A 144179-nucleotide genomic window follows, 5' to 3' on the forward strand; every position below is an offset into this window, starting at 1 on the left:
TCCTTTTTATACCCAACAAAAAAGAGAGAGGGAGAGTTTGAAGTATGTGAACAATTTTAGTCTAGTTTCATAAAGGAGGTCTTCTTTTTCAAAGTGTGATCTTTTTGTTTTGCATTTTTATCGACACAATCGTTGATCTATTTATTGAAAGTTCTTTTATAATTTTCATCTCAATTAATGAAACATTTCTTTGAAACTAAAGAATTTTATGGATTATTTAATTTTCATCACATTTAGCAAAAAAATATTTCAATATTATTTAGATAATTTTAGTTGTTGGAAGTTCTCTTGTTTCCTTCATTTTACAATGTCAATTCCTTATTTGCTTTAGGTTTTTATGTATTAATAGAACTACTTTAAGATATAAATCTAAAACCTTTCTAGTTCATTAATGGGTTTTCAAGAGGAGAAATAGAAGCAGTTAAGTAATTATCAAACAGTGAAACACAAGCCTTGAAATCAGGATGTTTTTCTTTCGAAAATCAAGGACAAAATATATGGAAGCTTCAAGTTTAACAAAAATTTTGAACATATATAGAAGCATTCTATTATATTTTTTTAAGAAAAAAAAAATGAAAGTCTACTTCTAGGCAATAGGCTTTCTTTTTGTGTTTTTAAGTTGTGTTTTCATTTTCAAAGGGAATCTTCTTTTTAAAAATTAAGATGTTTCTAGTTTGATTTTCTTCCTACAAGTTTTCTAATTTAATTTCACAATGTTGAATCCTTTGTTTTGGAAGGTTTTTTCTTTTGGTTTTACTCAATTTTGGGGATTTATCAACCAAAAATTATCTTCATCACACTTGAGATAATCATTAGAAATTGTTAAGAAAATTCATAGTTTTTTGGACTAATTTTTGAAAATTTTAATTTGAAAGAATTCTAATGTTAACAAAAACTATTCTCAAACACCTTTTATCAATTACCTTTAAGGGTTAAAATCAAGTCACCCTTTTGTTTCATATTAACTTGCCTTCATCATTTCACCGTACCTTGCATTCATTTTTTTTCCTCCCCTTTTCTTTTCACCTAAATGATGTCGACCCCTAAAATAGGAGCCCTATATTTTTTTCTTTCTTATTTTTTTTAAAAACACTTCTTGTTTTTAAAAAATGCATACAACAATAAAAAATTTGTGAAACCACTCATAGCAACATATGGATGCTTTCCTCTATTTGAAGAAACATTTTTCTTTCAAACTTTATTTAGTTTTTGGACTGTTGTATTTTTTATCCTCATTACTATGTGTTTATAGTGGTTTTAATTCTTTTATTCCACCCTCATTCTAAATTTTGAGTTAGTAAGATGACTATTGTACACAAATTTTGCCTCTTATAGTTGAGAATTTTGAGTTATAGAAATCAAGGAAAAGAGAAATGAAAACTTCAAGCATAGCAAGTTTTTTCAAAAAATAGAATTGTTAGCATTCTATTCTATTTTTTAAAAAAACAAAAAAAAAAAAGTCATCTACTTCTAAGTAGGGCACGCTTTTAAGTTTTAATGTCTTGCTTTTGAAAAGGGTTTTTTTCTTTTTAAATCGAGATGTTATTTTTTGTTTTCTACCGGCAAGATTTTATATCTTTTTGTAGATTCTATTAAGCAAAAGTTATCTTCAATGACCTTTAGATAATCTACACTGAGAAGATATTAAGAACTTGCATGGTATTTGTACTACTATTCAAATTATTGATTCAAAGAAATCCATCTCATTTACAAATCTTGATGATTTGCTTAATTTGGGTCCTTACAAACCAACAATAACTATTATGAAGGACTTAAAAACTTTTTTCAATTACCTTTTCAAGACCAAAATCAATTCACCCCTTCATTTCATTTAACAAGCTTTCCTTGTTTCACTATAACTTATGTCCATTATTCTTCTCATGAAGTAAAATCAAGATATTATATTTTCAGGAATGGAGCGTTTTGGGGCCCTGCAGGCAAAGGCTGAGGACCCCAGTGGATAGTATTTCAGGAACGCGGGTAAAATGATATATAGATTATAGTTTAGGAATTGAGCATCTATGGATTTGGAAAAGTATGTATGCGATAATTATTTAGGTGAATTCAGTTATTTGATTGGGAAATTATGTGTGTATTATCTCAGGACGTTGAAATTATAAATACCGTACGCATGAGACTGTAAATAGCAGCTAGTGTTCAGATAGTCAGGTAAGGGTGAAACCTAAGGGGTAGTCCCAAGAGGGGGGTGAATTGGGTTATTTAAAATTCCTTAAAGTCTTTTTAAGAGTTCTTGACTTTTTACAATTTTTTTAAAAACTTCTTATATTCTTGTTGATTAGGCAATCCACACAAGCATTTACTTCTTATATTCAATCCATAACCACAACATACACAACCAATTGATTAACTATTCAAACCAAACAAACACAATACAAGTAATCAATATATGTTTTGCAATATTCAGCCCTGTATATAAATATGCAAGTTCTCTAGTTAGCCTTTGAAAATTAAGATAACATTCAATCACTCTTTTCAATAACTCAGATTTTAAATAAACCCTTAGTTAAAAGATTTTAGGTGTTGATCAACCAACATATTCCCTGATAAGTTTCCGCAATCAATGTTGATCAACCCAATCAATTTTAATCTTAGGTTTATTTAATATCAAATATTATTTGTAAGATTAAACCAACACACCCACACAGTTTATATTTTTTCTAGAATTTAAAGAGAAAGGGGAAAGAGAGTGACACCATTTTTTTTTTACGAGGTTTAGCTTACCCCAGCCTACGTACTCACCTTAGGTCAACCACCTAGGATTCCACTATACCTTATTCCTTCCGGGTGGAACAAAAACCTTTACAATAACCAACCTCTTTTTCAAGAAGAGAAACCTCTCCAAGCCACAACCAATGTTTGGTGTAACGATCCAACTATGTCTTGAACCGTCAAAGAGCTAATAGAAAAGAATAGGAATCAATGGTTCTTTCTTATTGATATGGAAATCTTAGTTGCAAATAAGAACCAAAGCATTTTAATCAACCAGCAATTTCATAGAGTTTCCCCCAGCAAGAGTGTGAGCAAGTATGAGCTTTAGGAGAGTTTTAGCGTAGAAATCCTGTATTGCTTGAGCGTATGTTTTCATTGAACAGGAGAGGTATTTATAGACTTCTTAAAGAAAAGTTTCCTCATTTAAAAAGTTGACATAGAGTATTTAGGTAACTTTTCAAAAGATAATAAATCATAGAATTAATTTTGAAAAACTTCTCGTATAGTTTGAAACTCAAAATCTCAATAGAGTCAGCCAGCTGACTCACTCAACTGGGTCATTTTTGTACTATTCAGTCGGCTAGACAGGCGGCTGACAACATTTTGTCTCTCAAAAAATTAGTTCTGATAAATTGTCAGTTGGCTGATTCAACTATGTTCAAAATAGTCAATCAGCTGGACAAACCAGGGAGTCAGTCGGCTGACTGATCCCAGTTCAAAAATGGTCAGTCGGCTGACCAATCCTCTCTTTTTCATTTTTGATTTTTAAACTCTAGTTCATTTTGAAAAACTCAAGTACTACTCTTTTAAAATCATTTTCAAGGGTTTTAGAAGAAATGGTTTCTAAGTCTTCTTATCCTAAAGAGCTTCACATATCTAAATAGTAATGAATTCGAAGTACTTACAAACATTCTTCTAAGCATGATCTTTTTAATCACTAAGTCTTGCAGCCTCTTGAGATTCAGTCTTTACTTCAAGTCCTGCTTAGCCTTTAAGCTCTTAATTTGTTTGTTCATTGCTTCAATATACTGAGAAGCTTTCATTTGATTGTCTTTAATTTATAGCTTGCTTCCCTGATTAACCATGAGTGTCCTTTGGCTTGGTCCTAAAATAAAACCACTCAACAACTCATGTTAAAACATCCTTCATTTTGTTATCATCAAAACAAGATTGAAAAACCCAGTTAGGCCAACAATCTCCCCCTTTTGATGATGACAAACGAAGAGCAAAGATGAGGGTTCCTATGAAAAGGCTGCCCCTTATTGTAAGCATTCTTTCAATATTTTAAGCATGTGACATCAATTTTAATTTTTCAACATTTTAAGCATGTGACATAAGAGTCATATATTATGTGAAAAATGTCAATGTGCTCTAAGTCAAAATCAAGGATATTCAATATGCAAGTAACATACTCAACATAAGATTAAGGATATACGGATATACATAAAGAGTATTCATACTGAGCATGTGACTATTTAATATGACATACATACTTAACATGACTATTATGGCATACAAACTTAACATTTCATTACATCTTTGCCCTTCTCAGATTTTTCCCCCTTTGGACATCACTCAAAACAAGGGGAAAGAGATAAATCATACAGGCAAAGCTACCAAACAAAGTGTTTTTGGATGAAAGGAAGCTGAGGAAAGGGTGAGAGTGAGAGCACACGAAGAGACAAACCCTAGGTCAATTAACTGACCACTCGAATGGCTCGGGTTTTTACAAACGAGCCTAGTGTTTTTCCGTCAGTCAATCAGCTGACCTTAAGGTCAGTTGGCTGACTGGCCTCTGTTCCAGGAAAACTAATTCAGTCAGTCGGCTGACTTCATAGTCAGTTGGCTGATTGTAGATTTTTCTTTAAGCTTTGTCTTTTGACTTAGTTTCTCTACTATGTAGTAGACCAAGTTCTCTTATAATGGTTATGAATCTATCTTCTGATAGAGGTTTAGTGAGGATATCAGCCCATTAATCATTTGTATTGATAAATTCTAGAATGAGGTCTTCTTTTTTAATATGATCTCTTAGGAAGTGATGTCTTATGTCAATGTGCTTGGTTCTTGTGTGTGAAATAGGATTTTTAGATATGTTTATCACACTCGTATTATCACACTTAATTGGTATAGTTGTGTATTCTAAGTTAAAATATCTTAATTGATGTTTCATATATAGTGTTTTTGCACAACAACTCCCGGCTGCTACATATTCAGCCTCAACAGTTGATAAGGCTACGGAGTTTTTTTTCTTAAAGAACCAAAAGACTAATGATTTTCCTAGGAAGTGGCATGTGCCACTTGTACTCTTTCTATCTATTTTACACCCTGCATAGTCCGCATCTAAATAACTAATCATTTCAAATCCAGTGTCCTTAGGATACCATAGTCCTAAGTCTATAGTGCCTATTAGATATCTAAAGATTCTCTTAACAACTATTTGGTGTGATTCTTTAGGTGCTGATTGAAAATGTGCACACATACACACACAAAATATTATGTCAGGTCTACTGGCAGTTAAGTATAGTAAACTTCCAATCATACCTCTATAATACTTTATTTCTAATGGTTTCCCTTTCTCATCTTTGTCTAGGCTAATGGAGGTACTCATGGGGGTTCCTATGGGTTTACTATTTTCCATACCAAATTTTTGTATCATTTCTCTTATGTATTTTGATTGACTTAAGAAAGTCCCATACTCGGCTTGTTTAATTTGCAGTCCAAGAAAATAGTTTAACTCCCCCATCATGCTCATTTCAAATTCTTCTTGCATACATTTTGCAAATTCTTTGCATAGATATTCATTAGTAGCACCAAATATTATATCATCTACATAGATTTGAATTAGGAGTATATAATCTTTCTTGGTTTTAATGAACAAGGTACTATCAATTTTTCCTTTCAAAAACCCCTTCTTAATTAAAAATCCGCTAAGTCTTTCATACCAAGTCCTAGGGGCCTATTTTAATCCATACAAAGCCTTAGTTAGTCTAAATACATGATTAGGATTTTCTATATTTTCAAAACCAGGGGGTTGTTCAACATATACCTCTTCATTAATATACTCATTTAAGAAAACACTTTTGACATCCATTTGGTATAACTTAAATTCTTTGTAGGAAGCATAAGCTAACAGCATTCTTATAGCTTCCATTCTAACTACAGGGGTAAAGGTTTCATCATAGTCTATCCCTTCTTCTTGGTTAATCCCTTCTTCTTGGTTATACCCTTTAGCTACAAATCTAGCTTTGTTTCTAATGATTATACCATTCTCATCCATTTTATTTCTAAATATCCCTTTAGTTCCTGTGTTCGATTAATTTTCAAGTTTGGGTACTAATTGTCATACTTTACTTCTTTCAAATTAGTTTAATTCTTCTTGCATAGCAATTATCCAAGAGTCATCTTTAAGGGCCTCTTCAACATTTTTAAGTTCATCTTGAGATAGGAATGCATAGTGATTACATAGATTTTTTAAAGAAGATCTAATAGTTACACCTCTAGATGGTTCACCTATAATTTGATCTTGAGGGTGATCTTTTACATACTTCCATTCTCTTGGTAATTCAAGATTTTCTATAGGTTCATCTTTTGGGGTTTCTTCATTTACTTCCTTTTCTTCCTTGATTTCTACCTCATCCTCCTTTTTGAAAATATCATCATTTTCTTCATTTTTGACTTCTATTGAAAAAGGATTTGATTCATCAAAGTCTACGTGAATTGATTCAATTATGGTGAGTGTTCTTCTATTATAGATCCTATAGGCCTTGCTATTTGTAGAGTATCCTAGGAAAATTCCTTCATCCGATTTAGCATCAAATTTTCCTAAGTTATCTTTGTTATTGAGAACAAAACACTTACACCCAAAAACATGAAAGTAAGTTACGTTAGGCCTTCTTCCTTTCCATAATTCATAAGTGTCTTGTTTAGACTTGATCTAATAGAAACCCTATTAATTACATAGCAAGTTGTATTTACAACTTCGGCCCAAAAATACTTGGGTAAGTTATTTTCATTAAGTATAGTTCTTGCCATTTCTTGAAGAGTTCTGTTTTTCCTCTCCACAACTCCATTTTGTTGTGGGATTCTAGGTGCTGAAAAGTTATGACTTATACCATGATCACTGCAAAACTTTTCAACGTTTTGATTCTTAAATTCTCTTCCTTGGTCACTTCTTAAGTTTGAAACATTGTACCCTTTCTCATTTTGAAGCTTCTTGCATAGAGTGATTAGAAAATTACAAGCTTCATCTTTGTTAGCTAAAAACAATACTCATGTGTATCTAGAGTAATTGACAACAATTACAAAGGCGTATTGTTTTCCTCTTAAGCTTTGAGTTCTAGTAGGACCAAACAAGCCTAAGTGTATGAGTTCTAGGGGTCTACTAGTTGATATATGTTTCTTCCTTTTGAAGTTTGTCTTGATTTGTTTTCCTAGTTGACAAGCATCACAAATTTTATCTTTCATAAACTTGGTATTAGGCAAGCCTTTAACTAAATTCTTTTTGGAGAGTTTAGATATGAGATCCATGCTGGCATGTCCTAATCTTCTATGCCAAAGCCAACTATTTTCACTCATGGCAGCTAAACAAGTTATATCTTGAGAGATCAGGCTATCAAGGTTTATGCAATACACATTATTCATTCTATGTGTAGTGAATAGTGTCTTATTATCCTTAGAATTCTGCATTATGCATTTTTCTTTCTTAAACATTATTTCAAATCCTTTGTCACTAAGTTGACTAATGCTTAATAGATTATACTTTAGACCATCTACTAATAAGACATCATCAATAGTGAGTGAAGAGTCTTTACCTATTTCACTATTTCCGGTGATCTTGCCTTTTACATTGTCACCAAAGGTTACATATCCTCCATCCTTTTGAGTGAGAGAAGTGAACTTTGATTTATCTCCCGTCATATGTCTTGAACATCCACTATCTAAGTACCATTTTTCTATAGATGGAGTGGACCTAAAGCAAACCTACAAAAGAGGATTCATGTGATTACTTTTGGACTCTCTTTAAGTCTTGTCTAGTTTTGTGTTTATCTTCCATTCATTTTTCACTTTGATGTACTTTTTCTTAAGTGGACAATTAAACATTATATGTCCTTTATTTTTACACATGTAGCAAGTAGTATGCTCATAAATGAAGTACTTGCATAGTGTTTAGATTGCTTTACAAAATACCCCATAAACAATTGTTTCTTTCTTTTGGTTGGTGTTCCATTGTAACCAATTCCTCCTCTATCGTTAGCCATCCTTTGTTGTCCTACCATTTTTTCAAAGTTTACTTTACCTCTAGTGAAGTTGTAAATAATCTTTTCCTTATCTTGAATTCATTTTTAAGATCAATTATTTCTAGCTCTCTCTTGCCATCTTCATTCACTTGAGACTTAACTAATTTTTGAGACATTTCATTTACTTTCTTCTCAAGCTCATCAATTTTTAGGTCTTTTTCTTCTTCAACAACTTTCGAAGATTCAAGCTGATTTCTAAGTGTTTCATTTTGTTGTTTCAAGCTTATGTTCCTTTTTGAGACCTTGATGAATTTATTATGAAGAGAGAATAATTCAGCTTGAAGTTCTTTATAAGAAGACATACTTTCACATGAATCATTACATGATTCATTACACGAATCTACCGAAAAAGAGTAGTAAGAGTTTACCTCTTCGTTGTGTGCCATGAAGCACATGTTCGCTACTTCTTGTTCGCTGGATTCGCTCTCTGATTCACTCGAGCTTGTGTCATTCCATGTTGCCTTCATTGCAGGCTTCTTTTTCTTCTTTTCTTTCTTGAGTTGAGGGCAATCCGGCTTGATGTGTCCAACCTTTTTACAGTGAGAACTGGTTCATTTTTGATCTTGTATTCCTTTTTACTATTTTCATCTTTTTCAGTTCTTGACCCTCTGAATTTTCTGGTGAACTTCTTGTTTCTTTTAAAGAATTTTCCAAGTCTTTTAGTTATGAAAGCTAATTCTTCATTTTCTAATTCACTAGAGTCATCATCTTCTTCACTTAAATTTTCTATTGAGGCTTTTAGACCTATAGACTTTTTATTTTTATTTTCAGTACTTCTTTCTTTTATAGTCATTTCATAAGTTAGAAGTGATCCTATGAGTTCATCTAATGAAGTTGTTTTGAGGTTTCTACCTTTTGTTATTGCTGTGGCTTTTGGTTCCAAAATGGGTGGAAGTGCTCTTAGAATTTTGCGAATCATCTCATGGGTGGAATATGTTTTCCCTAAGGTACTTAGTGAGTTTATGATATGTGTCAACCTAGTGTACATGCTTGTGATGGTTTCATCGAAGTTCATCCTAAAAGCTTCATACTCACTAGTCAACATATCAATTCTACTGTCTCTAACATCTACTGTGCCTTCGTAGGTTATTTCTAATTTATCCCAAATTTCCTTTGTTGTTTTACATGCCATTACTCTATTGAATTCATTCACATCAAGTGCACAATATAGGGCATTTATTGCACTTGAGTTAATTTGCAGCATTTTGTAATCTGATTCAATCAGTTCTTTTTCTTCTTTATGTACTTCTTTTCCATTGACTAGTTTAGTAGGGATCAGATTACCATTTTTGACAACATTCCATGCCTTCCAATCCATTGTTTGAAGGTAGATTCTCATTCGTTGTTTCCAAAAGGTGTAATTGAGTCCACAAAAAATGGGTGGTCTAGTTGAGGATTGACCCTCACCAAAGGGAGCTACTCCTATTTGTGTCATCTCGATCTTTATATAGCTACTTGTTAAGATTTACTATAACCTCTATCTAATACCAATTGAAACCTAAGGTGTAGTCCCAAGAGGGGGGGTGAATTGGGTTATTTAAAATTCCTTAGAGTCTTTTTAAGAATTCTTAACTTTTTACAATTCTTTTAAAGACTTCTTATATTCTTGTTGATTAGGCAATCCACATAAACATTTATTTCTTCTATTCAATCCACAACCACAACATATACAACCAATTGATTAACTATTCAAACCAAACAAACACAATACAAGTAATCAATATATATGCTTTGCAATATTCAACCCTATATATAAATATGCAAGCTTTGTAGTTGGCCTTCGGAAATTAATATAACATTCAATCACTCTTTTCAATAACTCGGATTTTAAATAAACCCTTAGTTAAAAGATTTTAGGTGTTGATCAACCAACGTATTCCCTGATCAGTTTACGCAATCAATGTTGATCAACCTAATCAATTTTAATCTTAGGTTTATTTAATATCCAATATTATTTGTAATATTAAACCAACACACCCACACAGTTTATATTGTTGCTGGAATTTAAAGGGAAAAGGGAAAGAGAGTACACCGTTGTTTTTACGAGGTTCGGCTTACCCTAGCCTACGTCCTCACCTTAGGTCAACCACCTAAGGATTCCACTATACCTTGTTCCTTCCGGGTGGAACAAAAACCTTTACAATAACCAACCTCGTTTTTAGGAAGAGAAACCTCTCTAAGAAACAACTAATGCTTGGTGCAATGATCCAACTATGCCTTGAACCGTCAAAGAGCTAATAGAAAAGAATAAGAATCAATGGTTCTTTCTTATTGATATAGAAATCTTAGTTGCAAATCAAAACAAAATTTTTTTAATCAACCAGCAATTTCGTAGAGTTTCCCCTAGTAAGAGTGTGAGCAAGTATGAGCTTTAGGAGCGTTTTAGCATAGAAATCTTGTATTGCTTGAGTGTCTGTTTTCATTGAGCAAGAGAGGTATTTATAGACTTCTTAAAGTAAAGTTTCCTCATTTAATAAGTTGACATGGAGTATTATTTAGGTAACTTTTCAAAATATAATAAATGTGACGACCCGAATAATAGTAGTATTTAAATGATAAAGAGGAAGGGAAATGGAAACAGTAACAGAAGGAGAAAGTCGACTTCGTCGACGAATACGGGGGATTCGTCGACGAGGGCTTAAGAGAATTCGTCGACGAAGACTGAATTTCATCAACGAAGAAATACCGAGAGAATTTTGAGCCGACTGAATTTCGTCGACGAGGACTGAATTTCGTCGACGAAATTATTAAAGGATTCGTCGACGAATGACGTGGCTCGTCGACGAATCTAGTTCTATAAATATGAAAAATCTGAAATTTTACCTTAATGCTTAAGCAAACTCTCTCCTCTCTCTCTCCTCTTCGGTGCTCTCTCTCTCTCACATCAATTTTGGGCCAGTTTTACACCAGATTGACAATCCGAAGTCACCACGGCGCTCCTGGCGAAGTTCTCTCCAAATCTGTCAGAGCGGATCGTTGGTAAAAGCAAGTTGGACATCATCCCTAAGTTGAGGTAAGACTTTTTAAGCCAAATTTGGTCTTATAGTAGTTATAAGAAATGATGTACACGTAGAACTACTGAAGTTTAGTACTGTAAGTTTTCAGTTTCAAGGTATTGATCAGGAAATCCTACGGGGCTAGGTTAGGATATTTTAGGAGCTTTCTCAATAGCCAGGTAAGAGAATAAATTAAAGCAGACATTTTCATACAAATTATTATTATTTGTGAGAAAAGTTATTTTCTAGAAAGCATGTATAATAGCTACAGATTACGAAGGAAAATGTATGTTTGTGAAAATACTGTTATATGTTGAAATGTGTATATATATGTAAGTATGATTTTAAAATGCAATGTATGATTTTATACAGCAAATGTGTGGCATGAATATTATTTTACGTGGAAAATGTTATGATATGAATGCAGTATGATTTGAGAAGTTATGAAAGTATACAGTACATTATGGTTCTGACAAATATATGATTAAATGATGATTTTCAGAATGACAGATTTATATATGATTTCGGCGCAAGGCCGTATATATGTATGATTCCAGCGCAAGGCCGTATGTATGTATGATTTCGGCGCAAGGCCGTATTTATGTATGATTTCAGAGTAAGGTCGTATTTATGAAATGTTTGGCACAAAACCGTAATTATGAAAGATGCTATATTATCATGTATTATATGTTATCAGAACCCAGATGTTAGTTTAGTTCAGTTTCAGGAGCTCGGTACCGTAACTATATAGATTAGATATCTATGTTCAGATTAGTGCTAACCACTCCATAAGGGGGTGGGAGATGGATAGTCGATGTGGCTTTTAGTATAGAGTTGTAGATGTCCACCTGGCAGTTCGGACCAGGGTGTGGCGGGCCCATCGTACTTACAGACATTTTTTATTCGGCAGTGGTCGGCCAGCCATTGTTGGGTCCCGCCTTGGGCTGCACAACCCGTCATGGGGGGTAATACATGATATTAGCTAGCTATTCATCCTGAGTATATTTTCAGTATTATCAGTTATAACAAATGTTTCATGTACGATATGACTTTTTAGAAAGTATGAAAGCATGTGATTATTCAATATGATATGATGAATGTTTACGAAAATATGAAATGTACTGTATATGTATAATTACATTAAATATTCATGTTGTCACACAGCTGTATTTAGTTTATTTTTCCTTACTGAGATGTGTCTCACCCCCAACATTAATTAATTTTTCAGGAGACCCTGAGTGACCGGCGGGTTGTGGCCGCCGTTGAGTTAACTAAGTTACCCCGTTAGGAGGGTAAGCAATGTTTTGGTTATAGGATCCTAGATGTATTTTAAAATATTTTGGAAGAATGTAAATAAATACAGTATTTTTGGGAATGTAGATAACTCTGGTATTATATTTTATGATTGGATGACTGAGATTTTATACTTGCTGCTACTTAGGTTTCTGCTGTGATTGACAAAGTGTCCTTGTTACCCACGGGTTCGGGTTGAGAATGTTATTATTTATGTTTCATTTATGTTAAATTAAGCAGGTCGTTACAATAAATCATATAATTAATTTTGAAAAACTTCCCGTATAGTTCGAAATTCAAAATCTACGTAGAGTCAGTCGGCTGACTCACTTAATTGGGTCATTTTTGTACTAGTTAGTCGGTTGAACAAGCGGCTGACAACATTCTATCTCTCAAAAAATTAATTCTGATAAATTGTTAGTCGGCTGACTCAACTATGTTCAAAATAGTCAGTTGGCTAGATAGACTAGGGAGTCAGTCGGTTGACTGATCCCAGTTCAAAAATGGTCAGTCGGCTGACTAGTCCTCTCTTTTTCATTTTTCATTTTTAAACTCTAGTTCATTTTGAAAAGCTCAAGTACCACTCTTTCAAAATTATTTTCAAGGGTTGTAGAATAAATGGTTTCTAAGTCTTCTTATCCTAAAGAGCTTCACATATCTAAATAGTAATGAATTTGAAGTACTTACAAACATTCTTCTATGCATGATGTCCTTAATCACTAAGTCTTGCAGCCTCTTGAGGTTCAGTCTTTACTTCAAGTCCTACTTAGCCTTTAAGCTCTTCATTTGTCGTTTATTGCTTCAATATACTGAGAAGCTTTCATTTGATTTTCTTTAATTTATAGCTTGCTTCCCTGATTAGCCATGAGTGTCCTTTGACTTGGTCCTGAAATAAAACCACTCAGCAACACATGTTAAAACATCCTTCATTTTGTTATCATCAAAACAAGATTGAAAAGTCTAGTTAGGCCAACAAAGGAAAATATGTTATGCTAGGAATTTTAGTATGACTATCATCAGAAATTACATGTTTTACCAAATTATTATTATTCAGATAATAAAATATTTGTATAGCAGAAAATATAGATTTTAGAGCATGTGAATTTATTTATTTAAATCGTGTGGCATGAGCTTATAGTGGATTAGCACAGTATTTATGCAGCTACAAATACCATGTTTAGAGTATATTAGCAGAAAATATCTTGGGATATATATTATAGAATGATGAATTTTCAGTACATATTCAAATAGAAATTATACAGTATATTCAGAAACATGATTTACAGTATATGTACAGAAACTTATATTTTCAGCAATTTCAGAATACCATGATTTTAGAACCATAACACCTAGATTATCAAATATGCAAACAGATACACAAATATACAAACATTAAATATTCAATCAGTTACTCAGATTTCAAATCAGTTTTGTAATGTTATGGTTATCTCAAAATCATGGTAAACCAGTAATATAAAATTTTAGTTACACATATACTATCAAACCGTAATGGACCATATTCAGACAGCAAAGCATGGTACTGTAGCTATATTCAGTTCAGAGTGCAACCACATAACTCAGATAATATGTGGATATTCAGCAGTCGATTATGCCTATGCTGTGGACAAGCTCCCCGTTAGTTAGGGTTGAGGAGGCTGATTTAACTTTCGGAGTTCAGTTGACTTATCCTGATCGGCCAACCAGGATAGGTCCCACCTATGGGCTGCACAACACTGTCATAAGGGGTTAAATCATGACTTTCAGTTATCCATCTAAGGAAATTTTCTCAATTATTATTATTATTATTATTATTAATATTATTATTATTATTATATATATATATATTCAGATTTAAAAAAATCATAGACATACCTATGAATATTAGAAGTATTATGAATAAAAAATTCAAAAAAATAGTTTACGTTAAATAACATAGGTATAAGCTATATGCACATTATTTATACATGTTTTCTCAGTCTCAGCTATTTATGGTATGTCTAAATCATTTTTTACAAATATGTAAACTCACCTGCCACACATTAGTAACAGCATATTTCGTCTTACTGAGTGTTGTTTCATCCCGGTGATTTAACATTTTTTAGGTGATCCAATTAGGCGAGCAGATTAGGCTTGCATGTAGAGGGACTATAGTACTGCCCTGTCTGTCGGGTGAGTATTTTGGGAAGTCATTTTTTAGTAGTCCCTAGGTTCAAATGAGGGTATTTTGGGAATGGTTGTGTGTGCTTATTTTGGGAAATATTATGACACTCTGGTATTGTATATGTTGATATGGTTGTATGTATTTTGCTTCCCACTGTTTAGGTAGTTTATTGTGTCTCATGTTCCACGGGTCCTATCTAGACTATGATGATGGTGATATAATTTATAATAAAAAGTATCAGGGCAATGAAATTTCACAGTATATATTTATAAGGAATGGAAAGAAAGAAAGAAAATGATATGAAAAGTCAGGTCGTTACAGTTTGGTATCAGAGCTTATGTTGCTAGGTTCTATAGACTTTAGAGTGCAGTGGAAGCAATATCAGAGTATAGGAAAGAATTTAAGGTTTTGTTCTGTAGTCTGGGTACAAAATTTTCATAGTGGTTTCTGTATTTTTCCTGGGGTGATGATTTTAGAAAACCTATAGTAAACTATTGTCAGGTTGTGTGTCTAGGGTACAGGATTTAATTTTGAATTAAGATCAAGGAGGATAGTTAATAGTGAATATGAGATTTTAGTTGAATGAAATAAATTAGATTTGTACGGGAGGTAGGGTCTTTAAATAGTGTTCTTTAACTTTTCAGGATGGACCCAGGGAGCATTCGTATGAATTCTAGGGGTGATGAAGCAGGAGCTTCTAGTATGGGAGTTGGAGATACTAATGTGGCATTGCGCAACGTCACCCAGCAGATGATGGCTGAGATGGCCAAGAGCTCAGGGGAGCGTAGTTGTACGATTGAGCAGTTATGCGAATGAAGCCCCCATCTTTTGCTAGAGGTATTGACCCGATTGTGACTAAAAATTGGGTCCAGGACATTGAGGAGATATTAGTAGTGCTTCCATGTACAGATGAACAGAAAGTAGTATTTGCGACATTCAAACTGAAAAAAGAAGCAAAATGTTGGTGGAGATCAGCACAATTGGTTGAGGAGCAGAGGTCGGATCCAGTGCCAGTGACGTGGAGTCGATTCAAGAAGTTGTCCTTTGATCGATATTTCCCCTACTATCGTTTGGAGCGCAAAGGTAGTAGAGTTTATGCACTTAGTTCAGGGGCAAATGACAGTATCACAGTACACAACTCGATTTATTGAGTTGTTTTAGTTTGCCCCACATTTGGCACTAGACGAAGAGAAGAAGGTGAAGAAGTTTGAGGAAGGCTTAAGGAAAAACTTGTTTGAGCAGGTCATTGGTTTCTGAGCTCAGACATTCGTGGAAGTCATAGATAGGGCTGCAGTTATTGAGAGTGGCATGTAGAGAGGCATCGCAGCTCAGAGTTAGAGAAAGAGGCATGCAACTCAGGGTTTCCAGGTAGGTTCCAGTCGAGGTCCATTAAGGTGGGCAGACCTACCCTGTGTGTCAGACGTGCGGAAGACGACATCTAGGAGAGTGTCGGGCTAGGAGAGACGTTTGTTATCAATGTGGGAGACCCGTCCACATGGCACGAGCATGCCCGGGACCGCCGATTCAGGCTCCAACTCCCAAACCCTATCGGAGTGGTTACCAGGCACCTCGGGGAGGCCAGTAGAGGAATTTAGCCCCGGCGAGGGTATATGCGTTGACACTAGGAGACACAAAGGCTGTTGGAGACGTTGTTACAAGTGTCTTTATTGCTTTTCCATATCAAGCTGTTATTTTATTTGACATAGGTGTCACCCATTCTTTTGTCTCATCGGGATATGCTAAGTTAGTTGGGATTGAAGCACAGTTATTAGATGTTGAGTTGGGTGTAGTCATGCCAACTGGATCTACTGTGAGATGTAGGAAGGTACTTAGGAATTTTCCAGTGGCCATTCAAGGGAAAGTATTACTAGCTGATCTTATGATATTAAATATGCAGGGGTTTGATGTAATATTAGGTATGGATTGGTTGGCAGCTAATCACGCTAGTATTGACTACCATCAGAAAGAAGTAATTTTTAGACCCCTTGGTGAGTAAGAATATAGATTTGTTGGTTCACGTGTGCATGCCTCGCCACAACTATTGTCAGCTATGCAGGTGAGCAGACTGCTCTTGGACGGAGGTCAGGGGTTTATGGCTTTTGTAAAGGAAGTGTTAGAAAATGAATCAAAGCTTGATAGGACACTAGTGGTAAAGGAATCTTCAGATGTTTTTCCAGAAGAGTTACTTGGGTTGCCTCTCGATCGTGAGGTAGATTTTGCTATAGATTTACCTTCAGGGATAGCACCGATCTTTAAGGCTCCTTACCATATGGCTCCAACTAAATTGGGAGAATTAAAGGACTAGCTACAGGATCTATTGAATAAAGGGTTTATCAGACCTAGTGTATCGCCTTGGGGAGCACCAATGCTATTCGTAAAGAAGAAAGACAGGTCTATAAGGATCTACATAGATTATAGAGAAATAAATAGGGTAACCATTAAGAACAAATATCCTCTACCCCGAATAGATTATTTATTTGATCAACTTCATGGTACATGGGTTTATTCTAAGATCAATCTCAGATTAGGCTAACATCACATGAAGGTTAAAGTAGAGGATATCTCTAAGACAGCATTTCGAATTAGATACGGGCACCACGAGTTTTTGGTGATGTCGTTCGGCTTGACTAATGCACCAACAATATTTATGGATATAATGAATCGGGTGTTTCATCAATATCTAGATCAGTTCGTTGTGGTTTTCATTGATGATATACTGATCTACTCGAAGAGTTTTGAGGAGCATGAGACATACTTATGGCTGTTACTTCAAACGCTCGGGGAAAAGGAATTGTATGCTAAATTTAGTAAATTTGAATTCTGGTTAGAAAAAGTTGCATTTCTGGGGCATGTTATATTAGGGGATGAAATTTCAGTGGATCCCAGTAAGATAGAGGCAGTGGTAAATTAAAAAAAGCCGAAGAATGTTCAGGAGTTTAGGAGTTTCTTGGTACTGGAGGGATATTACTATCGGTTTGTAAAGGGATTTTCAAGACTATCAAGGCCTTTGAGACGATTGACCAAGAAGAATGCCAGATTGCATGGGATGATGAACGTGAGCAAAGTTTTCAGGAATTAAAACAGCGGCTCATTACTGCACCAGTACTGACAATTCCATCTGGAGGTGATGGTTATATAATTTACAGTGACGTGTCTTTGAAAGGGCTAGGTGTGTGTTAATGCAGCATGGTAGGATTGTAGCTTGTGCCTTGTGACAGTTGAAAAAGTATGAAAAGATTTACCCTACCCACGATCTAGAATTGGTTGGGATGGTACACACATTAAAAATTTGGAGGCATTACTTGTACGGTGAGAGATGCGAGATATTCTCTAACCATAAAAGTTTAAAGTACTTTTTCACACAAAAAGAGTTGAATATGCGGCAAAAGAGATAGTTAGAGATCATCAAGGATTATAATTGCACCATCAGTTACCACCCAAGTAAAGCAAATGTGGTGGCTGATGCACTAAGATGTAAATCAGAGGGTACATCGCAGTTAACAGCAGTAATTCAGCACCCAATTCATATGGACTTGGAAAGGCTCGGAATGGAATTAGTGGAGGATGGTCACCAGGCATTTATTGCCATCTTGGTTGTGCAGCCTACGTTATATGAAAAGATTAAAGCTGCTCAAGAAGAGAACTCATAATTAGTAGAGGTAATAGCCAGAGTACAAGATTGTCAAGAAAAGGAGTGTAGCATTTCTGATGACGAGGATCTGAGGTTCCGTTCTAGGTTGTGCGTGCCTACAGATATGGATATCAGAAGAACGATTCTAGAAGAGGCTCATAGATCTCTATACACGGTTCATATTGACAGTACTAAAATGTATAGAGATCTATGAGAGTATTTATGGTGGAGTGGCGTGAAGACGGAGATTGCCAAATTTGTGCAGCAGTACTTGACGTGCCAACAGGTTAAGCCTAAGTACCAAAGGCCAATAGGACAGTTGTAGCCACTTTACATCCCTAAGTGGAAGTGGGACCACATATCCATGGATTTTGTCACTAGGCTACCACCGACGCCGCATGGTCAAAATGCCATTTGGGTAGTTATTGATCGCCTGACAAAAACAGCTCACTTCCTACCTATTAAAGTTAGCTACCCTATGAACAAATTGGAAACGATCTACATTCAGGAGATTGTTCGACCCCATGGAATACCCCATGGAATACCAGTATCTATAGTCTCAGACCGTGACCCACATTTTACATCACGGTTTTGGAAGAGCTTACAGAAGGCTTTGGAGTCTTAGTTAGCATTCAGCACCGCTTTTCATCCTCAGAAAGATGGTCAGACAGAGAGAACAATTTAGGTACTTGAGGATATGGTGCGAGCGTGTGTATTGGATTTTGGGAGTAACTGGACCCTGTATTTGCCGCTAGTTGAATTTGCCTTCAATAACAGCTATCAGGCCAACATTGGCATGGCACCTTACAAGGTACTTTATGGTAGGAGGTGTCTTTCTCCTTTATACTAGGATGAGTTAGGTGAGAGGCGAATTTTGGGGTCAGAAATAGTGCAGCAGGTGTACGATAAAGTCTGGCTTATTCAAGATAGAATCAGTGCAGCTTAGATTCAGCAGAAAAGCTACGTAGATACTCGCCGCCGGAAATTGGAATTTAAAGTGGATGACCATGTGCTTTTGAAAATAGCACCATTATAGGGAGTCATGAGGTTTGGGAGAAATAGGAAGTTGAGCCCTAAGTTTATTGGCCCGTTTGAGATGCTTGAGAAGGTTGGGTCAGTTGCCTATCGGCTAACTTTACCACCGATGTTGTTCAGAATACATGACGTATTTCATATTTCTATATTGAGGAAATACGTCCTAGATCCTTCCCATATCATAATTTATGCAGAATTAAAATTCAGTGATGCTTTGGCATATGAAGAAATTCCACTACAGATCTTAGACAGGAAGGAACAAGAATTGTACGGTAAGAAAATACTACTAGTAAAAGTCTTGCGGAGGAATCACGCTATGGAAGAAGCTTCTTGGGAACTTGAGGAGGAAATCAGATAGAAATACCCACACATGTTTAGTGGGGTACAGTAGTGATTTGTAAAGTTCAAGTAATGACAACTTTATTTTGTTTAGCATAGAGTGACAAATGTGTAACTATAAGTTAGAATATAGGATAGGTAGTGTTTTGGTTTTGGAAGAATTTTCTTTTATGAGTATATTTGTAATCTCCCAGGATCCTAAATGTAACCACGGTATTCCTCCGCCATAAATGAGGGTTAGTAATAAAATAAGTAGTCCGTTTTATGCTAAGAATGGTGTTCAGTACAGATAGTAAATTTCAAGGATGAAATTTTTATAAGGAAGGGAGAATGTAGAGACCCATAGAATTATGGTAATTAAATAATAAAAGAAAAGAGAGAAATAGGAAAATTTTTAAAGGGAATTTTCAGGGTCTTATTGACAAACACAGGGCACTCGTCGACGAGCATCCTTCTTGGGTTCGTTGACAGAGACATTCATCTCGTAGACAAGAAGTTACTGAGGGGGCCATTTTTAGGGCCTGAATCTCGTCGATGAGGAGTAGGCGTTCGTCTATGAGACTACAACTTGGACTCATCAACGAGGTGACGTAACTCGTCGACGAAGTCATGTGGACAACATTTTATATATAGCCTAAAACGGATTTTTAATGAAGGAAAATCATTTTTATAGTTTCTCTCTCTCTCTCTCCAGCTCAGTTCCTTTGACTTTTCTCTAAGATTCTAGCTCCGTCTCTCCCCGGTTCAACGATCAAAAGCTACCACGGTGATCCTAAGGAGATTCTTTACAACATAGCCAGAGCGAAATGTTGATTTGAGAAGTTTGGGAACCATCCCAAAACCAGGGTAAGTAGATTATTTGAGTATTTTCAGTATTACTCAGTTCATTTGAGGCCAGATTCTGTATTATATATGAATATACTAGAGTTTTGTGAAGTAAAATCAGGATATTATATTTTTAGGAATAGGGTGTTTTGGGACCCTACAGGCAAGGGTTGAGAACTCCAGTGGGTGGTATTTCAGGAACGCAGGTAAAATGATATATGGATTATAGTTTAGGAATTGAGCATATGTGGATTTGGGAAAGTATGAATGCAATAATTATTTAGGTGAATTTAGTTGTTTGATTGCTAAATTATGTGTGTATTATCTCAGGATGTTGAAATTATAAATACCGTACATGTGAGACTATAAATAGCAGCTAGTGTTCAGATAGTCTAGCAAGGGTGAAACCTAAGGTGTAGTCCCAAGAGTTTAATGCGTGTTTCAGTTCTTGCCTGGCTATTAAACGTAGGATTTTCGTTTCTCATTGTTAAATTTAGTTTGTGTTAGAATTTAGAATTTAAATTGCACATTATTTTAATTCGTTAAAGGAATCTCAACAAACCAAAAAACCCGAATCTGAACTGTGTTCAGTGACCGTTTTGTTTCTTATTTTCTTATTGGAATTATGTAAAATTTTGATTTAAACTGCATTCTCTAAGGAGAAGATTTGACATTTGGGCTAAATATTACACAACAAAACTCTTATACTTGAGATAGCTTTTGAGCTACTTATTTTTTGAGTGAGTCAATTTTTTGGCGCCGTTGCCAGGGAGTGTCAATTTTAATTTTAAAATTTGTGTTTTTCCAATTATTTTTTATTTTTAATTGAAAAATAATAAAAATTGAAAAAATTTGATCATGCTTGTTTGTTGTTGTGTTGGTGAATTCCTACTGTTTGCGTTGATGTTTGATGCCTTGGGACCGAGATCTTTCGAATAGATTATCTAAAATTTCACTTAGCACCAGTAGTGACACACAGAGCACAAAATTTGATTGTTCTCCTGTTACTTTTACGAGTGATTCTAAAATTGATTTGAGCAATATGTTTGAACAATTTTTTGAGGAAGTCATTGCTGCACCTGCACCACGTACACTTCAAGATTTTCTACAGCCCACGCGCACTTCTACACCTTCTTGCATTGTATTACCACAAGATGCACCGAACTTCACAATTAAGCATGACATGTTATCTGTGATACCCCAGTTTCACGGGATGGATTTTGAGAGTCCATACCAGTATTTGACAGATTTTGAGTTGGTCTGCACCACTTTCATTAATAGGGTTGGAATCGATGAGTATATCAAACTTCGCTTGTTTCCTTTTTCTTTGAAAGATAAGGCAAAAATCTAGTTTAATTCTTTGAGACCTAACTTTATTACTAGTTGGGCTGAAATGCAATGTGAGTTCGTACATAAGTTCTTTCCTTTTCAGAGAACTCAATACCTGCAAGAGCAGATCAGTCAGTTCATGTAGAAAGGTGACGAGACATTCCAAGCTTGTTAAGAGAGATTCAAGGACCTGATAAATATATGTCCACACCATGGATTCGAATCTTGGAGGTTAGTGAATTATTTTTATACTACACTTCCCTTTGAATGAAAACAGTTTGTCTAGACTATGTGCAATGGGGAGTTCTTCAACAAGGAACTGGATGAGGCTCTATCATTCTTTAATTATTTAGCTGAAAGTGTCCAACAATGGAACACATAATATAACCAGGCACCAATGGCAGCACAACATCTCAGAGTGATCAGTGGCAGAGGTAGAGACGAGGTCAAAGAGGAAACTAATTTATGGGCTCTCATTGCTGTGTTGTCTAAAAAAATTGAGGTTATGGAGTTAGAGAAAGTGAAAGTTACGAAATCGGTGGAGGATTGTCTATTTCTACCAGGATTGCAGTAGAGTGGATCTAATCAGATGCAGTTAACAAATTGGGTCAACAAATCTCAAAATCAGTCATTCTCAGACACTTATAATTTAAGATGGAGGAATCACCCGAACTTATCATGGAGGAACGATCAGTCTGGTCCATCTTCCTCATAGTTTCAGCAATTTCCTCAATCTTATGCACCACCTCCGTAGTCACTATATCACTCAGTTGCAGCTCCTCAATAGCAGTATTAGCCGCAACAGGTCTCTCAAAGCTTCACAACTCCGGGATTTCAACAAAATTTAGCTCCTATTCCATCAAAGAAATCCTCTGATTATAGCATGACGCAGATGGTGAATATGTTTCAGCAATTCATGCAGATTCATGTCACGACCAACAGTCAGAATACTCAAGCCATCAGTGAACTGAAAGACACCATAAATAAGATAAGTACACATCTGAATACCTTAGAAAAAGGGAAATTTTCTACGCAGCCTCAACCTAATCCCCAGGTATATCGGCAACAACAGCAACCTGTGCATACTGTTTCAAGGGATTCTATTGAAATGGCGAAAACAGTTATTACCTTGAGAAGTGGAAAAGAAGTTTTCCATCCTGAAATGCCCATTGATCAACAAATAGTTGCCCCAACACCTGAAAAGGCAATTGAGACAGACAAAGGAAATGAAAAATCAGATGAAGTAGGCTCAGATTCAAAGAAGTTAGATAATAAGGAGGATGAGACTATTAAGGAGTATCAACCTATGGTATCCTATCCTTAAAGGTTGACATCTAGTCAGAAGAATAAGTATCACACTGAGATTCAAGAAATATTCAAACAAGTGAAAATCAACATTCCAATTCTGGTTGTCATACAGCAAGTCCCTGCATACGCAAAATTTCTGAAAGATCTAAGCAAAGTGAAAAGGAAATTGAATGTGAAGAAGAAAGCTTTCTTGACCAAGCAAGTTAGCACATTGATATTGAGTCAGACTCCTCAGAAGCTCAGAGATCCTAGTTCTCCCACTATTTTTATCATGATTAGTAAATCTCGTATTGGGAGAGCCTTACTTGGTTTAGGTAGTAGTGTGAATTTGCTCCCATTTTCAATATACGAGCAGTTGGGGTTAGGTGAGTTGAAGAAAACACCCATGATACCACGTTGGCAGATAGATCACTAAAAGCTCCACGAGGTGTTATTGAATATGCGTTAGTATAAGTTGACAAATTTTATTACCCAATGGATTTTGTGGTATTGGATATGCAGCAGCCTGTCTCCAACGTCTACCGGGCACCTATTATTCTTGGGCAACCATTCCTCGCTACTTCTAATTCCTTGATTAATTGTCAAAGCGGAGTGCTTAAGCTCACATTTGAAAATATGACATTGGAGATGAACATGTTTAATAAGATGCTGAATGGGTGTGATGAATCAGAGGTACATGTAGTAGATGTGGTAGATGACTTGGATATGTTAGAATTGTTGTCGGAATTTGGTTCTGATGGTGCATTTGAGTATGAAGCTCCCAAAAATCCTGAGGTATCTAATGAAAAAGTTCCCTTGATTAGAGAGTTACTAGAATCAGAGGGGCAATCCACAAAGATAGATGCAATACCAATAAGTGATGCGCGATGGAGACTGAACCCAATCATGACGGAGGTGATAGAGAAAGAAGTGCTAAAGATGTTAGACATCATCTATCCTACTACCGACATGTCATGCAGCCCTTGGTTTGATGATATTGTGAACTACCTTGCCACCGATCGAATGCCAGAACATGGGGTAACGTGGGATAAGCATCAATTCTTTGCAGAGATCAAGATCGTACTTGAGAAGATGACCTATCCTATTGAAACGCCTGGTTTGAGAAACTGGTTGCTGCACTCTAGGCCTACCAAACTGTTTTCAAGAAGAATTTGGGGATGCCTCCTTACAGGTTGATTTACAGTAAGACATGTTATGTACCTATTAAGATTCAACATTCTGCATTATAGGTTATAAAACAGATTAAGTTTTCACTTGATGATGCGATAGGCTTGAGAAAGTTGCAGGTGCATGAGCTTCAAGAATCCAAGAGGAAAGTTTATGACAAGGACCTCTTAGTGAAGAAGTGGATGAAGTTGCTGCATAAAATCAAGGATAAACAACTTTTCCTAAATCAGCAAGATCTTCTCTATGACTCTAGATTACATCTACTTCCTTGGAAACTAAGGTCTCGATGGGGTGGCTCATACATAGTTGAACACGATCATTCCCACGGCGTAGTAGAACTTGTGGATCCAACGAACAATAATAGCTTCATGGTCAATGAACAGCAATTCAAGCCTCTCATGACTCCCTTCGATCCAAAATAAAGCAATCTTGCTTTTGCAAGACCTTAAGGGAGTTTTCTAACCTTTCGCTCATTACTTTTCTTTTTCTTTTTATTTTATTTGTTTCCTTTATTTGCATTTCTATTTTCTTTTTCTTTTGCATTAGTTGGTAGTAATTTTCTATTAGTTTGCTCACCCGTACACAGTTTTTCTATTTCCCCTATGCTTTCACATTGAGGACAATGTTCCACTTTAGTTAGGGAGGTGAGAATTTGCATATGACACTGTACACATTCACTTGCTAAGTTTTCTTTTGAAAAAAAAGTATTGAGGATAGACGATTATGCCATGATTAACATTGACTTATACCCTTCACATACTTGCATATAACCTAAGAATTACACACTCGAGTCATTTATGGGTAGTTTCTCTTTATATGACTTTGTAACTCCATGAAGGTTGATTAGTAGTTCATTCGTGTTAATTTGGCTATATAAATTCTTGTATTTACATGGTATCTTATGAGGCTGATAGACACATTCACATGATTCATCACACTTAGGGTTCATTGTGAGCACTAAGAGAACACCAGTGGTGACTATGACATCTTGTGAGGTATCCTTGAGCTATTTATCGTCCTTTTGGGTGTTAACATCAAATCAGAGTTCATGAAACTCAGTTCTTTTTTCTTCTGAATGATTCTTTGTACACTAGTCTCTGTTTTTGACTTGCTAACCTAGAGGTGACATCTAATGGGGAGATAGAAACTTAGGTCGTGTAGCCTACTCAAAATGTAAAGGCTGAGCCACCCTTACAAATAGACTTAGTTCATGGAATACTGTTCGAGCTTAATTCCTATTTGTGGTATGAAGACAATAAAAGAAGTGTAATGATTGTCCTAATTGACAATGAAAAGACAGAAATTGAAGAAAGAACAGAAGAAAGAATAAGAAAAATAGAAATGCACATGAATGAAGTGAAAGGTTGATACTTGCTCCACATAAATACCATACAAAGTCAAGGACACGACACATGTTCTCCACGTATAAAGATTTTTAAACCACTTAATGCCTCAAATTTATTCACGCCATGTTTGTGAATAAGTTGATCTAGGGTGGTCTTGGTTGGATATGGCGAGTACATGAGAAGATGCTAGGGTGAAGAACCTAACACTTCTTAGATAGGCTAGATCCTTATCAGACTAGTCCACTCCATATATTTAGCGTTTGTTCCTTACAATATGTGGGATGTTTGATCGCGACACTCCTCCTCACATATGACGAGTGAACTCATTCTTTTTTAGTGTTCTTGAGGGTATACCAATTAGGCTGAGTCAAAATGACCGTTCTATAGGTGTCCACTGGTATCCTAGGCGTAACGAGTCATGCACATTACACATACCTTGAGATTTCTCCTATTTATACTCAAATTTATATGACTACATTAACTCTGAATTGTATCGCTAGTTAACTTCATATGAGTATACTGTTTTTAATGGCTATATAATGAAACTTGCATAAATGACTTACTTCAGAGTTGCGTGCATTATATATGATGAGCTTGTGTGAAATTTGGTTCTATTCCTATATGTGAATTGGTATGGCTGGGTCGCATGTGTTTTCATTTCATGTTTGTTAGAATTAGTATTAGTGGGTACTGCCCTGGAATTCATTCACATTATTTGCTAGAGACTAGCAAAACGTTAGTTGGGGGATGTGATTACGCGCCTAAATTACATAATTAGTTATTTTAATTCATGCATTGAGGCGTATATTTTTAATTAAATACCTAATTACTCTCAATATTTCAACATTGTGTTTTATTCATAACATTTGGGTTTTATTGAGTAATTTATGAATTTTTGGTATTCTTTTCTCGTGAGGCAATTATTGGAAGCTAAAAATCAATGGAATTTCGTAATCTGGGCATAACTTTCTCGTTCGAGTTCTGATCGAGATAATTCTAAATACCGTGGAAAGCCAAGAAAGAGCTTTACGACTTTCTTGTTTTGAGCTTTGAGAGATACGAGATCTAGAATGGTCAAAATTGGGTTTGTTTTTTGATAAGAAAAAAGAAGAAAGAAAGAAGAAATAAGAAACAAAAAGAAGAAAGAAAAAAGAAAAAAAATTAAAATACTTTGATTTGACCCAGCCATGCAGCCGGGTCCTTCTTGTGGCACTAAGCGTGTAGGGTTGGGGGGAGTCCCTTTATATCCTTTCTTTTCTTCTTCTAGATACACACGACCTCCCCTCTTTTCTCTTAACCTCACTCTCCCTCTCTTCCCTTCTCTCCTTTTTTTTCTCAGCACTCGTCTCTTTCTTTCTGAATTCTCCCTTCATTTTCTCTTCTCCAGCTCCCTACTCTCCCTCTCTTCCTTTCTCTCCTCTTCCTTTTCTTTGCTTTCCTCTCCCTTTGGCTACAACCCCAAGCCTCCCCACTGCTGTTGCTCTGTAGCCCGACCTCCTCTTTGAACTCTCCTCACCTGAGCCTCCTTTCTCTCTTCCCTCTCCCCTCTTCTCTCTCCTTACTGCTATCTCCCTTCTACCTCCATAGTTGCTGCCACTGAAGAAGGAGAACCTAAGCCCCTTGCTGCTGTCCCACCATACCCGAGAGTTGCCACTGCCCACGCCTGCTGTTGCTACTACTCCAAGGTGCTGTCTGAGGAGCCCTCCCTCACTGCTGTGCTCTTTGCTGTTGCTGTGTCGAGAAACCCACAGGCTGCCGCTCCTTCTTTATTGCTGCCCCATTCCTGCTGCTGCTGCTGTGTTGAAAGACCCGAGACGCTTGCTCTTTCCTTGCTGTCTCCACAGCTCCTGTGTGTTGCCATCCGAAGCTCCCACTATTACAACTGCTGCTCACGACCAACCTCCATTCTGCTACTCCAGCATATACGGCAAGCATCCTATTTTCTTTCTCTCTTTTATTCTTCCTTTAAAGTAGTAATTGAATATTAGTAATTTAGTAGTTCATTAGGATTTCATTTAAAGTTTTAACTTTTAATTCTTTGTTGGGATATTATTACTCAAGTTAATTCATTTTCTTTCTTCTCTTAATTAATATTAGCATTAGACTTAATCTTTGCTTGAGTTTGTTTTTATTTGACTAAAGTTCAATTTGATTTCTTAAAAAAAAAGGAAAATTTTTTTTTTCTTTAGGTTTTAAATCAGTTGTCTTCTTTAAAATTTAAATTTCATTGAATTCTATTTAATTTAAGTTTAAAGTCCGCTTTTTTTATCATGTTTTGTCTATTGTTTAATTGTTAAAGTTTTATTTTTGGTTTAAGTTCGTAATTGTGTTAGAAACTTGGTTATTGTTGAATTTGTGTTTGAATGAGTTTATCTTTAGTTGTGTGCTTAAATTAAGTAGGAAAGTTTTCATCTTTAGTTTTTATTCCGAAGTTCAACGCGTGTTTTAGTTCTTGCCTGGCTATTAAACGTAGGATTTCTGTTTCTCATTGTTAAATTTAGTTCGTGTAAGGATTTAGAATTTAATTGCACGTTATTTTAATTCATTAGGAATCTCAGCAAACCAGAAAACCTGAATCTTAACTATGTTCACTGATATTTTTGTTTCTTATTTTCTTATTGGCAATGTGTAAAATTTGAAATTAAACTTGTCACGCCCCGAACTCGGAAATGGGACTCGAGGGTGAGAATGTAACCTAACCTGTCCCTGTATCATACAAATCGTCATAGATATAGTACAAAGGATGAGGGTCCGACCCCGTGGGGTTCCCAGACACCCTAAACTCATTCAAACACAATCATATACGCAGCGAAAAAACTATACATACATATGTAGTACAAATCCAGAGTCTATACAAGAGCAGACACAATACTCTATCAAAACGTACAAACGGGTGCCCAATACATCCCAAAATGGCAACCCACAAAAATTACAGTCCTAGCACTTACCTAGTGCTAACTGTGGTACACTGGCCACTACGCTCCCTACACCAGGACGCTAGTTCCGGTTACCCAAAAGACCTGTAAAAATGTACGTACAGCAGGGATGAGCCACCTCTCGGTAAGGAAGAACACAGGTTATATCAGTATGTGGCATTTGAGTGTTATCATGATACAATATACACGCAGTTGAATGCATTCCATTACTAGTTCACACAGTGCATACACGCACACATACACAAACACATGATCAGCAATCCTAGTGTCGTCACACCCTTCGGCTCGAAGCCGGTCCGCAAAATCCGGCATTGGCCCGTCCAACCCGTGAAGCACGGCGCCACCGGCACGTGGCTAGTCCCCGACTCTCATGGCATCGTACCAGCGCTAACTAGTGGATCCACACTCTTCGGCCTGATCTGCTGATATAGGCTCACGCCCTCGGATATAGAGCCGGACACTCTCAGTACCTGGAACAATTAGGAACCCAGTTCCTTCTAGCATTTCAACATATCACACACACATGCATGCTCATATAACCAAACAAACCACATCCATTTGGTAATCTAAAACATGGTTTTCCAAACAAATACAGTTTAAACAAAGTCAAGATACGACCATCCCAATATCATAGTATAAATCACACATATAAATCACACATATACTCGATTTTCAACAAAACCCGGGATTCAGCTCGTCGCCCCCTTTTTTCCAAAATTGTAATAATGAAAAACCCATCGTTTTCCCCATTAGATCCCCCCAAATGAGTAGCCAAAACACACACAGGACCGTGGACCACAGTTCCACCGAGTTCGATTTAAAAAATAACCAATATAAACATAGTTCCCCTTACCTTTTCCCCGAAAGCAAATCACGAACTCCTAGGTCCCTAAACAAGGAACCGAGTTCCAAATCCTACAAATCACAGTACAGAATATGCTCACAAGACAGTTACCTACAAAGCTACTAGATCAGAATTGAAAACCGAGCCTTACCTCGATTTTTCGCCGAAACCCAAAAATCTCCGAAACGAGATTCTGATCCGTAGAAGTTATAGAGAATCCTTCCACGATCCTCATGGTAACTTCAGATTTTTGATTCCATCAACGACCGGCAAAGAAATCTAGAGAGAGAGAGTAGGGAGAGGTTTAGAGAGAGAGATATTTGAGATGTCTTAGTGAAGAAGTAATGAAAATTTCCTTTTACAACCCTTTGACCAGGCCCAATTTCGTCAACAAAATGGTGCCTTCGTCGACGAATCTTCCACTGGCTTCGTCAACGAAATTCGGCCTCATCGATAAATCTGAGAACACCGATTTTTCTGAGACTCCTTGGCTTTTCCTCATCGACGAGTCTTTGAATTTTGTCGATGAGAAGAACAAAGGCTTCGTCGATGAAATCTGGCTTCGTCAACGAATTTATTTTTTTACCAAAATGTCCCTTTATATATATATATATATATATACCCATTATCATGGTTCGAGTGCTTATAATCTCCTCTCCTTATAAAAATTTCGTCCTTGAAATTTGTCATCTCTCATTCCCAGATTCATACATACAATCGAACACATAGACAAACTCAAGAGTGAACTGGCGATCACCATAGCACAGTCCCATCATACACATACACATACATACCCTCACTTATGGCGGAGGAATACAGTGGTTACATATACAACGGTCTCAGGAGTTCACGATACACACACACTCCCGACGACTAACCACCTATCCCAACCCACAGTAGGATCATGTACAAGTGCTCAAAACAATTGTGGATACTTCCGGCATATTTCCGTTTCCAGTTCCCAAGAAGCTTCCTTAACCTCGTGGTTCCACCACAATACCTTTACTAACGGTATCTCTTTAGTACGAAGCTTCTGAACTTTACGGTCCAGAACCTAAACAGGTATCTCCTCATACACTAAAGTATCCCCAATTTCCAACTCATCATAACTAATAACATGCGAAGGATCCGACATGTACCTCCTCAACATGGATACGTGAAACACATCGTGGACCCTCGAAAGTGCTGGAGGTAATGCAACTCTGTAGGCTACCGGACCCACTCGCTCAAGCACCTCGAATGGTTCGATATACCTCGGGCTCAACTTGCCCTTCCTGCCGAATCTCATCACTCCTTTCATTGGAGCAATACACAGAAATACCTTACCTCCCACTTCGAACTCTAACTCACGGCAACGAACATTTGCATAACTCTTCTATCGACTCTGAACTGATCTAATACTTTCTCGGATCAAATCCACCTTCTCAGATGCCTGAAGCATGAGTTCAGGTCCTAACACCTGACGTTCACCAACCTCATCCCAACACAAAGGAGATTGACACCTCCGACCATACAAAGCCTCGAATGGTGCCATCCCGATACTAGACTGGAAGTTGTTATTATAAGCGAACTCTACAAGTGGCAAGAACTGTATCCAGTTACCACCAATATCTAATACACAAGCTCGCAACATATCTTTCAAAATCTGTATCATTCTCTCTGACTGTCCATCAGTCTGGGGGTGGAACGTTGTATTCAAAGTAAGCTTCGTCCCTAATGCCTCATGCAAGCTTATCCAGAATTGAGAAGTAAACCTCGGATCTCGATCTGACACAATGGACACCGGTACCCCGTGCATTCTCACAATCTCCTGCACATACAACTCCGCCAGCCTACTCCAGATCATGCGTAGGGTAGTTCTTCTCGTATTCCTTCAGTTGCCAAGAGGTATAAGCCACTACCTTACCCTACTGCATAAGAACACATCCCAGGCCTTTCAGAGACGCGTCGCTATAAATCACAAACCCACCATCCCCCGAAGGAATGGTCAACACTGGAGCAATAACCAGCCGATGCTTCAATTCCTGAAAGCACTGCTCGCAATCACTGGTTCACTCAAACTGCACTCCTTTCCTGGTCAATCATGTCAGAGGTCCAGATAGTTTAGAGAAACCCTCTACGAACTGACAATAGTAACCCACCAGTCCTAGAAAACTCCAAACCTCCTGCGCGTTCTTCGGCCTTACCTAGTCGACCACAACTTCAATCTTACTAGAATCAACTGATATACCATCCCCAGTAACCACATGGCCTAAGAACGCAATCTGATTCAACCAGAATTCACATTTCTTCAGTTTAGCATACAGTTTCTTCTCTCGTAGGATCTGTAACACTATCCTCAAATGTTCCACGTGTTCTTCCGTATTCCTCAAGTATACCAGAATGTTGTCAATGAATACCACTACGAATCGATCCAGGTACTCATGGAAAACCCTATTCATCAGATCCATGAACACCGTCGGAGCATTCGTCAACCCAAATGGCATGACCAAAAGCTCATAGTGGCCATATCTAGTTCGAAAAGCAGTCTTCGCTACATCCTTCGCTCTAATCCTCACCTGATGATATCCTGACCGCAAGTCAATCTTCGAAAAGACCCGCGTCCCTTGCAACTGATAAAAAAGATCATCTATACGAGGTAAAGGATAGCGATTTTTCACAGTTACCTTGTTAATCTCACGATAATCAATGCACATTCGCATCGACCCGTCCTTCTTCTTCACAAATAGTACTGGGGCTTCCCAAGGTGAAACACTAGGTCGAATGAATCCCCTATCCAGTAATTCCTGCAACTGCTCCTTCAACTTTCGAACTTCTGTTGGAGCCATCCGGTACGGAGCTTCAGAGATCGATGCCTTACTGGGCAATAACTCTATCGCAAACTCCACCTCACGATCCGGAGATAAACTGGGTAAATCATCTGGAAACACATCCAGGAATTCGCCGACTACCCGAATATCCTCAAGTCTCAACTCATCCCGCGATGGTTTCTACACACAAGCTAGGTACCCTTGACACCCGTCCAAGAGTAACCCCTCACCTGCAATGCTGACAGAATTTGTGGCGCTGAACGCACACACGATCCTACAAATTCATACTCCTGCTCCCTAGGAGGTCTAAACACTACTACCTTCCTACGACAGTCGATCACCACATAACTGGAGAACAACCAATCCATCCCCAGAATGATATCAAACCCCGACATGTCATATATTACATGATCCGCCGGTAGCAGCTTTCCCTGAATTTCCACTGGGCAGTCTACTAACATCTTCCTACAGAAAGATACACTCCTAGATGGTGTAGTAACAGATAAAACCTCATTCATATCTCGAGTCTCAACCCCACACCGTCCCACAAAATTCACAAACACAAAGGAATGGGTTGCACCCGAATCAAACAAAATAGAACTTTATTCAAAAGCAATGATAAGGTACATGTCACCACGTTACCTATATGCTTAGCGTCCGCTAGAGTAAGAGAGTATACTCTGGCCAGAGTTGTATTCGTTTGAGCTGTTCCCCGAGGTATCTGATTGCTCCCTCGGTCCCTACTAAATGCAGGCACATCTTGCCTCGGTGCACAACAATCATGTGCCATGTGACCTGGTTGGCCACACTTGTAGCAATTACCCTCAAAAGACCAGCACTCACCCTCGTGCCGCCTGTGGCACCTGTTACAATGACCACTAGTCTGGCTCCCTTGAGAATCCTAGCGCTCGGTATTCTGGAAATAACCTGAGCCCTTGCTCCTCTTCTTCCACGATCCCTGACGAGATCCTATTTAAGAACCAGAAGGTACTGTCCTCTTCCTCGATTCCTGATCCACCTCGTCATCTTAGATACCAGTCTCGATCACTGTGGCTTTATCCACCAACACCGAGAACTTGCGGATCTAAAGCATACCCACCAATCTGTGGATATCCTTCCTCAAACCCTTCTCGAACCTCTGAGTCTTCTCATACTCGCCCAAGATCATACATGGTGCAAAGTGGGACAGCTCTACGTATCGAGCCGTATAACCCTGCACCGTCAAACTCCCCTGAGTCTGCGCAGAAAATTCATCTGCCTTCGCATCACATACGGAAGCCGGGAAGTATCTGTCAAAGAACACCTCCTTGAAACGGCTCCACGTCGTCTCCTCATGATCGGCTCTCTGCCTCTTCAGCAGACTCACCGCAGTCCACCATCGACCCGCCTCCCCAGATAGCTGGAAAGTAGCATAGAGAACTCGTTGCCTATCCATGCAACGCAAGACTCCTAGAATCCTCTCAGTCTTCTCCACCCAATCCTCTGCTGTCGTTGGGTTAGGTCCTCTAGAGAACGTCGGAGGATGCATGCGTGTGAACCTCTTAATGGTACACCCCGCAGTATCAGGAGAGCGCTCGCGTCTCCTCACACTCCGCCCCCGAACCCAAAAATGGGACCTGGGGGTGAGAATGTAACCTAACTTGTCCCTATATCATACAAATCGTTATAGATACAGTACAAAGGATGAGGGTCCGACCCCGTGGGGTTCCTAGACACCCTAAACACATTCAAACACAATCATATACGCAACAAAAAAACCATACATTCATATGCAGTACCATACCAGAGTCTATACAAGAGTAGACACAATGCTCTATCAAAACGTACAAACGGGTGCCCAACACATCCCAAAATGGCAACCTACCAAAATTACAGTCTTAGCACTTACCTAGCGCTAAATGTGGTACACCAGTCACTACACTTCCTACACCAGGACGCTAGTTCCGTTTACCCGAAGGACCTGTAAAAATGTACGTACAGTAGGGGTGAGCCACCTCTCAGTAAGGAAGAACACAGGTTATATTGGTGTGTGACATTTGAGTGTTATCATGATACAACATATACGCAGTTGAATGCATTCCAGTACTAGTTCACACAGTGCATACATGCACACATACACAAACACATGATCAGCAATCCTGGTGTCGTTACAAAGTGAGTGTTGAATGACTTACCTTGGCCTCTTCTTCATGTCCCCTTTTTATAGTGGCTGAAGTTGACCCGGGGGTGTATGGACATTTATTGGCTAGTGATGGCGTGGGTGCAAATCGCTTTGGCCTTTAAGGAGCCGACAACAATTGTTAGTGGCACAAGCGTGGATCGCTTGGGTGTGCAAGGGGTTGAATCCTTCAGAACAGCTACCCTTGAGTGATAATGGCTCTAATTGCGGCTGCTCCTTAATGTTTTTTTATGACAGATGAACTGCTTTAAGGCCGATATATTTGGGGCGTATCAGTAATAAATATAAATTACTCATCTTTAAAGAAATAAATATAAATTAAGTAAAAAATAATATATGAATTTATTTATAAATTATGAAAAAAATAATTTGCATATGCTTACCCGTGGACAAGTAAACTTGCACATAGTATAAGTAAATTGTCGTCCATAATTTTTTGTTCACTCTTTTAACATTGTAATCTCCTCTAATAGTTTGTTCGGTCTTACCACCCACATTTTTGTTTTCAATGATATCTAAAAGCTCGGATGTAAACCTTGGCTTAGGGCAACATTTTTCTAGAACACATTGAAAAGTGAGATTCAAGTAATAATATACTGTAGCATGGATATTCTTACTCAACATTTTATCTCATCTCTCCTTAATAATATATGCGTTTGACTTGCACAACATCCTCTTGTTCTTGAACAACTCCTTGATGTCTTTGTATATTTTATACATGCCCTCATATACATAACCTTTTTTTTTTTTTAAAAAAAAAAAAAAAACAGAGCCCCAATTTTATTGATAGCCCTCGCTCATGGTGGAGGAAAACCATAGTGACCAGCATGACACATGGAATTTACATACAAACTATAAAAATCATCCCAAACATCAAAACCAATAAACATATTAGTGGAGCCATAATTTTTACAAAAATTAAGCAATTGTTCCAAAATCGTTCATCCAAAATGATTTGCTTAACTTCTCTACTTTTCTCCATCTTCAAGAACTTCTTGTACTCTTCATTTATGGTCTATTCTTGTCAATGTTCTTTATGATTGTATAAACTTTTTTCACCGCAAGAAAGGTAGTAGCAAAGAAAGTTGTTCCAAGACAAATGATTTCCACCCAATTACTCCTTTGTCTCAACCAATTCAATGTAAATTTATAATTGTAAACAAAGACAATTACCTTTGAAGCAAGGATGACAAGGGTGTTCGCATAAAGCATTTCTGTAACATCTTTCATTGATCAAATTAATACAATGGGATGCACATGGTGACCATCTAATGTTTGAATATTTCTCATAAAGAAGTCGTCCAACAACTTTATAGTTGGTTGCATTATCTATGACCTTATAAATAACATTGTTAGCATCACCCATTCAATAATTTCAGCAAAATAGATTACATAATGTTGGGCATTCATTATAATATTATAAACATTAATAGATTTAATAAAAGATATCCCTTTGGGACAATACACCGAGAAATTTATCAAAGGCCTCTGTCTAACATCAATCCAACCATCACACATTACAATGCAACCCGTCTCCACCCAAATGCTCCAATAAGAATCAATGATTAACTGAACATGTTGTTTGCCATCTCTTAGTAAATTGGCATGCATCACATGATATGAAGGACCATTGTAACCATGAACCCTAGATGTTATTTCGCTTATTGTATCTGTAAAAAAAAAAAAAAAAGAAAGAAAAAAGAAAAGAAAAGGCAGAGTTCGTAGCATTCAATATGATATACGCATCATAAAACCATAAAACAATTGCTAAGTCAGTATCATGCTGTCTCATAAGACTTCTTAAACATGCCTTGATATTAGGCTGAAAAAAAAAAATTCCACTTTTGAAAGAACCATTTATACCACTTATTGTTTTCCTTTCCCCCCTTGGAACATGCTTCACTTCCACTCTCCATTGAAATCCCTTTGGTTGGTAAATAGGGAATTTCTTGAATGTCATTACCATCAAAATGATGCACACTATCTCCACACAAAGTTGTATTGTAAGTTCAACCCTCGCCTCTCTTTAACTTTTTCAATATTCTCTTGTAATGAAGTCTTTACTATAAAAATAAACTTCGCCCATAACCTTATTATACGAATCAACATTGCCCTTTAACCTGACAAGGTGTTGTTGCTCTGCTAACGGCCCTTCCTTCAATTTGTTTTTCATAAAAAGAGCAAATAAGAACCCTCCTACCATTAGAATTTGTAGCATCAACAATATACCTCCACTCTACATCTTTATTTTTGGTGAACATTTAGTTTACCAATTATTTGTTCAAAGATGTCCTTCAAATGATGATGTTTACTACGAGAGGGTCCTGAACTTTTGAAATCTCGAAAAAAAAGATTTGTCATTTTATTAAATCTCAAGGGAGTTAAATGTCTTTTACCCATTTATTTATTAAATTTTCTAATTGATATTATTATTCATATATTATATATTAACAATATATAGGCAAATAACCAAACAATTATGTTGCGTTTGGGAGAATGAAATATGAATTTTGAATTTGGATTTTGAAAAAATTAAATATAATTTTGCATTACATTTTGGATAAAATTTAATATAATTTTGTATTATAATTTGTTCAAATCTATACAAATTTAAATTTAAGATCTCTTCATACTTTAAAAAATATAATTGCAAAAACATCAAATAAATATAAGTAGTCTTTACAAACATGGAAATTTATTTTATTATTTAAAAAAATGATCCAATAAATACAAGTGGTGTTTTATTTTTATTTTAATTACGTAGATATTATTTTTTTTCAAAAACTATTTGAATAAACTGCATAGAATTAATTATTTTCAAATTTTACATTTAAAATGTTCCATTTACTTGTTTTTTTTTTTTCAAGCTAAACTACAGGCAGTTAATTTTTGGGCAACAGGAATTCGGAAAATAAAAACTACAAAATGCAAAGGTGGTGAGTAAAGTCGGCGGCACCTCTCCCCAAGTCATAGAATACTGGAAAGTGGAAGCCAGCAAAGGCGTTGCGCGACACGGACGCAAGCCCACTTCTTCCGCTTTTCTCCGACGATCCCTGCGACTGCGACTCCGACGACTCCCTCCACCGCCTTCCCTATGTATTACCCATTTGAAAATTTCGACGGACATTGACAAATCAAAGCCCCACCCTCCAAAACCAATGAAGTAAACACAACAGCTCCGTCGTTTTCCTCTTGTGAGTGAGTCCCAGCTAACCCCCTTTTCAGTTTTTTTGTTATTTCGTTCTATAATCTAACAACGTGCCTATGTTCGAATGGAACTCTTGGCGATTCGTCAAACCGATGCTATCCATTTTTCTTGTCCTTTTACCGAATAATTTGTTTGTTTTTGTTTTTGTTTTATGTTTTTATTTCTCCCTCTCATTGAATTGTTTATGCAACTTAAAAAATGTTTTGTTTTTATATATGAATTAGGGGAAGAGGGTGTTCTGTTTTGTCTCTGTTCTGGATTCATATATGATTGTTTGTCCTTTAAGTACGCCTGGAAGTGTGAACGCTGAAGAGGGTATTAGCTTCTTGTTGTTTGGAGTTGTATGACCCGATTAGAGTTCTTTTAGGAGCAACTATTTTTAGGAGAATTTTTTCCTATTTTAATTTTTTATTATAATAAAATATTAAATAACAATTCAGTGGGAACTTTTTTTTCCCACTTTGATGGCGGACAAATCTCGCTAAATGGTCCAGCAAGTTTTAAGAAAATTTTGTTGGATGGTCTAGCGAGTTTTATAGGGTCCAGTGAGATTTCTTTAAAACTCGTTGGACCATCTAGCAAGATTTGCACGGGAAAGTATTTTCCTTCTTCCACATGGAAGAAAGCTCGGTTTTGTCGCCGAAATTGGAGACCCAAGTAATCACCAGCCTTATTTCTGTCACCTTACTCTCCCTTTTTTGGCTTTTCCCCAAGAAGTTCAAGAACACTTAAACATGGAGAGGATATTGGGCACGATGGCGGCCATGAACCACCCGCAGGCGTCGCTGACAAGGGAGGTGGAGGTGGCGAAGCGGCCGATCTTGGAGTTGAGAATGTTGAGGTCGGTGAGATAGCTGGAGATGATGATGAAGATGGGTCGAAAAACTCTTCCCCATCTTTTCCGGTGGCCTCACCCGCACCCTCGCCCTTCTCATCTCCACCCTCACACTGTCCTTCCTCAACTACACCGGCCTCTCCGTTGTCGGCTACACCTCCGTCTGCCTCGGCATTGTCTCCCTTTGCTCCATCCTCATGTCCCTAATTGCAATCCCCAAATTCCATATCCGCACAGGTGATAAAGGAGTCTAAAAAGATTGGAATATGTTCTTCAATACTCTTTTCTAATCTCAATTTCTGGGACAATGTCAATACTCTGCTGGCCAAGTCCATAAACCCCATTGTTGTTGCATGCGAGGGGGATAAGAGTGAGAAAGATGAGGGGGATGAGAGTGAGCTTCTTTTTATGGTCATGGGCGGCGGCAGGGGCGGTGGTGACGGGAAGGTGTTGGGCGGTGGTGCTGAATCAAATTGACACCATAAATAAAACTGCTCTGCAAGTGACAAAACACTGAGAACAATTTTTTCTACAAGAGGACTCTCTCTCTATCATTTCGGCGAACACCTACTGAGCATATTTGATATCACAAAATTTCACATACATGTGCACCAAGCTGGTACCCCAAAAAGTATAAATGAATACAGAACCATTCAATACGATTCACAAGACTCAGCAGACTTTTGCGTTTTTTTGTTCCCTTTGAAAGCAAGAATCAGTAGGGCATGCATGAATGTCAAAACTAGTTTGCAATTTAGAATATATCTCAATTATTCCCTGGGGAGTTATTTCTCCATATTCCATTTTATAGTTGGTTTTTTTATGAAAAAAAAAAAAATTGGTGCGAATGTGTCAGTTTGTTGGTTTCTAAAACCAAAGTGATCCTTGATTTGGAGATATTACAAATAGTAATTTCTCACTTGCTTACACACCTCTCGGAGTCCCGCCAAAATATTCCCCCTGCTTTTTTCTTCCTCGGCAAATACGACGGCGCCTGAGACAAAGATGAAGCAAAATGACGACATTTTGGAGAATCGAAAGTTAAGGATCTGTTCTTCAAAAACAAAGTCATGCCGTTGGAATCCATCTCGAAGCCTCAGTCTCTGATGTTGCTTTTGAGATCCCCGCCGAAATTTCGCGTCTTCGCAATGGGGCTAAAGCGATTGAGATCGCAAAAACAAAGAAAACGCAGAAAACAAAGCAAAAAATATAGATGATTAGCAGTGGGGTAGGCTTTGGCCTCGAATCATCGACGGCAGAGAGGGAGGAAGAGGGAGAAGGAGGAGGTTCCTGTGGGCGGGAAACGTGCAAAACTCGCTATATGAAGTAGCGATTTAAAAAAAAATTAGTTTAATGCTCGTTGGACTATCCAGTGAGATTTGCTCGTCACGTGTCAATCAGTGGTCGCCCCATCATTTTAAAACTCGCTGAATGGTTTGGCGAGTTTTGGGACGCATCAAAATGGAAAAAAAAGTTCCCACCGAATCATTATTTAATATATTATTATAATAAAAAATTTAAAAAGGAAAAAACTCATTTTTAGGAGGGTCGTGTGGAACCCAAGACCTTGGGGGAGCGCTGAGACCTAAGTGGAGGTGCACTGAGCTAACCACACTAATGAGCACCTTTTTGGGCTCTATTTGAATAAAGAATTTCAAGAAAGGGAAAGAAAAATAACATAAGAAGGAAATCATTTTTTTATTGCGTTTCCCCTCTACGTCAAATACTATTCAAGAATGAAAATTTATTTAAATATGGTTAAAATGAAGAAAAATTGAAGGTTAATGGTGTGTAAAATTAAATTTTTGTTCATTCATTTACTATTTTCTTAATAACCAAACATGAAAAAATGGATCTCTCAATATTATTACTTTTCTTTTACCTGAGGTTTTTGAGTTCCATATCCATATGGGGCCTCTATGTCCCAGTTATCTTCCATGGCACTTTCCTTATGCCTTTGCTTTTCTTCCTTTTTTTTTTTTCATAATTTTTCGTTTGCTTGTTTTTCTTTTTGTTTTCTTTTTAGTAGCATTCTTGTTTTTGTTTTCAATTTTGTGAAGTAACAAGAAGAAAGCTTTCATCTCTAGGTATTGCTTTTTAGTTAATTTGGTTGTTTCTCTTGGAAGAACAAAGGCAAACATTTATTGATTTTATAGCTTACTCTTGACTGTCAATCAAATGCTATTATCTTGAAGAATTGCTTTTGTATAACAATAGATCCTTCACATCTACATTATATTTGGGGTCCTATAAACAATTATGCAAAACTGGCAAACATTACTATTTTAAGAAATATTCTTCGTTCATATGCTCTTGAAATCACAACATCCATAGTCAACACCACAATAAAAAAAAAAAAAAAAGTTTTTTTTTTTAGTAGAAACTTGTGCAACTAGAGCGGTTGTTAACAAATCCATAAAATGGACATGTTAGTTCTGTTTAATACTTTAGCTTGTACTTATCTAAGACCGCCTATTTTGTTAAGTTGAATTAAATACAACCATTTTTCTTTACCCTTTGGGTGCTATGACTAGCTATTTCTTACGTGTTCCTATCTCTTGAATTTTCTCATTTATGCTCAATTCTTTTTATTTGGATTGACAATATACTTTTGTAATTGCCTTCTAGCATATTGTTGAATCTATGCCAACAACCATCTCATAAGATTTGACAACTTTGCTTCTAGGGCTGGCAGCACCTCATAGTTTAAGGTTCCATGCTTTAAATTTGTATAATAGTTTGCATCAACCACATATTGATTTCTAAAGATAACATGCATCATTTATTTTGAAATCCAATACAACTTGAGAACCAAACCTTCAAACCCCTAGAGAAAAGAAAAACCATTATTTAAACTTTGATACACTGGAGAAGGAAAACATAAAGATGTGGTGGGACTCATTATAGATAAAGATCTAAAAGATAATGTGGTAAATGTTAAAAGAATAGGGGATAGGATTATTAAAACTAGGATAGCATTAGGCCAAGAGATAGTAAATGTCATTAGTGCGAATGTTGAATGCTTCCCAACTAGGCTCCACAAAAACCTTAAAAGACTATTTTGGGAAGATTTGGATTGTATTATATACAAGGGATATCGGGGTTTGAATAAAGCATTTATAGGATTTGATTTGAATGGAAACATTTAAAAGGATAATAAAGGTTATGAGAGGATACACGAAGGTCATTGATATGGAGATAAATAAAACAAGCCCAATGATATGATTTTAGAATTTTGCATGTCATACTATCTTGTTATAATGAATATTTGCTTTAAGAAAAGAATAGAACACTTCATAACCTTCAAGAGTGGACAAAATAAAAGTTAAATGGATTTTTTCTTAACTAGGAGGGGAGATTGTTTATCTAGTAAGAATTATAAAGTTATCCCAAGGGGAAGTTTGTCTACACAACATAGAGTTTTAGTATTAGATATTTGTACAAAGAATTGGAAGAGAAAGAGCAGCATAAGTCAATGCATGAGGATTAGGTGGTCGAGTCTTAAGGGAGAAAACATAGTAAATTTGAAGATAAAATTGTAAAAAGAGGGTGATTGAACAACATGGGATAAAGTAGATGCCAACAGTTTATGGAATAGAACGACTAACTCTATTAAAAAGATAGCAAAAGAGGTTTTAGGTGAATTTGAAGGAAGATATTCGGGCAACAAAAAAAGTTGGTGGTGGGATCAAGATGTCCAAGTAGCCATAAAGACAAAAAGAAATTTGTATAAAACATGGCAAAATTATAGAAATATAGAAAATTTTGAAAAGTATAAAGAGGCAAGAAAAGAGGCAAAAAAGTCATGAGTGAAGCTAAACATAGATTTTATGATAATTTATTTGCTAGACTAGATACAAAAGAAGGGAAATGGGACATACATAAACAGCTAGAGCTAGAGAGAGAAAGTGTAAAGTTTTAGGTAATATAAAATGTAAAAAGGATGAGAATAAAATTGTCTTGGTTAAAAAAGAAGGCATAATAGAGAGGTGGTGAAGATACTTTAATAAGGTATTTAATGAAAAGCAAATTAGGAGCTTAAACATAGAAGTGACAAATGGAGAAAGACTAAAATCTGAGATTTGTTCACGAAATTCAAATCATTGATGCTAACATGGCTTTAAAAAGGATGAAAAGTGAAAATCTATATGACTAGATAACATTCCTAATTGAAGTCTGGAAATGTCTAGGAGGTAAAGCAAATATATGGTTAACTAATATGTTCAAAATTTTTATAAAAATCAAGAAAATGTCAGAGGAATGGAGGAAGAGCATACTAATGCCTATATGCAAAAACAAAGTTGGTATTCAAAATTTTAATAATTATTGAGGAATTAAACTTATAAGTCATACAATGAAATTATGGGAAAAGGTAGTGGAACAAAGAATAATAATAGAGATGAGGGTCTCAGAGAATTAATTTGGTTGTATGCCTGGGAGATTGACAACAAAAGCTATTTATCTTTTGAAATGATTAATGAAAAAGTTCAAGAAAAAGAAGAGGGACTTGCATATTGTTTTTATTGACTTAGAAAAACATATGATAGAGTACCTAGGGAAATTCAATGGTGGATTTAAGAAATGAAAGGAGTATGCAGTAGATATATTGATGCCATTAAGGATATGTATGATAGGATAATGACTCGCGTTAGGACTGTAGGAGGAGAATATAGAGAATTTTCAATCACGATAGGTGTACATCATGGTTGTATTTTGAGCCCCTATCTGTTTGCTTTTGTGATTGATGAACTCAATAGGAATATCCATAACAAAATCCCTTGGTGTACGCTATTTGCATATGATATTTTTTTGATTGATGAAAGTAGGAGTATGGTAAAATATAAGTTAGAACTATGAAGAAAAACTTTAGAGTCTAGAGGTTTTAGGACGAGTACAAATAAGACAAAATATATGAAATGCAATTTCAGCCATGTAAGGAGGAATATTGACGATAAGATTGAATTGATTATCAAGAAATTACTAGCATTAGTAGATTTTGATATCTTGGATCTATTATGCAAGCAAAAAGAGAAATTGAAGAGGATATAGCGTATAATGTTAAAATATGATGGGTAAAATGGAGGAATGTTTCAAGTGTGCTATGTGATCGTAGAATATCATTAAAATTAAAAGGAAAGTTTTATTGGATGGCTATAAACCATGCTATATGTATCAAAATGCTGGGTAACTAAGAAATAACATATTATAAAAGTTATAGTTGCCGAAAATGCGAATGATAAGGTGGATGAGTGATATAATATTAAATGATAAATTAAGGAATGAACATATTCACAATAATTAGGTATAACACCAATAGAAGATAAGGAAGGGGCAGCTTAGATGGTTTGGGTATTTGAAATGTAGGTCAAGTAGGGCACTAGTGAGGAGGAGCAAGCTAGTTATTCTTAATGGTATTAGAAGAGGCAGGGGTAGACCAAAATTAACTTGGAATGAGATAATGAGGAAGGATTTAATAGCCCTTAAGTTAGTAAAGGTAATTGCCCTCGATCATGTGAATTGACAGAAAAGGATTCATATAGATGACCCCACATAGTGGGACTTAAGGCTGGTTGTTATTGTTGTTCTTGGTGTTTAATTTAGACTATATAATATACATTATATTTAGTAGGAAGTAATGGGAAGGAAATGTGAATGGATTTTTTTTTGTTTTTTTTCCAAAAGAAATTGTCTCCTTTTGGTAAAGCAAGAAATTTGGGAAGAAAATAAAATGGTTGAAAATGGGCTTGTCTACTCCTTCCAAAATCAGACTGTCCAAAGAGATGAACATGAGTTTCTTAATTCTCCAATTGTGTCTCTGAAAAGAAAAGGTTTTTTGATTTTGTTGTTTGCTTAATTGTTAATCAAATGCTATTAGGGTGGAAACTATTATAGTAAAATAAATCCTTCATATTTCTTTTCATGAAATGCCCACTATGATTAGATTTCAATTGGCTAGCATTGATAGGGTACTTGTTTAACATTGCTGTTTTAAGATATACTCTTCACTCAATCACTTGAAATCACCACATCCAAATGAACATGAAAAGAATTGAGCAAACTGGTTAAAAGAGCCAACTCGTTAATCTCTCTCTCATTAAGATTTCTCCTAAAATGAAAGTTCCAAGAATGTCCATCCTTTTGCAAAAGAAGAAAAGTAAAAATATGGGTATCATGAAAAGATTAGATAACCAAAAAATCGAGAAAATGCAATAGCCAAATGCATCTCCCCCACCCAATGGTCCTCCCAAAAACGAATACACTCCCCATTACCTATCGGATACTAGAATTTAGGAAGGAAATCATCATAAATTAAAGACAATCCTAAGGATTTGAATAAGTAATATTAAGCCCCATTTTAGCATCCCATCCTTTTTGTAATAGACCAAATTTACTGCGAATTACCTTATGTCGAAGAGAATTAGGAAGGGAAGAAAACAGGTGGAAGTGGGCTTTTCCACTCCTGCCAAAAAGCTGAAGTAGCTAAAATGGTGATGAATGCCATTAGCAAAATGGGTCCTATAGAAAGTCCATCTATTCCTAATATCTAGCAAAAATCGAAAAAATGGATCCATTTAGAATGCTCTGCCAGTTGGATTAATGGATCGTCCAAATGGAAATGATAACAGAATGCATGGGTTGTTAAAAGTAGTTCCAATATAGATATATAAATCTAGTATGCCATTTTTCTATTGCGGCGATCGAAAATTAAGGAACCCGCAGATATTGGAAAAACTACAATTATCCCACCAAATGGATGACAATGGCTTCTTGATTCATTAGACTATTCATCTTGGAAGAGCAAAAAGTGAGAGTTATTGATTTTGTATCTTGTCCTAATTGTTTCTTTTTTAAGATAATAAAACAAAGTGTCTTATGAAGGAAAATGAATACAATTTAGAGAGGACAATAAATCCAAAAATAAAAGTACAAAAGAAAAAAACCAAACCAAAGCAAGCACACTACAACTAACAAGAAGATAACTCGTATAAAGTGAAGACCACTATGTCCTACAAAACCTCTTGTAATTTCTTAGCTAAGACCTTAGCGAGAATTAGAGTAGTATGAGAAAAATAGGTCTAAAGTCCATCCACTCAAAATCTCTTCGAATTAGGGCTAAGAAGCTAGAATTCATGCCATTACCCACTACTTAATTACAATGAATGTCCTCAACAAATCTTGAGATGTTTCCTAGCAAGACGAAAAAGGCCATTGCGAAATCATAGGTTTGCCACCTCAAACCCAACCCCTCCCCCCCCCCCCTTTTTTTTTTGTTTCAAATTTCATTAGCTTCAATGGTCTATCAAGCTATTAAGTTGAACTCGACTTTATGGGGCTCCAATCAACATACTCCGTCGTCAGTTTGCAAAAAATTGTAATCTCAACCCAAATCTAAGAACGCTGCCTCACCAAGTCCCCTAATCTAATTTCCACTACTTGATAAAACCTTCCCTCCTCCTATTAGCCACCCTATGTAAAGAAAATTGGAATTGCGACCCCCCTTCCTGTCCCACTTCACTCTTATTTCTTGGCGCCAACTTTTGTCCTCCCTAAATCTTTCCGCTTATCCAACCCAACAATTTCAAAGAAAATGTTGCTTTTGGTCCCTTTAATATTCCCAAAGATCTCTCTATTCCATTGTCTTAACTTTAGTTTGGCATGTTTCAATTTTTTCATTAATTTAAATTCTTCCCACCCTTGAACTTGACACTTTCCCCACCTCCCCACGGTTTTAAATGCACTCGACGGGAGGGATGTATCAACAACATGTTCTCAAAACAAAAAGGTGTGGGGCCTTTGCATCAAATTAAACTCTAGAAATAGAGGGTAGTGATGGTGGATACCTTGTGTAGAATCATGCATGCTTAGGGCTTGGGGGTGATAAGAGGTCTTTGCATTGGGATGAAGGAAGTCTCACCTTGAATTTGCTCATGATACTATGTTGTTTCTTAAGAACAATGTAGCAAAAGTCTTAAGGGTCATTATCTTGTGAAAAACTTCAAAAAGATCGAGGTTTAAGGAGTAACTTGTCTAGGAGTAGGATGGTTTGTATCAACTTGGGCGGTAGGTAATTAGAGAGTTAAAACTCAAGCAGGTTGTCTTCCCATGGGTGGCTGCTTTCTAATCTTGGTCTCCCTCTTAGGGGCAATCCAAACTTCTTAAGACTTTTAGAACCAGGTGATCGAGAGGGTGATTAGGAGACTAGATGATTGGAAGAGGGCATATTTGTCCCATGGGGGTTGCGTTAGACTCATTAGTGCCCCATTTTCCAGCATCCCTATTTACTTCCTTTCTCTTTTTAGAGTACCTAGGAATGTAGCCAAGACTCTAGAGAGGCTAATTTGTGACTTCCTTTATTCAGGCTTTGGGGATAGTAAGGGAGACCATCTTGGAGGTTGTTAGAAGGGCCAAAATCAAAAGGGGTGTTGGGGTGTTATGTTCTTGGGCCCAACTCCGATGATGTATTGTCCGCATTGGCATACCGGCCTCACGGTTTGTCCTATAAAAGCCACCTCAACATGGTTGGTGCTCAAACTATCCTTATAAGCCCAAGACCTCCCTAATACACATCCGATGTGGGACTGTGATAGGCTTTCCCGTCTGATCTCTGATGTCCTCGTTAGCGTAATCTCCCTAGCATGCATCTAATGGGGGACTGTGATAGGTTCTCCCATCTGATCTCTAACGTCCTTGTCAGAGTGGCTTACACCTCTGTGTAGGATCCGCTTACATGATAGTATCCCCAGGTTGGATCCTCTCACATGATAGTACCCTTAGGGTGGCTCTAATACTAAATGTAACGGTCTTGGGCCCAATTTCGGTGAGGTATTGTCTGCTTTGGCCCACTGATTTCATGGGTTTGTTCTATAAACTGTGCCTCACATGGTTGGAGTCCAAACCATCCTTATAAGTCCATGATCTCCCTAGTACATATCCGATGTGAGGCCGTGACATGGGGCTTGGCAACGTCTCCATAATTGGTAAATGGTTGTGGGGGTTCCCCTCCCTATGGCACAAGGTGGTTGAAAGTTAATTTGGGCTCCATCGAAATAGGGTGGGTGACTATAGGAAGTGACATTATTTCTCATGCGAGCCATTGGAATTTTGTTTCCCAGATGGTGTGTCTTTCCTCTCACTTGCTTCAAACTGGGTAATGGTAATATGGTTCATTTTTGTAAAGGATAGTTGGGTGGGTAAGGACTCTTTGGAGCTGATAGTGCTTTGTTAAAGGTTTCTAGTCTCCTCAATGTACCTACTACTTCGCTCTTTTCTTCTAAGATGGGCTTTCTTTTGTGGAGTACCATTTCTGATACATGGACAAGCTTACCTCCTTGCTTATTTTGTTGGATCACTTTGCTCCTTCTAGCATGGATGATGAGAGGGTAGGGTTTAGGAGAGTGAATCTGCAGGTTTGTTTTCTTCGAAATCCTTTTTTTTTACATCTCTTAAAATCCAGTCATCCTATTTTTTTCCCTTAAGGCCACATCATTTGGAAGGATGAGGTTCTTCTGAAGATTATGACCACCATCTAGATTGTGACTCTGAGCAGGACTGATATGCATGATTTGTTACAGAAAAGAAGGCCCTACATGTTTCTTAGTCTTGACATGTGCTTGATGTGCGCAAGTTTGATTAAATGAGCACACCCATTGTTAGTTGGCACTTGGCAGCCCAACTTTAGGATGCTCTCTTCTCTTGCTTTAGTGAAGCTTGGATGGCACTTTGGAATGTGGGAGATCTCTTACTTGTGAGAAATTCAGTTTTTGGCTCAAGTAGAAAGGGCTGTGTGTTATGGACTGGTGTAGTCTTTGCTAACTTATGGACTCTTTGGATTGAGAAGAATGTGAGAACATTTGAGGGTCATATAACTTTTCCTTGTTTGTTTTGGGATAGAGTGGTGTTCTTGGCTTACTTTTGGGTTGCTTGGATTTTTTTTGGGGTTTGTCACTGCCCAATGTTCAAAGGGATTGGAAGGCAGCTCTATTGTAATCTTTTTGGTTTTTGCTCCTTGTTATTAGAGGACAGCTTGTCTTCATTTAGTATACTTTGTTTTGGTCCTTAATAAAATTTTATTTAAAAAAAAAAAAAAAAATTAAAAAGAAAAAGAAGAAGAAAGGGACTAAAAACTAAGAAAACCCCTTTTCATACTCTTCCCATCATAATTAATGAAGCACTTGAGCTTAGTTAATTTCTGCCGTCCTTTCTTTGAAGAACCAAAAACTCATTCATTCGTCTTGTTCAATTGATGTGCTTTCACTTACTCCCCCCCCTCCCCTTCTCTCACAAAAAAAAAAAAGCACACGCACACACACACACACACACACACACAAAAATGAAATAACCTCACCTCAAAGTTGTTTTTTTTTTTTAATATTTTGTTCAATTATTATCATTTTTTGAAGTTAATTATTTTTTTCTTTTTAATTCAAGAAAGAATGTGCATGAAAAAAAAAAAATATATATATATATATATATTTTTTAAATTGCTGATAAACACCAAAAGTTCTTTACCTTAAATAGCATAATTTTTATTTTTTTAATTAATATTTCTTGAGTCATTCCCATACTTTTCCTTTGTTTAGGGAAAGCATACACATGCAATATGATTTTTTTTTTTATTGCCAAAATGTAAATATGTTGTACTATTTTGCTGTTTGTTTGTACATCAATATACACATGTCATTCAGAATTGATATTGGAAATTTATACTGAATCTTACAATTCGATTCGATCCTCAATTCCTAAAATTGGAATTTCAAGTCACAATTTGAAACTCAATTTGACAACTATGTTTCAGGATACTTGGTTACCACCAACACGCATTATCCAGTTCTGGATCTTGACTCTTGAGTGTGACCCAACATAATTTGCATCTATAAAACCTTGAAACACAAGTGTGACCTGGATCGTGATACAAGAGGCCTCTTCTGATGCACCTTTAAGGTATCACAAGATACAGATGACAGCATCCCAATGGTTTGCTCAGGGAGAATCAAGGAATTGGCTCACTTCCTTGTTGCGAAAGATGTTTGGTCGGGTGACTATGACGTAGTTTAACTTCCCAACAAGTCTCCAGCATCATCTTGAGTCATTTAAAAACTCACCCTCTTTTGGTAATAATTTGATGGTAAGGTCTATAGGCGCATCAACAAGTTTGGATTCCAATAGCTCTTCCTCATCTACAAGACCTAGAACAGACTTCCTGTGACGAGGCGATCTCCATATGAGATCTGGATACTTTTACAACTAAACATTTTAGCAAACCCAAATCTTTAATTTGAAACTTTGTCTAGAGAAACTACTTTAGAATTCAGATAGCTTGATTATCATTACTAGTAAACGCAATATGATCTATGTACACAAATCAACAAAATCCTATTTGGTGATAGAATACAGAGTGATCTACTACCTAGGAAGCACCGATACTGACACGGGACATGGATTTGGCATGATACCAACCTAGTGATACAGTAATATTGTAAAAACAAGGATACGACATGGCTGGGATATGTTAGTTAATTACTATAAAAAATATATATTTAGGCATGTTTTTCGTTCTAAATGAAAAATATTGAGGTAATAGGTATCATTCATGCTCAATTATGAATTGCATAATCATTAACAACACACATTGTAGAAAAGTCAAGAAACATTCGTCATTCATCAACAACCAAAAAAATTGTCCAAGGCTTCCAGGCAAAATACAAAAATATTTGTCCAAGTAAAAATCTAACAAACACAATAAGAATCCCATCACTATGCATTTTTTCCTGGGACAGGGTGGGGTGTCAAGTTGCAAAAGCAGAGCCATGTTATATGCATAGCAGTCAAAGGCGCGTCTAGGTGCAAGGTGCACTGAGGTGATGAGGCTTGCACCTGACACCGGTCGAGGTGAGGCGATCTATGAAAGGCACAGTGAGGTGTGCCTCACACATGTTCACATTATATTTTGTTTTTTTCCTTCTTTTTTAATCTCAACCATTTGTGTTTTCTTTCTTTTTCCTATATTTTTTGCTGTTTTTATGTAATTGCTGCCACTTTTCCCTGGCATATATGCTCAGCTGCTCTCAGGCTTCTGTCTTCTTTTCTTCTTCTTCTTCTGGCCTGCTGTGCTCTGCTGCTGCTCAGTTTTCTTCTTCTTTTTCTGAATTGCTCTGCTGCTCTGTGCCACCTCATTAATGTTCCAATTTTCCCCCTTTTTTGCAGTAAAATGAGCTGTTTTTTTCTTTTCCTGAAAGCGTTTCTTTTTCCCTGCATTTCTGCTTCTGGATCTGGAATTTCCGGCATTTCAGTCAGAGCTGCGCTGCTGCTGCTTTTGCTGTGTTTTTTTATGTTTATTTTTAATTTCCCTTCTGCTTATTGCAGCTTCTATTTTGTGGAACTTATGTCATGAACATCGCATTTTATTGAAAATTTATGTTAATAGTAGTATTCAATTTTTTGTACTAACGTATTTACAATCAAGAATCTGTTATGTAGAGTATTTTACAGGAAATTTTAATAAATGTGCGCCTCACCTCCATGTGCCGTGTACCTTCGCCTCGTGCCTCACGCCTAGGCTCTGGCTACCCTTTGCGCCTCAGTGCGCCTTGCGCCTTTGACTACTGTGGTGATATGGTTCCTGCTTCTACCCACCTAACAAAACTAGTAGCCCCCTTTTATGTTTTGACTTTTAAAACACTGAATCATTAAATTTAATTTTGTATTTTTAGCCATTAAAACACTAAAACATAAATTTTATGCTTAGGCACTTCAATAGTTCAATAATATCCTGTGAACTAGTAAAAATCTCAGGTAAGGAGATGGAGAAGAGGGAGGGAAGGAAGAGGGAGGGAGTCACGTTGAGAGAAGAACCTTCGAGCCTTCGAGAGAGAAGAGTCTTCAAGTCTTTGACTCTTTGACAGATTAAGCCCAGATCATCATCGATGAAGGTTGAGAATCTGAGATGACCGGCAAACAGGATGAAAAAGGCTGAGAGGCTGGTAGAGTGGTTTGAAGGCTAGGAGGATGGGGTCGTGAGTGCTAGGGTTTGAGTTGCTTGAGGAAGCTCTTGCTGACCTGCTCATTTTTGGTGTATATGTGTGCAATGCCCACCTCCCATGAGTTAATTGGCACACTTACCTGACGTATGGTTCAGATGAGATCAAAGCGGTAGACCACAATGGTACTACGAAGACAAAAGATGTTTCCCTCCAAGACACGGGGGTCCGAGGGCTTTGGCCTTGAGACGGTATGGCCTATCCAGTGTGAACAGTGGGCACGGTATGTCAAAGACGGCCACTAATGTCAAATACAGCTACTAATGTCAAAGTCGACCACTAATGTCAAAGTCGGCCATGGTAGGTGAGCTACCACCACCTACCATAGTAGGTGAGCCACCCATGTGCTTCTTCCATGGACCAGAGTTTATAAATAAGATCCCCCCACTGGAGCACTACACACATCTCGAATGCAAGATTGTGTCCTCTTTTGTTTTTCTATTTGTTGTCCTTTCGCCATTGAAACTTATTTAGTGAGTGCATGGTTGGACAAATTGTTGTAATCCGATTGTTGTAATAAAACTGTGTTATCTCTTCAATCATTTCTTCAAAATAGATCTTGGTGTTGTTATTCTACATGGTATCAGAGCTAAAGGCTACTAAGAAGAAACAACTATAATTGTTGAGACGTTGCAATGGCAGGAACTTCATCTTCCGCTACTGCATCTCCACCAGCACTTCGGATAAGTCCACCAGCATTCACAGAAGGAAAGCTAGACGGCACGAACTACACTTTGTGGAAGTTCAAGATGAGTACTATTCTGGATTCATATGAACTACTTGATATAGCTTAAGGTATGGATCCATAACCGATTGGCACGCCTGAGCCCACCAACCCTAAGGTTTTCATCCCTCCAAATGCTGCCCTCGTCAAAGCATGTAAAAGGTGGAATGTAGATGCACTTTGTGCTATTGTCACAAGTGTATCCGATTCTGTACTTATGTTGATCTAGCATACGTCCAAGACTGTAAATGCTTGGAATGGTTTGAAGAATCAATATGAAACAAGGAACTAGACACGCATTCAGAACTTGGAGAATCAACTTGCTGTAGAAAAGGTACATGACGGAGAATTGGCAGAAGTATTCATCATCAGAATAAAAAATTTGTGTGATCAAATGGCGGCAGTGGGCATAGCAAAGACCAGTGAGGAGTTAGCTCGAAGATGTATTCGAGTGCTGCCATCAAAATAGGACAGACTGGTAACTGCTCTTAACACGCAGATTAGAACTCCTGCACTAACCTTTGAGGAATTTTGTGCTTTACTGCTAGAGGAGGAGATGAGGCTGAGAACCAGAGAAAATGAAAGCAGTAGTGTTTTCACTGTGCAAATCAAAGGCAAGGACAATAATGTTGGAAAGAAGAAGGGAAAGAACAAGAAGAGATTTTCTGGTACGTGCTACTACTGCAGCAAATAGGGGCATACAATCAAGGATTGCAAAAAACGTATCCACGATAAAAAGAACGGCACGTTGAAGCCTACGTGGAATGTTAGACAGGTAGCAAATTGTGTTGAACCAGAATTAGATCTTTTCATGGTTATAGAAGAAATGTGCTCAACTGCTCAAACAGTACCAGGAGATTGCTCATGGGTACTTGACAATGGAGCTTCCCGACACATGACCAGCAAAAAGGATTATTATGGTTCCCTTAAGCCTCTACATGAACCTATCTGTAGCTGCTATCATTGCTCGTGACTATGAAGTTCGATTTATGAAAATAACAGCTGAGATCATTGATAGCAATGGCAGCATTGTGGGCGAAGGTATTCGAAAGAATAACCTATATGAGTTTGTGGCACTTGCTACAACAACTAGAGATACAACAAGCAGACTTTGGCATGAAAGGTTTGGACACATCTCCTATGCAGTTTTGAAGGAGATGCAGAGAAAGGAAATGGTGGTTGATCTGTCTGTAGTTGTTGATACTGCAGAGCCTAGTGAAGCTTGCATGCTGGGCAAGCAACATCGTATGTCATTTCCACAAGAGAGCAACAACAAATCAAAGCTTCCTCTAGAGTTGGTACATGCAGATCTTTGGGAAATGACTACTCCTGCACTAGGAGGATCTTTCTATTTTATGCTGTTAGTCGACGATTATAGTAGAAAGATGTGGGTGTACTTTCTTTGTGATAAGGCTGAGGTTTTTGTAAAATTTAAAGTGTGGTATAAAGTTGTTGAAAATGAGACAAATTTGCAGTTAAAGAAACTTCGAATAGATCGAGGAGGTGAGTTCACATTAGGGAGTTCAACAATTATTGTAGTGCATTTGGCATCAAGCGCCAATTGTCGGCAAAAACTCCACAACAGAATGGTGTTGTGGAACAGCAAAATCGCATTGTGATGGAGATGGCTAGAGCAATGATGAAGGCACAAGACCTTTCAAAATTGTTTTGGGAAGAAGCTGTTAATACAACTGTGTATATCCTCAATTGATGCTTCACTAAAGCTTTGGGGAACAAAACACCTCACGAGGCTTACTCTGGTAATAAACCCTCTGTTTCTCATCTTAGAAGATTTGGTTGCAGATGTTTTGTGCATGTTCCAAATGACAGTTGAAGGAAGTTAGATGACAAGAGTTGCAAGTGCATCTTCTTGGGATACAATACATAATCGAATGCATATCGTCTGTATGATGTAGAGGCAAAGAAGATCGTCACAAGCTGAGATGTTGTATTTGATAAAGGACCACACTTAGTGTGAGCCCACTTTTTCATCAACCGATTAAGTAACCCACCATGTGCCTCACTCTGAGCAGCAGATTGAGGTGAATGATGAAGAAATTCAAAACCAGCCTGTTGTACTAGTAGCACCTATTCAGAAGCCACATCCGAGGTGGGTATAACAGCTCTTTAACGAAGGCAATTCAGAACCTGTGAATCAAAATTCACAACTTGATGAACCTCGAAGGTCAAAGAGAATAGAGGAACAACAACGATCAGCAAAACACTTGGTAAATATGGCCTTAATGACTGATATAATCTGTACAATTAAGGAACCAAGTAGCCTAGATGAAGCGTTGGTTGATCCGAAGTGGAGAACGGCTATGGAAGTTGAATATGAAAGTATCATAAAAAATAATACTTGGGAGATTGTGGATCGTCTCCCTCATAGGAAGGTAATCGGCACGAAGTGGATATGGAAGGTAAAATATAAAGCTAATGGTACTTTAGAGAAGTACAAAGCACGCCTTGTTGCACAAGGGTTTTCTCAGGTGGAAGGTTTTGATGTTACTGAAACCTTTGTATCAATAGCTCGCATAGAAACAATCCGTCTGGTTTTGGCTACTACTGCACATAGAAGCTAGGTGCTATTTCAAATGGACGTGAAGTCTGCATTCCTTAATGGTCTTTTTAAAGAGGAGGTTTATGTGATGCAACCACCTGGATTTGAATTACCAAATTCAGACAACAAAATGTGTGTAGGTTGAAGAAAGCCTTGTATGAGCTCAAACAAGCCCCCAAAGCTTGGTACCGAAGGATTGATTCTTTCTTCACCAATTATGGATTTTGTAGAAGTACCTCTGATGCAAATTTATATGTACTAAAGGAGAATGAGATGTATGTAATAATTGTACTATATGTAGATGATCTTGTGCTTATAGGTGACCACAAGGAGAAGATCAACAACATCCGTGAAGGCCTATGCTCAGAATTCGAGATGACAGACTTGGGGCTACTCCACTTCTTCTTAGGCATTGAAGTGTGACAGCATCTAGGAGAAATCTTTATTTCTCAGCAACGATATGCTAAAGAGTTATTGAAGACATTTAGGATGGCAGAGTGCACTCCAGTGGTTACTCCAATGGAAGTAAACATTAAGCTCTCCATTGAAGATCCCTCTCCACTTGTTGATACAAAGAGGTACAGAAGTCTAATTGGGAGTTTGGTGTACCTATGCAACACAAGGCCTGATATCAGTTTTACAATTGGTATTTTGAGTAGATTTGCAAATAATCCACGAGAAATTCACTGGAAGGCTGGAATGAGGGTCCTTAAGTATATAAAAGGGACTCCTCATTTTGGCATCTCTTATACATCAGGGAACTCCCTAATTGGATATTGTGACTCTGATTGGGTAGGAGATACTGATTCCAGAAAGTCAGTTTCTGGATATTGTTTTCTCTTTGGGAATGGAATTATCTCACGGACAAGCAAGAAGCAGCCAACAGTGTCGCTATCATCCACAGAAGTCAAGTACAAGTCAGCTTGTCTCACCTCATGTGAAATTGTCTGGATAAGAAGACTTCTTACTGATATTGGGATAACGATAAATGCTGCAACTCTGATTCACTGTGACAATCAAAGTTGCATAGCTATCAGTAAGAACTTGATATTCCATGCAAGAACCAAACACATTGAGATTTAGTATCATTACTGTAAGAACCCGAACCGTGATAAATGGGTTTAATTCTAAAGAGGGACATTTTGGCAAAAGTGCAAGATTCGTCGACGAAGCCGAATTTCGTTGACGAAGCCTGTGTTCTTCTCATCGACGAAATTCAGAGACTCGTCGACGAGGAGAAGCCAAGGAGTCTCGGAAAAGAACCGGTGATCTCAAATTCGTTGATGAGGCCACCGATTCGTCGACAAAGTCAATGAAAGATTCGTTGACGAGAACACTATTTCGTTGACCAAATTGGGCCGGGTCAAAGGGCTATAAAAGGAAATTTTCATTTCTTCACCAAGTAACTTAGATTTCTCTATTTCTCTCTCACTCTAAACCTTTCTTTACTCTCTCTCTCTCTAGATTTATTCACCGATCATTCATGGAATCGGAAATCTGAAGTTACCATGAGGATCGTGGAAGGATTCTCTATAGTTTCTACGGATCGGAATCTTGTTTCGGAGATTTTCGGGTTTTGACGAATCGAGGGAAGGCTCGGTTTTCAATTCTGATCTGGTAGTTTTGTAGGTATCAGTCTTGTGAGTATATTCTGTACTGTGATTTGTAGGTTTTGGAACTCGGTTTGCTGTTTAGGGTCCTTAGAGTTCGGGATTTGCTTTTCGAGGAAAAAGTAAGGGGAACTATGTTTACATTGGTTATTTTTGAAATCGGACTCGGTGGAACTGTGGTCTACGGTCCTCTGTGTGTTTTGGCTACTAGTTTGGGGGGGATCTAACGGGGAAAATTATGAGTTTTATTATTACAGTTTTGGGAAAAAGGAGGCGACAGGCTGAATCTCGGGTTTTGTTGAAAATCGAGTATATGTGTGATTTATACTGTGATATTGGGATGACCGTGCCTTGACTCGTTTAAACTGTATTTGTTTGAGAAACCATGATTTAGATTACCAAATGGATGTGGTTTGTTTGGTTATATGAGCATGCATGTGTGTGTGATATGTTGAAATGCTAGTAGGAACTGGGCTCCGAAATTGTTCCACGTACTGAGTGTCTGGCCCTATATCCGAGGGCGTGTGTTTATCGCCTGCCACGTAGGCAAGAGTGTCCGGCTCTATATCCAAGGGTGTGAGCCTATACCGGTAGATCAGGCTGGAGGGTGTGGATCCACTAGTTAGCGTTGGTACGATGTCATGGGAGTCGGGGACTAGCCATGTGCTGGTGGCGCCGTGCTTCGCGGGTTGACCGGGCTAACTCCGGATTGTCGAAGATCGGCTTTGGGCCGAAGGGTGTGACAACACCAGGATTGCTGATCATGTGTTGTGTGTGCGTGTATGCACTGTGTAAATTAGTACCGGATTGCATTCAACTGCGTGTATGTTGCATCATGATAACACTCAAATGCCACACACTGATATAACATGTGTTCTTCCTTACTGAGAGGTGTCTCATCCCTGCGGTACTTACATTTTTACAGGTCCTTCGGGTAACCGGAACTAGCGTCCTGGTGTAGGGAGCGTAGTGTCTGGTGTATCGCGTTTAGAGCTAGGTAAGTGCTAAGACTGTAATTTTGGTGGGTTGCCATTTTGGGATGTGTTGGGCACCCGTTTGTACATTTTGATAGAGCATTGTGTCTGCTCTTGTATAGACTCTGGTATGGTATTGCATATGTATGTATGGTTTTTTCGCTGCGTATATGATTGTGTTTGGATGTGTTTAAGGTGTCTGGGAACCCCACGGGGTCAGACCCTCATCCTTTGTACTATATCGTATGATACAGGGACATGTTAGTTACATTTTCACCCTTGGGTCCCATTTCAGGGTTCGGGGCGTGACAGCTTTGTATCAGAGCTAACCAAGTTAGTAGATCTTGTAGACTTGGTTAGGCTTAGTTATGAGTACATACCAGAGTATAGGATGTGGATATGGGTAGAGTTGGTTGAGGGTTGTTCGTTGCTAGACCGGGATTTGTCGACGGTATTCTTTGTTTTTCCTGGGATGACGATTCCAGTAAGGTCATTGCAGATCATTGATGACTTTCGTGTCGGTGTGATAGGACAGACCTAGACCTGGCAGGAAGTAGTTAACACGATTAGTGTAGATCATTGTGTTAACTGTTTGTGTTGTAGGGATACTGATAGATTCCTATTGTGCTGCAGAATGGAGCCCAAAGATAATAACTTGGGAAGTGGCTCCGAGGAGACTACGAGTGATGAATCTCCTTCTGTGCCTCGAGGTTTGACGAGGCAGGTATTACGGGAGATCGGGCGGAGTGTGAGGAGACGCGAGCACTCTCCAGTTGCTGCGGACCATTAAGAGGTTCACACGCATGCATCCTCCGACGTTCTCTGGGGGACCTGACCCCACGATAGCAGAGAATTGGGTGGAGAAGACTGAGAGGATCTTAGAGGTCCTGCACTGCACGGATAGGCAGCGAGTCCTTTATGCCACCTTCCAGCTATCTGGGGAGGTGGGTCGATGGTGGACTGCAGTGAATCGGCTAGAGAAGCAGAGAGCAGATCCTAAGGAGATGACATGGAGCCGTTTCAAGAAAGTATTCTTCGACAGATACTTTTCGGCTTCTGTACATGATACGAAGGCAGATGAGTTTTCTGCGTTGACTCAGGGGAGTATGACGGTGCAGGGGTATGTAGCTCGGTACATAGAGCTGTCCCGCTTTGCACTATGTATGATTTCGAGCGAGTATGAGAAGACTCGGAGGTTCGAAAAGGGTTTGAAGAAGGATATCCGCAGACTGGTGGGTATGCTTCAAATCCGCGAGTTCTCGGTGTTGGTGGATAAGGCTACGGTGATTGAGACCGGTATCCGAGAGGACGAGGTGGATTGGGAATCGAGGAAGAGGACTGTACCTTCTGGTTCTCAGACAGGATCTCTCAGGGATCGTGGAAGCAAAGGAACAAAGGCTCGGGCTACCGTCAGAATACCAAGCGTCAGGATTCTCAGGGGAGTTAGACCAGTGGTCGTTGTACCAAATGCCACATACAGCACGAGGGTGAGTGTCGGCCTTTTGATGGTAACTGCTACAACTGTGGTCGACCTAGTCACATGGCTCGTGATTGTCATGCACCAAGGCGAGATGTGCCTGCATTCAGTGGGGACCGAGGGAGCAATCAGATACCTCGGGGAACCGTTCAGGCGAATACAGTTCCGGCCAGAGTATACTCTTTTACTCCAGCGAACGCTGAGCATGCAGGTAATGTGGTGAAAGGTACCTTATTATTGCTTTTTTGTAAAGCTTCTGTTCTGTTTGATTCGGGTGCAACCCATTCTTTTGTATCTGTAAATTTTGTGGGACGGTGTGGGGTTGAGACCCGAGACATGAATGAGGTGTTATCTGTTACTACGCCATCTGGGAGTGTATCTTTTTGTAGGAAGATGTTGGTAGACTGCCCAGTGGAAATTCAGGAGAAGTTTCTACCGGTGAATCTTGTAATATATGACATGTCGGGGTTCGATGTCATTCTAGGGATGGATTGGTTGTTCTCCAGTTATGCTGTGATCGACTTTTGTAGGAAGGTGGTAGTTTTCAGACCTCCTGGGGAGCAAGGGTACGAATTCGTGGGATCGTGTGTGCGTCCAGCGCCACAGATTTTATTGGCACTACAGGCGAGGAGGCTACTCTTAGACGGATGTCAAGGGTACCTAACTTGTATGAAGGAATTGCTGCGGGATGAGTTGAGACTCGAGGACATTCGGGTAGTTAGCGAATTCTCGGAGGTGTTTCTAGATGATTTACCCGGTTTACCTTCGGATCGTGAGGTGAAGTTTGTGATAGAGTTGCTGCCCGATAAGGCACCGATCTCTAAAGCTCCGTACCGGATGGCTCCAGCAGAACTTCGAGAGTTAAAGGAGCAGTTACAGGAATTACTGGACAGGGGATTTATTCGACCTAGTGTTTCGCCCTGGGGAGCTCCAATACTGTTTGTGAAGAAGAAGGACGAGTCGATGCGGATGTGCATTGATTATCGTGAGATTAACAAGGTAACTGCGAAAAATCGCTATCCTTTACCTTGTATAGATGATCTTTTTGACCAGTTGTAGGGGACACAGGTCTTTTCGAAGATTGACTTGCGGTCAGGATATCATGAGGTGAGGGTTAGAGCGGAGGATGTAGCGAAGACTGCTTTCCGAACCAGATATGGCCACTATGAGTTCTTAGTCATGCCTTTTGGGTTGACAAATGCTCCGGCGGTGTTTATGAATCTGATGAACAGGGTTTTCCATGAGTACCTAGATCGATTCGTAGTGGTATTCACTGATGACGTTCTAGTATACTCGAGGAGTACGGAAGAGCATGTGGAACATTTGAGGTTAGTGTTATAGATTCTGCGGAAGAAGAAGCTGTATGCTAAACTGAAGAAGTGTGAATTTTGGTTGAGTCAGATTGCGTTCTTAGGTCATGTGGTTACTGGGGATGGTATATCAGTTGACCTTAACAAGATTGAAGCTGTAGTTGACTGGGTAAGGCCGAGAAATGTGCAGGAGGTTCGGAGTTTTCTAGGACTGATGGGTTACTATCGTCGGTTCGTAGAGAGTTTCTCTAAACTGTCTGGACCTCTGACACGATTGACCAGGAAAGGAGTGCAGTTTGAGTGGACCAGTGATTACGAGCAGTGCTTTCAGGAATTGAAGCACTGGTTGGTTACTGCTCCAGTGTTGACCATTCCTTCAAGGGATGGTGGGTTTGTGATTTATAGCGACGCGTCTCTGAAAGGCTTGGGATGTTTACTCATGCAGCAAGGTAAGGTAGTAGCGTATGCCTTTCGGCAACTGAAGGAATATGAGAAGAACTATCCTACGCATGATCTGGAATTGGCTGCTGTGGTATATGCATTGAAGATCTGGCGACATTATTTGTACAGGGTGCAGTGTGAGATATTCACTGACCATAAGAGCCTTAGATATTTCTTCACACAGAAGGAGTTGAACATGAGACAGATGCGGTAGCTAGAGTTGATTAAAGATTACGATTGCACGATCAGTTATCACCCGAGGAAAGCTAATGTGGTGGCTGATGCGTTGAGTCGGAAGTCAGGGCCTACGGATGTATCTGTGGTTGTAACTCAGTGTCACATCAGACGGGATTTGGAGAGCTCAGGTATAGAGTTGGTGGTTGGTGATCATCAGGCTTATCTTGCTGGTTTGGTGGTCTAACTGCTGGTTTGGTGGTCTAACCAACCTTATTTGAGCGTATAAAAGCCGCGTTGGCTAGTGATGCAGAGTTGGTAGAGGTTATGAGAAAGGTACAGCAGGGACTGGCTACAAAATTTAACATCTCCGAGAGAGGTGTGTTGAGGTTTGGGATCAGACTGTGTGTTTCGAACGATGATGAGATTAGAAGGACGATTTTAGAGGAGGCACATTGTTCTATGTATACGGTACATCCTGGTAGTACGAAGATGTATCAAGACCTGCGTGAGACTTTCTGGTGGTCGTATGAAGAGGCCGATTGTTCAGTTCGTGGAGCAGTGTCTGACGTGTCAGCAGGTGAAAGTTGAACATCAGAGGTCGGCAGGGTCATTGCAGCCTTTGCCTATTTCGGTGTGGAAATGGGAGCATATTTCCATGAATTTTGTGACCGGATTGCCACCAGTACTTCACGGGTAGAATGCTATTTGGGTGATCGTGGATAGATTGATGAAATCTGCTCATTTCATACCAATGAAAGTTAGCTATCCTTTGAGTAGGCTAGCAGATTTGTACGTGCATGAGATTGTGAGAATGCATGGAGTACCGGTGTCCATAGTATCGGATCGGGATCCGAGATTTACTTCTCGATTCTGGATGAACTTGCAGGAGGCATTGGGGACGAAACTTACTTTCAGTATAGCGTTCCACCCCCAGACTAATGGACAGTCGGAGAGGACGATTCAGATATTGGAAGATATGTTGCGAGCTTGTGTGTTAGACTTCGGTGGTAGTTGGATACAGGTTATGCCACTTGTAGAGTTCGCTTATAATAACAACTTCCAGTCTAGTATCGGGATGACACCATTCGAGGCTTTGTATGGTCGGAGGTGTTGATCTCCTTTGTGTTGAGATGAGGTTGGTGAACATCAGGTGTTAGGACCTGAACTTGTGCAGCAGACGTCTGAGAAGGTGGGTTTGATTCGGGAGAGGATTAGATCAGCTCAGAGTCGGCAGAAGAGTTATGCAGATGTTCGCTGCCGTGAGTTAGAGTTCGAAGTGGGAGGTAAGGTATTTCTGCGTATCGCTCCGATAAAAGGAGTGATGAGAGGGCAAGTTGAGTCCGAGGTATATTGGACCATTCAAGGTACTTGAGCGAGTGGGTCCAGTAGCCTACAGAGTTGCATTACCTCCAGCACTTTCGAGGGTCCATGATGTGTTTCACGTATCCATGTTGAGAAGGTACGTGCTGGATCCTTCAAATGTTCTTAGTTATGATGAGTTGGAAATTGGGGATACTTTAGCGTATGAGGAGATAACTGTTCAGGTTCTAGACCGTAAAGTTCAGAAGCTTCGTACCAGAGAGATACTGTTAGTGAAGGTATTGTGGCAGAACCACGAGGTTGAGGAAGCTTCTTGGGAACTGGAAACGGAGATACGCCGGAAGTATCCACAGTTATTTTGAGCACTTGTACATGATCCTACTGTGAGTTGGGATAGGTGGTTAGTCGTCGGGAGTGTGTGTATTGTGAACTCCTGAAACCGTTGTATATGTAACCACGGTATTCCTCCACCATAAGTGAGGGTATGTAAGTGTGTGTGTATGATGGGACTGCGCTGTAGTAGTCGCCGACTCGCCAGTTTATTGTTGGTAGTTCGTATATGTGTATTTCGGGTATGACTTTATGAATGAGAGATGACAGATTTCGAGGACAAAATTTTTGTAAGGAGGGGAGATTATAAGAACCCAAACCGTGATAAATGGGTTTAATTTTAAAGGGAGGGACATTTTGGTAAAAGTGCAAGATTCGTCGACAAAGCCAAATTTCATTGACGAAGCCTGTGTTCTTCTCGTCAACGAAATTCAGAGACTCGTCGACGAGGAGAAGCCGAGGAGTCTAAAAAAAAAATCGGCAATCTCAGATTCGTCGACGAGGCCACTGATTTGTCGACGAAGTAAATGAAAGATTCGTCGATGAGAACACTATTTCGTCGACGAAATTGGGCCAGGTCAAAGGGCTATAAAAGGAAATTTTCATTTCTTCTTCACTAAGTAACTTAGATTTCTCTCTCTCTCTCTCTCTCTAAACCTCTCCCTACTCTCTCTCTCTCTAGATTTCTTCGCCGATCATTGATGGAATCGGAAATCTGAAGTTACCTTGATCTCTCTTTAGATTTCTTCGCCGATCATTGATGGAATCGGAAATCTGAAGTTACCACGATCTCTCTCTAGATTTCTTCGCCGATCATTGATGGAATCGGAAATTTGAAGTTACCACGAGGATCGTGGAAGGATTCTCTACAGTTTCTATGGATCGGAATCTAGTTTATGAGATTTTCGGGTTTTGACGAAAAATCGAGGTAAGGTTCGGTTTTCAATTCTGATCCGGTAGTTTTGTAGGTATTAGTCTTGTGAGTACTGTAATTTGTAGGTTTTGGAACTTGGTTCGCTGTTTAGGGACCTTAGAGTTCGAGATTTGCTTTTCGGGGAAAAAGTAAGAGGAACTATGTTTATATTGGTTATTTTTGAAATCGGACTCGGTGGAACTGTGGTCCACGGTCCTGTGTGTGTTTTGGCTACTAATTTGGGAGGGATCTAACGGGAAAAACTATGAGTTTTTCATTATTATAGTTTTGGGAAAAAGGGGGTGACAGGCTGAATCCCGGATTTTGTTGAAAACCGAGTATATGTGTGATTTATACTGTGATATTGGGATGGTCGTGCCTTGACTTGTTTAAACTGTATTTGTTTAAGAAACCATGATTTAGATTACCAAATGGGTGTGGTTTGTTCGGTTATATGAGCATGCATGTATGTGTGATATGTTGAAATGCTAGTAGGAATTGGGTATTGTACCAGGTACTAAGAGTGTCCGACTTTATATCCGAGGGCGTGTGTTTATCACCTGCCATGTAGGCAAGAGTGTCCGACTCTATATCCGAGGGCGTGAGCCTATACCAGCAGATCAGGCCGAAGGGTGTGGATCCACCAGTTAGCGTCGGTACGATGTCATGGGAGTAGGGGACTAGTCATGTGCAGGTGGCGCCGTGCTTCACAAGTTGACCGGGCCAACGCCGGATTGTCGCGGACCGGCTTTGGGCCGAAGGGTGTGACGACACCGGGATTGCTGATCATGTGTTGTGTGTGCGTGTATGCATTGTGTAAATTAATACTGGATTGCATTCAACTGCGTGTATGTTGCATCATGATAACGCTCAAATGCTACACACTGATATAACCTCTGTTCTTCCTTACTGAGAAGTGTCTCACCCCTACTGTATGTACATTTTTACAGGTCCTTCGGATAATCGGAATTAGCGTCCTGGTGTAGGGAGCGTAGTGTCTGGTGTACCGCGTTTAGCGCTAGGTAAGTGTTAGGACTATAATTTTGGTGGGTTGCCATTTTGGGATGTGTTGGGCACCCGTTTGTACATTTTGATAGAACATTGTGTCTGCTCTTGTATAGACTCTCGTATGGTATTGCATATGTATGTATGGTTTTTCCACTGCGTATATGATTGTGTTTGGATGTGTTTAGGATGTCTGGGAACCCCACGGGGTCGGACCCTCATCCTTTGTACTGTATTTTTGGATGATTTGTATGATACAGGGACAGGTTAGTTACATTTTCACCCTTGGGTCCCATTTTGAGGTTCGGGGCGTGACAATTACATACGAGAACTCATTGAGGATGAGGTACTGAGATGGAGTTGCCTAACACAAGATAATCATGCAGATATCCTCACCAAAGCATTGGGTAGTTCCGACTTCCAGAAGCATCGGGATGCTCTTGGTATTGGTCCAAGAGCGTAGGTGGACATTGAGGGGTGTGTTGGTGTATATGTGTGCAATGTCCACCTCCCACGAATTAATTGGTACACTTACCTGAAATATGGTTCAGATGAGGTTGAAGCTGTAGACCGCAATGGTACTACGAAGACAGAAGACATTCCCCTTTGAGACACAGGGGTCTGGGGGCTCGGTGGGGGGTATGGGGGGGCAGTGCCCCCGAGACGGTATGGCGTATCCAGTGTGAACAGTTGGCACGGTATGTCAAAGACGGCCACTAATGTCAAAATCGGCCATGGTAGGTGAGCTACCACCACCTACCATAGTAGGTGAGCCACCCATGTGCTTCTTCCACAAACCAAAGACTATAAATAAGATCCCCCCCACCGGAGCACTACACACATCTCAACTACAAGATTGTGTCCTCTTTTGTTTTTCTATTTGTTGTCCTTTCGCCATTGAAGCTCATTTAGTGAGTGCATGGTTGGACAAATTGTTGTAATCTGATTGTTGTAATAAAACTTTGTGTTATCTCTTCAATCTTTTATTCAAAACAGATCTTGGTGTTGTTATTCTACACTCATGTCTTTTATGTTCTTTTTGAATTTTTTTTTTTTGGGGCATAAAATGGCCAAAGGAGCAAGCTAAGTGCAGCATTTGACTTAAATCATGTCCTTAGATGTGTCCATTCATTTCCAATAATAAAAAATAACACAATTAATTTCGACATGTGTCAGACATGTATCCCAGCCATGTTGGGGGCATTTAGTGTCCAACACGTGTTGAATATTGTCACCTTGGCCCTTTTGAAGTGTGCGTGTTTCCTAGTCTACTACCCATTGTTGAAGGCAAACTTAAGCATAGCTGCATTGAACCGTGCTCCTGGAGATTGCTTTAGACCATATAAGGATTTTTTAGATGATACGCCAATGTATACTATCTTTAAGCAACAAACCAGGTGGTTGCTCCCTATAGATCACCATGTAGGAAGGCATTCTTCACGTCTAATTGATACAAAGACCAATGACACATGGTGACTAAGGAGATGAACAAACATGTTGAGGCAATTTTGGCAAGCAGGGAGAATGTGTCAAAATAATTTGAACCGTACACCTAATTATATCCTTCATTAACAAGCTGGGCCTTCAAAGGAGCCAAAGAACCATGGGATTGAACTCCATGGTATACACTCGACAGCCAACAACAGACTTATTAGCATGTACCAGTGCCTAGGTGTCATTATCCTGTTGCATACACCTCTTCTAGGCCATGGGGTTAAGGCTTCAAAGATAGGGTTAGGAAGAACAACATTCAATATAATACTAACACTTTTTTTTTTTTTGTGTAAAAGAAGGCGGCACCTCCTAACTTTATTAGAAAAACCCCTCACTTATGGCGGAGGAAAACCGTGGTTACAATTTTGAGACTTTGGGACAACAAAAGCAAATTCGAAGACCCTAAAACTAACTTAACCAACATAAACCAAACCAAACAACAGTTATATAAGGGTGACAGAAAATCACAAAAAATGAAATTAGAGATTGGATGTTTGGTATAGGTTGGGAAATTATAGCCGGCGTCCGTCCCTCCAACATGGCCCTATGCTGGTCCATTGGATGCATGACGCATGGCTCATGCTGAAAAAATGGATCACGTGAAGCCAACACCGTTAATCTGAAACATCGACGCCAACAACGTGACAGCAATGCCAGCGGAATATTCCTGCAATTCCCAACCTCCACTGCCTAGTGCAGGAACACATCAGCCACTAGAACAGTCGTCAGCAGCTCGATCAACAAAGCCGGCGATGTCGGCACTGCAGTCCAACTCCAATGGCACAATGTTGGGAATGGAGTAGAACTGCATGTTTGGCGGCGGTGGCAATGCGGCTCGCTCTCCGGGCCGGAGAGGCAGCTGACCCACTGGTGCTCCCTCATCTATGCCTCTGTTTCCAAGTTTATGTGTAAACATAAACATTGAACTCCCCAAATTTATTTTCAAAATTTTTCTTGCAAGTCAAGCTGGGCAATTCATTTTAATATTTTTTTTTTCCACAGGAAGCTTGCTCAGGTCTATCCTCATCTTGCCCCCTCTTGTTTCAATTTTCTTCCCCCATTTTGAGTATGAAATAATAAGAAAAAAACGCCATTGAAAGTCTTAATATATGTTGCCTACCATCTGTTTGTTGAAATGTTTATCTCAATGTATGTTCCATTATGTTTCCTATTACCCATTGAATTTGGTGGCTGCCAGAGATTATGTGGTTGCCGGAGATTTTCTGAAAATGAAGCTCAAAATAGAGCACATGGAATATGAGCAACAGAAAACAGATTTGGTGGCTGCTGGAAATTTTATTTTGCTTTGGAAATTTTGTTCTCAAATGAACCCGCAATTTTGTACTGGTCGGGGCTGGACCATGGCGCCTACATCGGCGGCTTTGTTGAGACGTCATGACGAAGATGGAGCCACCGGTGACTGGACATTGGAGGTTGACAATTGCGGGAATATTCCGGTGGCGTTGCTGTGCACGTTGTCGGCATCGGTGTTTTGGATTAACAGCGTTGGCTTCACATGATTCATTTTTCCAGCATGAGCCACGCATCATGCATCAAGCGGACCGGCATAGGGCCCACGTTGGACGGACGGGCTTCGGCTATAATTTCCCGTATAGGTCTGCTTATCTTTTTGGACAGCAATAAGAAGATCAACATCTTGAGAAATGAGATCATCTAATGAGAAAACCAAAGCATAGAAGTAGAAGTTGGAGGAGACTTTGTTCTTTTGGGTGGTTATCGTGTGTACTCCTGGAAATTACGATGATCTAGAGGACGAAAGGGCTCAAATTAGATGAAAATGCAGGAGGAAGATTAGGCAAATATAATAGAATGGAATTTGGAAGGCTAGGGAGAGGAAAGGGAGGTCTCAAGGAATCAAATGGTATGTGATAAACTCAAAGAAGGTAGTATCAATAGAAACAAGAAAGGATGCAAGATAGGACTACAACAACAATATCTGTTTTGAGTACATGAGTAGCCCAGAAGAATACATTTTATGGTATGAGGATCCTACTTATCCACCCTTGGAGTTAACTAATGGACAAAGGACACACTTGAATATATGAGGAGGTGACTAATGGGCAAAGGACACACTTGAATATATGAGGAGGTGACGAGAATAAAGGAACTTGAGGAGAGAATAGAATGGGATGTTTTACCTCATAGAACAGACGGTGACGTTATGTGGATAAGAGAACAAGCTATGAGCATGACATCGCTCAAAAACACTTTAGGAAAATTCATCTGACACAAGAATGTATGACTTCCAGGATATGTCTATTTTACCTCTTTGGAGCTCCATTTTGTTGTGGAGTGTGGGCACAAGATGATTGATTAATGATACCATACTTAGTTGTACAGGTAGTGAATTGGTTATTGAAGTGCTACTTTCACTACGGAATGTTTAGACAAGTAAATTAAAGTGAATCTTTATCTTAGAACAAAAGGCACGAAAGATACGAAATAACTTAGTGTGATTTTTTACTAAACCAAGCTAAGTCATCCTTGAGTAGTCATTGATAATAGTGACACAATATTGCAAACTCAAATTTGACACAGCCTAACTACAGCCCTAAACATTGAAATGAACTAACATGAAAAGGTTTGTTGCCCATTTATTGAGTGGGGAAGCAAACGAAATACATAATGCTTTCACAATCGGCAAGAACTGATGCAGGGGCAGCCTCAAGGATATGCAGCCATGGGAGAGATTAGAAGAAATTGAAGAGAGGATGGAAGGGGAAGGGAGGAGAGAGGAGATACAAGGGTGAAACTCATGTTCAATCAATTCAAACTCAACAGTAATTGCTTACAGCATGGCTTTCATACACCATCTATAAGAAAGTCTCTTCAAATGAAATTACACATAACCCCATAAAACTAAATTATATTACAAATATACCTATAGAATACACAAATACTACAAGCAACCCCCCAAATACACATAATACTCTACTAATTTAAACTAAACGCATAATAAACTACTAATTGAACCCAACAATTCCTTGACCCAACTCTTAATTATTCTCCAACAAGGATTTTCCCAAGGTCTTGCATCTTGTCCTACATCATGCACACTTGACTAGTTACAAAACTCAATGTAGGAACCAATTGTTTTGACATGTCGAACAGAATGATGAAAGAATGTTGTAGAACAATTAATGGATGTTGTCCTTATTTCCCATAGCTGTTATATTGGAACCATCGACAAGGTATCATGAGGTAAGTTTTTAGAATAGTGGAGGATGGAACAGAAATTGGTTTTACCCGTCATATGTTCAGTTGCTTTTGAATCTACAGCCAAATGACTATAGGATAAATACTTGACGACAAGCAAGTTGTAGGGTTACCTCTTTAGGCAAGAGATGTGACGGGAAGTGAAGGTTGGTGGGATGCCTGATATTGCAAGAACTTATTCTCTTCCTTTAAGATGATACAATAGCTACTCTCCACTTGTTGAGTCAGGAAGAATGGAAATTTTGGCTGTTGCGCTGGCGTAGTGTAGGGCCTCTACCACGGCCACTCTAACCCTCTAGGAACTTCTGCGACTACTTGGTTGAATACCAAATTCAACTTGCGTAACAAAAGCAATCTTTTCAGATCTAAAGGTTGAAACATCAGAACCAAGGGTTGAGGTATGGGTGCTAGAGGAAGCATGAAAGATGCAAAATTAAACATCAGCAAAAGATGACAACTTGCACTACCAAGAATTTGGTACGTGGTTTATACTTTGGCTCTGAAGGATTATCATTTGTTCTCTCTGTTTTGCATCTCATGGACTTCCATGGGTTGCACTATGTTGAGTTCCTTAAACTACTTTGTGACACTCCTTTCTATCTGTTGTAACTTAAAAAAGTACTTACATATATACATATAATTAACACTGTTTCAGGCCCCAGTGAGCTCATCTGCCATTGACCAACAACCTCTAGCACCATATGATCATTCTCGGAGTTTCATGCATTAATAGCTAAAAGGTGGAATCTTAGGACAGGAGCCCATCCATAAAAACTTGATAGTATGGTTTAGAAAGGGATCCAAACAATATAGGACAAGTTCAAACCAAAAACATGGGTGTATGAAGCCTCACATGCCATCGGTGCTGCCAGCCTTTTGCCTGGTACACGAGGAGGACATGTGATGGAAGTCCAAAATTGGGATTTCCAGGCTTGGCAGATCAGCAGTGTCTTGGTTTGCTATGGTGTTAGTTTTGCATGATCTCAAGGGGATTTGGTGTTCATGAGCATACAGTGTTGTCCAGTAACTTTCTGGCAATTAAGCTGTTTTCAGGCCTGCAATAGTGGTAGGCATGCAGAGGATTTAGGGTTTTAGTGCGCAGTTTGGTAGTGGCTGCAGCTCTTTGGGTTTAGGTCAAGACCAAGCCTTTGTTCCATATTAAATTGTGTAAATTGGAAAACTTAGTTACTGCCATAGATCTCCCCCTCTATTTAGAATATCTGTCAAGTACATCACAATGATTATAATACCGTCACTAATTCTTATATACTAACATAGATGTAGTATTAAATAACCAATAACCAATATAGACTTGTTCGAAACAACCTCGATAAAAAAAAGCCACTCTCACTATTTATTTTCAAAAGCCCTTTGTTGCACATCATAATTGTTTTGTTCATCAGCACAAGTTCGTCATTTCAGTTGAATGCTATTATCCTGAAGAACTCTCAGTGTATTGCATTAAAACCTTAATTCCTTTTATGAAATGCTCATTATTATTAGGGTCCTGTTAATGAGTACCCATGGGGCACTAGTTAATATTACTATTTTATGAAATAATCTTCACTCAACATACTTGAATCACCACATCCAAGGTCAACAACTGCATTGAATCTAAGAAAATATTCTATTAAAATAGCACCTTAACTAGTGAATTAAAATCCTATTCTATTTAACATTTTAACATGTATTACCTAAAACTTGTGTTAAGTTGAATTATACAGATTTTTTTTTTACCATTTCCGTGCTACGATTTCATCTTCATGTTTATTGATATTTCTCATTTCTTTTCAGTTTAATATATTTGAATCTATTATAGATTGATGTTATTCTCATGTCAACACCCATCTTGTAAGATCCAATGATTTTGCTTCTAGGCACTAGCTAAACCAATTAATTTTAGATTTAAAAAATTGCAATTTGGACTCTACAGCATACAATGTGTTCTGTGGGTAGGAAAGGGAATGAAAAGGTGAGTGGGACAAAAAAAATTCCCTTTTCTCTGTGGAGTGAAAAACTTAGGAAGGGAAGAAAATGAATGAAAATAGGGCTTCTCCACTCCTTCCAAAATCAGACCTACAGAAAGTTGGATGGAAAATGGATGGAAAAAGACTTGCTTATTAAATTGAATGATAACTATTTCCTTTGTTTCCATTCTATTTCACTTAAATAAACAATGGGGGAAAGAAAAGCATGTTTTCTTTCCTTCCTATTCCCTCCCTTGCATCTTTTTCTTTCCCCCTATTTTCTTTCCTACCAAAATAGCTTAATAATTTTTTTGAACTAGATGTTGGAAAGGACGGATATGACAGTTACATTGGCTAATTCATGGTTTTGCATTATATGTTACCACAGGTTCTTCAGTAACGTGATCTTCAAGTATACAGGAAGAAAAGGTTGGGATTGTCAGAATGAAGGCACTTATTCTTGTTGGAGGGTTTGGAACACGATTGAGACCATTGACTCTCACTGTGCCAAAGCCCCTTGTTGAGTTTGCTAACAAGCCTATGATACTACATCAGGTATGCCATTGTGAATGTCCATTTTTAAAATTTAATTCATATGGATCCCTCGTTAGTCGTGTTATTGCTTCTGTGCCAAGTGCTGTTGATAAGCTCATGCAAAGTTCCTTTTGATTCTCACGTTAAATTTTGATTTTAAAATCCAATATGCGTCTACATAATGAGCATAAAAAGTGGTGGCATCTAATAATTTCCCTGCTTAGAAAGGTAAACGGCTAATAAAAAGCTTGGATGCTCAGAAATCATCATACACTGACCATCTTCACAGCTCTCTTAATCTGGCTTCACTGATGCTTGTGATTGGGTCCAAATGTAACTATAAATTATTTATTTATGCAAGTTCCATACAAACTTATAGTTCTTGTTAAAATATCTGTGCTTCATGAAGAGAGAACCCTGATACACTAGTGAAAAGAATCTACCTTTTGATTTACAAGATTCTTCACCCTATGCTTGCTCGAGTCAAACTTGCTCTTCATACATATTTGGATTTTTTCAGATAGAAGCACTTAAAGCTATTGGAGTGACTGAAGTCGTTTTGGCCATCAATTACCAACCAGAGGTAGAATAATAGCTATCAAGGTGCTCTGCACTGTAAACCCGTTTAATACTCAGTTGTGTCACTATCATGGCTAAATTTTGGCATGCACGTTTGTATTTGTCACCTGCTATTTTTGCAGGTGATGCTGAACTTCTTGAAGGAATTTGAGAAAAGGCTTGGTATCAAGATCACCTGTTCCCAGGAAATTGAACCACTTGGCACAGCAGGTCCCTTAGCTTTGGCTAGGGATAAATTAATAGATGACTCTAATGAACCCTTTTTTGTCCTTAACAGTGATGTTATTAGTGACTACCCGCTGAAGGAAATGATTGAATTCCACAAAAGCCATGGAGGAGAGGCTTCCATTATGGTAACCAAGGTAAGCTAACCTAATAATCATTTCATTTTTCCCTGACGATCCAAGCACTTTTCTGCATCTAAGACTTAATTAGGTTGGTAATCATTTTGTTTCTTAAGGTGGATGAACCATCAAAATATGGAGTGGTGGTTATGGAAGAAACTACTGGGAAAGTGAATAAGTTTGTAGAGAAGCCCAAAATATTTGTGGGTAACAAAATCAATGCTGGAATCTACTTATTGAATCCATCTGTTCTTGATCGGATTGAACTAAAGCCCACCTCAATTGAGAAAGAGGTATTCCCAAAGATTGCTGCGGAGTGTAAACTCTATGCCATGGTCCTACCTGGTTTCTGGATGGACATTGGACAGCCGAAGGATTACATTAAAGGCTTGCAGCTCTACCTGGGTTCCTTGAGCAAAAAAACCCCATCCAAACTGGCCACTGGATCTAACATTATTGGAAATGTTCTGGTAGATGATAGCGCTGCTATTGGAGATGGCTGCCTCATCGGGCCAGATGTAGCCATTGGTCCAGGATGTGTGGTCGAATCAGGGGTCAGGCTCTCGCACTGTACCGTAATGAGTGGAGTTCGAATAAAGAAGCATGCTTGCATCTCCAGTAGCATTATCGGGTGGCACTCCACTATTGGGAGGTGGGCTCGGATAGAGAACATGACAATATTGGGAGAAGATGTCCATGTGGGCGACGAAGTTTACAGCAATGGAGGTGTTATCCTGCCCCACAAGGAGATCAAGTCCAGCATTTTGAAACCGGAGATTGTCATGTGAGGGTTATGATTCTGATTAGGAATTGGCGTGTGTTCAGTTCATGTTGCAAACCAGGTGCTTCCCTTCCCAGCAAAACCTCTACTATTTCCAATTCTCAGCTGCAGCTGTTAAATTCTGTATTCTGAGGAGAGGAAGAGGAAGATGAATGAGTAGGAATTTTGGGTAATGTAGATGTAAACTGCTTGCTATACTTGTTTCTAAGGGAACATAATCTTTAATTTCTTACTCCTTAAAACAACACAATTTTTTTTATTCTTTGGAAAATTTAATATATCTAACAACCTGATTGATATTAAAGTTACTTTTCATAGATTCTTCTCCATTTTATTTTCTTTATCTAAATTCTCTCTTTTACCCTGTTTTTTTTTTTCCCTTGCATTATAATTCTTCTATTTTTTATTTTGATTCTAAACTTTATAGTGTAACAAAAAACCAATTTAAAAAAAAAAAAAATTGTAAAATTTTAGGGGAAGTGCAAAATGTAATCTGCTGCATCAAACACCTTTTTAAAATTTAAATTAATGATTTATAATTTTTTGCCACTTAAATTGTCTATAAATATATGAAATTCTCCATGGCATATATATATTCAGGACAGCTTCGAAAAAGAATGGTATTTCAAGAAGAAATTATAGATATGACCTCTTCTGATTTGTTAAGATTCATGGAGTGTGAATGTCATCAAACGGCAAATCACAATATTACTTGTGATTTTTTACTGAAGGTATTAATTTAGTCTAAATATACCCATGCTACACATGCTCAGAGAGAGAGAGAGAGAGATGCTTATCACTTGAGTCATGTTGGCATTATTAATAGTGAAAATTTTAGCAACTTTTAAATATAGAACATAAAATAAGAACTTCAATAAATAGTTAAAACTTTAAAAATTTTAATTTTATATATCTTAAATAAAATAAAAAATTATTTAAATACCTAAAGATGGTTAAAAGTTAAAAACTAGATATAAATTAAAAATTATATGTCAAGTCTACTAGTCATTTCATTATCTCTCTCTCTCTCTCTCTCTATCTATATATATATATATAAATTAAATGATTTGAATATAAATTTTTAGAGCTTTTACTAAAATAATAAATTTAAAATATAGTAAACACAATTGTACAATGATTAGTGGAATAAATACAGAAATGTACCCAATCAACTTTTATAAGTTGGTTCTGTCCACAAACTAACTTATGGATAGTCGGTTCCCGTTCAAACGGTAAGCGCTTCAACAGAGTCAATGTCGTGTCACTTCGTGTCAGGGAAAATAGACTTTCCGCAAGTTGGTTTGTGGGCGAAACCGATTTATGGAAATTTGGTTCTCATTCAAAAATTTCAATTAGTCACTTAACCATCCATCAGCAAAGTTAGAGAAGCGTGGCATTGGGTGTCAAGGAAACCGACTTTCCATAATTCGGGTCTATGTACTGAAACCGACCGATGGAAAATCGATTTCTTCTTCTTCAATACTCGTCCATTCCCTTCTTTCTTCCTTTACGTGATTCCTCCTCTCCTCTCCACTAGCTCTGCCAGCCTCGTCCTCCCTCCTCATTTTCTCCTCCAACGGCTTCCCACCATGGCTCTCCTCCAACGGTCACTAAGCAGGTTGTTAGTGCACGTCTTTTCTAAGAGGAAGAAGCATCATTAGTATAAATCCCCCTTCATCTTCAAATCAGGTAATCCAAAAAAATCCTCTCATTTGTAAATTTGAAGTACTTTAATGTTGATTATTATAGTAGAGCTAAACATTTGGAATTTGGGTTGTGATTTTTTGCATTGGTTTCCTTGTTATTAAGGTATTTTTATGATTATGGTGTATTTATGTTAATGTATTTTTGTGAGAATATTAGGGTTTATATATGTGAAATAAGATTTGTTTGTTATTGTTGTGCTGTAATTTTGCATTATATGATTATACGTAAAATTATTTTTTTTAACCTTGATAATATATTATTGTGAAAATAATATTTTTAAATGATTTCAAAATGATTTTTTGTTGAAATTTAGCTAGAAAGAAAGTTGGTTTGAAACAAATAGAAGTTAATATTTGTTGAGAATTTTTTATTACGATATTTGTTTTGAAAAGAAGCTAATAATTATTGAAAATTTTTCATTGAGATATATGTTTTGTTCGAAAAGTAATTTCTATTAAAATTATTATTTTTAGATAAAAATGACTTTTAAGTTGCAGTTAAAATTTGTTTTGTAAAAAAAAATAATAATTACATTAGTTTAGTAGAAAATTGGAATAATAGTAATTTGATTTAAAATTAATAATTTAGTAAAATATATTTAGTTGAAAAATTAGTTGCTACATAGGAAGTAAATTTTTATTTTGTCAAGTTGAAATAATATCTAAGTTGTTATTAATTTGTTGTTTTTTTTTTTTTTTGAGAAAATATATTACATTAGTTGAGTTGAAAATTTAAATATCTTAATTCGTTTTCAAATTATACAGTTAAACTTGTTGATTTGAGTTACGTAAAACATAGCTAATATTATTAGTAGTATATTAAATAGTGACTTCATGACTTAATAATTACTAATTATAATTCAATTTTAGTGAGAGTTATTGTGTGTTTATAATTTGGTAATAGTATTAATAAGCAACACTTATGTTTGGTTAGATTAAATATTAGGCGATTTGAATAAACTAGAAGTAAAACTAAGCAAATTTGGAGCCTAGTAATTAATGGTTATAATTTAGTTATAGAGATAGTTATAGTTATTTGGTGTTTATAATTCAAAAATTGTATTAATGAGAAATATTTATGCTTGTTTAGATTAAGTATTAGGAGATTTTAAGAAATAAAAGTTACAATTAGTCTTGTTTTTTTATGGTTAAGTTCATTTACGTAAAATATAGTTAATAATTAAGTTTAAGAGACGATGAGTATTATTTCAGTTGGTTAGGTTATTTTGGAAAGATTATTAGTGAGTATTACGGCTAGAAAGTTATAATTTATTAAAATTTGGAAATTAGAGTAGGAATATATATTTATTATTAGGATAGTAATTAATAAATAAAGATTTCCAATAAAAGAATTTATTGATTGAGATTTGGTATTGAAATTTTAGAATGGCTTCAAGTTCGTCTACTAACAAAATTACGATTTTGTTATACATTGATGGAGAAAATATACATGAGCCAACCAATATTGAGTATAGTAATAGGCCAACAAAGGCGAGCTACACTTGGAGGTTGCTCGACATAGGATGTCTAATAATAATTTACTTTTCCCACCATATATATATACATTTTTAACATTCTCTCAATCTCCCAACACCTTACAGAATAACGGGTTTTCGAAGTGTTTTGTCATCAAAACTTTAGGAAATTAAATAAATGGGATTTGTTTCAAAAGTAGTGGAAAGAGCAAAAATCGTGTATTCTTGGACTCATAATCTTTCAAAGAGCCTATTTGACATTATCAAGAAATTACTATGGCTCCTAAGGCACTCCAAGACTTGTCAGATCGACATTAACATTTCATGGTCTTGACACATATATTTATGCAAAGTAATATTATAAGACTCAACAGACAATTATTTTGTGTGTGTGTGCGTGTGTTTTTTTTTTTTTTTGTTAGATTAAATTAGTAAGCTTGATTCATGAAACTCAAGAGTTGTGAAGAAGTAGAATTTGTTTTTAGCAACTAGTAGAAATTATCACCCCTTTGTTGGATTAAAAATTATTGATTTGATACATTTTCCTAACTTAGGAAAAAAAATCTATTTTTTCATAGTTAAACTAGTGAGAAAGAAAACGAAGAATGATGCAACAATTTTTGAATGTTCGTGCAATTAATGAAGAATTCTTTAGCTTTAGTAAGCTTACTTTGGTTGCCCAGGTACAACGTCAATTAATCATGACGAAAATAAACTTACCTATAATGTAAAATAGAAAAGTCACCAAAACATGCTTTTCCTGATTCTTTCATAAAGTGGTATGTTGGATGCATGGAAGCAAAATCATAGTAAGTTTCAGTTTATGTAAATTAGTATGTTGCATGGATGGAAGTATAGTCGACTAAAAGTCGATTTTCATGCCGTAACTACCTATCATTTCAAATAAAACCAGCTTTTGGAAGGTTGATTTTTATTTAGGAACGACTTTCTTTCCATAAGTTCGTTTCACTTTAACACAATTCTATTAATACTTTCCCCACCATCGTAAAACTATGTTTTCTTTATTTAAACATTAATATTTTTGTAAAAAGCTCTAAATTTTTATGTCTTGATTTTTGATTGTAAATATGCCTATATACGACTGAACACATATAAAGTCGTAATTTTTAGCAAATATTATTTATACATATTTTTATGAATATGATAAATTGATAATGCTCGTACAATCTTTGTATTAATTAAATATTATAAATGTTGAAGCAAACTTATACCTTTCACATAAATATTTTTAGTAGAAAATAATAATTGAATAAATTTTAATGTGGACTTCTGCTATTAAATATTTTTAGGTATATGTAAAAAAGTTGCAGTTTGTTTCATCATATATCGAACATCAATGTTAAAAATTTAGGCCGAAATTATTCTCAATTCTTTATTTATTTATTTTCCAGACATACAATTTTTAAAGTCCTCTCAATCCAATAGAATGGGATCTCTCATGTATGTAAAAAGTGGGGTAGTAGGCATTCTCTAACCTCGAAAATCCTAAGCTAAATTCTAATATTGAATTTAAAATTTTAATGTACCGTAAAATTTCAATGAATTTTCTTCTTTTTTTTTTAAAAAAAAAATGCAGGCCCATATATTTTTTCCAAACATTTGTTTTTATTTCAACTTGACAGATTAAAGGAAACATATCTAATTAATTTTTCTTAAAATAATCTTATTAATCTTTTAGTTTTTTAAAGAAACATATCTGATTAATAAGATTATTTTAAGAAAAATTACTTCCTCTTGTACAAGTTTTTTTTGCTAATTTTCAAAGAAGGTTCCAAAAATTTTTTAACGCTCAAAGCTTGAGATGAGTTTAATGTAATTTTCAAATTTTCACGACACATATCCATATCTCTTTGCCAAACATTATGAAAGGTTCATAAAAATTTTGAACTTGGAGAGAAATTTGCATTATTTTGCCAAACCTCAAGAAAGGTCTAGCGTTTTTCGTCTTAAGGGTAGCCTTCAACGTCTCATGTCTTATAAGTTTCTTTCCTTCATCGATCCCTCCCCTCCCTATTGACACGAACAAACATAACAAAATCATATGATAAATACGATTCTATTTCCTTTTATTGCATTTCGCCTCGTAATTAATCACCCTTTCACACACAAACAGCATAATGTTTTAACCAAAATAAAAAATAAAAACAAAAACAAAAGGTTGCAAAAATACCGACCTCTCCTAAATTTTTACCTATTGGCACAATATTAGTTGGATGATCATCCATCTTAACAGAGGCAGGGTTAAAAAGTGACAAAAAGTTGAAGGATGCAAAACAAAAAGGTGGTAAAGAGACCCCATGTTAGTAGCAACCTCCCCTCATAATTGCATCTACCAGGTAAAATAAAACTGGGGTGTGGACAGCCGTGAGGGGTAAAAAGCTGGGATTGAAACCATGACTGCAACAACAAACCTTGATGCACAAACACATTGCACTTGCCTCATGAACTGACCAAAAATAAGGGCATGCACTATATAAACAACAGATTTTACATGTGACACATAGAAAGCAGTGAAGCCTGCCAGTTTTTGTGCATATTGCGGAAGGAAACAGGGGAGAATGAATCATTTAAACCGAGGGTAAGATCCAAAACATCACGTGCGAAGAAATAGTTATGAGAATCCAGGTGATGAAAGCCAGAGTTACAGATATCTCGAACCTGTTGCACTGAAGATGGGGTTCAGATGCACAGAAATCCAAGTCTCTGGCATAGAGGACAATAACCCCTGCTGATGAGCATGCAGCAGCAAGTGATAGCGTAGCCGTCACCTGCAATTTCAAACCATGTTCATTATGCCTATTGTTACCCAAATTCACATTACGGAGCAGCAATGTTCCCAGACCTAACAGCCAGGCTATTATGTATTCAAATGTCCAGATTCTGCATTCGGTGTCTAGGTAATGTATATCCTATAACCTCACCAGTGCCCAACTTAAAAAAAGATCCATCAATACAGAACCAGCATTCCGAAGGAAAGACTGAAGACATCAAATATTAACAGTTTAATGCATGCATGCATGCATGAGCACACACACATCTGGTAGCTAAAAGAACACACAGCGTAATTCAGTTACCTAATAACCAAAGAAAGTAATGCACATGTTTACAAAAAAGAGAAGCAAAAAGATATAATTTGCCAATAAATCAGCCTCAAACCAGTACAGACTCCTAGGAATAAAAGGAAAAACAAACTGTAAAACCCATGCATAAAGGCAGGGCAACACAAATACTATTCAAAACTCTAAAATCTGAGCTTGCCCTTTTTACATCTGGGAATATTGGCCCAAATGAAGGAGTTATTAGTGGCTAAAACTTGAGCAATGATACGAATCTTGCACAACAAGGTTTTATTGCCCTAAATTTGCTCGTTCCCCCTCCCTCCCCCAAAAAAGAAAAAAAAAAAAACATTGTATCCAACCCAAAAAAATGACTTCATCAACCTGGGGGAAAGGATCTTTTTGCTTTTATTTTTAGAATATCGGAAATGGAAAGCCAGACAACCAGACATAATTACCAAGGCCATGAAAAATATACATGCCTGCAGGCACATATCTAAATGCTCATGCTCTAATTTACATAAAAATGCTCATGCACCTTTTACATGAAGTTTCAAGAGTTCAGGAGGCAAGTTAGAAGTGTCAAGAGTTCAGGAGACAAGTCATGTACCCAATCACCAACAACAAACAGGCTCACTAGGACTGGATTTTGAAGGTCTCTCTTTATCCTCAAGGCATAGACATCAAGACACGCAAGCCCCAAGCTCCACAGTAGTTGAAGCCCCATTGATGCAATTAAATAACTGAATCAGATAACACATAGGAGGGTTAAAGAGAGCAAAACAGTAAATAAATAAATAAATAAATTTAGACAGAAGTACATATTTCACCCTCAATGTTTTGAGGGTGCTGGTCCCTCGTGATCTAATTTTCCAGTTAGAACATCTAATGTTCTTTTTGTCATTTTAGACCTTAATGCTCTAATATCTGCAATTTGCATGGTAACATTTTCATTCATCATCTTGGGCAGTAAATAAATAAATAAATAAATTTAGACAAGTATATATTTCACCCTCAATGTTTTCAGGGTGCTGGTCCCTCCTGTTCTAATTTTCCAGTTAGAACATCTAATGTTCTTTTTGTCATTTTTAGATCTTAATGCTCTAATATCTGCAATTTGCATGGTAACATTTTCATTCATCGTCTTGGGTCCCTCACTTATATTTGCAAAGCACCCTAACATTTTTATTTGTCGTCATTTTGCCTCTTCCATTATGATTTCACACTCATTATATTAAGCCATCAATTGACTATGGCACTAATGACAATATTTTCCAAAACTTGGTACTTTTTTATTTTTAATCTATTAGAGAAGATTTAAGCAAACAAACAAAATAAAATTAATACTAAGGTAACTAGTAGTCCATTAAGAAAAGACCAATGTTATCGTAGACACTTTTATTTTAATTTTTTTCTTTAAAAAAATATGCTAAGAAAAAAAGAAGAAAAAATAAAAATAACTCTACACACTGTCTTAATTGTAATTTTTTATTTTATCTGTTTAGTTATGGTTCTTTGAAAAATCATTTATTCTCATATAAATAAAATATTTTAAACTATAATAATGCATCATATTATATTTACCTTTTTATTTTTATTTCCTAATACACCATAAACTATAGAAGATACAAATAAAAAATTCCTAAAACAAGGTTGTTTCTCCTCACTTAGCAGACTACAAAATTACAAATTAACTTATTTTAATTTTTATTTTGTTTATTTTGTGCACCGGGCTGCTTTTTTTGTTTTACAAGAAATTGCAAATAAAAATTGTGGATTGACATCATGTGGAGAACCTAAGAGAATCAGTAGGTCATCTTTTCTACTTATAATAACTCTTACGTACAATAAATGGCATTCATACCCTAACAAACACACTTAACTTGAAACAATCCCCTTCAAACTGGAGCACATTTTATAAATATTTTATAAATATGCTCCTTACAAATCAACTTAACTGGAGCATATTTTATAATAGCTTCCCTTTCTGAACTACTACAGGAAGATCAATGGCACGGGATTTGTTGACAAAGAACCCAAAGGCGAAACCCTTGAATCTTGAGGGACCTCTCTGTGGCAATGTCTTGCATACACCTACAAGTTAGGATGATCTAAGCTGAAGGTATGGAAGGAGCAGAAGACAGAAACACAAGACATCCGCATGCCCATGTGAGGGAGCGGGGTAATGGAAGGGAATTTTCAAGATGTTTGGGTCTCAAAGATTCTGAGTAGGAGGGACTAGACTCAAAGAAGGTAACATTGGTGGAGGAAGAAACAATTCCAGGTAAGGCAATAACAGCGACATTCTTTATCCAAACAAGAATATCCTAAAACATGCTTTTGAGAGCATAAGATCCAATTTATGTATGAGAGAGGGCAAGATGGGGATTTGGGGGAGCACCACCAGATGTGAACAAGCCTAAGAGAGAGGGCATAGACATCCAGTGGAAGAAAAGGAGGCTAGCAAGGGAGGAGGCAGTAGAGGCGTAACAAAAGTTTTGGCACTATTTTCTTGTGACAATAGTTTCATATTTGATTTCAAAATTTTCTAATAATTGCAAAAATTAACCTTGATTTCCAATTTTCTATATTTATATAGAAATTTTTTATTATTTTTAGATTTTTGATTTCTTACTCTGTGTTTTAGAGTATGGAATTAAAATTTTGAATTTGAATTTGTGTGGATTAATGACAAAATATAGTATAAAATTGTATTAAGCTTCTTCTAAATCCATACACATCCAAATCCAAATCCAAGTCCCAAAATCCATGATCCCAATAGTACCTTTTATATTTTTGGAAAATTGAAAAAATAAAAAAAGTTTCCTATGTAATTATTTTGAAATCTAGAAAGAAAAATGAAAATTTGTTCTACGAAACAAACTATTTATTTTCTACCTTTTTAATACGAATCTTGAAAAACTAAAAAAATAAAATATTTATAATTCTTTGGAAAACTTAAAATGGAAAATAGAAAATATTTTCCACAACTAAACAGACCCCTATTTTTTTCACAAAAAAAGTGATTTTGAAAAAAAAAAAAAAATTGCAACAAGCTCTTGTTTTTGTGCAAGCCAAACGGTACTTTTTTTAACAATTACTTTTTTTAAGTGATAAGTGCTATAAATACTTTTTTGTGGTTCCAAACAAGGGCTTAGCCTCCACAATTAATCCTTCTTTGCACAAATTTCCAAAGCCATTGGTCCGGTAAGGCCTTACTGAAATCAAATAGGCCCTTAATCCCCCCTCCCCCCTCCTTTTGACAAAAGGGTTGTTTCACCACTCCTCAGTTAAACAAATTAGGCATTGAATCCTCTTCAAAACCATCCATAAGAATCTCTTCTGTGTTCTCCAATCTTCTCACCATTAAACAAGGTACAGTAAAAAGAAACAACACAAATGATCTTACCAAAAATGACCAATCAGGGGGATCCTTATGGGATCAACCATTACGTTACAAGATCATGGAATTTTTGCTGTCTTATAATCCTATGCAAGTTATAGATACAAGTGCTTTTCTTTTCAATTCATCATTTTTAAATAATCTAATTTCAACCTGACACTGCAAGAGTGAACACAAGGAAAAGAAAAAGGAAGCTGAAGCATATGCCCCTAAAAAAATTAAGGAAAAAAATTCCATTTCGGTGAAAGTTGAACTTCGACAACAAAACAGAGAGACACACTTAAGCATTGACTGAAACAAAAAAAAAATTAAAGCATGTGCCCCAAAAAATTAGTGGGGAAAAAAATCATTTCGATCAAAGTTTGAGCTTCGGTAACACAATAGAAATAAACCCTTGAGCTTGACTTGGTCTAAGCTCACTTTATCTGTTTTAAATTTCCTTTTTACATATACAAAAATAAAATTCTTCATGTCATTAGTCCTAATTAATTTGGTGATTTCATTTCCTTGTGGATTAGAGCTTGGTGTACAATTTATTTTCCTATCTTCCTCCTCTAGTCCTCTTAAATCTTAGTTGTTCTTTCTCCCAACACCACTAAAACACTTATGCACAACATCCCCATGCAATTGAGGGTCTAGAGAGGGCATGATTTATCCAACCTTACCTCCAACTTGAGACTGTTTCCACAATTTGAACCTCTTAACACTCAAGCTTTGATGTAACACCTTTACCATTGAATCATGGCTCGCTACCTGCTCTTCTAAGTTCTAATCCATCTTCCTTCTCAAAACCCTAAAATATTATTTTCTTTTCTCACTTAAATTGAAGTATTAGACATCACCGAAAGTAACTTTGAATCTCTGTTGATTTGATGTATCTTATCCAACAACAATAAAGCATTAAATCCCAATTATATGAATCTTTGCCATATAATATGGTCTTTAATCCATGCATGTGCAAGTGTGCAATCAAGTATAACAAAGAGTACTTTTATTTTCCCAGCCTTTATCATCCAGTCCAAAAACCTCCTAGTAGTTTAAGCTTTACTCGAAGCAACACTAATTTTTACATATTACATTTGTGAAGTAGCAACGCAACATATATGACAACACTGAGAAGGACAGCTATCAAGCATGTTCCAAGGAGTGTGTATACCATTTAGCATATAAGTTTTTTATTAAAATAAAGAAAATCCTCCCTCACCCAATGATCATACATTCTTTATCTACTCCTAAGCTCACAACAGACATTCCAAAATCAAGTCAAAGTACCCAAATCAAGTATGCTTTGATTAAAGAGACACTTCATTCTATGGCAATCTAAATGCGTCTAATGTGAGATATTAGACACAAGGATTGACAATTCTACATCTGCAAGCTCTTATGTGGCTACAATGCTTTAAAGGAACACAAAAATTGCATTACAAGAGATGAAGATACAACAAAAAAAAAAAAAAAAAAAAAGGAAAAACAAAAAATGTAGAACAAGAAGTCTTCCTATTACAAAAAGGAACACAGCTACGATGATTCAAAGTTCCATCAACCTTCTTAGATTTTGCCTTTCCTTTTAAAACAAATATATTATTCATTGATGACATCTTTCATTTGTCCATAGTTTTGCTTTATAACAGTTTAGGGCAAGTGCCAGTCTGCCAAATAAACACTTCCCCTTCAACTTTCCTACATTAAGAGTGAAGTCAATTGGGGAGAAGTGGAGAGAAGGAAAGAGAAACTACTAGGATGAGGAGAATAGAAACTAGTTTCGCTCCTCTCCTGTCTGTTTTGTTCAACAAGAGAGAAACATGAAGAAATATTTTTTATTCTGTTTGGTTCAACGAATAGGGGAGATTAAAAAAGAAACTGTGTATTGTCATTTTACAATACTACCCTTGCAAGAAAAGAAAATGTATATTGTTTTTACAATACTACCTCTGTAAGAAAAGTGCAAGATAATAAAGTAGTGATGGTGTATATAAAAATGCATTTTCCTTTCAACATTAAAAAAAAGTGTAAGATAGTAAGGCAAGGCAATATATAAATACAAGCTTTTTACAATAAAAGAAGAAATTCAAATTTTTATATCAAATGTGAAGAAGAATTTGCTAATGATTCACATAAACAAGAAAATAAAATAGCAAGATTTCCAAAAATAAAAAACTTGAAGGTGGTTTTGGACCTTTTGGTCATAAATCATGTAAATCCCCCCGCCCCCGCGAGGGGGGGGGGGGTGGGGTGTTGGGGAATTAAAGAACAAACAGCAACAACAAAAACCAAGTCTTAAGTCCCACTAGGTAGAGTTGGCAACATGAATCCTTTTCCACTAATTTACACTATCATGGGCAATTTCCTCCGACAAATTTAGTGCTATTAAATCCTTACTATCTAATCCCAAATTATTTTAAGTCTAACCTACCCCCTTCTATTGCCTTTCGCAATAATTAGCTCACTTTTCCTCACTAACGCACTATTTGGCCTACATTGCAAGTGATCAAACCATCAGAGTTATCCCTCCCTTAATTTAACTTTAAACATTATACTACTCATGCACCTTAGCATTCTCATCTCGGCAACTTTTACTTCTTGGATATGCTATTTCTTAATCACTCAACATTCTAATTTATATAGCATAGCTAGTCCTACGACCATTCTATAGAACTTTTTAATTTTAAGGGTATTCTACAATCACCCAGCACACTTGAAGCACTTCTCCATTTTTCCCAACCTACTTTAATTCTATGCATTACCATCTTCAATTTCTTCTTCAACTTGCATAATAGATCAAAAGTATCAAAAATCTACTATTGTTATTGATTTCTTGACCATCAAAGTTAACCTTTCTCCAATATTTGTCCTACTATGATTGAAATTAAATTTCATATATTTTGTCTTATTTCTACTTATCCTAAACCTCTGGATTCTAAAGTTTCTCTCAATAATTCGAACTTAAATTCTACTTCACCCCTAGTTTCATTAATCAAGACTATTCATTGACAAACAACGCACACCATGGAACCTTATTTTGAATACTAATAGTAAGTTCATCCATCAATAGAGCAAAAAAAGATAAGGGCTCAAAGCAAATCCTTGATGTACACATGTTGTGATTGGAAATTCCCTAGCCTCTCCATCTATAGCCCTAATGCTAATCATTACTCCATCGTACATTTCATAAATGACGCCAATATACCCACTGCATATGCCCTTTCTTTTCTACAATCCACTAAAAAACTTCCCTAACTACCCTATCATACACTTTCTCCAACAAACAAGATTACCAAAAACATAAACTTGAAGAGGGTTTTAATTATGATTTAGATATGTCGAGATTTTGATTAAATGAGTGACCTAACTTGAAGATAGGTCTCTCCCTCTATTTATAATAAAAATAAGATACATTCTGATGACAATAATACGCTTACTAACTCTCACTAATTTACATACTAACACACTTAATGATAATACTAAAAGGCATAAATAACCTCAAACACTCTCTCTCAAGCTAGACCATAAATGTCATATGCTCCTAGCTTGTCAAAAATATATTTAAAACAAGCAACTCCCAAAGTTTTAGTAAACAAATCAGCAAGTTGCATATCAGACTTCACATACAAAGTAGTAATAAGCTTCTGCACAAGTTTCTCCTGACCAAAGTGGCAATCAACTTCAATGTGTTTTTTCGTCCAGTCATGAAAGACCAAGTTGGAGGTAATATGAAGAGTAGCTTGATTATCACACATCAACTTAATTGACTGAGAATGTGAAAAAGCCAATTCTTCCAACATGTTCTTCAACCAAACAAGTTCATAAGTATTGTGAGTCATAGCTCTATATTCTGATTCAGCACATGAACTGGCCACCACAATTTGTTTCTTACTCTTCCAAGAAACCAAATTACCACCAATCAAGATACAATACCCAATTGTGGATCTTCGGTTGGAAGGCGACACATCCTAATTTGCATTTGTATATCCATGAATATAAGTGTGACCCTAATCACGATATAAAAGACCTCTCCTAGGTGCACCTTCGAGATATTTCAAGATACGAATTATTGCATCCCAATGTCTTGTCTTCAAAGAATCTAGATATTGATTCACAACACTTGTTGCCAAAGATAATCCGACCGAGTGACTGTGCGATAATTCAACTTTCCAATAAGTCTCTAATATTGTCTAAGATTAGGTAGTAAGTCACTCATATCTAGCACTAACTTGCTATTAGGATCCATAGGTGTATCAACCGGTTTAGATCCCAATAATCCAATTGCATCAAACAGATCAAGAACATACTTCCTCTGTGACAAAACAATTCTCATACAAGATCTAGATACCTTCATACCCAAGAAGTATTTCAATAGTCTCAAATATTTGGTTTGAAACTTAGTTTATGGAAAAAGTATGAGACCCTAAATACCTTGACATCGCCACCTGTAATAGCAATATCATCCATATGAACAACAAAAAGGTTCCTACCCGATGAAGTATGATAATAAAACATAGAATGATCCACCGCACACCATCAAAGGCCAAACTCAAGTACTATAGCACTAAAACAACCAAGCCATGCTCTTGGAGACTATTTTAAACCATATTATGCCTTCTTGAGCTGACACACTAAGCCTAACTCCCCCTACGCAACAAACTAAAGTGGTTGCTCCATATAGACCGCCTCCTCAAGATCACCATGCAAGACAGCATTCTTCACATCTAGCTGATGTAGAGGCTAGTGACAAGTAGTAGCAAAGGAGATGAACAAACGTACTCATGTAAGTTTGGCAACCAAAGAAATGGTGTTAGAATAATCCAAAACATACACCTAAGTATAACCCTTAGCAACAAGATAAGCCTTTAAACAAGTCACAAAACCATTAGGGTTGACTTTCACAGTGTATGCCAAGCAACAACCAACCACAGACTTGTTAGGAGGAAGAGATACCAAGTCCCAAGTGTCATTGTCTTGCAAAGTAATTATCTCTTCAACCATAGCATTCCTCCACCTAGAGTAGGCTAAGCAATCTGAAACAAATTTAGGAAGGGCAGTAGATGATAAAGCAATAACAAAACAATAATATGAGGCTGATAAGAAGTCATAACATAGTTGGAAATGGGATGTTAGGTACATGTGCGTTTACCTTTACGAACAGCAATGGGGGATTCAACATCATGGAAATATGATCATCAGACGAGGAAACCAAAGGTGTGGTAGTAGAAGCTAGAGAAGACTTGCTTCCTTGGAGTCGCTGTTGTGAATACACCTGCAAATTAGGATAATCAAGATGATGAGAAGGACTCGAACCACATGGAGGCTCAGATGCTTGGTTGGGTAAGAACAAAAAGCTAGAATGTGGAATATTAGGCAAAGGAAGAGACTCATTGAGCTCAGAAGCACTTAGGGACTGGGTGTAATAAGGAGCAGACTCAAAGAAGGTAACATCTACAGAAACAAAGAAACAATACAACACAAGACTATAACAAAGATATCCCTTTTGAGTATATGAGTAGCCTAGAGAGACACATTTTATAGCACGAGGATCCAACTTATCCACACCAGGAAACAAAGGACATACACCTAAATATATGAGGAGGGAGATAGAATAAAGGTGAATTAAGAAAGAGAGTGGAGTAGGGAATTTTACCACTAAGAATAGAGGATGACACCCTATTGATCAGATAGCAAGCAGTAAGTATAGCATCACTCCAAAACACTTAAGTTACATGCATTTGATAAAGTAATGTGCAAGTGATTACAAGGATATATCTATTCTTTCTCTCTGCAACCCCATTTTGTTGAGGAGTGTGGGCACAAGATGATTGATGGACGATATCAAACCAAGTCATATAAGCAGTGAATTGTGAACTGAAATACTCTTTAGCATTATCACTTTCCAAGTATTCAATCTGGCAAAACAAATTGAGTTTTTAGTTCAGAACAAAAGGCACAAAATATATGAAATAACTCGGAATGATTTTTATTAAATATAGCCAAGTCATTCTAGAATAATCATCCACAAAGGTTACAAAGTACTGAAAACCCAACTTGGACATCAACTAGGACTTCAAACATCATATGGGACTAATATGGTCTTGTAGCCCGTTAATTGACTCGGGAAGCAGAAGGGACATAATGGTGCTTTCCCAACCGACAAGACTCATAATTAAGACTAAACACAGAACTCAAATCAGGAACAAGCCATTTCAACTTTTTCAATAAATGATGACCATGACGAAAATGAATTTGGAGAGGTATGACAACAGCAGTGCAAGCAGTAAAGAAGATAGCGACTCAAAGTGATAGTCACCAACTTCATGTTCTCCGCCAATTGTCTTCCTCGTCTTCAAATCTTGAATAACCACAAAATCAAGGAAGAATGTTACTGAACAACTCATGGGTTTATTAATCTTGCTAATGAACATAAGATTGAAAGGAAACTTGGGAATATACAAAATTGAAGGAAAAGAAATAGAAGAAGTGGAATTTACTATCCCAATTCCCTTAACTACAGTGATGGATTCATTAGAAAAAGTAACACAAGGTAAATTTGTAGGATATTGAAGAGTAGAGAGGAAATAAGGTATACCTGTGATATAATCAGTGGCAGCAAAGTCTATAACCCAAGGACTAGGACGAGAAGTACTGGATGATAAGCATATTGTGGGATTACCTGTTTGGGCAAGAGATGCAATGGGAAAAGAAGCTTGTTTTGACACTTGATATTGATGGAACTTGGAATAATCTTCCTTTAAAATGGACACAATACATTGCCCCCAGTTAGCCCCAAAGGCGTGAAGTCGGTGGTGGCTGCACTGGCAACGCGTGTAGGTCTACCATGGATAAGGCTACAAACTAGCTAAGCCGTAGCGAGCTCGAGCTGGACTCAAGCTAAAAGTTTTATGTTCGAACTCAACTCATTTAGCATATATATATAACTTGAGCTCGAGCTCAACTTGACTAAATCTTAAATGAGCCAAGTTCGAGCTTGAGCTCAAACTTGACTCGATCGAAGCTCGTTTTGAACTAATAAATGCACCATGCCACTAAACTAATTACATTAATTGATAATTAATAAATATAATTTGAGAAAAATATATTTCAAAGCAAAAAATTTAAAATCAAATATTTAATGAGATTAATATAAGAGTATTCACAAGCCTCATATCGAGCAAATTCACAAGCCTCATATCGAATTGGTTCATGAGTTACTAACAAACTAGTAAACGAGCTAGTAAAAGAGCTAATAAACGAGCCAGCTCGTGAGCCTAAAAGGTTGTCCTCTCAGAGCAAGATGCAAGAGCAAGAGAATGTGTGTTAAAGGAAGCACGAAGGACATGAGAACAAACATCGGCAAATGATGGCAATTATGCACTACTAAGTATCTGGAACTGGACTTCCTCAAACTCAGGTCTCAAGCCCAGTAGAACCCCAAGAATTGTCATCTGCTACCTCTGCTTCTACATCTTACAAACATTAGTTGTTATTGGTTGCACGATGTTAAGCTCCTAATGAATACGCTTCATCACTCCAAAATAATCTGCAATGCTCCTATCTTCTTGTTGTGAATAAAAGTACTCCTGGGATAAATCATAACATATTTGTAATGTTACTAGAGTATAGAATCTTGGCAAAATCCCAAATCTCCTTGCACGTATCTAGATGCATACACATCCGAGTAAGTTGTGGCCCGTCGAATTCCACAATTAAGGCATCTTATTGAATCCAAACTTCTTTTCTCTTCTCATCAAAGGATTAGATTGCAGCAAGTAGTATGATTTTCCTAATCCTACTAAATAAACCCGAACAACTTTCAACCAGTGAAAATAATTCTTTCCATCCAACTTTTGAGTCATTATCTGTATCAGTGATGAAGGAAACATATTTTTGGGATTCATAGACTCCATCCCAACACTCACAAAGTTGCAGATACACCAATGTCAAACAAGAAGAAAAATCAAAACTAATTGGAACAATCAAAAACTGTGTGAAGCACCAACACAACAATGGACAAGGTGAACGACTTACCAACTGAGATAGCACTGCCACGACCTCACAACCTAACGAATAGTACCGCCACTCCAAGAAACTCACACAGAAGCCTTTACATTTTACAAACACCAAACAAAAACTAATAGATTACCACGAGTGCATGGTCAACAAAGGTTGGATCTTGGGCAAAAACACATGCCCAATAGCTTGATAATATTGTCTAGAGAAGGAACTAAAACACGGCAGAGGAAAAAGAAAAAAAAGAGAAAAGAAAAGAGAAAGGTCGCTGGAAACTCTCTCACATGTGGCGATGCATGGGACTGTTTCCAGAGATGGGGTTTTGTGGACGTAGGTTTCAGAGGGTTCTGTTTTTGGCTATATGGCTGGTTTTCTAAAATAATGAAGGGTGGAGATGGACCTAAGAAGGGCAGTGACGGGAATGAATTTTTTGGCTACGACTGAATATGATAGGGTTTAGGTTGGATCATACTCTAATACCATATTGAGATTTTGATTAAATGAATGACCTAACTTGAAGAGAGGTCTCTCCTTCTATTTATAATACAAATCAAATACATCTTAATGACAATAATACCCTTACTAGCTCTCACTAATTAACATAATAACTCAATAATAATAATACCAAAAGACATAAATAACCTCTAACAAGGTAAATAAAAAAATAAAATAAAGAACAAGGACAGGGATGAGCTCTCATTGCCCAGGTAGTTGCATTTTTTGGCAGTGGAGTTAAAGGAGGTGGAAGAGCGGTGAGAATGCCAAAGAGTGTCAATTTTAATAAAAACCAGTTTTGTGATTGTAGTTCTTTTTTCATTTGTTAATAGGTGTAATTATCTTTTCACAAAGTTATGAGTTGATTTCTCTTCTTTTCTCTACTCTTCCTCTGCTTCTCCACAACCAAACGTTCTATAAAGAAAATATCAACATCAACAAGTCATCATGTAAGTTATGAAGGCATTGGCAAATTGTTTAAATGGATGAGCATGGCTTGGAATTAAACAATGCAGCCCTTTCTTAGGTACATACTCAATATATTACCAATATCCAACAACAAATGAATGAACTAGGACAGCCACTCTGTGGAGATCAATTTCTAAAACACCAAATCATGAGAAACAACAAAATTAATAAATAAATACACGAAGAATACCCATAACCTACTTAGCTACATCCATCAAAACCTAAAATTTAAAAAGGGCATCTACCATCTGGAATCCTCAAGTTGAAATATCGAATCATTGGAAAGGATTCCCCTGGAAAACAACAATAGCAAAAAGTAGTAGTAGTATTTACTACTGCCAATAGGAGCAGTGACAGCTGATTGTAAAACCCACTAAAATTTAAAACAAAGCAAGCAAAAATCACATAATGGAATAAGAATTTAAAACAAAAAACAAAAAACAAAAACGCACACTAAGGGGAAAAGAATTTACCAGAAAGCGGTATAGATAGAAAACTCATGAGCAGAGACCATAACTGAGATCGAAGCAGCAGCAAATAGACATTGTCCTATCCTCAGAAGTAACCCACTCACCGTCCCCGGCCTCCCTATGACCTCCTTCATCTCCTTTTTCCCTTCTCTCTCCCGCAGACACGAAACCCTTCTCTCCTCAAATCAAAGAGCCCTTCTAAAAATAAAAAAAAAAATAAAAAACAGTAGTACTAAATTTCACCGCCCCACCACCACAAATCCAACCGTCCGAGAAACTCCATTATCCCTCAAATCCAAGAAGTCCGACGAAGACGAACCCCAGATAAAGAAATGCGCTTTTATATAAATAAATTTACATGTGGAGATACAAATCCCCTATCCTTTTCCCATATTCGATTGTGCAGATATATTCTGAGGGATTTGAAGAGATCTACGACTTCGATTTGGGTGCCAAAACGGGCAATCGATGAGGATGCTCTTCCCGCGAACTCAATGCTGAACATTGTCCATTCATGATCCACCGAATCCTCGCCTTAAATAGAACCCTAGAATCAGTTTGCAGAGGCACATTATTATTTCCTTAATTCTGATTTAGCGTGAACGTAAAGGAACCAAAATTATGTAATGAATGATGAAATCCGGTGGTGAGGGCTGGGATGGCAGTCCCACTTTGCTTTATGATACTGACACTCGCACCTGGATCTCTTTGTCTTTTACGGCCTTTTTCTTTTCCTCGCATGTACTAGGTCTGTAGCGACGGTTCATGTTTTTTACTAGTTTTTGAAAAAATAAATAAATAAATGTTGGATAAGACAAAATCATGGGTAAAAATAAAATTCATGGTTAGTCATTTACTATGTCTATTAAATTTTAATTTATTAGCACTGAATTTTCTAAATTATTTGTTGGTGGTCAGAGTCCTATGTAATCAAAAAAATAAAAAAAATAGCAACCATCATTTGACTATGGAAAAAAAATTAGGTCTCTTGGAGGACTATACTAATTGACATGATCCTTCCATCTAATAAAAGTTGTTTCACATGACAAGGTAAAATAAAGTGGAATGGTGGAAGAGTTGAGTGTATGATTTTACAAAATTTCTTATATCAAAGTAGTTAGAATACCACCAAACTTACGGATCAATACTTGTCTTTTGTCACAACCTCTCAAATGAGAAAATTTTCTCTAAAGTGAACTTCATATTTAGGAGTTGATATTTATGAGTTAGAATCTCTTTGTGTGGAACCATCCTTATCAATTCTTTTAAATTTAACATGCGAGAATCAAATAATCCTCTATGGTGGAACAAAATATCTCTCATTCCCCCTCAAATAGGTATTATTGCAGGTCAATCTATTGGAGAACCAAGTGCTCAACTAACACTAAGAACTTTAGCCTAGTATCATGATCCTATAACTCAAATTGAACAAGAAAAATTTATTACCAGCAACTATAACAAAGGGAAAATACTTTAAGAAAGCTTTACATTTTATCATGACTTTGTATTTTCAAGTTTGCAGTGAATTTTAAGACTTTCTTACCTCTACAAAAAAATTGCAAGAAAAAGGGAGAAAAAATGGAATTTTACGGTGGACGCTATAGTTTTCAAGAAAAATATCTTTCTCTTATACAGATTAAAAAAAGGGGGGGGGGGGGGAAATGAGCATCTTACAAATAATTCCTATAAGAGTTGACTCTCATGTACATGATTCTCGTGATAGTCGATTCCCATAAGAGCAACCTTGCATATACAATTCCTATAAAGGTCGGCTCGAGAGTGCCAAAGCTTGAGTGTGCACATTCTCTACAAGAGTCAACCCTTCGTGAGAGCAAAATCCCCACATACATCATTTGACGAAATTCATCCCCCTCCCCCCATAAAGAACTTATCTTTGTACTTAACTTTTTTTCTTTCTTAGATGAAAGTAATTTTTTAAAGTCTTACCTTGGTTTTGGAGTAGAATGTTGTTGTTTGTTCTCAGATACGCACAACGAAAGCACACAATCACACACGAATCAATCAACAACCACTAATGCAATCACTTGATGATGAAATATACTTAAGAAGCAAACACTCAGTAATGAGACGAATAAAAAAACACAAGCAAAAATACAAGATTTACGTGATTCAACAATTTGTCTACGTCCACAAGAGCAGCAACCTTTTTTACCACTATAAACAATGTCAAAGCTTACAATAGGGTTACAAATCAATGATTATATGTGAACCCTTAACGTACAGGATCTAAACAATCTCTATAGCAATTTCCGGAGGAAATCCCTCCGTTAAGCCCAATCTATTGGCCCCCAAATTCAAAATACGTAACTTGTGCCGACTAAAACCATCGACAGTTTGGAGCAGAAAGAAAACTGTTGGAATTGGTGTATTCCTAAGAGGGGGGTGAATTGAAAATTTAAACTTTCTCCTACATCAATTTAAATTCCTCAAACAATATTGCACAAACTAGGGTCTTTCTATATAATCATAAACCCAATCAAATATTTAAACAATTAAACGCAAATATTCAAGTGCTAAAAATTTAAGATGCGAAAATTAAAAGCAAACACAAGAAATGTTATCAGGGTTCGGCCAATACTTTCTACATCCCTGCCTTAGCTTGCAAGCCCAAGGATTACCAATATTGCTCACTTAACGGGTGGAACAACACCGTTTACAATACCTTACCAGGATGGTACACCTAACTTTCCTAACCGGATCAAAGCCAATCTAGGACTATTCATAGGGCTAGTTTCCCTCTTCCAACAATCCATCGGGAATACAACCAGTAATATCAAATTCGGGTACAAACAGAGATGCTTCTAAACTAAGCAGATGATGTACAATAGTATGCTCAATACAATTACAAATTGCTCTTCAATATGATATGAATGTATAAGCTCGGTGAAGTCTAAATATGACAACTCTCAAGATAATGTCAATATTATCAAGCAATATGTGAGAGTGTGTTATGAATGAACCTTTGAGTCTAGACATGAATGTATATCAATCATAAGTAATATCCTCAAAGATCTCAAAAGCACAAGCAAATATCTCAAGGGTAATTTATCAAATAATTATGAGAGATATTTGAATATCAAGCTTGTTTTAAAAGTATTTTACAATAGCACAAAAACAAGCCTTTGATTATTTGCAACAATAATGCAAGACTCACAAGCTCTAGAGAGTATTCCCACTGAATACTTATGAATTAAATCACAAGGGAACTCTCAAGCTTACTCTCAATAAAATCAATATCAAACAAATATAATAAGAGTATAAGCTAATATGAACAATCTCAATAATACTCTTACCAAAGGATTTTAGCAAGTAGGATGAGTAAGAGAGGGATTTTTAGCTTATATGAGTATTTGGAAATTCAGAGGATTTTGGCTAATGATGTTTGCTAATTTGTTGTTAATCTTTCCAAATGAACTAGTATATATAGACATACACAAAATTATAATTGTTGAGGGACATAGGAGTCTTTTTAGAAAAGATTAATGAAGGTTAAATAAAATTAACCTTATTTTAATGCAATTAAAAATGTTCAACCTGAGAGTTTTCAGTCGACTATATTTTAAGTTCGGTTGACTGATTCAGGGTGATTTACGAACCCTTCAAGGTTCGGTCAACCAAGGCAGGTTCAGTTGACCATTTTCTAAGGTTCGGTCGACCAAGTCAGTTTTGAACTAATGATTCGGTCGACTAAGTTGTTGGAGGTCAAACACGTGCCAACTCGGTCGATTATGGAAGATACGTTCAAAAAGATACAGTCGACTGAGCGAAGTCAAAATGTTGACTTCCACCCATTTCAGTCAACTAAGGCATTTTACACTCCCAAGGTTCGGTCAACTGAATTTGTCCACAAACCATATTTGGCCCAAATAAAGACCCAAGTTAAATCCTTATTAATGTGAGTTATTAACCTAATTGCTTGAGGGATTCCTATAGTCATTCTATGGTCTTTTTGAGCTTATGCAATCTATCATGCATGTCATGCAAATATATTATAGACCAAATTAAAAACTAAAAGCAATACAATGAAAAACTTCTTATTCTTTCTTTTGCTCTTCAGATTCCCATGGATTTATGCCAAGAGTATGTGCTCTTTAAGATCTTTCTGGCAACCACGTCACTTTCATGTATGTGTTCTGAATGATTAACCTGTTCAAGTACTTAGGTACACACATTAGTAACTTGGGGTTTGTCATTATCAAAACCAGGGATCAGATTCAAAAAGTCAACAAAAACACCTCTGCATTCTATCTGAAACCGTCTGCCTACAAAATCCTCTCATGCTTTTACTCCTCACTTAACATAACTTTACTATTACATGTTTCCCACTCAAAATATGAGCCACATCCCCAACATAGAATAAGAGTTAATTTTTGCTATTAGCTTTCCCGATACATGCGTCCCACTCAAAATATGAGCCACATCCACTCAAAATATTAGCCACAATCTCCACCGTGGCGAATATTCACCACTTAGGAAATTCGAAAGCATAACCATTGCTTCATGTGGGACAGTAGATTTGGGCCCATCTCCCATCTAGCACTTGGAGACGTTGATAAAGTCCAAGCAATGCTTGAACTTGTTCGCTGTGACTAGCTTCATCAGCATATCAGCTGCATTGTTAGACGTATGAAACTTCTTAAGAAGAAGTTCCCCTGAAGCAATCAATTCTCTGACCCTATGATACCGCACATCAATGTGCTTTGTCTTCGCATAGTACACCTGATTTTTTGCCAAGTGAATGCCACTCTGACTGTCACACTATAGCTGAACTCTACCTTACTAGACACCCAACTCTCTGATATAGTGACAACCCGAACCCGATAGGGTTCTTATAGCTCTGATACCACACCTGTGACGATCCAAATCCCAGTGGGGTCCAGGGTACGCCTTTCCATAACTTAATTTAAAGCAAGCAACAGATATAATTTAAACCTCAAATACCATACCAGAATACTAAACCACCACAATTATATAGGTATCTCTAAGTAGCAATATTACATCACAACGAATACAAAAGAATATTTAATTCAATCACATGCAAGCACTTACTCTAAACTATATTATCTAAACCTCTTCTCGAAGCTCACTAAGCTTGATTCCCTGTATGTTTAGAAATATGAAATGGTTATTGGGGTGAGACACCTCTTAGTAAGAAGGAATAGATTATTATCAATGTGTGGTTAAACTGAGTTTTGGTGTAAACAAAGTACATCCATTAATTTAACTTTAAATGAAATGGCATTTGTAAATTGTACACACACCTATATAATTGAAAATACATATTTTCCTTTGAAACATAATTTCGGCTCAATAGATGGCTATGTTTACATAAATCCACAAATATACATAGAAGAACCTCCCTTTTTGGACTAACTTTGTGTTTAACCCCCATGATCGGGTTGTGCGGTCCGAAGACTGGACTTAACTTGGTTGGCCGACCAAGACTAAGTCAAAGTAACATGTCTGTAAGTACGATTTGCCTACTGCATCCTGGTCCTGACCCAGGAGGGTACACAACCCTTCTCAGGCCAAATCGACTATCCACCGCCTACACTTCCACAACCCTTTTGGGTCCGGACCAGGATGTGGTGGACAAATCATACTTGTAGATGGTTACTTGACTTAGCTTGGCGTTAGGTCAATCAAGACTAAGTCCAGTCTTCGGATCGCACAACCTGTCATGGGGGTTAAACATGTCGTTAGTCCAAAAAGGGGAGTTCTTCTATGCATATCTGTGGATTTATGTAAATGGCCCTATTATTGAGTCGGAGTTATTATCTAAATGAAAATGTGTATTTTTAATTATATAGGTGTGAGTTACAATTTTATAAATGCAGATTTATTTAAAATTAAATTAATGGAGATTTTCTGCTCACACTAAAACTCATGATAGCCACACTTTGATAATAATCTATTTCATCTTACTAAGAAGTGTCTTACCCCAATAATTATTTCACGTTTTAGGAAATATAGGAAATCAAGCTTAGCGAGTTTCAGGGCGGGGTTTAGATGGTATAGTTAGAGTATGTGTTTGTGAAATACTAAATTAAGTATATTTCCATATATCTTGGGTTGTAATATTGTTACTTGGAGATACCTACATATTTGTGATGGTTTGGTACTCTAGTATAGTATTTGAGGTTTATTTTTTTTCCACTGCGTGTTTTAAATTGAGTTTTGGAAAGGTGTCCGGGTCATCACAATTGTGGTATCAGAGAACTTATTTCTAAATGACACTTTGGACCCCACCGGGTTCGGGACGTCACATGAAGAGTGAAGATAATAAAAAAAATTAAGCTTCTCGCAACTCATAAACCCTCAGCCCGTCTGAAATCGTCAACAGTTTCTCTAAAACCATCGACCGTATAAAACCATCGACGGTTTGGTCACAAGACCAAACCAAGTTACCACGGATGACGTAATGTATCACGTCATGGATGCGAAATTACCAGCGGCAATTTGATTGAAACTAGAAAGTTTATATATGTCCAAGTCGTTGATGAACAAGCTTTATCTTAAGCAGAAACTGTATGGTTTTAAGATGTCAGAGGGTTCAAATCTGAACCAACACATCAATGTGTTCAATCAAATCATCTGTGATTTAAAGCGAGTTGATGTGAAGTTCAAAGATGAAGACAAGGCGTTCATGTTACTGAATTCCCTACTTGCCTCTCTTACGCATGAAAATTTGGTTATAACTCTTATGTGGGGAAAAGAAACTCTCGAATTGGAAGATTTCAAAAGTTCTCTTTTAGGTTTTCATCAAAGGAAGAAAACCAGTAATGAGAATTTATAAGGTGAAGAGCTTGTGGTAAGGGGTAACCGGGAACGTGGGAGAAGAAAGTTCTAGAGCGAACCAAGTAATAATAAATCTTAGTCCAATTCCAGGAAGAGGAAGGACATACGGCATTTTAAGTGCGGAAAAAAGGGGCACATAAAACAAGATTGTCTAGAGAAAAAGAAGGGTAATGCAAAGAATAAAGAGGGTCCATCAAAATTGGTGAATGTAGTGGAAGAAGTAGACTTGGAGAGCGGTGATGGGGATATGCTTTCTATATCATCCGGTTCAGATCATCTCACAGATTCTTGGATTCTAGATTCGGCATGCTTTTATCACATGATACCCAATAAAGATTGGTTTAACACCTACAAGTTAGTAAATTTTGGTTCTGTTCTAATGGGTAATGATGCAACATGCAAAATTGTTGGAATAGAGAATATCAAAATTAAAATGTTTGATGGTGTTGTTAGAACATTGTGTGATGTTAGGCATATACCGAATTTAAGGAAGAATGTGATTTTATTAGACACTTTAGATGGTAATGGACTTAATTACAAGTCTGCAAGTGGAGTAAGGAAGGTGAGTAAAGGTGTCTTAACAGTGATGAAGGGGAAGAAATTAGCAGAAAATATTTATGCACTGCTAGGTACCACAGTTGTAGGTGGAGCTGTAGTTGTAGAGTCTGAGTCAGATAGTATAGTCTTGTGGCATATGTGGTTAGGGCATATATGTGAGCGTGGGATGATGGAGCTTCATAATAGAAATCTTTTAAAGTGTGTCAAAACATGCAAGATAAATTTTTGGAGGTATTGTGTTATTGGGAAACATAATAGGGCGCAGTTCAAGATAGCCACACACAAAACGGAGGGAATTCTAGACTATGTTCATACAGATGTTTGGAGGCCAGTAAGGGTAGCATCATGGGGAGGACATATGTATTTCATGAGTTTAATCGATGACTACTCACAAAAGGTTAGGGTATACTTCATGCGGCATATATTAGAAACTTTTGTCAAGTTCAAGTTATGGAAAGATGAAGTGAAAAACCAAACAGGGAGGAAAATCAAATGCATTAGGTCTGACAACGGTACTAAGTACACAGATTCAAAGTTCATGGAGTTGTGTGAGCAACATGGCATTAGGAGACATTTCATAGTACGCAAGACACCACAATAGAATGGTGTGGTAGAAAGAATGATCAAAACAATAGTTGAAAAAGCTTGGTGGCTCAAGTTGAATGCAGGGCTTGCAAAGAACTTCTTGACAGAAGTAGTGAGTATGACATGTTTCATGACTAATAGGTTACCGAGGGCATCACTAGATGGAAAAGTAGCAAAGGAGGTGTGGACAGGTAGCGCAGTAGACTACTATGGTTTGAGAGTGTGTGGATATCTAGCCTACATGCATGTTTCTAGTGAGGAGAGATTGAAACTTGATGCGAAGTCTAGACAGTGTATCTTCCTAGGGTATCAGAAAGGGGTAAAAGGTTTCAAGCTGTAGGATTTGAAGGCAAACAAGGGGGTGATCAGTAGAGATATAGTTTTTTATAAGAAAGCCTTATTGCTGTGTACTTAGGAAGAAGACAAACAGGTGCAAGAAAATTACAGCAGTAATGAGCATATGGTGCAAGTAAAGCTAGAGACTTATGGTAAAGAGGAAAGTGGTCAAAATGCAGGGAGTCCTAGCTTAAGAGATCACCATCATCAGAATATAGTTATAGATAGGCCCAGACGCACTATCAGGTCACTCCCCAAGTATGGTTTTGATGATCTGATTTCTTATGCACTCATTACTAGTAGCGGGGATCCTACTAATTTTCAAGAGGCGGTGCACAATCAAAAGAAAAGTGGATGGATGGGTGCTATGGTGAAGAAGATGGAGTCTCTACATAAGAACCAGACATGGGAGTTAGTGGAGCTTTCATAAGGGAAGAGAGCGATAGGATGCAAACAAGTGTATAAGAAGAAAGAAGCAGTATCAAAAAAAGAAGGAGAAAAATTTAGGGCCCGTCTAGTAGCAAAGGGTTACTCATAGAGGAAAGGGATTGATTATGATGAGATCTTCTCTCATGTGGTCAGACACACTTTCATCAAGGCAGTGTTGGGTCTGGTAGCATATTTTGATATGCATTTGGAGCAGATGGATGTAAAGACAGCCTTTCTCCATGGTGATTTGGAGGAACTAATTTACATGGTATAGTCAGAAGGGTTCAATCAACCTAGATAGAAAGACTTGGTCTGTACATTAAGGAAATCACTTTATGGGCTAAAGTAGTCTCCAAGGCAGTGGTACAAGCATTTTGACTTCTATATGATCCGGATTGGCTACAGGAGATGTGAGTATAATTGTTGTGTTTATGTGAAGAGTCTTGATGATGGTCCATTTATTTTTTCTATTGCTTTATGTGGATGACATGTTGATTGCTGCAAAAGAGTATAACTAAGGTCAACAAGTTGAAAACTCTATTGAGTAAAGAATTTGATATAAAGGATTTGGGTGCAGCCAAGAAGATTCTTGGGATGGAAATTCTCAGGGATAAAGCTTCAAGAGATTATGGTTATCTCAGCGTAGCTATGTTGAGAAGGTGTTGGAGAGGTTCAGCATGGATAAGGCAAAATTGGTGAGTACACCTTTGGCGAATCATTTTAGATTGTCTACCACCCAATGCCCAAAGACAAATGACGAAGTTTAAGGCATGTCAAATGTCTTATATGCTAGTGCAATGGGGTGCTTGATGTATGCTATGGTTTGTACAAGACTAGATCTGGCACAAGTTGTCAGTGTTGTCAGTGTGGTGAACAAGTTTCTATCAAATCTGGGACGACAACATTAGGATGCAGTCAAGTGGATTTTCATATACTTGAGGGGTACAATAGACTATGGCATCTTGTTTGACATACAATAGGGTGATCCTTTAGTTGTGCGATATGTGGCTTACAGGATTGGTCAAGGAGCTAGGTATTTAGTAAGGTGGAGTTTAACTACATTGTGATAGTCAGAGTGTCATTTATTTGGCAAAAAACCAGGTGTATCATGCGAGGATCAAGCACATAGATGTAAGGTTTCACAAGATCAGGGAATTGGTTTCTTCTGGTGAACTATTGCTTGAGAAAGTTCACACTTTTGAGAATGCAACAAGCGTATTGACAAATCTTGTCACCATGGACAAGTTTAAACACTGTTTTGACTTGATTAACGTCTTCAGATGCTAGGTGGGAGGTGTCACGCCCCAACCCACGGATGGGTCCTAGGTGCGAATATAGTAACCTAACCTGTCTTTACATCAATTAAAACATACATGATACTAAATGGAATGAGGGTTCGACCCTGTAGGGTACACGTACACCCTATACACATTCACATACATATCCATACTCATCAAATACGCAATGGAAATGTTCTTTCTATATAAATACATCATATCATACCAGAAGTCTATATATAGCTAGAATATACGTTCCCAACATACAATACATACTTTGAGTGTCTACAAAACCCAATAATAACAACTCAGTTACAAAACTCGTACTTACACAAGTACTAAATGCAGCTAACTGACACCCACGTATCCGGACGCTAGGATGCTAGTTTTAGCTACCTGAAGGACCTGAAAAACATTTGTATATTCGGGGTGAGACACCTCTCCGTAAGGAATAAAGTAGGTTATATCAGTGTGTGGCATACAAGTGTTATTTCAACGTAAAACATAACGCAATACAGTTCCAATATTTTCACAATTCAGTTCCAGTACATGCGATACCAAATGTACAGTCAGTGTTGTCACACTCAAGCAACTAATACCCTGCAATAACCGAAGCCTCACAGCGATATCATGCCAATACGATGTCCACTCACACCCATCGGTGACCAGTCAGAACAAACAGGTGATATTTCACACCCTTGTGTATAGAGCTGGACACTCTCACCCACGGTAATTAGCTGAGACATGGAGTCAGCGTACGGTAATTAGCCGCCCCTAGCTGATTTACAAAACCTAGAATTGATTAAGCGCTTAAATTGTATAATTAGGTGTTTTAATTCATGCATTACGAATTATATTTTTAATCAAATATCTAATTAATTTCAATAAATTAACATTGTGTCTTGTTTATAACATTTGGGTTCTATTGAATAAATTATGAATTTTTGGTATTTTTTATTGCGGGGCGATTATTGGAAGCTAAAAACCGATAACACTTCGTAATATGTGCGTAACTCTCTCATCTGACCTCTGATTCTGATTATTCAAAATGTTATAAAAAGATAAGAAAATTCTCTACAATTTTCATGTTTTACATTTTGAGAAATACTAGCTGCATCAAGGTCAAAATCAGACATGAAGTTGCCATATGCTGTTTTATGGATTGTTTCGGCATTACTTCGTAATCTAGGCGTAACTTTCTCATCCAAGCTCCGATCATGACGATGCAAAATTTTGGGAAAGCTGAGAAAGAGATCTACAACTTCTTTTTTTAGCTTTGAGAGATACGAGCTTTAGTATAGTCGAAATTGGACTTGTTCGTTGGGGGATAAAAACTTAAAATGGAGCAAACAAAACAAGCAATTGAAGAAATAAAAAGATGTGGGTCGGGTCCATTGATGTGACCCTACCATGCAACTTAAGCATTTTCTGGCAGTCATGCAAAGGACAAGCACATGCAAATCAATGGGCCGTGTGCGTGGAAGAGCAGAGGAAACAAGGCTAGCTGTGTTCTTACATAGATGTGACCACATCCACGTAGCTGGGTAAGCCCATCCGGAGAGAAGCACCTAGCTGGAATGGGGCTGGTCGAATTGTGTTCTAGGTTACACGAGGAAATGCATTTGACGGCATAAAAAGGGTAAAGTAGAGGCCGGGGGGGGGGGGAGGGAGTAGCTTTTAGTAGGGTTTCTTTTTGTTTTTGTTGGGAGGTCTTCTTTTTTTAGCATGGGAACCAGCGCCGCAGACAGCACCTAGCTTAGGGGGGGGGGGCTTTCTTCTCATTGCCATTCTTTCTTCCATCTTCATACTATCACTCTCTCTCCCTCTCTCTCTCTTCTTCTCTTTAGTTAAATATTTTGTTAAATTGTTATTTATTATTCTTTAACTTTTTAATAGATTTTTTTTTTTTGTGTTGGTTGACTTATTTACTATATTAACCACTTTATTTAAAGTTAATGTGGAATATTGTATTGGTGGGTTTAATTTGTTTTTATTTTTGCTTTCTCTCTCAACTTGTTATTTGTTTGAATACTTGTTTTAATGGATTGTTGGAGTAGTTTAACGTTAGACTAAGTATTAAATATTATCTTATTGTTGAGTATGTTCATTAGATTAAATTAAATTCTTGTCTTTTATTTTGTTATTTTAGAAGCTTCAAAGTTGAAAAACTTAGTTCCTGTTTAGTTGTTTTGTTTTAGTTAATGTCATGTTAAATGTCTTGTTGGAGCTTTAATTAGTCTAAATCTAATTATCCTTATTTAAGAGTTGTTTGAGTTTATCTATTGTTAGGTCTAGTTTATTTATTTAGTTAAGCTTTACTTATTGTTTAGTTTAGCTATTTTTTTTTTTAATTTAGTTGAAATGTTGCATGATCCTTATATTTCATTCAAGTCATCATTGCGTTGAGTGGGTGTTTAATCTTAAGTCATTGTTGAGGTTTAATTTTAGTTTATCTGTAGTGACCCAGAGAAATTATAGTATTTAAATAATAAAAGAAAGGAAAATGGAACAGAGCCTTGTCGACGAACAAAGGGGATTCGTCAACGAGGGCACATAAGGGGCTTATCGAGGTGGGACGTGTCTCGTTGACGAGTAAGTACCGAGAGGATGTTTTGGGCAATTTTTAATTTCATTGACGAGGGGAGAGTTTATTGATGAAATGCCTTCTAGACCTCGTCGATAAGGTGACATGGCTCATCAACGAAGGTCATGGTATAAATAGACCTAAACTTCATTCTTGGCCGAAATCTTCTGCGCAGACCTCCTTTTCTCTCTCCTCTTCAGTTCCTTACCCTTCTTTCTTGATTTCTGGGTCCGGTCTTTGCTAGATCGATGATCTGAAGCCACCACAACACTCTTGGGGAAGTTCTCTGCATATTTGCTAAAGTGGATTGTCGGTGGGACGAGATTGAAATTCATCCCAGATTCAAGTTAAAGCTTTTTATTCATAATTTGGCTTTACCATAGTTGTAAGAAATTTTATATATGATGAAATACTAAAGTTTAGTTCTGGGAGATGTTGTTTTTAGGGTGTTGACCGGGGAACCCTGCAGGTGTTGGACTTATTATTTTAGAGGCTTTTTTAGGAATCGGGTAAAGGGATAAACTAAGTTAGTCATTTTATGAAATATTTATATGTATAATTTTACAGCATCTGATTTCAAGAATATATATATATATATATATATATATATATATTTTATATATGCATTGTGTTTGGAAAATACTGCTGTAAATGACTATATGTTTAAATATACGTAATACCCAACTTTGTGTGGCATGAGTGGAATTTATTATGAATTACTATTTTCTGGGAACATGATAATGATATAAAGTTTTACAATGAAAAACCGGCATAGGGACCAAGAGTTTTATATGATTTGCCGACGTACGGGCCGAGCTATGGATATGATTTGCCAACGTATGGGCCGAGTAATGGATATGATTTTTCAGCGTACGGGCCGAGTTATGAATATGTTATGACGGCGTATGGGCCATGAATGATAAAATATGAAATGCCGGCATACGGGCCAATGATTTTCACATTATATATGAAATGTGATATGATGATATTGAATTGAAAATTATTATTATAGAATAGCAATGTATCACAATTTGGAATATGTTATATGTTATATGTTATATGTTATCAGAACCTAGTTGACTTGATTTAGGCTTGCACTTGCACGGTACCGAAGCTATGTGTTCATGATCATCGTGATATTTGTGTTATTTCTGTCGCACGGGGCAGCGTGAGGATGGATAGTCAATGTGGTTATAGAAATGTTGGCGCCTTTGGTGTATGGACCAAGTCTAGCAGACCCATCATACTTACAAACTGTACTTTTGACTTGGCAGTGGTTGGCCAACCATTGTCAAGTCCCGCCTTCGGGCCACACAACCCGGTCATATGGGGGTAATTCATGACACCAACCAGCTAACCTACCACGGTTGTTTTGCATTATTATTATATGAGATGATTATGTTTATGAAATACAGTATGTTTTGCCTTGCTATGATGATATATGTTTTCCCAGAAATGATACAGACAGTTTGCTACATATGTTTATATATGATTTATGTATAATACGAAAAAACTCATGTTGCCACACACTAATATTAGTTTATTTTCCCTTACTGAGAGGTGTCTCACCCCGAATTATATGAACATTTCAGGAGCACCTGATAGGAGAGCGGATAAAGCTCCACTGAGATAGTTACAGCTGGTTTGCCCTTTCTGAAGGATATGTATTTTGGTAGGGTTGGATGGTTTTGTGGGAAACGACCCTAGGACTGGTTTTTGACTGTTTTGAGAAGTATATAATGAATATAGAAACTCTGGTATTGTGTTAGATAATACGTGGGGATATATATGATTTTATGTTTCCTGCTACTTAAGTTTCCGTATTATATCTCTGATGTATCCCTGGTACCCACAGGTTTAGGTTGATCATGATCTACTGGATGTGTTATACTGGTTTTATTATATTATGGAAAGAAAAAAATATATATGGAAATTAAGCAGGTTGTTTCATTATCTTTGTTTAATTAGTGAGTTGTTTGGTTGGTTTATGCATGTTAAATTTTCAGTTTAGGTTTTGCGTCATTTCAATTCCATCACAAACTTTCAAAAAATCCTAAGATTTCAAATCTGAACCATGTTCGGTAAAATTTGTTTTTTTATTTTCTTTACCTATTTCGCGTTAGTTTAGAACTGATCTACATTCCCCGTGGAGGCGATCTGGCCTACTTGGGCTAATTATTACACGATGTAACTCCTATACTTGGGATAGCCCTAGTGCTACTCATTTTTAGAAGTGAGTCAAGTTTTTGGCGCCGTTGTTGGGGAATGTTAGTTTTAGTTTCAAACTAGTGTTCGTCCCATTATTTTAATTTTTTCCATGAAAAAGAAAAAAAAAAGAGTTTTGAAGAATATATGGTTGCACCTGCACAACAAAATCTTATGGATTTTTTGCTGCCTACATGCACCATTGTACCATCTTACACTGTTTTATCTGATAGTGCACTTAATTTCATGACTCAGCATGGGAGGACGTCATTGATACCTCAGTTCTACGGGATGGAAACCGAGTGTCCTTATTGACACTTGACGGAGTTTGAGTTGACTTGCAATATTTTTTTTTCCTAATGCTAGAACTAATGAATTAACTAGACTTCGTTTATTTACTGCATCTTTGAAGGATAAAGCGAAGATGTGGTCTAATTCTTTGATGCCTAATTCTGTCTCTAGTTGGAATGATATGGAATGTGAATTTCTGTATAAATTTTCTCCCTCATAGAGAGCTCAATTTTTGCTAGAACAGATCAATCAATTCAAGTAAAGAGCTGGCGAGAAATTTCATGAAAGCTGGGGGCGATTTAAAGATCTGGTCAATATGTGTTCCTACCATGGATTTGAATCATGGCACCTAGTCAACTACTTCTACACTGCATTGATTCCTAAATGGGTATCTCCTTATACACCAAAGCATCCCTAATCTCTAAGGATTCGTAACTAATCACATGCAATGGATCCGACACGTACCTCCTCAACATGGATACGTGGAACATATCATGGATCCTCAAGAGCGCTGGGGGTAGGGCAATCCTGCAGGCCATCGGACCCACTTGTTCCAGTACCTTGAATGGTTCGATAGGCCTTGGGCTCAGCTTGCCTTTCTTTTTTAGCCTTATCACCCCTTTCATCGGAGCGATTCTCAGGAATATCTTACCCCTAACCTCGAATTCCAACTCCCGACGGCAAACATTCGCATAACTCTTTTACTGACTCTGAGCCAATTTAATCCTATCCCTAATCAAACCAACCTTTTTAGAATCCTGTTGTACGAGTTTGGGACCCAATATCTGCCATTCACCAACCTCTTCCTAATACAAAGGAGACCAACACCTCCAACCATACAATGCCTCAAATGTTGCCATCCCGATACTAGCCTGGAAGCTATTGTTATAGGCGAACTCCACCAATGGTAGAAACTGAATCCAACTACCACTGAAGTCTAATACACAAGCCCGTAACATATCCTCCAAGATTTGTATCGTCCTCTATAACTGTCCATCAGTCTGGGGGTGGAACGCTGTACTGAAAGTAAGCTTCATCCCTAGTGCTTCTTGCAAAATCTTCCAGAATCGAGAAGTGAATCTTGGGTCTCAATATGAAACAATGGACACTGGTACCCCGTGCATTCTGGCTATCTCCTGCACATACAAATCTGCTAGACTACTCAAAGAGTAGCTAAGCTTTATTAGTACAAAGTGGGCAGATTTGGTCAACCTGTCCACGATTACCCAGATGGCATTCTGCCCATGTAGTGTTGGTGGCAATCCAGTGACAAAGTCCATGGAAATATGCTCCCATTTCCACTTCGAGATACACAATGGCTGCAACGGCCCTACCGGCCTCTGATGATCAGCCTTTACCTGCTGACACGTCAGACAGTGCTCCACAAATCGAGCAATCTCCCGTTTCATGTCACTTCACTAGAAGGACTCGCGCAAATCTCGATACATCTTCGTACTACTTGGATGTACCATATACAAATAACAATGCGCCTCCTCCAGGATCGTCCTCTTTATCCCATTGTCGTTTGGAACATATAGCCTGGTCCCAAACCTCAGCACACCTCCCTCGAAGATGTTAAAATCTGCAGCCAACCTTTGCTGCACTTTCTCTACGGTCTCGACTACTCCGCATCATTAGCCTACGCGGTTTTAATCCTCTTAAATAATATCGGCTGGATCACCAAGCTAGCAATGAAAGTCTAATGATTACCATCCACCAACTCCACACCAAGACTTTCCAGATCCTGTCTAATATGATGCTGACCTACCACTGTAGATACTGATGCGTGCTCTAACTTCCGACTCAACGCATTAGCTTTCCCCAAGTGATAGCTAATTGTGCAATAGTAGTCCTTGATTAGTTCTAACCATATTCGCTGCCTCATGTTCAACTCCTTCTGTGTGAAAAAGTATTTGAGGCTCTTGTGGTCCGTGAAGATCTCACACTATTCATTGTACAAGTAGTGTCTTCTGATATTCATCGCATATAATACTGCCGCCAACTCCAGATCATGCATAGGGTAATTCTTCTCATACTCCTTGAGCTGCCGAGAAGCATACGCAACTACCTTCCCCTGTTGCATCAACACACATCTCATATCCTTTAACAATGCGTCGTTGTAAATCACAATACCACCATCCCCAGATGAGATGGTTAAAACTAGAGTGATGACCTATTGGTGTTTCAACTCCTAGAAACTCTGCTCACACTCGTCAGTCCAATCAAATCTCACTCCTTTCCTCATAAACCGTGTTAGAGGGCTAGATAACTTAAAGAATCCCTCCACGAATAGCCAATAGTACCCAGTCAATCCTAGGAAACTTCAAACATCCTGCACACTCTTCGGTTTCACCTAGTCAACCACTACTTTTATCTTGCCAGAATCATCTAAGATACCACCCTTTGACACAACATGGCCTAGAAACATGACCTGATTCAGTCAGAACTCACATTTCTTCAGTTTAGCATACAACTTCTTCTCCCATAGAACCTGAAGCACCAACCTTAGATGGTTTTCGTGCTCTTTTGAACTCTTAGAATATAGCAGAATATCGTCGATGAACACTACCACAAATTGATCCAAGTATTCATGGAAAACCTTGTTCATTAGGTCCATAAATACCGTCGGAGCTTTAGCTAACCCAAACGGCATGACCAAAAACTCATAATGATCGTATCTGGTTCAAAAAGCAGTCTTTGCAACATCCTCCGTCCTAATTTTTACCTGATGATACCCTGACCGTACATCGATCTTCAAAAAGACCTGCGTTCATGGCAACTGGTCAAACAAATCATCTATACAAGGCAACAGGTATCAGTTCTATACTGTTACCTTATTGATCTCGCAGTATTCAATGCACATTCGCATCGACCCATCCTTCTTCTTCACAAACAATACTGGAGCTCCCTAAGGTGAAACACTAAGCTTGATAAAGCCCTTGTCTAGTAGTTCCTGAAATTGCTCTTTCAACTCTTTAAGTTCAATTAAAGTCATTTGATATGGAGCTTTAGAAATTGGTGCCTTGCCTGGCAGCAACTCAATAGCGAACTTCACCTCTCGATCAGGAGGTAAACCGGGTAAGTCTTCCGGGAATACATTTGAAAATTCGTTAACCACTCGGATATCTTCAAGCTTCAAATCATCTCGAGGTGGTTCCTTCACTCAAGCTAGGTACCCCTGACAACCTTTCAAGAATAACCTTCTCACCTGTATAGCTGACAGAATCTGTGGCGTCGAACGCACACACGATCCCATAAATTCATGCTCCTGCTCCCCAGGAGGTCTGAACACTACTACCTTCCTACGACAATTAATCACCACATAACTAGAGAATAACCAATCCATCCCTAGTATGACGTCAAATCCACATATGTCATACACTAATAGGTTCCCCAATAACAGTCTTCCTAGAATAATCACTGGACAGTTTCCCAACATTCTACTACAAATCGTTACACTCCCAATCGGTGTAGCCACAAACAACTACTCATCCATCACTTAGGTTTCAACCCTACACAGTTTCACAAAACTAGCGGATATAAACAAATGGGTTGATCCTGAATCAAATAAAATAGTAGCTCTATTCGAAAGCAATAACATGGTACCTGTCACCACTTTCCCAGCGTGTTCCGCATTTGCTAGAGTAAGGGAGTACACCCTTGCCGGAGCTGTGTTTGCCTGATAATTCCCTCGAGGCATCTAGTTACTTCCACGGTTCTGGCTCTATGTAGGCATATCACTTCTCTGTGTCTGACAGTTTCGAATCTGTAGCATACCCACAAGCCTGCGAATGTCCTTCCTTAGACCCTTCTCGAACCTCTGAGTCTTCTCGCACTTGTTCGAGACCAAATACGACGCGAAACAAGATAGCTCAATATATTTGGCAGCATATCTCTACACCATCAGGGTTCCCTGAGTCAGGCTTGAGAACTCATCAGCCTTCGCGTCACAAGTAGAAGTCGTGAAGTATCTCTCGAAAAATACCTCCTTGAAATGGCTCCAAGTCATACCAAATGGACCAACTCTCTGCTTCTCAAGCAAACTCACAATCGTCCACCATATTTCTGCTTCTCCTGCCAGCTGAAAGGTCTAATAGAGAACTTTCTGCTGGTCGGTGCAATGTAGAACTTTCAATATCTTCTCGGTCTTCTGCACCCAGTTCTCTGCTACTATCGGATCGGGTCCTCCCGTAAAGTCGGAGGGTGCATGCAGGTGAATCTCTCTATAGTACAACTCGTAGCAATAGGAGAATGTTCACAACTCCTAACACTCCGCCCGATCTCCCGTAAAACCTGCCTCGTCAAACCCTGAGGCACGGAAGGAGACTTGTCACTTGCAGTCCCCTCGGAACCACTATCCAAGTTGTTATCCTTGGGCTCCATTCTGAAAGTAAGATAGGAATCCGTTAGAATTCCTATATCGCACATAGTTAACACAATCATTGAAAGCTAATCATCTTAACTACTACTCTCACGGGTCCAAGTCTATCCTACCACACTGACACAAAACCATCAATGGTTTGTCGTGATTTGACTGAAATCGTCATTCCAGCAAAAACACAGAACACCGCCACTAAGTCCTCGTCTAGAAACAAAACAACCCTCGACCTACTCTACCCATTTCCTATATCCTATACTCTAGTATGTGCACACAACTACGCCTAACCAAGTCTATAAGACCTAACAACCAAGTTTTGCTTTGATGCCAAGTTGTCATGCCCGAACCCATGGATGGATCCCAAGTGTGAATATAGTAACCTAACCTATCTCTGTATCAATTAAAACGTACATGATACTAAACAGAATGAGGGTTTGACCCCGTAGGGTACACATACACCCTATACACATTCACATACATATCTATACTCATCAAATACATAGCGGAAATGTTCTTTCTATATATATAGATTATACCATACCAGAGTCTATGCATAGCTAGAATATATGTTCCCAACATACAATACATACTCTGGGTGTCTACAAAACCCAACAATGACAACCCAATTACAAAACTCGTACTTACACAGGTACTAAATGCAGCTAACGAACACCCATGCTTTCGGACGCTAGGATTCTAGTTTTGGCTACCCGAAGGACCTAAAAACATTTGTATATTCGGGATGAGACACATCTCACTAAGAAAGAAAGTAGGTAATATCAGTGTGTGACATACAAGTGTTATTTCAACATAAAACATAACACAATATAGTTCTAGTATTTTCACAATTCAGTTCCAGTACATACAATACCAAATATACAGTCAGTGTCGTCACACTCAAGCAACTGATACCTTGCAATAACCGAAGCCTCACAGTAATATCATGCTAGTACGGTGTCCACTCACACCCATCGATGACTAGTCGGAACAAACAGGTGATATTTCACACCCTCAGATATAGAGTCGGACACTCTCACCCACGATAATTAGTCGAGACATGGCGTCAGTGTACACTAATTAGCCGCCCCTAGTTGATTTACAAAACCTAAAACAATTTTGGAACTTAAGTCCCTATATTCATCATCGTGCAGTAATTAGCCACCCCTAACTGTTTTACAAAACCCTGGAACATTTTACATACAACATTTCATTCCACACCTATTTGAGTATACAAAAAATCACATTGTTTTCAGTTCAAGAAATACAGTTTAATACAAATACAAGTATGGTCATCTCAATACTACAATTTTATACTACATATAGTTTTTCCAACACAAATAGAGATGATACCCGAAACCCCCAATTTTTCCAAAAATTGTAACCCAAAAATCCTGCATTTTCACATGATAGATTTGCCCCAATAAGTAGCCAAAACGTACAAATGATCATAAACTACAGGTTTACCAATCCTAATTTCAAAAATAACTGCTATAAACAGAATCCCCTTACCTTTTCCTAAATACCAAAATACAAACTCTACGGCTCCAAAACTATGAACCGAGTTCCCAAAACCTAAACATCCAAGAACTATACTTCACTATAATTCTTACTACTACATATATACTGAAACAAAACTAAAATTGGACCCTTACCTTGATTTTGGGTCAAAACCTGAAAATCCCCGAAACGAATTTTCAATCCGCTAAAAACATGGAGATTCTCCTCCTAATCCACGTGGTAAGGTCGGGTCGTTAATTCCGGCAACTGACGGCCCGAAATCCTAGAGAGAGAGAGAGAAAGAGAGAGAGGGAGAGAGAGAGAGAGAGAGAGAATATCCGAGTTCTAGTGAGAAAGAGAGACAGAGAGAGAGAGGATTTTGATTTCTTCCTTATTAAGCAAGCTAAAAGATATTTATAACTCCTTTGACCCGGCTAGCCTCGTCAACGAGACAATGTCCTCATTGACGAGCTGAAGAAGGAAGTTTGTCGACGCTAAGGTGGCCTCATCGACGAGCCTGAGATTTAAGGATTTCCCAAAATCTCTCGGCATCTCCTCATCGACGAACCATTGAACCTCATCGCTGAGATGTACAAGGAACTTCGTCGATGAGCAAGGAGGCCTCGTCAACGAGCCCTGCATATTTTTCCCTTTTAAATTTTCCTTCTCTTTTCCCCATTTATTTAATACACTTATCTCGGGTCGAGTTCTTACAGGAGGCGTTCCAATCTTTTGTCCCAAGTGGAGCTGGGGGTTATGTTTTCATTTTCTCCTAATGGGTGAATATTTGCCAAGGTGGATATTGTTGTAGTATGTAGCTCATATCGAGTGGAACACATGTACAAAGAAAGCAGACTAGGGAAAATAAGGAAGTTGGTCTAAAGAAAAATCATCGACGGTTTGCAGAGTACATCGATGGTTACATCGACGGTTTCTTCCAATAACCATTTAGGAAGAAAATCGTCGAAGGTTTTGTTCAACGTTGTTTTTTGAAATTTAAATTAGGAAGATCAATAGGTTGGGGATACGGAGGCCAATCCTGTGCAAATTGATACAGAGATATTTGAGGGATTCTCTAATACCTCTGTACGTCTTAAGGTTAGTATAAATACATTGTTGCAATCCTGGTTTTGGATGGATAGTGAATTTCAGCTGTCGCTTGCTCCTGTGGACGTAGGCATTTTGTCGAATTGCGTTAAATTCTTGTGTTGATTATTGCTTTCATTATCTGTGTGGGTTTTCGTAATATTTTATCGTAATTGCTGCACCGTTCTGCATGACACGATCATTCCGCACGTTTCCGCATATATATATATATTAAATTAACATATTTTTTGTTAGTTTTCTGCAATTTTTTGCATAAGTTTAATTTTTGACTTTTAAAGAATTTTATACTCCAACAAGTGCTTTGCAGCTTGAAATTCCAATTCAGTGGTAGATCCAAAGCTTGTTAATCAATAAAAACCTCACTCCTTTTACCCCAAGGTGGTTTTTAAACTTATTTATTCATAAATATTGATTGAAAATTGAGTTTCAAAGACAATTTTGAATCACCATCATTAACAAACCTATTTTTTTACATTCAAACTGCATGTACAAGCACTTCATTTGGAGGTTCAAAATGCCAAAATCAGGATTTAGACTAAAATGTTAAGTCTTTTCAAATATAGAAAATAATTTTATTTTTTATTTCTAATTTCAAAAAATTATAAGAAATGTTACATTATTTTTCAATTTCCTAACATTGGTGTAGAAAAATTTAAAATATTTTTTTCATAAATGTTGAAAAACTAAAAAAAAAAAATCATTTTTTTAAATTATTTTTAAAATAGACGTGAAAAATAAATTTAGTTTTCACAATTGAACAAACACTTGACTAGCTCTCTATTGGTGTTTTTTTTGGTCGAGGGGCCCATTAGATCATGCTACAAATGTTTTGTCATTCCCTTCTACAAATAATTCCCAACTGTATCTTAAGGTTTCTACTAGAAGTGTCACAATCATAGGTGCCAAAAAGATTTTTTTTTTATCACTTTGTAACATTAATTTAAACCATTTACTCATCAACATCAATAAAATCAAGCATACATCTTACAATTGCCAGAAGAAAAATATTTTAAAGGGATGAATCATCACATCCCTAAAAGTTTAAAAATTCATCTCTATAAATATTCAAAAATGATAAATAAAAGTGTCTTTCTCACAAAAAATAATTATCACTCGTTTTCTCAGGCAAATTTAGAAGTTAGTTGCAAGAAGACAACTTTTAAGGGTAAATTCATACATCTCTAAAGAATAGATAACTGAGTCGTGAATTTTATACAATAAAGAAAGCTTGTCCCTAAAACATAATTTCTAGCAAAAAAAAAAATTCATCTCCAAAAATCATGGAAGACAACGAAGTCACCTAACAACTAAAAATTAGACAAAAAAAATTAGTTTGGAATCATGTAATGAGAAAAGAATGTTGTCCCTAATGAGCTTTAGGAATGTGAAAACCTTATCGAGCATATGCATTTAGGGATGCAAAACTTCGGTCACTAAAATTTTGTTGGAAAATCTAATGACAATTTTTCGCAATGACACTATTTCACCACCAAAAGCAATATATATTCATTATTTTTATAAAACCCAAATTAAAAGTAGTTCTAGTACAATTTCTTTAATCAATAACCTTAGACGTACAAATCCTTTTGAAAAAGCTACAAATTCAGGCAATATCTATTTAAACATTTAATCAACATTTAAAACAAGATATGAATGTAGACATTCCATTTTGTCTAAGACTCTATATAGCAAAAATCGGACTTATCATTTCACCATTCAATTCAAATTCATATTCATTTGTACAATTTCAAATAAAAAAAATAAAATACAAAGAAAATAATTTAAAAAAAGAAGGAAATTTTAGTAGGGGGCCAGCTCTTTCATGCTTACACCTACACACACAAAAAGAGATTTCAATTACTGATTGTGTAACGACCCAAAAATTTGTACCATTTTTGTATGTATATTTATAATCTACAAAACAATATAATGTAAATTAATATCACTGATACGAAACTAGTAAGGACCTACTATAACATCTCGATACCTAAATGGGTACCAAGGAATCCCTGTTCGTAATAACACATGTAAAAACCCCCAAAAAGAGATATAAAAGATTAATAGAATGATTTCAAAAAAAAGAAAATAAAATAAAATAAAATAAAAAAATAAAATATTAATTATTAATTAATTAATTAAACAGATTTTTTTTTAAAAAAAAAAAAAAGAGAAGAAAAAAAAAATTAATTAATTAAAATTTATTTTTATTTTATTAATAAAATATATTATTATTAATATTAATTAAATATATTATTATTATTATTATTATTATTATTATTATTATTATTAATAGTAACATCCTGAAGCTTCAGAAAGCTTCAGGATGAAATGTTTTATTTAAACATCCCATCCCCACATCATCATCATCCCATCCCCACATCATCATCATCTTCTTCTTCTTCTTCTTCTTTATTTTTTTTTTTTCTCTGTTGCTGCAACGCAGCTCACTCTCTCTCTCTCTCCTCACGTTCTCTCTCTCTCTCTCCTCGATTTCGTGACGGATTTTCGCCCGATCGAAAATCCGAAGATACCACTGGACTCCATTCGCTGCTGCCGTCGTTTCTACTAAAGCAGATCGGTGATAGGAGCGGCATAAGCATATTCCTTGGGGTAAGCCATTTTCCCCTTTTTCTTTAATTTCTTGCAAAATATAAGCCCAATTGACGAACGGACACTACCACGAGAATCTAGGGATGATTCTCTACAAGTCTAGTGGGACGGAATTCTCGTGGAGGTGTCGGGCCAAAACTCCAAATTTGGGGTGCGGTGATTATTAAGGGGCTTATTTTTAATTAATTAGCATTAATTTAAAAATGCTAAAATATTAAGCATCTGAGGCTGAAGTAAGATTTCTGAAATTTAGGGTTCGGGTGAGCGCCGCGGGTATAATTTTGGGACCCGCAGGCAAAATTTGAAAAATTAAGTAGGGATATTAAATAATAGTTTAAATATTAATTTGAGGTATATGGAGCCTAAGGAAGGCTAGATGAGTATTATTTTGGAGAAATAGATTAATTAATTTGGGGAAAAATGTAAATTGCAGGAATTAAATTTCGGGCGCCAAGGGCGTGAAATTTTGGGTCCTAAGGAATTTCGCAATAGTCAGGTAAGGGAATAAACTAAAGCAGTAATTTTTCATACAAATTATTATTGATTATGAGTAAATTTATTTTCAGAAAAGCATATGTTATATTGTGTATTACGCATGAAATGTACGATTGGGAAAATACTGCTATGATGATTAAAATGTATATGTATGTATGAGATGTAAATAATTCACGTTTTTAGAATATGAAGTATGACTTTTAACAGCATATGTGTGGCATGAATATTATTTTATGTGAAATGTATTATGATGTGAAAGATTTTACGAACCAAGCATGATTTCAGGCATTTATGAAAATATGAGTTATGTTGTGATAAATGATGTATTTTCAGTATATATATACCTGAAACAATTTTGGCGCGAGGCCATATATTTATGTTATCGGCACGAGGCCGTATTTATGTTATTGGCGCGAGGCCATGTATTTATGTTATCGGCACGAGGCCGAATCTATGCTATCGGCACGAGGCCGTATTTATATTATTGGCGCGAGGCCGTATTTACTATGATTTTGGCGCGAGGCCATATGTATGATTTCGGCGCGAGGCCGTATTTATGTTTTCGGCACGAGGCCGTAATGATATTATGTATGATCATGTATTATATGTTTTCATAACCAGGATGTTAGTTTAGTTCAGACCAGGAGCTCGGTACCGTAGCTATGGGTTCATTTTGGCACGAGGCCTTATTAGTGCTACCGTCCCACGAGGGGATGGGAGATGGATAGTCGATGTGGCTTTCAGTAGAGTGTGGACGTCCACCTGGCAGTCCGGACCAGGGTGTGGCGGGCTCATCGTACTTACAGACATATTTGATTCGGCAGTGGTCGGCCAGCCATTGTCGGGTTCCGCCTTCGGGCTGCACAACCCGTCATGGGGGGTAATACATGACACCAGCTAGCTAGTCATCCTGTGTTTATTTTCAGTACTACAGTTATAACAAATGATTTTATGTATGATATGAATTATTAACAGATGTGAAAATATATGTTTACCCAGTACGATATGATGATGTTTATGGAGTTATGAAATGTACTATATACGTATAAATGCTTTAAATATTCATGTTGCCACACAGCTGTATTTAGTTTATTTTCCCTTACTGAGAAGTGTCTCACCCCCAATATTATTACATTTTTCAGGAGTCCCTGAGAGACCGGCGGGTCAAGACCGCCGTTGAGATTAGTGAGATTACCCTGTGAGGAGGGTAAGATTTTGTACTAGGGTTAGAATTATTTTGTGTTTGACCCTAGAGATATTTTGATGTACATGAGGATGTATAGTAGTACAGTATCATAATGTTATAGAAAGCTCTGGTATTATATTTTATGACTGGATGTTTGAGATTTTATGTGTACTGCTGCTAGGTTTTCCGCTGTGTATGACAGGTGTCCCCGCTACCCACGGGTTCGGGTTGACCATTTTATTTATTATGTGATATTTTATATTAAGAAATTGAGGGACGTTACATTTGGTATCAGAGCCTAGGATACTAGGTTCTGTAGACTCTAGAGTGCAGCAGTATTAATACCAGAGTATAGGATAAGGGGATTTGAGGTCTGGTTTTGTAGTCTAGATGCAGGACTTCCGTGGTGGTTTGTATGATTTTCCTGGGGTGACGATTTCAGGAAATTCATTGTAAACTATCGTCGGGTCGGGTATCTAGGTTGCAGGATTGAACCTTGAATTGAGATTAGGAGTGAGAAGTTAATTAGGAGAATATACTATATGAGTTGGGGGATACACGTAGGAAAAGAGGTTTTGAGTTAAGTTATTTCTTCTTTTAGGATGGACCACGGTGGAAATAGTGCCCACGCCAGTGGGAGTGAGGGTGCTGGACCCTCAGGCGCTGCGGGTAGTGATTCAGATGCAGTCTTACGCAGCGTAGCACAACAGGTTATGGCAGAAATTGCCAGGAGTTCGAGAGAACAGGGTGGTCCGTCTGTAGGCCACGGTTGTACGATTGAGAAGTTCATAAAGATGAATCCTCCAGCTTTCTCAGGAGGAACGGACCCTGCAGTTGCTGAGAATTGGGTGCAGGAGATGGAGAAAATATTTGCAGTACTACAGTGTTCAGAGGAGCAGAAGGTGCTGTTTGCCACCTACAGACTGACTGGAGAGGCCGAGAGGTGGTGGTCAGCGATGAGAGTATTAGAGCAGCAGAGGACTATACCTGTAGAGATGACTTGGGAGCGATTTAGAGAGATATTCTTCAACAGGTATTTTCCAGCCTCTTTCAGGGAGGCTAAGATTACGGAGTTCCTGAATCTGAAGCAGGGACAGCTGTCAGTACAGCAGTACGCGGCGAGGTTCATCGAACTATCTCGCTTCGCCCCGTACATTATTCCAGATGAGGTGAAGAAGGTACGACAGTTTGAAAGAGGTTTGAGGAGAGAAATTTATAAGCAGATATCGATTCTGAAGTTGCAGGATTTTACTGAACTAGTGGATAGAGCCACTATAGCAGAGACTGGAGAGCGATTGGAGGCTGAGGAGCAGAGGCAGAAGAAGAGATCCATACCTTCTGATTTCCAGCAGGGAGCCGACCGTGCCGCGTGGAAGAGAGGTGGCTATTATAGGGACCGGAGACAGAAGACCGGGAATCGCGGTTTCCAGGGTGCACAGCCATCTCCCGCTTGCCCATCTTGCGGGAAGAAACACCTGGGAGAGTGTCGTGCTGGGCGAGGTGTCTGCTACAGGTGCGGGGAGCCGGGACATATGATGAGGGAGTGTCCGACACAGATTGGTACTGTTCCTAGACCTGCACGAGGAGGTTACCAGGCACCACGAGGAGGCCAGCAGAGGAATACGGCCCCAGCTAGAGTTTTTGCTTTGACACCGGGTGATGCTGAGGCGGCAGGAGATGTGGTGACAGGTACTGTTTCAATACTGTCATTTAAAGCTACTGTTTTGTTTGATTCTGGGGCGACGCATTCATTTATCGCCTGGGATTATGTTAAATTGTGTGGGTTTGAGCCTCAGCAGTTAGAAATTAGTTTGTCTGTTGCTACGCCAACTGGAACCGTAGGGGTATGTAGGAAGGTACTCAGGGACTGTCCAGTGGATATTCAAGGGAGGTATTTGTTAGCTAATTTGGTGATTTTAGACATGCATGGGTTTGAGGTGATCTTGGGCATGGATTGGCTAGCTGCCCACTATGCTAGCATTGATTGCCGTCAGAGAGTGGTAGTGTTTAGACCTCCAGAGGGACAGGAGTACAGATTTGTGGGATCACATGTGCGCACCCCACCTCAGTTATTATCGGCTATCCAGGCGTGTAGATTGCTATCAGAAGGTTGTCAGGGATATTTAGCCTATGTGAAGGCTGTATCAGAAGGCGAACTGAGGGTGGAGGATATCCCAGTGGTGAGAGATTTCCCTGATGTATTTCCAGAGGATTTGCCGGGACTACCTCCTGATCGTGAGGTAGAGTTTGTTATTGATCTGGTTCCGGGGACAACACCGATTTCGAAGGCGCCGTATAGAATGGCACCGGCAGAGCTGAAAGAATTGAAAGAGCAGTTGCAGGAGCTGTTAGATAAGGGGTTCATTCGGCCCAGTGTGTCACCCTGGGGAGCACCAGTTTTGTTTGTGAGGAAGACGGATGGCTCGATGAGATTATGCATCGACTATCGAGAAATAAATAAAGTAACTATCAAGAATAAATACCCGCTCCCGCGTATTGATGATTTGTTTGACCAGTTACAGGGGACACAGATCTTTTCGAAGATAGATTTACGCTCCGGGTACCATCAGGTGAAAGTCAGGGCGGAAGATGTTCTGAAGACGGCATTTAGAACACGGTATGGTCACTATGAATTTCTAGTTATGCCGTTTGGGTTCACGAATGCTCCTGCGGTGTTTATGGATCTTATGAACAGGGTTTTTCACCAGTATTTGGATCAGTTTGTGGTAGTATTTATTGATGATATACTGGTATATTCGAAGAGTGCAGAGGAGCATGAGGAGCATTTGAGTATAGTGTTGAAGGTGCTGCGAGAGAAGAAGCTATATGCAAAACTCAAGAAGTGTGAGTTCTGGCTGGAACAGGTTACCTTCCTTGGACACGTTGTATCCAAGGGTGGTATTTCTGTTGATCCGAGTAAGATTGAGGCGGTAGTTGACTGGGTACGACCAAAGAATGTGCACGAGATCAGGAGTTTCCTAGGATTGGCTGGGTACTACCGCAGGTTTGTTGAGGGCTTTTCTCGATTGTCAGGCCCGTTGACCAGATTGACTAGGAAAGGAGCGAAGTTTGAGTGGTCTGATGAATGTGAACAGAGCTTCCAGGAGTTGAAGCAGCGACTCATCACTGCGCCTGTGTTGACGATTCCTTTAGGAGAAGAGGGGTTCATAATTTACAGTGATGCGTCCCATAAAGGGCTCGGATGCGTGTTGATGCAGCGGGGGAGAGTGATAGCCTATGCCTCACGACAGTTGAAAGAATATGAGAAGAACTACCCTACCCACGATCTGGAGTTGGCGGCGGTTGTTTACGCGCTGAAGATTTGGAGGCATTATCTATATGGGGGTAGGTGTGAGATATTTACTGACCATAAGAGTTTAAAGTATTTCTTCACGCAGAAGGAATTGAATATGAGGCAGAGGAGATGGTTGGAGCTAATAAAGGATTACGACTGCACTATTAGCTACCACCCGGGAAAGGCTAATGTGGTTGCTGATGCTTTGAGTCGGAAATCAGTGGAATCATCTGTATCTACAAGGGAGATTCAGCATCCGATTCAGATGGACTTGGAGAGGCTTGGTGTGGAGCTGGTAGAGGGCGATCACCAGGTGTTTATTGCTGACTTGGTTTTGCAGCCGACTCTACAGGAGAGGATTAAAGCAGCTCAAAGGAATGATGTAGAACTAGTAGAGCTTATGGGAAAGGTACAGGATGGTCAGGAATCAGAGTTCAGCATTTCAGATGATGGAGCCCTGAGATTCCATACCAGGTTATGTGTTCCTGCCGATCCTGAGATCAAGAAAGTCATTCTGGAGGAAGCACATCGATCCCTATATACTGTACATCCGGGTAGCACTAAAATGTACAGGGATCTCCGAGAGTCCTTCTGGTGGAGCAACATGAAAAGGGAGATAGCTCAGTTTGTGGGTCAGTGTTTGACGTGCCAGCAAGTTTGACAGCGCAGAGCCGGCAGAAGAGTTATGCTGATACTCGTCGGCGAGAATTGGAGTTTGACACAGGAGATCACGTGTTCCTGAAGGTGGCACCGCTGAAGGGTGTTATGAGGTTCGGGAGGAAGGGTAAGCTGAGCCCTAGGTATATTGGACCATTCGAGATTCTTGAGAGAGTGGGTCCAGTTGCCTATCGTTTGGCATTACCATCGGTCCTATTTAGGATCCATGACGTATTCCACGTTTCTATGTTGAGGAAATACGTCCCAGACCCCTCCCATGTGATTAGATATGAAGCACTGGAATTGGGCGATACTTTAGTTTATGAGGAAGTGCCAGTGCAAATTCTTGACTGGAAGGAACAGGAGCTACGCACGAAAAAGATTCCACTGGTAAAAGTTCTGTGGCGCAACCATGCCATTGAAGAGGCTTCTTGGGAACTAGAGGATCAGATGCGCCAGAGATATCCACACTTATTCAGTGGAGTTAGAGTTGAGCTAGTCAAGTGAATGGAATATTGTTGTAGTTTTTATTTGTATAGTGTAACATAAGATAGATAAAGTTTTTAGTTTTGAAACGTGAATGGTTTAGGGAGAATTTTGAATAGTTGTGATCTCTCAGAGCCCTTATTGTAACCACGGTATTCCTCCGCCATAAGTGAGGGTAATCAAAAAAAAAAAAAAAATTTAGAAGCGTTTTCACTAAAGAAAGGAAATAGGGGAATGACAAATTTCGAGGACGAAATTTTTATAACGAGGGGAGAATGTAAAAACCCCCAAAAAGAGATATAAAAGATTAATAGAATGATTTCAAAAAAAAGAAAAGAAAATAAAATAAAATAAAAAAATAAAATATTAATTATTAATTAATTAATTAAACAGATTTTTTTTTAAAAAAAAAAAGAGAAGAAAAAAAAATTAATTAATTAAAATTTATTTTTATTTTATTAATAAAATATATTATTATTAATATTAATTAAATATATTATTATTATTATTATTATTATTATTATTATTATTAATAGTAACATCCTGAAGCTTCAGAAAGCTTCAGGATGAAATGTTTTATTTAAACATCCCATCCCCACATCATCATCATCCCATCCCCACATCATCATCATCTTCTTCTTCTTCTTCTTCTTTATTTTTTTTTTTCTCTCTGTTGCTGCAACGCAGCTCACTCTCTCTCTCTCTCCTCACGTTCTCTCTCTCTCTCTCCTCGATTTCGTGACGGATTTTCGCCCGATCGAAAATCCGAAGATACCACTGGACTCCATTCGCTGCTGCCGTCGTTTCTACTAAAGCAGATCGGTGATAGGAGCGGCATAAGCATATTCCTTGGGGTAAGCCATTTTCCCCTTTTTCTTTAATTTCTTGCAAAATATAAGCCCAATTGACGAACGGACACCACCACGAGAATCTAGGGATGATTCTCTACAAGTCTAGTGGGACGGAATTCTCGTGGAGGTGTCGGGCCAAAACTCCCAATTTGGGGTGCGGATGGATTATTAATGGGCTTATTTTTAATTAATTAGCATTAATTTAAAAATGCTAAAATATTAAGCATCTGAGGCTGAAGTAAGATTTCTGAAATTTAGGGTTCGGGTGAGCGCCGCGGGTATAATTTTGGGACCCGCAGGCAAAATTTGAAAAATTAAGTAGGGATATTAAATAATAGTTTAAATATTAATTTGAGGTATATGGAGCCTAAGGAAGGCTAGATGAGTATTATTTTGGAAGAAATAGATTAATTAATTTGGGGAAAAATGTAAATTGCAGGAATTTAAATTTCGGGCGCCAAGGGCGTGAAATTTTGGGTCCTAAGGAATTTCGCAATAGTCAGGTAATGGACTAAACTTCAAGCAGTACTTTTTCTATCCAAATTATTATGATAGCGTAAACTATTTTCAGAAAATCATATGTTTATATTGTGTATTACGCATGAAATGTACGATTGGGAAATACTGCTATGATGATTAAAATGTATATGTATGTATAGATGTAAATAGATTCACGTTTTTAGAATATAGTATGACTTTTAACAGCATATTGTGGCATGAATATTATTTTATGTGAATTTATTATATGTGAATATTTTACAACCAAGCATGATTGCAGGCATTTAATGAAATAGAGTTATGTTGTGATAAATGATGTATTTGCAGTATATATATACCTGAAACATTTTGGCCGAGCCATTATTTATTGTTATCGGCACGAGGGCCGTATTATGTATTGGCGCAGGCCCTGTATTTATGTTATCGGCACGATGCGAATCTATGCTATCGGCCACAGGCCGTATTTTATATTATTGGGCGCGAGCCGTATTTACTCTGATTTTTGCGCGAGGCCATATGTAATGGATTTCGCGCGAGGCCGTATGGAGGTTTTGCGGCACGTGCCGTAATGATATTTTGTATGATCATGTATTATAGGTTTTCATAACCAGCATGTTAGTTTTAGTTTCAGACCAGGACTCGTCCGTAGCGTATGGGTTCATTTTGGCACGAGGCCCTTATTCGTCTACCGTCCCACGAAGGGATGGGAGATGGATATCGATGTGGTTTCATTAGATTGTTGAGCGTACCACCGGCAGTCCGGACCAGGGTGTGCGGCTCCTCGTAATTACAGACATATTTGATTCGGCAGTGGTCGCCAGCCATTGTCGGTTCCGCCTTCGGGCTGCACAACCCGTCAGGGGGTACTACATGCACCAGCTACTAGTCATCCTGTGTTTATTTTCAGTACTACAGTTATAACAAATTATTTATGTATGATATGAATTATTAACAGATGTGGAAACTATTGTTTACCCAGTACGATAATGATGATGGTTTATGGATTTTGAAATGTTACTAGATACATATAAATGCTTTACATATTCAGGTTGCCCACACAGCTGTATTTGTTATTTTCCTTACCGAGAGAGTAGTCAATAACACCCCCAATATTATTACATTTTTCGGAGTCCCTGATAGACCGGCGGTCAAGACCGCCGTTGAGATTAGTGAGAATTACCCTGTGAGAGGGTAAGATTTTTGTAACTAGGGTTAGAATTATTTTGTGTTTGAACCCTAGAGATATTTGATGTACATGAGGATGTAAAGTAGTACATTATCATAGGTATAGAAGCTCTGTTATTATATTTTATGACTGGATGTTTGAGATTTATGTTTCCTGCTGCTAGTTTTTCCGCTTGTATGACAGTTTCCCCCGCTACCCACGGTTCGGGGTTGACCAGTTTAATTTATTATGTGATATTTTATATTAAGAAATTGAGGGACGTTCAACCACCTATGCAACGGAACATAAGTCGTCATCCATAATACCATACCAGAAATCAGTATTTTTCCCAAACCATTATACATAACATCTTTCCAAAAATTCGCCACCAACTTCCTATATGCCTACAATAATCACCTCCCTAAAATCGTACCCTTCTGACATGGCAGTATAATATCTCCTATCTCCAAGTCTGATTTGCTCGTCTAACTGGATCACCTGAAAAATGTTAAATTACTGAGATGAGACAACTCTCAGTAAGACGAAATATGCTATTACTAGTGTGTGGCAACAGAGTCTACATGAATAATATATTGATAGATAACTGAAATTGAGATAGCATGTAAAATAGTATATAGTATAACTCACACCTATGTGGCTTAAAATACAACTGTTTCTAAACTTTCTATTTGATCATACTTTTAGTAACAATAAATATATCTGTTGTTTTTCTATAAACTATGAAAACTTTTCTAGATGGTTGTATGTCATGATTTAACCCCTCATGACAGGGTTGTGCGGCCTATAGGCGGAACTTAACACTAGCTGGCCTACCAGGATAAATCAATTGAAATCTCCCTAGTCGAATCGGCCGCCTCAACCTGGACTACCGAGGAGTCTGCAGTACCTCCCAAGGCACGATCAGCTGCTGATAAATCCGCACACTATCTGAGATATACGGTTGCACTCTGATATGAAATAGCTACGGTACCATGCTCTGAGAACTAATCTGATCCATCAGAGTCTGATACTGTATAATACTATTTTATATATATATATATATATATATATATACATCTTTACGTTTACCATATTTGTTTCAACTGTAATAACCATAACATTGTAAAATCTGATCTGGATAAACTGTAATATTTGAGTAAGCTGAAATATCTGAATAACTGAAATATCTAAATGTTATGGTTCTGAAGTCTGTATGTCATGGTATTCTGTAAAATGTTATAAAGTATATTTCTGTGCGTATACTGCAAATCATGATATTCTGAAAGCTATATAAATTTTGTGCTGATATGATATTAACTCATGTCACACAACTAAATAACTACAACCCCTGTATTAAAATCTGTATTTTCTTGATAATAAAAATAATCTATAATCTGGGGGTTAAACATGTCGTTAGTCCAAGTGAAGAGTTCTTCTATGCATATTTGTAGGTTTTTTTAAATGGGCTATTATTGAGACGGAAATTATATTTTGAAGGAAAATGTGTACTTTTAATTATATAGGTGTGAATTACAGTTTATAAACGCAGTTTTATTTAAAGTTAAATTAATGGATATATTTTGCTTGCACTAAAACTCATGTTAACCACACACTGATAATAATTTGTTTCGTCTTACTAAGAGGTGTCTCACCCCAATAATTATTTCACATTTCAGGAAATACAATAAATCAAGCTTAGCAAGCTTCAGAGCGGGGTTTATATAGTATAGTTAGAGTAAGTGTTTGTAAAATACCGAATCAAGTATGTTTCTATACTTCTTGGGTTAATATTGTTATTTGGAGATGCCTATATGTTTGTGATGGTTTAGTACTCTGGTATAGTATTCGAGGTTTATTTTGTTTCCAATGCTTGTTATAAATTGAGTTTTTGGAAAGGCATACCTAGGACCCCATTGGGATCCGGTTCATTATAGTTGTGGTATCAAAGAACTTATTTCTAAGTGGCACTCTGGACCCCATCGGGTTTGGGGTATTACATTTGTGTTATCAGAGCCTAAGTTAATAGGTTCTATAGACTTTAAGGATGACTATTACTAGAGTATAGGTATGAATTATGATAAGGGTAAGAATGGGTCAACCAGAAGTTGTAAGGTTGATTGGGCATAGGATGCATTAGAATTTTGGATTTTTGTCTCACAGCCAGGAAGAAAAAATCCATCGATGGCTTTCTATGATTTTTCTGAAGCAATCGACGATTTCAGAAAAGCCAGACAAACCACCAACAATTTTGTTTTGCGGCAATGAGACTGAAATGTAAAATTTGAACTTCAACTTTAAGTTGATTGATTTGTAGGAAGAAGTCCCTAAAGGAAAGTCTATGTAATCTTGTATAGCGTGTTGAGTACTTTATAAATTCCTAGTGAAATATTGTATCGTTCGTGTTACGGCATTAGGATTCTAAATTCGTTGTTTGTCCAACCTTTAGAATAGTTTCCAGAGATAAGAACGTGGACGTTGGAGGAAGTAATGATTTGGGGGCTTTCAATGGAGAAGGCAGTGATTCTACTTCATTGATACACGGGCTAAACCAGCGGGTTATGGTATAGGTTGGGCGGAATTGTAGGAGACAAAACTGCCTACCCCCTGACCAAGGTTGCACTGTCGAGCAATTCACTCACATGAACCCCCCCCCCCAAACTTTTACGGGAGGAGCTGATCCAATCATTGCAAAGAACTAGATCCAGGTGGAGGAGTTATTGGCAAGTCTTCGCTACGCAGATGAGCAGAAGGTTTTGTATGCCATTTTTAAAATGACCGGGGAGGCCAAACATTGGTGGATTTTTGCGAAGTTACTCAAAGAACAAAGGCCAGAACCAGCAACCTTGACATGGAACCGTTTAAGGAAATATTCTATGATCAATACTTTCCCTCTTCCACCAAAGATGTCAAGGCAGAGGAGTTTATCAATTTAACACAGGGGAACTTGATCGTTCGATAATATACGGCCAAGTTTATTGAGTTGTCTCGATTTTTCCCAGATATGGTTTTAGATGAATCTAAGAAGGTGTGGAGATTTGAGAAAGGTTTGAATCTGAGGATCTACGAGCAGGTGGTGGAATTTAGGTTCAAAATTTCTCGGAGTTGGTGGACAAGGCAACGGTATTGGAGACAAGTCTACAGAGAAGTGCAGGGGTACAAAATCAGAGGAAGAGGCCCATGCCTCCTAGTTTTCAAGCTGGTACAAGTCAGGATTTGTGGAGAAGAAATAGTAAAAATGTGGGTTAGAGACAGGAAATGGGGAATAGAGCTCATCAGGGTAATCCATCATGCCCTCCATGTCCTAGGTGTAATGTGAGGCATTCGAGGGAATACCATGTTAGAGCGATTATTTGTTATCGATGCGGTAGACCCGGTCACAATGCACGAGACTGTCGTGTGCCGCCGAATAATGTCCTCACTTCTAGTCAATTATGAGGAAACAATCCGGCACCCGAGGCAACCATCAGAGTAACACTGCCCAGGCATTGGTTTATTCTCTTACACCGGAAGATGCAGAAAATACAGGCGGCATGGTGATAGGTAATATCTTTTTTTTTTGCAAATAAAGTTGTTGTATTGTTTGATTCAAGGGCAATTCATTCATTTATATCTTTGGAGTATATTAAAATGTGTGGGGTAGGAACTCAACCATTAAATGCTAACTTATCTGTGGTCTCACCGACGGGAACCTAAGTGGTTTATAGAAAGGTTTTTTTTAAAAAAAAACTATCCAATCTGTATTCAAGGAAAGATGCTACCGGCTAACTTAGTGGTGTTTGACATGCATGTACTTGATGTGATTCTAGGGATGGACTCCTCCAGTTATGCTAGTATAGACTGTTACAAGAAAGAGGTAGTGTTTAGACCTCCTGGAGAGCAGGAGTACAAATTTGTTGGGGTCATTGCGGCGCTCCCTCACCCCATATCTAATCAGCTATTTTATTCAAAAGGCTACGCTTGAATGGATTCCCAGGGGTACCTAGCATGTGTGAAGGAGACACCAAAGAAACAACTAAGCTTGAGGAAATCCCAGTAGTGAGGGAATTCTCAGATGTATTTCTTGAGGACTTACCTGGTTTGCCTCCCGATTGTGAAGTGGAGTTCACTATTGACCTACTTCCAAGAAAGACACCAATTTCTAAGACTCCATATAGAATGGCTCCAACAGAATTGAAAGAATTGAAGGAGCAGTTACAGGAATTACTGGATAAAAGATTTGTCAAACCTAATGTGTCACCCTGGGGAGCACCAGTTTTATTTGTTAAAAATAAAACGGGTCAATGAGAATGGGTATTGATTACCGGGAAATAAATAAGGTGACAGTTAAGAACAAGTATCTACTTCCACATATAGATGATTTGTTTGACCAACTCCAAGGAACATAAAACTTCTCTAAAATCGACCACCGATCAGGGTATTATCAGGTAAAAAATCAAATTAGGGGATGTTCCAAAGGCTGTATTCCAAACTAGGTATGACCACTACGAATTCTTGGTTATGCTATTAGGACTAACTAATGCTCTTGCAGCATTTATGGGTCTTCCATAAATATCTGGATTAGTTTGTGGTAGTATTTATTGATAATATTTTGGTTTATTCGAAAAGTCCCAAGGAGCATGAGAATCATTTGAGGTTGGTACTATAGGTGCTAAGAGAAAAGAAGTTTTTTGCCAAATTTAAGAAATGTGAGTTCTGGCTGGAAAAAAAAAAAAAAAAAATGTTACCTTCCTAGGACATATGATATACAGGGGTGGTATTTCTGTGGATCCAAGTAAGATAGAGGTAGTAGTGGATTGGGCGAGACCAAAGAATATTCATGAGGTCAGGAGTTTCTTAAATTTGGCTGGATCTAATCGCAGATTCATGGAAGGGTTTTCTAAATTATTAGGTCCTTTGACGAGACTAACAAAGAAGAATGCGAAGTATGAGTGGATAAATGAATGTAAGCAAAGCTTCCAAGAATTAAAGCAGCGACTCATTATTGCCCTAGTACTGACAATTCCATCAGGAAAAGGTGGTTTTGTGATTTACAGTGATGCATCTTGGAAAGGACTTAGGTGTGTATTAATGCAACAGGTGAAGGTCATTGTATATGATTCTCAGCAACTCAAGGAGTATGAGAAGAATTATCCTACGCACGATTTGGAATTGGCGGTAGTGGTATTTGCGTTGAAAATCTGGAGACGCTACCTATATGATGAAAAGTGTAAGATTTTTACAGATCATAAAATTCTTAAGTACTTCTTCACACAAAAAGAACTGAACATGAGATAGAGAAGATGACTAAAACTGATAAAGGATTATAATTGTACTATTAATTACCACCTGAGGAAAGTCAATGTGGTAGTTGATGCATTAAGTCGAAAGTAGGGAATGCATCGATCTCAACAGTGGTAATTCAACATCAAATCAGGATGGATCTGGAAAGATTTGGTGTGGAAATAGTGGAAGGGAACCATCAAGCTTTCATTGCTAACCTTGTAATCCAACCGACCTTACTGAAGAAAATTAAGGCCACACAGATGAAAGATTCGGAGTTGGTAGGGATTATGGGTAAAAGTACAGAGTGGACTGAGGACGAATTTTAGCATCCCAGATGATGGGGTTTTAAGGTTTCACACCAGATTATGTGTACCCAATGATGCAGAGATTAAAAGAACAATCCTGGAAGAGGCTCATCATTCTCTTTATATAGTGCATCCAAGAAGCACCAAGATGTATCGGGATTTGTAAGAATTTTTCTGGTGGAACAACATGAAGAGAGAAATTGCCTGATTCATGGAATAGTACCTTACATGTCAACAAGTGAAGGCTGAACATCAAAGACCAGCAGGGCCATTGCAACCACTCCATATTCCTGAGTGGAAGTGGGAGCACATTTCCATGAATTTTGTAACAAGGTTACCATAAGCACTTCATGCACAAAACGTCATTTAGGTAATTGTCAGTCGCTTAAAAAAAAATTCCCATTTTGTTCCAATCAAAGTTAACTACTCCATAAATAGACTAGCAGAGTTGTATGTTCAAGAGATAGTTAGATTGCATGGCGTACTAGTGTCCATTGTATCATATCAAGACCCATGGTTCACCTCCCTGTTTTGGAAAAGTTTGCAGAAAGCCTTGGGATCTCAACTTACCTTTAGCATAGTATTTCACCCCTAGGTGGATGGATAATCAAAGAGAAATATTCATATATTGGAGGATATGTTGCGGGCATGTGTGCTAAATTTCGAAGGAAGTTGGATTCAGTATCTGCCATTGGTTGAGTTTGCCTACAACAATAGCTATTAGGCCAGTATCGAGATGGCACCGTACGAGGCGTTATATGGTCGAAGGTGCTGATATTTGTTGTATTGGGACGAGGTTGGTGAACGAAGAATTTTGAGGCCAGAGGTAATACAACAGACTTATGAGAAAATCAAATTCATACAGGATAAAATTGAAACAATTTAGAGTCGATTTGGGTTAAATGTTAAGTTAACAAATTTCGAGGATGAAATTTTTTAAAGAGGGGAGGATGTAGTAACCAAAAAAATATATTAATTAATAATAATTATTAATTAAAAAATATAATATAATATAATATAATATTATAATATTATATAGATATAAGTATAAGATGGATTAGGAAGTTTCCTGATCCATCAATTGAAATAGAAATACCCCCAAAGAACCGAATTTCTCTCTCTCAAGCTCCTCTTCCCGATCTCGTCGTCTCTTCGTCTCTCTCTCTCTCTCGCTCGCATCAGTCTCTCTCATCTCGCTACCCTCCGCTCTCTCTCTCGCTAATTTCTATTCATGCCTCCATCTCTCCACTAAATTGAAAAACGAACATCATTTTTGAGTCCTAACTCTGCTCCTCGGCATTTTAACCAAAGAGATTTCGTTGTTTGGACATCGTAGGCACCACTCCAAGGCTAAGGTAAGGGGAATAGATTATGTCAAGTTTAATTTTAAAATAATCCTGACTTAAATTGATTATTTTTATTTTAATTATTTCCAAATGTTTGGGTTAAATTAAACTGCGGGGATTTGATCAAATCGAGTTTTGGAAATATATTTGAGTTAAATTAAATTGTGGGGATTTGATCAAATCGAGTTTTTGGGAATATATTTGAGTTAAATTAAATTGCGGAGATTTGATCAAATCGGATTTTTGGGAATATAATGGAATTCAATTAAATAGGTGAAATTGATCATACCTGCGTTTTTATAAAAATTTACTACGTATTTATATTTATAAGAATTTTCTAGGAAATTTATGAAATTATAATATTAACATTCAAATTGTGTGGCATGAGAATGAATTACTTTGTAATTAAACCTGTTGGAATTTATATGGTATTATATGACGAAAGTTGTGATATTATACTGGTTTCTTGAATGGTTGAGAATACTGTGGATATTGTGAATTTGACAGTTCTATATCGATCTCAGCAGTTATGGGAAAATTGTTTAAAAGCTATTGTGAATCATATGTTAAAAAAAATGAGATAATTTTATTTGTTTTATTATATAAATTGCAATATATGGTTTAAGAACCCTAATAGACCAGGTGTGATGAAAGCTCGTGTTGGAATTGGTGTATTCCCAAGAGGAGGTAAATTGAAATTTTAAAAATTTTTCTAGGTTAAGTTCAAATCCACGAGCAGCATACTGCAACCTAAGGTCTTTCTAAACATATGCCAATTACCCAACACAATAAACTAAGCAGATAAATAAAACAGTTATATTAGACTCAGTATTTCTCAATCATTCAAAGCATGTATGTAAAATAATCAGGACAATAAATAATAACATACATGTATGGAAATTAAAAGTGCGAAAAATAAAGGAACACCCAATATGATATCGGGGTTTGGCCAATATTGCCTATGTCCCCGCCTCAAGTTCACAAGTAATATGATTCCATTAAGGCTCGCTTAAGGGCGGAGTGGCACCGAATACAACACCTCACACGATGGTGCACCTAGTTCTCCTAATCGAGTATGAACTAGTCTGGTGCTCTCCTAACCAGGTCTAAGCAAATCTGGAATTTTTCACAAGGCAAGTCTCCCTCTTCCGACCACACATCAGGAATACAACAAATAATCAAATATTTGTGTACAATAAAGATGTTTCTTACACTAAGCAGATATGTACCACAATAAGCACAATGTAATCAATGCATTCACAAATGATGAGAAATGAAGCTCAATATAAGTATGGGTATTTTCTCAATGTTATCTTTGAAAATGATGTGTATGATAATGCACTTCAAAGATTTGAACCCTAATACAAATTTTCTCCCAAAAATTATTTTTTTCAATAAAAGTGTAGGAGAACCTAGGGTTTTGCTTTCAAACGATTTATGCCCAAATATATGTATATGATCTTTGATTTAAAAACAGAGTATGCAATAAATATGTTCAAAGATCTTGAACCCTTAAAAATCTTCCCAACAATGATATTCAAATATAATAACTCAAAGAAAGCAAGGGTTAAGCTCAACAAGATTTTTGCAATAAAACAAACATGAGCTTTTGAAGTCTTGCAATGAAAGTACAAGATTCACTAGCTAGAAATAGGTATCCTCCAAAAATATTTATCCATGAAACTAAATGGAGAAACTTTATATTTTACTCTCAAAAAGATGATTTAAAAAATATGAATAACAATGAGAATAAATGACTTTTGAAATGAAAGATGTGCCCAAAATAAATGCTCTCCAAAATAATTTTGTCAAAAATTAAGTGTAGGAGAGTGTAAGAATGAAAAGGATCAAAAATATTTTTGGGAGGATTTTCTCTTTAATCTTACTGTTAATTTTGAGTAATGAAGGGGTATATATAGAGTTGGGTGAAAATGTAACCATTGGGGATTTTGGAAAAGTTTAATTAAGTTTAATAAAAATTAACCCATGTTTGGCTGTGGTAAAAATTTGCCAACCCAAGAGGTTCGGCCGCCCGACGCTTAAGGTCGATCGCCCAAACACTCACAACAGCTCACAACCATTTTTCCAGTTTAGTTGACCATGGCCAATGGTCGATCGGCTAAGCCAAGCAATTTCCTGAGCCTTCGTAGGTTTGGTCACCTGGTGAGTGGTTCAATCTGGAAAGATTGAGCTTTAGTCAACCGAGGTCAATTTGAACTAACAGTTTGGTTGGCTAAGGACGTTGGAGAAAGTCACATCTCAGCTTCGGTCGACTGAGGACGATAAGTTCAAATCATGTTCGGTCGGCTGAGGCTTGGTCAAACTGTTAACCTCTAACTTATTCGGTCGACCAAGGCATTTATAATGCCAAGAGTTTGGTCACTCGAGGCTTAATCAAACTTTTGACTTTCTGGCCTACGATCTGTTTGGTCGACTGAGCTAATTAATACTAGAAGGGTTCGATCGATCGGGATTTTAAATTAAGCCCAAAAATCCAACGTCGGTCGACCGAATGCAAACCTTGTTTTTAACCTTAAGTTATTTTAAAAAATCCTTTGTATGAGTTTTAACTTTTAAGAAAAAGGTTTTGAGTTTAGGTTAGGTCCCCAAAGGTCAGGTTTGGATCCCTACGATCAAGCTATGGTCATTATGAGCTTGCCAATCCATATCATGCATGACATGCAATTATTACAGACCAAAACCAAAAATGCATGTACAATAGAAATTAAATGTCTTCAATATTCTTGCTCGTATGTCTTCATGGAATGCGCCAGATACATATGATCGTGGATTTTCTTTTGGCTTCCAAGTCCCTTGATCTTATGTGTGCTGAAATTTAGACATGTTCACATACTTAAACATACATAAGATATTGGTATTTTGTCAGCATAAAAATAAAGATCGAACTCAAAAAGTCAACAATCCCCCACTTTTTTATGATGACAAACATCGAGGAGCAAAATGAGTTATGCCTGAAAAGGCTCCCCCCAAGAATATGCATAAATTAAATTTAAACAATATAACACACGCATATTAACGAAAGAAGACAATTTAACACATATGCATTCTATTTTATTATTATAGCATAAACGCATACGTGCTTGCAGCTTAGCAAACCTCTCTCCCTTTTGGTCGTAACAAGATTTAACATTTTACTCACATAAAATCTCCTCCTTCTGATATCAGCAAAAGGGTTAAGCTAAGTAAAAAAAATTTGGTCATTAAAAAAACTTAACTTAAGAGAACTCCTCTTAAAAAAGTTACCCTCCTTTTTAATGCTTAAGTGCACAAAAAAAAAAAAAATCTCCCCCTTTATCATATAGTATATGGGCATATAAATATTGATCAACAAAGATATAGAATTTAAGCACATATGCAAGAAACAAGATATATTTAACGTAAAACCATTTCTTACTAAAAACAATTATAAATATGTATATAAATATATATATATATTCCCCTTATGATGTTATCAGAAAGTACTAGAGGATGTGCTTGCTGAAAAAGAAACTTTAATTTAAAGCGAGCAAGCAACATTATTCTGTTAAACATTTAAGCATAATTCAAAATATAGCTAGAATAACCAACCACATAAATCCTAAAGATATCATAAAGTTGAAAATAAGGATCATATGGCAAGACAAAAGACCCTGTCGCTAAGCAATTTAATTTCATTTAAGATATTCAATAAAAACATTATAATTAAGCACATGAGCCATCGTGAATCCAAAACAAATCTAAGCTAGACAAGTTGGTGAGCATAATAAGATAGAAATTTAATTTTGGATGCTCCCCCTATCGTTTTGAATCCAGACTTAGATGAAATAAGTTGCTCATACTAGTTAAAGACTAATTTCAATATGCCTAGGAGTATAAGTCATTCATTTTAAATCCTTTAAACCAACCATACTAATAATTTATCAACTATTTTGATTAGTATGGTCATCCCTATAGGCCATAAATGCATCGGAGAATATACATTAAGGCATTTCAATAGAGCTCATAACCTAGAACAATCCATATATATATTTATAGATCTTTAAGCACTGGATATGATATTCAAGGTTTTTCGAAGAGCCTCAATATTCAAAAAGTTAAGCATGATGCAAATGAGCCTCCTACATATTTGATGATTATGTTAGGATGAAGTTAAGTATTCAATTAATTTTCACTCATTCTTTCAAAAATAATTTAACATTCTTTTTATCATAATCTTGTTTTCACATGGTTTTATTTTTGGGAAATTTCTAGCAAAATTTTGGCAGCATGCCTTCTGTGAATAGAATAATTTACCATAAAACCTGTACCTAAACCTGATAGAATTACGCAATAAATTCAAATAATCTGCATTATGCAGATACCATTCAATTAAGGCATGCAAGAACCTATATCCACTACCAGCATGCAATTCACATCACTGCATCCGCCATGCAGGAGACATTTGAGTACAGACATGCATTTCAGTAGTAAAAACATCTCAAGATATTCAGTATAGCTCAATGACGAAAAAGAATCGACATACATCCATTAGACAATTTAACCATTAAGCAAGGAATGGATAATAAGTTCTAGTGCTTTTATTCATAAAGCAAAAATATGATAATGAGAGCATTTAATTTATAGAACAATGAAGATGATGCTCCCCCTGAGTCATGCACTTATCTATCTTATGCCTTTCTCTATTTTACAACTTCTTTAGTCAAAAGCCCTAGGATTTTCAGTGATTCAACCTTGGCTTTGAAAACATAGGCTTATGGGACTAAAAAGTCACAATGCATATTTCTTTAAGTGTTCTAAGCCTATAATTGCCTCTTTTCTTATGATTTTCAATGTATGAGAGGCACGAGTTTAGAATACCTTTCGATTTAAGATGCATGTGCATAGGTCTCCTTGAATTTAAGACCTAGTGCAACCAACTTAGTCATTCAACTCATCTCTAAGGATATATAGTGTGAGACGAATCCCTAAACCTCAACTTTGTGAAATGGACAAAGTGTGCTTAACTTAAGATGTTTATATTTAAGCATGAGTTAAGCATTAGGAAATATATGACAGGCACAATTACCTTGTCCATTTGGAAGTGGATTTTTGACTTCAAGCAGACTTCTACCAATATTCTCACATTATATCCAATCGTTGTGATATATATATTTGTGTGTGTGTGTGTGTGTGTGTGTGTGTGTGTGTATTAAGTTCAGGTTGGATATTTTTCTTGAATTTCAGTATTGGCTTAATTTTTCAAGATTCTTAGTATGTAAAATTTGAATGGTAGACATATACTAAGTTTCTACATTTTAAGCCCGAACCACTTCCTAAGCCTTTAATCAACACTCGCTCTAAACCTAAGAGCTAAGGATGAATTAAATGATTATGTGATTCCAATTGGAATCCATTTTTCCTTAGGTCCTAAGGGGTTTGCTTTGCTGATTATCCATTTCATTTCTTTTTCCATGCCTCTAGCACCTCTAGCTAAATAAGTAAACCGAATGTGCCATTTTCTTTTATAGAATAAGCATATTTTGAAAGTGCGTGAAAGATTAAGCTTATTTATCCTTCTTTTACTAAATGAGGCATAAGAGCTGGTATAGAAATTAAAAGGTGAACCATTTTTGAAAATTTTATTTCTTTTAATTCTTAAGGGTTCCTTTGAAGTATCCTTTTCACTAGTAGGTTTGAAAATCACTTCAAGATAATCAATTTCCTTTTCTATGCAAATGATTTTCAAGACCTTCACGATCTTCTTCTTTTCTAAGGTGGCATGATATTCTTTTAGAGTTTCCAATTGCATAGCCAACCTTTTATTTTCCTTTTTCAAAATCGTTTTCCGTTTAGATACTCTAGCTAGAAATTTATGTATGTTAAATAAAGCACTTTCTAGTTTTATGTTGGAAAGCATGCTTTGATCATTGCATTCATCAGATGATTCAATACAAAGTATATAACGAGAATTATCACATGAATCAGTGTATGCATCACTTTTAGAATTATCACTCATGCTTCCAGATGATTCATCACATAACATATAACATGAATTGACAGAGGAGTCATCGCATGACATATTTAATAAAGGAGGTTGAAATACAGTTACCTCCGTCAACTACAACCGTTATTTCATGATTCACCACTTCTTGATCATTTGAGCTTGGAATATCTGGAGTGGTGGTCTCTTCTTTCTTAGACACTCCATATCTCTTTTCTAATTTCTCCCATATATCCCTCGTAGAATCACAAGTCATAACCTCAAAAAGAATATTAGAACTTAAAGCACAGTATAACATGTCCATGGCATATGAATTCACATGCATTAACTTCATATCATTTTCATTTAAAGGCATATGAATTCCATTAACAATCATCCGTCAAGCCATCCAATCCATTGATTTTATAAATACACTCATTCTAATTTTCCAGGTGATGTAATTGACACCACAAAATACAGGAGACTTAGAAGGTGATTGTCCCTCACCGAATGGGGATACATCAAATTGAGCTATTGTGATCTTTTACATAAGCAGTTAAGCTTTTTGTAACGAGGTTCTGATACCAATTGTTGGAATTGGTGTATTCCCAAGAGGGGGGTGAATTGGAATTTTAAAACTTTTCCTAGTTTAAGTTCAAATCCACAAGCAGTATACTGCAACCTAGGGTCTTTCTAAACATATGTCAATTACCCAACTCAATAAACTAAGCAGATAAATAAAACAGTTATATTAGACTCAGTATTTCTCAATCATTAAAAGCATTTATGTAAAATAATCAAGACAATAAATAATAACATACATGTATGGAAATTAAAAGTGCGAAAAATAAAGGAACACTCAATATGACATCGGGGTTCGGCCAATACTGCCTACGTCCCCGCCTCAAGCTTACAAGTAATAGGATTCCACTAAGGCTCGCTTAAGGGTGGAGCGGCACCGAATACAACACCTCACAAGATGGTGCACCTAGTTCTCCTAACCGTTTCTAAACCAGTCCGGTGCTCTCCTAACCGGGTTTGAGCAAATCCGGAACTTTTCACAAGGCAAGTCTCCCTCTTCCGACCACACGTCGGGAATACAACAGATAATCAAATATTTGTGTACAATAAAGATGTTTCTTACACTAAGCAGATATGTACCACAATAAGCACAATGTAATCAATGCACTCACAAATGATGAGAAATGAAGCTCAATATGAGTATGGGTATTTTCTCAATGTTATCTTTGAAAATGATGTGTATGATAATGCACTTCAAAGATTTAAACCCTTATACAAATTTTCTCCCAAAAATTATTTTTTTCAATAAAAGTGTAGGAGAACCTAGGGTTTTGCTTTCAAACGATTTATGCCCAAATATATGTATATGATCTTTGATTTAAAAACATAGTATGCAATAAATATGTTCAAAGATCTGGAACCCTTAAAAATCTTCCCAACAATGATATTCAAATATAATAACTCAAAGAAAGTAAGGGTTAAGCTCAACAAGATTTTTGCAATAAAACAAACATGAGCTTTTGAAGTCTTGCAATGAAAGTGCAAGATTCACTAGCTAGAAATAAGTATCCTCCAAAAATATTTATCCATGAAACTAAATGGAGAAACTTTATATTTTACTCTCAAAAAGACGATTTAAAAAATATGAATAACAATGAGAGTAAATGACTTTTGAAATGAAAGATATGCCCAAAATAAATGCTCTCCAAAATAATTTTGTCAAAAATTAAGTGTATGAGAGTGTAAGAATGAAAAGGATCAAAAATATTTTTGGGAGGATTTTCTCTCTAATCTTACTGTTAATTTTGAGTAATGAAGGGATATATATATATATATAGTTGGGTGAAAATATAACCATTGGGGACATATTAGGGATTTTGAAAAAGTTTAATTAAGTTTAATAAAAATTAACCCCTGTTTAGCTGCGGTAAAAATTGGCCAACCCGAGAGGTTCGGCAGCCCGACGCTTAGGGTCGATCGCCCGAACACTCACAACATCTCACAACCATTTTTCCAGTTCGATTGACAGTGGCCAATGGTCGGTCAGCTAAGCCAGGCGATTTCCCAAGCCTTCATAGGTTCGGTTGCCTGGTGAGTGGTTCAGTCTACCGAGATTGAGCTTTGGTCGATCGAGGTCAATTTGAGCTAACAATTCAGTCAGCTAAGGAAGATGGAGAAAGTCACATCTTAGCTTTGGTCAACTGAGGACGATAAGTTCAACTCATGTTCAGTCGGCTAAGGCTTGGTCAAACTGTTGACCTCTAACCTATTTGATCGACCGAGGCATTTATATTGCCAAGGGTTCAGTCGCCTAAGGCTTAGTCAAACTTTTGACTTTTTGGCCTACGGTCTGTTTGGTCGACTGAGCTAATTAATATTAGAAGGGTTCGGTCGACCAAGATTTTAAATTAAGCCCAAAAATCCAACGTCGGTCAACCGAATGCAAACCCTATTTTTGACCTTAAGTTATTTTAAAAACCTTTGTATGAGTTTTAGCTTTTAAAAAAAAAAGGTTTTGAGTTTAAGTTGGGTCCCCTAAGGTCAGGTTTGGATCCTTACGGTCAGACTATGGTTATTCTAAGCTTGTCAATCCATATCATGCATGACATGCAATTATTATAGACCAAAACCAAAAATGCATTTACAATAGAAATTAAATGTCTTCAATTTTCTTGCTCGTGTGTCTTCATGAAATGCGCTAGATACATATGATCGTGGATTTTCTTCTGGCTTCCAAGTCCCTTGATCTTATGTGTGCTGAAATCTAGACCTGTTCACATACTTAAACACATATAAGATACTAGTACTTTGTCAGCATCAAAATAGAGATTGGACTCAAAAAGTCAATAGCTCGATATCGTAGTTAGTAAGATTACCAGTGCAACCACACTGTTGTAGAAGTGTGGGTGATGAAAATTTGATTTGACCTGAGAAGGGTTGTGTACCCTCCTGAGTCCAGACTAGGATGCGGTCAGCAAATCATACTTGTAGACGGTTACTTGACTTAGCTTGGTGGTAGGCCAACCAAAACTAAGTCCAGTCTTCAGACTGCACAACCCGTCATGGGGGTTAAACATGTCGTTAGTCCAAATGAGGAGTTCTTCTATGCATATTTATAGGTTTTTGTAAATGGGCTATTATTGAGACGGAAATTATGTTTTGAAGAAAAATGTGTACTTTTAATTATATACGTGTGAGTTACAATTTATAAACATAGTTTTTTTTTTTTAAAGTTAAATTAATTTATATATTTTTCTTGCACTAAAACTCATGTTAGTCACACACACTGATAATAATCTTTTCCATCTTACTGAGAGGTGTCTCACCCCAATAATTATTTCACATTTTAGGAAATATAGGAAATTAAGCTTAGCGAGCTTCAGGGCAGGGTTTAGATAGTACAGTTAGAGTAAGTGTTTATAAAATACTAAATTAAGTATGTTTCTATACTTCTTGGGTTGTAATATTGTTATTTGGAGATACCTATATGTTTGTGATGGTTTAATACTCTGGTATAGTGTTTGAGGTTTATTTTGCTTTTGCTACTAATTTTAAATTGAGTTTTTGGAAAGGCGTACCCTAGAACCCATTGGGATCCGGGTCATTACAATTGTGGTATCAAATAACTTATTTCTAAGTGGCACTCTGTACCCCACTGGGTTCGGGGCGTTACACAGCCATTGGAGAATCCTCTTCCATCACATGATAGAGCACTTCATCGACCAAACACAAACGTATTGTAGAAATAGCCTTTGCCTCCAATTCTCTCCAACTTGCCTCATACATACCTTCCAATTGAACACCATACAAGGCCCTCACCATCCCTTGCTGCACAAGAAAATTCTTCACTCTCCTCTGCCACAAACCGAAGTTTCCGGTTCCATCAAATTTGACAACATCAAACCTTGCAGAAGAAGTACCCAATGTCATGACAACAACGCTCTGATACCAATAGTTGTGAATTATATTTTGGTTCTTCATTGTTTGCTGCATTTATCGTTGTGCAATCCCATACTTTTTTCACAATAGGGAGAACATCAGGGTAGAGAAAGCAAAGAGAAGTAGCAAGTATGCAAAGTGAAGGAATTCAAAAACAAAAGAGTGAGAAGGTTAGTACTCTTTTCTTTTTGTTTGTTTTTAGTTTGTGATTAATTCATGATTAAAACAAGGTTGGGTTCAAAAAAATAAGTAATTTCCAAGATAAAAAATTTAAACTGAATTCCTGAAATTTTGAATGAAAACACCAGACCTGGGTATTTGACCCATATTTGAAACCTTAACCCAAAACTTGAATACCAATATCCAAAACTATGTCTGATAACCAAAACTTGAATACCCCATATCCGACCCTGAGACCCGAGTCAACTTAACCTGAGTCCAAATAAACTGATCCAAAGACCCAAGACCTAGGTCAACTCTGACCTAGATTCATTAACCCATTGACCCAAACCCGTTAGACCTAAAACCCTAGAACCAAGTCCATTCTCGTTCTGACCAAACAAAGCCCAATTCGGCTTAATCCAATCTAAATAAACACAGTCCCATTCTTGTTCTGCCCAAACTAAGCCGAAATTGGGCTTGAGTTAATTCATCCCAAACACCAGCTGTTAAGTTGTGACCTAATTAACCTAGCCTAAGGCCCAAAACTCTATTCAGTTCCAGGCCCAGTTGGACTTGGCCCAATCTGGCTCAACCTGAACCCCAGCCCTAGCCTTAACTCAAGCCTGAAGTTAACCCTAACAAGGGTTAACCAAACCCCAATCTCCCCGTTTGGACTCCAAGAAAACCCACAAGAACAACCAGCTAATTTTCAAAATAATCTCAAAAAAATACAAGATTAAAAAAACAAAAAAAGAGAAATATAGAGAGCAAAAATTTACTTGCAGAGATCTGGTTGGAAGGATTCGGAGGAGAGGTCAAAATATTATACCTTCATAGATGCATGCTCCCACTTGAAAAATAAAGGACAGAATGAAAAAAACAAACAAATAAAAAAGAAAGAGAATGAAAAAAAAAAAAAGATAAAAAAGAAAGAGATTGAAATAAAAAAGAAAGAGATCGAAAGAGAAAGAGTGAGACAAGAGAGACGGTGAAATGAGAGACAGAATGAGGTAAAGAAAGGAGAGAAATAGAGAGAATGTGAGAGAGAAGGAGAGTTGAAGGGGAGAGTGGTGAGAAAGAGAGAGAGATAGCTGTGAGAGAGAAGGAGATTTGAAGGAGAGAGAGAGAGAGAGAGAGAGAGAGAGAGAGAGAGAGAGAGAGAGAGAGAGAGTTGTGCGAGAAAGGGAGAGCTGAGAGATAGAATTTAGGGAAACAGAAAGGAAGAAGAAGAAAAAAAGAAAGAGAAAATAAAAGAAAAGGAAAGAAAAACAAAATTTCAAAAAATAATATATATTAAAATTTTCAAAAAAAATTAGTGGGACACGTGTCAACATATGGACAATGACAGATGGCACAACGAAAACCATGCCTTTGGTGGGTGATGTGGCACAATCCTAATTGTCCATATTGTCTTTTCTCTAAAAGGCCGGATCGCTAGCATGTCAGCAATCTATTCCTAATCCCCATCACTTTTCATTTTTTGCCATGTGGTGGTGATGTCAACACGTGTCACTGTCTAATTTCCAAAAAAAAAAAAAAAAAGTTTTTAGCCACCATGTGTTGTCGTTGATCGCTAATACATGGCAACTACTTTCTGCCACTTCCCTGAACTGGGTCAACTTGGGTTGACTGGTTAAACTGGTTGAGCCAACCCTGAACTGCCCGTTTTATTTTTGAATTTAAAATTTAATTTTTAACTGA

General features: G+C 37.4%; 2 protein-coding genes and 1 long non-coding RNA gene across 7 annotated transcripts; 2 read left to right on the forward strand and 1 right to left on the reverse strand.

Annotated features, from left to right (window-relative positions):
- Positions 1-37168: 37168 nt before the first annotated feature.
- LOC131159852 (mannose-1-phosphate guanylyltransferase 1-like) lies at positions 37169-73387 on the forward strand. Of its 5 annotated transcripts, none has more exons than XM_058115040.1 (6): positions 37169-37424; positions 64093-64164; positions 71234-71400; positions 71900-71962; positions 72081-72320; positions 72419-73387. In XM_058115040.1, exons 3-6 carry the CDS (start codon positions 71290-71292, stop codon positions 73088-73090), a joined length of 1086 nt encoding a protein of 361 aa, XP_057971023.1. In that variant the 5' UTR covers positions 37169-37424; positions 64093-64164; positions 71234-71289; the 3' UTR covers positions 73091-73387. The 5 variants fall into 5 exon arrangements, with proteins under 5 accessions (XP_057971023.1, XP_057971021.1, XP_057971022.1 ...); XM_058115038.1 differs by having other exon boundaries at positions 37169-37420; XM_058115042.1 differs by lacking the exon at positions 37169-37424 and adding an exon at positions 57126-57197.
- Positions 73388-78732: 5345 nt separating this feature from the next.
- On the reverse strand, positions 78733-92942 carry LOC131159853 (CASP-like protein 5B2). The gene is made up of 3 exons (XM_058115043.1): positions 92179-92942; positions 79952-80084; positions 78733-79053 (listed from the first exon to the last, which is right to left on the reverse strand). The coding sequence occupies exons 1-3, from the start codon at positions 92307-92309 to the stop codon at positions 78853-78855; spliced, it is 465 nt and encodes a 154-aa protein (XP_057971026.1). The 5' UTR covers positions 92310-92942; the 3' UTR covers positions 78733-78852.
- Positions 92943-116445: 23503 nt separating this feature from the next.
- Positions 116446-118675, forward strand: LOC131159854 (uncharacterized). The gene is made up of 3 exons (XR_009137877.1): positions 116446-116851; positions 117285-117347; positions 118489-118675. It is a non-coding gene; the product is annotated as an uncharacterized LOC131159854 (long non-coding RNA).
- Positions 118676-144179: the final 25504 nt, after the last annotated feature.

Source organism: Malania oleifera, chromosome 7, assembly GCF_029873635.1.
Source record: "Malania oleifera isolate guangnan ecotype guangnan chromosome 7, ASM2987363v1, whole genome shotgun sequence".
NCBI classification, from domain to species: Eukaryota; Viridiplantae; Streptophyta; class Magnoliopsida; order Santalales; family Ximeniaceae; genus Malania; species Malania oleifera.

Excerpts from the sequence above, each read along its gene's own strand:
- LOC131159852 (XM_058115040.1), top strand. The coding sequence starts at position 71,290 with ATGAAGGCACTTATTCTTGTTGGAGGGTTTGGAACACGATTGAGACCA. Across the intron at positions 71,401-71,899 it reads AGCCTATGATACTACATCAG|ATAGAAGCACTTAAAGCTAT; the intron begins GTATGCCATTGT and ends GGATTTTTTCAG. Across the intron at positions 72,321-72,418 it reads CTTCCATTATGGTAACCAAG|GTGGATGAACCATCAAAATA; the intron begins GTAAGCTAACCT and ends TTGTTTCTTAAG.
- LOC131159853 (XM_058115043.1), bottom strand. The coding sequence starts at position 92,309 with ATGAAGGAGGTCATAGGGAGGCCGGGGACGGTGAGTGGGTTACTTCTG. Across the intron at positions 80,085-92,178 it reads TCTATCTATACCGCTTTCTG|TTATTTAATTGCATCAATGG; the intron begins GTAAATTCTTTT and ends TATCTGATTCAG. Across the intron at positions 79,054-79,951 it reads TGTTTGTTGTTGGTGATTGG|GTGACGGCTACGCTATCACT; the intron begins GTACATGACTTG and ends TTGAAATTGCAG.